The 143,880-nt window shown below is 42.9% G+C and overlaps 3 protein-coding genes, 1 long non-coding RNA gene and 1 other non-coding gene across 9 annotated transcripts; 2 read left to right on the forward strand and 3 right to left on the reverse strand.

The window, feature by feature from the left end:
• GPALPP1 (GPALPP motifs containing 1) lies at positions 10,204-46,271 on the reverse strand. 3 transcript variants are annotated; one of them, XM_021065611.1, is made up of 9 exons: positions 46,068-46,244; positions 38,674-38,806; positions 37,619-37,720; positions 34,268-34,373; positions 29,121-29,255; positions 28,263-28,427; positions 24,272-24,370; positions 15,838-16,056; positions 10,204-10,614 (listed from the first exon to the last, which is right to left on the reverse strand). In XM_021065611.1, exons 1-8 carry the CDS (start codon positions 46,153-46,155, stop codon positions 15,838-15,840), a joined length of 1,047 nt encoding a protein of 348 aa, XP_020921270.1. In that variant the 5' UTR covers positions 46,156-46,244; the 3' UTR covers positions 10,204-10,614. The 3 variants fall into 3 exon arrangements, with proteins under 3 accessions (XP_020921270.1, XP_001924228.2, XP_005668490.1); XM_001924193.5 differs by lacking the exon at positions 10,204-10,614 and adding an exon at positions 11,440-15,212 and having other exon boundaries at positions 46,068-46,271; XM_005668433.3 differs by lacking the exon at positions 10,204-10,614 and adding an exon at positions 11,440-15,212 and having other exon boundaries at positions 29,121-29,252.
• Positions 46,293-81,560, forward strand: NUFIP1 (NUFIP1, FMR1 interacting protein 1). Its single transcript, XM_001927425.5, has 10 exons — positions 46,293-46,768; positions 49,628-49,710; positions 50,783-50,881; positions 51,656-51,718; positions 52,812-52,888; positions 63,449-63,541; positions 66,888-67,081; positions 74,085-74,201; positions 79,703-79,935; positions 81,259-81,560. Exons 1-10 carry the CDS (start codon positions 46,360-46,362, stop codon positions 81,373-81,375), a joined length of 1,485 nt encoding a protein of 494 aa, XP_001927460.2. The 5' UTR covers positions 46,293-46,359; the 3' UTR covers positions 81,376-81,560.
• On the reverse strand, positions 62,065-103,692 carry LOC102159419. Its single transcript, XM_021065393.1, has 3 exons — positions 103,546-103,692; positions 102,384-103,444; positions 62,065-63,280 (listed from the first exon to the last, which is right to left on the reverse strand). The coding sequence occupies exons 1-2, from the start codon at positions 103,690-103,692 to the stop codon at positions 102,731-102,733; spliced, it is 861 nt and encodes a 286-aa protein (XP_020921052.1). The 3' UTR covers positions 62,065-63,280; positions 102,384-102,730.
• TRNAE-UUC lies at positions 103,685-103,756 on the forward strand. The gene has a single exon. It is a non-coding gene; the product is annotated as a tRNA-Glu (tRNA).
• Positions 118,605-135,306, reverse strand: LOC110255766. 3 transcript variants are annotated; one of them, XR_002336575.1, is made up of 3 exons: positions 135,162-135,306; positions 134,759-134,897; positions 118,605-118,775 (listed from the first exon to the last, which is right to left on the reverse strand). It is a non-coding gene; the product is annotated as an uncharacterized LOC110255766 (long non-coding RNA). The 3 variants fall into 3 exon arrangements; XR_002336573.1 differs by lacking the exon at positions 118,605-118,775 and adding an exon at positions 121,667-124,097; XR_002336574.1 differs by lacking the exon at positions 118,605-118,775 and adding an exon at positions 133,665-133,894.

Below are 143,880 nucleotides of genomic sequence, written 5' to 3' on the forward strand. Positions count from 1 at the left end.
CCACAGCCACAGCAACTCAGGATCCGAGCCTCAGCTGTGACCTACACCACAGCTCATGGCAACGCTGGATCATTAACCCGCTGAGCAATGCCAGGGATCAAACCTGCATCCTCATGGATCCTAGTCAGATTCATTTCTGCTGAGCTGTGACGGGAACTCCATATATATGTTTTCTTGATGGTGCTTTCCACACAGAATTTTTCTTTAATATGGTTCAATTTTTCTTTAATATATTTCAGTTTATCAATGTTTTACTTTAGAGCTTCTGGATGTTATCCTTAAGCAGCCCATGCCCATTCCAAGATTATTAAAATAAATTCTCTATTTTCCTCCAGTATTTTATGCTCTCTTTCTTTGGCTGTGCCCATGGCATGTGGAAATGGAAGTTCCCAGGCCAGGGATCAAATCTAAGCTGAAACTGCAGCAACACTGGATCCTTAACCCGCTGCACCATTGCAGGAACTCCTATGCTTTCATTTTTTTATTTTTGTTTTTATTTACTTATTATTATTATTTTGTTTTTTGCCTTTTTAGGGCCACTCCCATGGCATATGGAGGTTCCCAGGCTAGGGGTCGAATCGGAGCTGTAGCTCCGGCCTATGCCAGAGCCACAGCAACCTGGGATCCGAGCCGTGTCTGCAACCTACACCACAGCTCACCGCAATGCCAGATCCTTAATCCACTGAGCAAGGCCAGGGATCAAACCCACAACCTCATGGTTCCTAGTCGGATTCGTTAACCACTGCGCCACGATGGGAACTCCTATGCTTTCATTTTTAGATATAAATACTTAATATTTCTGGAATTTGTTTTGATCTACAGTGTGAGATATAGATCTAACTTATCTTCTCCCGCACATCTAAGAGTCTCAACACCATTTACTGAGTAATTTATTTTCCCCCAGCTGATTTGAGATGGCTTCTTTGAATTTAAGTCTGTTTCAAAACCTCCTAAGACAGACAAGCTTTAATCCCATTCCTGACCTTGGTTGTCCTTGAAGGAAAGTTCCGTTGTTGCTTTGTTTTTACATATGGCAGAGACTTGAGCCGGTCTGCATGTGGAGGGAGAAGGGCAGGTGGTGCGGATGTGCAGGGGAGGCACAAATGGGCCAGGAGGGAAAAAGGCAATTCAGGGCAGCTCCAAAGAAGCTGATGGAGGCTCACCTCCAGCAGGCGTGCCTGCTGGGAATTTTTCCAGCAGGTGTTTTGCACGACACGAGCCCACCCCTCAGTCTGTCAATCTCCTCGTGGCCTCTCTACTTCCCCATCTGGTCTGGAGTTGGTATTCACCGCGTGCGTTCCCTCCTGGGATTCCACTTCTTTTTAACACTGCAACTTAGATCAGTGCCATGACTTGCCTTATCTTGCTGGTCCCTTGTCAGTGTTTATTTCAAACCTTCTAGCCCTGGACTTCTCAGCAAACCACTTGTCTCCTGGGTGGAATGCAGGGTGTCTACCTGAAGTCCATGGGTGGGATTCAAAAGGTTGGAAAACTGAAATTACTTGTAAAACTTTGCCTATTGTGGAGTTCCTGTCATGGCATAGTGGAAATGAATCCCACTAGGAACCATAAGGTTGTGGGTTTGATCCCCGGCCTTGCTCAGTGGGTTAAGGATTGGCATTTCATGAGCTGTGGTGTAGGTCGCAGATACGGCTTGAATCTGATGTTGCTGTGGCTCTGGCGTAGGCTGGTGGCTACAGCTCCGATTGGACCCCTAGCCTGGGAACCTCCATATGCTGCGGGTGCAACCCTAAAAAGGCAAAAAAAAAAAAAAAAAAAAAAAGCCTATTGTGCACAATTTTAAGAGGTAAAACATTCAGAGTGTTCATCACATTCTCAACATGCCTTAAAGTTAAAAAAAAAAGAAGAACAAACCTCAATTTCAGTAAATTGAATGTGCCAGGGAGAATCTCCCTCAACTTTCTCAACTTTACCTAAAACCAATCAATACCTATAACCACTCTTATTTCTTTTTTCCTATTTCTGGAGGACGTGGGATCACTCAAGGCCAACCGCTACTCATCACCCTTTAAATCCAGCCTTTCAGCTAGATTACTTTCTCTTAGCTCCCCAGCTCTCCCTGCACTGTCCCTCCTTTCAAACCAGTCCTTTTCACTCCTAAACACACACAACAGCAGCACCGCCACTGGACCCCCCGGGTTGCTGTCTGCTTTGTTCTCGGCTCACCACTGGCAGGTCCTGCTGCCTCCTGTGTGATCTGTGGGTGTTCTGTGTGTACCTCTGTCCTGTGCTTGGTGGTCTGTGTTATTACAGCTATTTCTGTGTATCTGTCTTTCCCTTTAGGCTGTAAGCTGAGAACCATGTCTAATCATTTTTGCACCCCTGGACCAGGGGCTCAAACTGTGTGGGAGCTGGATGAATATTTGTAGATAAGACTTTAATCCATTTAGTCCCCCTTCTATAGACTTCCTTTCACTCTGTCTTTTCCTGAGGTACAGAAACCAGAACAGGAAGCAGTTTTCTAGGTAGACACACCACAGGTTTGTCCAAATGTAGTACAACTTTAGTTTCCCTTTTATTTCCTTTCTCTCATATTACCCAATATTCTATTATCTTTGGGGGGCTATAATTGCACTGAGTTGGTCTGAATGACTCCTGAACCCTTTTCTACCTTATAATTGAGAACTTGAAGCTCATAGTCTAATGAGTATAATTTGTATTATTATTGCCTAAATTCGTGTCATTACTGCCCACACTGAAGCTTAAATGCTTGTGAGGCAAAACAAACAAGCTCCTTCAGCCTAGTGACCTATGTAAGGAAAAATATCCCACTTTTTTTCTCTTTAGAAGGATACATTTATATACCATCTAATTGTCATGTACAGGAGGCCCGCAGCACTATGGCAATATATCTGATGGCTAATTTTATTTTATTTTATTTTGGCCGCCTGCAGCATGCAGAAGTTCTCAGGCCTGGGAGGAACCTGCACCACAGCAGTGACAGTGCTAAATCCTTAAGCCACTGAGCCACCAGGGAACTCCCTGATTGCTAATTTTAAAAAACTAAGTATTAGTGAACTACCATCACTTGACAACACTTACTTGAAAAAAAAAAAATCCATTTCTAGATACTCCGTATCAGCCTTTTTACTGGTGATGTTTTTTGTTTTTTTCAAAAATTTGCCTGCCCGGAAGATATTTTCTTTGGGTAACAAACCCTCCAGTTTCCCACTGGGAACCATTACCGACAGAGACAAGAGCCTTCAGATTGTCTGATGAATCCAGTGGGCCATCAGTGCCCTCAACCAATGACGATGGCTAATGAGAGTTGCTAACACTAGGCCTCATTCTGGGCTTGAAGTCAAGGTGAATTTGCTTCCTACCTTGTTATATTAGTTTCCATGGGTTGCTGCAAAAAAACCTACCACAAATTTGGTAGCTGAAAACAACACAACTTCTCTCTCACAGTTGTGGAGTTCAGAAGGCCAGAATCAAGGGGTCAGAAGGCTCTAGGGCAAAAGACTCCTTTGCCTCTTGTAGCTTCTAGCATCTTGTAGATGTCCTTGGCTTGTGGCAACATAACTTCGATCTCTGCCTCTGACTTCCAGGGGCCTTCTTCTCCATGTGTCTTTGTGTCTTAAATCTCCCTTTTTTCTCTCTCTCTCTCCTTTTTTTTTTTTTTTTTTTTGGCTGCACGCAAAGCATATGGAAGTTCCTGGCCAGGGATGAATCTGAGTCACATCTGCAGACTCTGCCACAGCTGTGGCAATGCGGGATCCAGGTGCTTAATCCACTGCGCTGGGTCGGGGACTGAACCAGAGACAAGCTGGATCGTTAACACACTGCGCCACAGTGGGAACACCTCCTTTTCCTTTCTCTTGTAAGATTATCAGTCACAGGATGTAAGGCCCGACCCAAATTCAGGTGATCTCAGCTTGAGATCTTTAATTTAATTAATATCTGCAAAGACCCTCCTTCCAAACAAGGTCACATTCTGAGGTCCTGGGTAGACACGCCTTTTGGGGACCACCATCCAGCCATGACACTTGCCTCTGACACTCTTCCAGACCCAGCTCTCCAGGTGATCAGGAGATGAATCTGAGAATCTCCCATTCCCCTTCCTACTTCCACCTAGTCTGTGATTTGGTAGTCTGGGCCCCAGCTTTGGCTAACCTCTCTTGAGGAGGGCTGCCTCAGATACTGGACGCCTTCTATCAAGATACATGATAAACTGGCAGTGTCAGGCAAGCTTCCTCACTATTGATTAGGTTGAAGCTGCCAACTCTTTTTATTTTTTCATTTCCCTCTCTTCTTTCTTCTTGTCTTGTTTGTAAATGGAAAGGCTAAATAAATCATTTTGAATTGTACTGTGATTTATATATCGCAGCAGAATGTGGTGAATAAACTGTGACACTCATTTCTCATCTACTTGGTGCTAAATGTACTTCTTGATGTCAGAGAAAGGTATGGAAGCAAGTAAGTAAGGGACAAGCAGTGGTGTCTTATTGGGCAGAAACTATCCAGGCCAAGTCATCTCTAGAGCAGGTCAGTGTGTGCTCGTTCCCTCCCTACACTCCTCCACCCCCTGCCACGCATGTAAAGATTCATAACCATGACAACTGAAACAGAAGCAACCTGATGGAGAGGGGATTCACACTGGTGGAGCTGGTGTGAATAGATAGGCAGATGGGTGACATCCCATTGGGTAAACAAATACTGGTTCTCTCATTAACAGATTGATGGGAATAAAAAAATGAGATGGGGGCTACTGCAAGCACGGGATATTTGATCCTTTGTAGCACATGGTCCTTTGTTTCCAGTTACAGTGCTTTCACTTTCTTTTCGGGAACTACCCTTCTAAGTTCTCAGCCTATGCACAGGTTTAGAGAGGGTTTAACTCACCCTTGGGCTCCATAGGAGGAGATGTGAACCAGCCTGGGCTACTGAGTGACCATGTGATAGATACCGGGGTGAACAAGGGACCGAAGCCAGTCCCTTGAGGCAATCGTATCAGTCTTTGGCCATTGTTGGCTGGAACTAGTGGGAAGGAGAAGTTTTTTTTCACTGGTTGCTCAGCTGGTAGGGGGTCACTTCAGAGGGGCTGCTATCTCTGTCACCATCTGGGAAGCCCACCTAGAGAGGAAGTCCACGCAAAGGAAGGCAAGGGAGGGACAGAGACAGAATCCTGGCAACGTGAGCTGGATGTCCAGATGCAGTTCTACCCCAAGCCAGGGCTACTTTCTGAACTTTTCGTTACATGAGTGAGTAAATTATCTTTTGTTTTTGCTTAAGCCAGTTTGAGCTAGGTTTTCATCACTTGCTGCCAGGAGTCTTGACAAATAGAGAACTTTTCTCAGGTCAAAAGAAATGAGGGGGGGTTTACAATAATGACAACCACCACTCATCGCTAGATACTGTGCTAATTGCTTAAATGTGTCATTTCCTGTAATCTTCATAATACCCTGTGAGGTATCATTGCCCCCATTTTAAGAAAAATTACAGCTGAGATAATTACAGATAAGTTACAATTAAGAAACTTTCTCAAGTTTACACAGCTAGTGGCAGGGCCAGGATTTGATTCTAGGCTGCTGTCTCCAAAGTTTATGCTCTTGACTAGTATAACTCCTTTATGTTACTCAGGGCTCTTAGCTGCAAACACAGCAATGTATCTGGCCAGTCTAAGCAGGTCCGGAAGCTATATAACCAGGAATGTGTCCAACCTCACCGCAATGCCCCAGTGTCATCACACCACATCACAGCTCTCCAACATGGCGGCGGGTCACATCAGTGATGCTTGGGACTGGGTACCAGAAGCTCCGCTACTGTTGAAAATCTGGCCACTTCCGCCACCATAAGATGATTCTGGGAATGACTATTTCTTCACTGTCCTCGCCTTGGAATCCTGATCCTTCATGGGTGTATCTGACTGGCAGAACCCAGGCCACATACTTGTGCTCTAGCAGCAAAGGAGGCTGGGAAATGAGTTCTGGCTGCTATCCTTTGAATCAAGAGGCTCAGTGGCCATGATAGCAATCTGATTTTCTTGAGTCTAGAAATTTTAATATGCCATGTTTAGACCAACCCAAGTTTGGTTCTTATAGTTTGGAGTATACTAGAGTTTTCTGGGGAGCTCACCAAAAACCGATGCCTGAGCCAAAACAAAAACCTATAGATAGAATCAAAATTTCTGATAATGAGGCTAGGATACCTACATTTTCAATGAGCTCCCAGGGAATTCTAAAGAATGTCAACGTCTCAAAAAAATTGACCTAAAGTTTTTTGTTGTCTAAACTGGTCCACACCAATGTTTGTTTAACTATCATCTCTCATCCCTCTAAACCTAGTTATTACTGAATTCTGGTAAATGCTGAACTAAAGATGAAGTCCTTCTGGGTATAGATGTGCACATATTGGAAAGAATATAAATGTGATTTTTAAAAAGCTCGTTATGATTAGCCGGTAAAAGCAAATATCTGAATCTATCTTTTCATGTTATTTTCTCAGAAGCATCACAGTATAATAGGTCAACTGACATCTTATGAATTGATAGGGTGAGTCCTAATCTGGTCTTTATTGACAACTCAGTTTAACTGGCAAACATTTTTAGTTCTAAGAGTCTCAGTTTCCAAATACGACAATTTTATTAACCAGTGTACAAGGCCACTGGGAAGAAAAAGACTAATTTAAGACTCTAATAAAACACCCAGTTTAAAATGAAGACTGAAGAATGCTCACAATTTCTAGATTAATTTTCTCGCCCATGTCAAATTAATTATGTTGTACCTGCTGTAAAAAGTAGGAACCTTAGATTAATAATTTGTCAGGTGTGGAGTGTGGATGAGGAATTACAGTATTATGTATTCTTAGGTAGGCAAGACATGTTGTTGTCAGCCTTTACCCAAAAAGATAAAAGTCATCAAAAATTACATGCATAGGCAAATCCATTTCTTCTTTCGTGCCCAGTAATAAAAGGAATAAGTTTATTTTCACCTCAGAGAGTGACTGTACAAAGAAAAACTTTTAGGACTAAATACTTTATCCTACAGCCTACTAAGCCAACATTACTGCAACCTAAGGAAACCAAACGAAAGTTCTATAAAGGGCTACACAGTGAAAAGGAGGTGATCATACACTTGAAAATGAGCTTTGAAATGCTTTTCAATATTGTAGCACAGGTCCTTGATATTTTTCAATCTTAATTAAAACAACTGCCTACCTTTGCTGTTTGTATTCTTTTATTTACAGCCATTGTTATTAGCAAATGCAGAAACTGATATCTAAACGTAAACTTGCTAGCTTCTGTGGTTCTTTTTTTTTTTTTTTTTGCCTTTTCTAGGGCCGCACCTGTGGTATATGCAGGTTCCCAGGCTAGGGGTCGAATTGGAGGTGTACCTGCCAGCCTACACCAGAGCCACAGGAATGCGGGATCTGAGCCTCATCTGTGACCTACACCACAGCTCACCGAAATGCCAGATCCTTAACCCACTGAGCAAGGCCAGGGATCGAACCTGCAACCTCACGGTTCCTAGTCGGATTTCGTTAACCACTGCACCACGACGGGAACTCCTTTTGCGGTTCTTTAGTTAAAAAAATACCTTATGGGAGTTCCCATTGTGGCTCAGTGGTTAATGAACCTGACTAGTAACCATGAGGACGCAGGTTCAATTCTGGCCTTGTTTTGTGGTTTAAGGATCTGGCGTTGCCGTGAGCTATGGTGTAGGTTGCAAACGCGGCTCAGATCCCACGTTGCTGTGGCTGTGGTGTACAAAAGCAGCTACAGCTCTGATTCGCTCCCTAGCCTGGGAACCTCCATATGCCACAGGTGCGGCCCTAAAAAGACCAAAAATAAAATAAAATAGAATAAAATAAAATAAAAGCTGCAGAGGATTCACGAGTTAAAAAAAAAAAATACCTTAGCTGCCAACGCACAGTTATCTAAGACCTTATACTACTTCAGTAACATTCACTGATTAGTCCCCCCAAGGAAGATAGTCATAAGGCAGAGCCCAACCCTGGAGTTGCTCTTTAGCGTCCCGTTGAGCCCCCTTAACCTTTCCATGTTCTGTTCTTTCAGGGCATTCAGTGATCTCACGGGGCCCCAGGCAGCCAGAAGCAAGGATCTTATAACCTAACTATTGCTCCTAGGGGTTTTTCCATTTTAAAAGATGCCTACAAGAAGGCCAAGTCTAATGAAACGGAATTACCATTGACAGTATAATCTTGAGCCCTGTAGCAGCTGGCTGCTATAAGTGTTAGAATAAAAACGTCTCAATTCACTCAGCAGAAATGATAACCCACTCCTCTAATGATGCAAGTATTATTACCATTGGTGATTACACCCGTGTAACATAAAATGACTATGCATTTAAGAATGTTTAATATAGGAAAGTGGAAGGTGTAACAGGGGAAGGGGGAATATTTACAGCAATAGATATAATAAGCGCAGTGGTTCTCAAACTTGAGTTGACAAAGAATCACTGGGGGTAACAGTGAAAAATTGGAGATTTTCTAACTCTAATCTCCAAGATTCCCATTCACCAGAAGTGGGTTTGGGAAGTTCCATTTAAACAAGCTCCCCAGGAACTTCTGACGGAGGTGGCTCAAGGATTACAAATTAAGGAACAGATCTACTCTATTCTCCAAGCCCTAAATGAAAAGGTTCTGCCATGTCCTGGAATTTTAACGATTAACTGTTATCAATTAATATCAATTAACTGATTGACATCAATCAACTGATATCTGCTGAATTCATCTGGTGCTATTTAGCTCTATATAATCCTCAATAATTAGGTCTAAGAGGAGGAAATGAAAAATAATTTATAACAAACTCTGACACAAAAACCCCAAAAACCTCCACTTAGATAGCTGCAGTTTTGATGATCAAGTACAGGCAGGAGTTCAGTGTACGAAAATTCTGATAGCTGATGATCCTTGTCAGTGCGGTTACACACAGGTTTTCAGAGCCAGGGTCTAACTGCTCTGAACGCACACGTGCTTAGGAAATCCTAGAGGACCAGGAAGGTAGAACTTAGGTGTTAGGATCCATCAGGCCAACGCCCATGCAATGTTTATGTCTTCACCAGAGCTACTCTCCTCTGGGAGGCTCCGCCGACCTAAAACTGGGTTAAGGGCCAGGACACGGGCTTCCTCCTATCTACTGACAGAGGGACCAACCCTGGGCGTGTGTCTCTGCACACAGCTCACACAGGTTCATTTCTTTAAACACGGCAGAATTAGTGCTTCAGGGTCTTTGCATGTGCAGTTAGTAGGGAGGCAGCAAAGAGCTCTCTGCAGGAGGCCCTCTGTCTTTGACACTAACCCTAAATCAGCCCTGCTGCCCCCACTCCAGTCCAAGCACACCTCTCAGATCTTTTGATCATACAACACCTTGCCTCATCTGCTGGTTCTTTCTGTAGATCAAAGAAGTCGAAATGAAGAGTAAGTAGTTAACAGATGACCAGATCTCTCCCCTAATCTCCCTTCAGTAATCTCGCCAACAAACTGTGTGACCAGGCCACGTGAACAAGAGGCTCTCCAAGCCTGCACACAGTGGGGAATGGTGATGACTGACCCCCTATGTCGATGATTAACTGAGACTGCCTCACTTTTTCCTTTTAAGATCTTTCATGGCCAAGGTGGTTTTGGGGGGACACTGAGTCCACCAGCCCCCCAGGTTGCTGACATTCTAATTAAAAGGCAGTTTTTCATTTCCACCAACATCTGTCTCTCTTGAGTATCAATGTTTGAGCAGCAAGCAGCCAGACCTGATTTGGAACAAGTCATTTTCCAAATGGCTACCTTCTCTGTCCCTTTTTTAGGTTTCAGTTTAATTTTTTTAATTTTTATTTTTTGTTTTTTGTCTTTTTTTGTTGCCATTTCTTGGGCCGCTCCCGTGGCATATGGAGGTTCCCAGGCTAGGGGTCGAATTGGAGCTATAGGCACCGGCCTATGCCTGAGTCACAGCAACGCGGGATCCAAGCCGCGTCTGCAACCTACACCACACAGCTCACGGCAACGCCGGATCCATAACCCACTGAGAAAGGCCAGGGATCGAACTTGCAACCTCATGGTTCTTAGTCGGATTCGTTAACCACTGCACCACAATGGGAACTCCCAGGTTTCAGTTTAAATAATAACCCTTCAGAGAGACTTTTCCTATCACCTTACTTGAGTAGGATTCTCATTCTCAACTACCTGTTGTAGTGTTCCATTACCCGGTTTTCTTTATAAAACCAACCACAATTTGTGACTTTTCCCCCTTTTATTAAGAAGTAATTGACATACACCACTGTATGAGTTTATGGTGTACAGCATGATGGTTTGATTTACATATATTATGAAATGATACAACTGCTTCAGCCAACATTCATTTTCTCATATAGACACGATAAAAAGAAAAAAAAAAAAAAGATCTTGTGATGAAAACCCTTAGGATTTACTCTTGAGCTCCCCGTATGTCACAGGGCAGTGTTAGCGAGAGTCGTCATGCTGCACACTTACTTGATCTTTTTTACCGAGATCTTCCGCTCTCCCACGTGCCACGAGGCAGGGACTCTGTGTGACTTACCTGTGAGCACTCTGTAGTGACTAGCACAGAACCTCCTCTCATGGACGAGGACTACGAAAGCCTGGTTCACCACTGTGTTCTTAGACCTAGGACACACCCGGGCATTTAATAAATGTTTACTGAATGAACAAACACTATTTCCTCAAGAAATACTTATTACAGGGAAGTGATCTGAAACCATAAGGACCCTCTTTCCTTGATCCTCTATGTCCAGAGTCCTATCATTAAATGCGTAGCTTCATCAACTGTGATAGAAAAAAATAAAAACCTAAAAAAAATGCTTAGCTTCTGTACTGCTAAGTATCACTTTTGGGCACTGTCCCAGTTAAGGAAAAGGCAAATCCTGAGGCATCTCCCTAACAGTTCAGTTTTGAACTCTGATCCTATATAACACAACGTTAGGACTTAAAAAAAAAAAAAGAAAAAGTTAATTTCCCTCTGTAATTATAAAAGAACACATGCTTTCTGAAAGAATTTGAGAAGTAGAAAAGGCAACCCCCCCCCCCGCAAAAAGCCCCAAACCCTAAACAATAAACCATAAAACCTCATAATCAAACAATCCGGAAAAAACCCACCAAATGTCACACAACCTTATGATATGCAGAACAATGGCATCTTGGTTACAAACCCAGTGCCAGCCCCTCTTGTGCCAGGGTGCTCTTAAGAGCATTTCCAGTTTGTCCTGTGTTTCTAAATAAATAGCTAATATTTGTAGTTTTATTGGGATAACGAAAATCTGGCAAGAGAGTTGGAGTGAAAGACTCCCCCCTCCAAAAGCCCACAATGATCTGCTTGGTCAGAATACATCTTCATAGGATGTTCGCTTTACGAATACTGCCTGCTTCAGTTAAGCTAATAATATTACACAAATAATATTACACAAATAAAACAAAAATAAAAGACCACAACTTCTCAGATATAGATGCAACTTTATTCATACATAAAAAAATTACACCTCAGGAATTCCTTTTTTCTAAAAAGTCTTTCAATTGTAAAGTTCAAAACGAAAAGACTGAAAGGGGCAGTGTATAGCTTTTAAATTTGGTACATACTGTAGTCACAGTTAATATTTAAGCTGCAAAAAAATATACCTCTCCCCTAATAGGAAATGCATGACCTTTCATAACTGCACACTAAAAATCACATGATGGCATCAAAAGCCAAAGTAAAAAAATTAACATTCTAAAGTAGAAGATTTGGCATTGATATTACACAGGTACTACTATCTCTAGTTACTTCCTTCCAAGTTAATTCTTCTTCTCAGGTGTATAACTCAACAGAGAAATTTTTCCCTAACAATATCTATCATTGCCAGGGAAAAAGTGAAGAGTAGTGATAAGGACGCCTGTAATTAGCCTAAAAACTATCTCCCATGATCATACATTTCTGAGGAATAATGTTAACATTATCCACCCGATACAAGAAACAAAAAGTGCCAAGATGTGTCAGGATCAAATGATTTATATAATCACTGTTAACCTATTCTGGAGCATGTAGATACCATGTAAATACCAACCTTACTTCTAAAAAAGTCATTAATCCAAAGAACTATTAAATTTCAAGTGATAAATGTCAAAAGCTGCTACCTCTGAACAAGTCAGAGAACTCAGTGAAACTGCAGCCTTTCTCTTTCTTTCTTTTTAGAATAGGGATTAATTTATGATATTTTTCCAATCCAAAAAAATTTATCTGATGATACAGCCTTATTATGGGTGTAGCTACTATCGCTCACCTTTTGTTTACCTCCCAATTCTCCCACTTACTAAAGTCATTTATTTACCAGTAATGTGGTTGTTATCTGAAGCATCAACACTTGAGACAATAATTTAGAGAGCTGAACAGGTACAATGAACCTAAACCTCACCTTCACCAAACAGTAAAGAATGTTAGGGAGTTCCGGTCGTGGCTCAGTGGAAACTAATCTGACTAGCATCCATGAGGACACAGGTTCGATCCCTGGCCTTGCTCAGTGGGTTAAGGATCTGGTGTTGCTGTGAGCTGTGGTGTAGGCCGGTGGCTATAGCTCCTACTGGACCCCTAGTCTGGGAACCTCCATATGCCCATGGAGTGGCCCTAAAAAAAAAAAAAAAGAAAAAGAGAGACACCACCCCCCCACCCAAAACTAAAGAATGTTAAAGTGTCTGCTCTATTTGTTAACTTAGTGTTGCTCTTTTTTCTTCATTTTTTTTTTTCCTCTCTTTTGGCCACACCCATGGCATGCAGAAGACTCCAGGCCAGGGATAGAACCTGCACCACAACAGTGACCTGAGCTGCTGCAAAGACAATGCCAGATCCTTAACCCGCTGTACCACAAGTGAATTCCTCCTCCTCATTTTTAACTTTCAAAAGAGGTCACAGGTCTACAAAGTTTGGCCAAGAATTATAGGAAAGCAAAGAGTTATTAGTAGAAAATGTCAACGATACCAATTTTCTACCAGATGGAGAGAAGACTTGATTTAATCAGGCCTTTGGAAGCTTTGGAAGAGGGGAGGGGATGTGCAAATAGCTATGTTGTTCTTTTATTGACCATGTGGTTATATTGAGTTTAGTCTCTGCAAGGGGCAAAAAACTTCTGGCCTCGTGTTTTGCTAAAACTGTCCTCAGGGTAGCATAAAAGAGGGCTAGACCAGAGGTACCGGCAAGGTGGTCACTTAATGTAAAGGATTAGGCAGACGAGAGGGCTTTTCTCCCTTTTGCTAAGGTCACAGACCTGGCAAGGGTGAGGGAAGAAGCAGTCGAGATGTACTATAGAAGTAGCCCTACCTACCCTTAGGGTGAGGAAAGCAATGCAAAAATAAGTATCCCAAGGTGACATTTTTACCTTAAAAAAATACCAACATTTCTCAAAAATATGTGTTAGGAATTTACATAAGGATCAAGAACTAGAAAACATTTTTTCCTTCCACCAGGGGAAAAATTATAACAAAATTAATGAAAGTCATAGATGCTCTTGTACAAAGTTTTATGTTCAGAAAATATCATCTGCTAAAAATGACTTCTTTAGTCAAAGGTAGCTCTGTTCAATTCTGCTTAGATTAGACGCCCTTTCAACTTGCTTAGGAGAATAATTCATCTTTTAAATAGTAACAGTCCTTGAGTAGGTTATTGTTATGGAAAATACCATTGTACTTCTAAGATTAGAAGGAGAAAAATTTGTCCCATAATTTGCCTGAACAGTTTACTCAATTTTCATAAAGCCTAACTGCACTAGGATTCAGAATCTTTTTCCATTAAAACCATATGCTTCATCAAAACCAGAACACACAACTACCAGAATCGGGATTAATCTTAAGAAAATATAGCTTACAAAATTTGAGTTTAGGCTTTAACTATTGAGAATTTTCTTCTCTTTTTTTCCTTTTTACGGCCGCAGCATATGGAAGTTCTGGGACAGGGGTCAAATTGAAGCTGCAGCTGCAGCTGCAGCCTAGGACAGAGCCACAACATGGGACCTGAGCTGCATCTGTGACCTATGCTGCCAGATCCTTAACCCACTGAGTAAGACCAGGGATGGGACATGCATCCTCACAGAGACAACAGCGGGTCCTTAACCCCATGAGCTACGACAGGAACTCCTATCTATCGAGAATTTTTTATTAACATCTTAGAGGCAGTGCTTAAAGCATCAGAAACTTAACTTGATCAGGGTAGTTTTGATGACAGTTTCCACTTTTGTATTCAGGGATTGAATTTGACTTTTTAACAAAGCTATTTATGACTGATGTAAAAGATCCCTCCCCACTAAATTCACTAAAATTTGTCAAATATAAATGGTCAAAGTCAGATCACCCCAAAGCAGTTTAAAAACGTAGACAGCTTTGGTTGAGAGACAGAATCTCAGACTCCACACCAAGGGCATATCTTGTCCCTCAGGCTGCCTCCCCTAGAAATACTTACTAAAGTTGGAAAAATAAAAATAGTTTTTTCTCAGCACATAAAATAATGCAGAGGAAACCCTTTTGGGTTTTTTTTGGCCACAGCTGCGGTACGTGGAAGTTCCAGGGCCAGGGATCGCAGGCGCGCCACAGCAGCGACCCGAGCCCCTGCAATGACAACACTGAATCCTTAACCTGCTGTGCCACAAAGGAACTCTAGGGGTCCCCCTTTTTGACTTAAAAACAAACAAAAAAAATCCAAATCATAAATAAAAAGCCCTGAGTGCCCAAGCAAGACACTGATAACAAAATGGACAAAACCTCCAGACTCTGTATTTTCAAGTAAATGTTGTGTGTTCACTGGCTGCAGTTTAGAGGGAAACCAAACCATTTCAAATTCATGGATTTATTGCGAGGACCAGACACACTCACTCCCGCGAGGTCAGTAATATCTGACGAGGGGGTCCAAGCTGTGGAAGAGACTTGATAGACGGTCTAGACCTTACAAGGTATTTGTGAGACAGCGCAAAAATTAGGCAGTGTGAGGGGGGGAACCTCAAAACAATTATTTGAATAAAAGTCCACACTTCCTCAGAACACAAGACTTAAAACTGTACCCTGCATAAGACACACTGATTTTATGTTTCCACATGACTTTAAAGGATGCGCAGAGTAAGGGAAGTCTGTATGCTTTTTTAAGACTAAAGGAATCCTCTAATCTTAAGAAACTCGAAACAATGGGAAAAAAGTGAACAGACTGGAAAAAAAGAGTACTCTTCAACGCTTCTTCATTGCACAGGGAAATCCCCCTGAAGTAAGAATAAGAAAATTCAGTAAGTTGGAGAATTACTTTTCACTGTAATTGTATTTTCCCTTAAAGCCACATTTTAATATTGATGTAGGTTTCATACAATTAAAAATCACAAAGATTTTAAGAAGTCACCTTAGCTTTTATAGAATCACCATTATGAACCCTTGTCAGTTTGGGCCATGTAAGAGTGATGTAGCGGTTTTGAACCTTAGCTTAAAGCAATGAACCTTCCAGAAGCAATGAACATCTTTTCATTGAGATCCTGTTTAACATAAAACAGACTGCTGGCAAACCTCCTTCTTTATAAAGCATGCACATTTACCCAAGCTGCAAACCACATTTTCCTTTGCCATGTCTCATAAATGAAAAGATTTTATTTTAGCGCTTTGAATAGTAATGTCCTGTTGAGTTATTATGAGGACAAGGCTACTTTTCCAGTATATGACATTTTTTATTACAAAAGGCTGAATTTTCAAATATCACAGTTCACTTAGAAAAAAAAAGCTCTGCAGGTTTAAATCTATTATAAAATAATATCAATTGCCACAATTATTTATAGATAAGAGTATTTAGAAAAGTTCAAATTTATCAGTATGGAAATATATCTAACAAAATATACTTACTTATAAAAACATATTGCCTTTGCCATGTGAAAACCTGGTGTTTAGTTCTCGAGACTTCTTTATCAGGGCTTTTTTCTGAGCTTCATCAAATCGATGAACTTTAAGATCCTTATCACGGTCGAATGGTATTCTTTCTTGGGGCTTATTTTTATCTTCAGCAGCCTTATTCTTTAATTTTTTATGATGAATGTCCATAAGAGATTCTGATCTTTTTGATTCCTGGGGAGAGCAAAAGAGTAGAAATAAAAATCTCAGTTTATAAAGATCTTTGACAAAATATAATCATGGGGGAGTTCCCGTCGTGGCGCAGTGGTTAACGAATCCGACTAGGAACCATGAGGTTGCGGGTCTGGTCCCTGCCCTTGCTCAGTGGGTTAACGATCCGGCGTTGCCGGTGAGCTGTGGTGTAGGTTGCAGACGCGGCTCGGATCCCGTGTTGCTGTGGCTCTGGCGTAGGCCGGTGGCTACAGCTCCGATTAGACCCCTAGCCTGGGAACCTCCATATGCCGCGGGAGCGGCCCAAGAAAGAGCAACAACAACAACAACAACAACAACAACAAAAAGACCAAAAAAAAAAAAATATATATATATAATCATGAAACAAAATAACGACGGCATAATGGTGAACATTCAGGAGCGCTATTTACAAACCCTAAAAGGTTTTTCTACATCCAAGACAGATGCTTTGAAGAAAATACGCATCAGACAGAAATTCAATTCCACTAACTACATGTTACACAATAAAAGAAGGAGCAAGAGGGAGAGGAAACAAATGTTTAAATAACCATCATAAAAAGCATTGCGCGATGAGTCAAAATTAGAGTCTGAACCAAGGACAAGGGTGAGAAAGAAGAGCAATTACTTTCTCACTTGGGAGCCCCATTAAAGCTTCACAGATGCGCTGGTCCATGAAGCCAGAACGGGAGGAATGGAAGAGACGGCACTGTCAGGCTGAGGTAAGAGTAAAGGCAAGGCAGAAAAATAACGGCACGGAGCTGACAAAACCCAAAGCAAATGAAGGAAATGCAGCACTGTCTATATGCCAAGAGAAGTTCTTGTCCTTTCTATTTGCTGTATCTCTCTCATTTTCTTTCTTTTAAGCTACAGTAATTAATCACATTTTATTTTATTATTTTTTAAAAAAAACAAAGTATAGCTGATTCACAATATTTTATTAGTTTCCATCTTCATATCAACTGGTAGGATGAAATCTGAGCAAAGGCAACTGGTTTCATAAATTAGATCTATTACAGATCTTTCATTTTTTTGGGGGGGGGGGCGCTGCACCCATGGCATATGAAAGTTCCTGCACCAGGGATCAAACCCATGCCACAGCAGTGACAACTCCAGATCCTTCACCTGCTGAGCCACGAGGAAACTCCCAGACCTTTCAGTACGGATTAAAGTAAAAGAGAATGGATTGGAGAAGCAGAGAGTGAGATGCAAGGGTCCATGCGGCCTTTGAACTGCGGTATGTGGTATCCCTCGGGGCCACACTGAGCGGATTCCATGGGGTATGAAGGCAAATTCTAAGCTTATTACCCAGAACTCTAAATTTCTTCATGTAGCCTCATTTGAAACAGACTCGCTTGATAATGCACCTCGGGAGGACGTCTCCCCTTTCATTACAGCCTTTTCCCATTTAACAGAGGAGAGGCCTTTCAGAATCTTATTACAGAATATTACTGCCTTGGAGAGCAAGTCTCCACAGTGTCAAATAAAAAATCTGAAATACCAGTATGACTGAAACTTCTAATCAAGGAGCTGCAAACTCAGGAGGCTTTGTATCCTTCCGTGTCATAAACGTATTTCTATTAAGAGTTCCAATGCCTTTTGGAATGGGCATTTTAGTTCTCGTTGCAATGTCCTGAATTTGGATGTACTTCAGAATGGGGCAGTGAAAGAAAGGGCAATTTTTGCTTAACCACTACATTTCTTCCAGGGCCTGCCTCCTGTCAAACAATATACTTGAGAGTAAAGATGTGAAGAGAGCTCAGTGAAAGCAAAATACATGGTAAGAAATGCTGAAGGTGGCAGCATCTCATTTCATACAGAAGAGAAACTTATGGCACCTGCCCATCTATTTTACAATTCAGAAGTGTCATACAAATGAGCATAGTCACATCTATCTGAACGGAAGAATGAAGTCAGACTTTCTTAAAGTCAGTCCGACTTGCCTGATTTAACAATGACATCTGACTTTGTCAGCTAGGTTATGTGATACTTACTTCCTATAAACTGAACTCAATCTGGATGCTGTATTAGTAAATATTTATTTAAATTAGCACTATTTCCATTTTCTCAACCCTCACATTTCATAAATTGGTCATTTCAATTGGTCACTTTACTTTCATTGGTAAAGTCTTTAGGAAACAAATTGGTTTGCAAGTCGAGTGCTTTCCAATTCTTTATTGTTAATGAAATTGGAGGTTATAAAAACCAAATATTGCTAAGAAAAAATAGCCTATCTATACTTATAGCATGGAGGAACAGTTAAGAACTTAAGTTCTAAATTCAGAAAAATCTGGAAAGCAATGATACCTGCTATTTTCAACACTGGTGACCTTGGCAAGTAATTTAAGCCTCAATTTCTCAGCTGCAAAATAATAAATCATAATAGTAATACTGTCCAAATATTTGGATGAGGTAGGGGTTTATAATCTAATGAATACAAAGCATTTAGTATAGTGTTGGGATATATAAGAATCAGTCAATGAATGTTAAGTGTTCAAAGTTATTGAGCATTTACTATATTGCAATCCTCACAACACAACATCTCTAAAATTGTTATTAATCTCATTATACAGATTTGGAAAGTGAGAATGAGAAAATAAGCCCGGCCTGGTGGGCTGGAGAGTAAGGATACTACAGCCCTTCCTCACTCTGTTCACCCTGCCCCCCAGTATTCAGTGGGGAGGCAATGCTGCCAGCTTGAGTCCCCTGGAAAAAGATGGAAAATGGTCTTCAGCTGAGAAGTTACTAAACGTCCATTAAAGCTCTAACCATTCTGAATGCAAAGAAACAAAACAAAACAAAAACCCAAAGAAGAAAAGGGACCAATGTGAAAAAAAAAAAATCAAAGGTGAGAGACAGTTGAGAGATCATTAGCAATTTTCATCAGTAGATCATTGTGAGGTTGAATAACGCAGAAATTCTTAAAAGAACTGAATGACATCACTATAACAAATTGTGTTCCCTTCTCATCCACTTCTTCTTCTTCTTCTTTTTTTTTTTTTTGTCTTTTTGTCTTTTTAGGGCTGCACCCCTGGCATACGGAGGTTCCCAGGCTAGGGGTCTAATCGGAGCTGTAGCTGCTGGCCTACACCACAGCCACAGCAATGCGGGATCTAAGCCATGTCTTTGACCTACACCACAGCTCATGGCAACACCAGATCCTTAACCCACTGAGCGAGGCCAGGGATTGAACCCACAACCTCATGGTTACTAGATGGGTTCGTTAACCACCAAGCCACGACAGGAACTCCCTCATCCACTTCTTATGTGAACATGCTTTCTTAACTCTTAATTATAAAACTCATACCATAAAAGCAAATAAAACAGGAGTTCCTATTGTGGCTCAGCAGTTAATGAACCCGCCTAGCATCCATGAGGATGTGGGTTAGATCCTTGGCCTCCCTCAGGGGGTTAAGCATCCAGCATTGCTATGAGCTGTGGTGGAGGTTGCAGATGCGTCTCCCATGCTGCTGTGGCTTTGGTATAGGTCTCAGCTACAGCTCCGACTGAACCCTTTAGCCTGGGAACTTCCATATGCAGCAGGTGTGGCCCTGAAAAGAAAAAAAAAAAAAAAGGGAAAGGAAGAAAGAAAAAAAATCCAGAAGAACACATTTGATGTTGAAACCTGTCTTATTCTAGCATGAAGTAACTAACATTCATCCAAAGGCCAGGAACTAACTGGAAAGAAAGTCTTTCATTAAAAGAATAAAATAAATTTATATTTTACTTTTAATGTTTAATAATTATTTATCAAGTAAGATATTTGCATTGTTTTGATCAACTGAAATTACAACTTAATACAAAAGGAAAGAAAATGTCACACTTAAAACCTTAGATGCAGGAAATTTAAAAAAATGTTTTTTCGATTTCAATTTATGTGCATAAATTTGTCAAAGTGAAACATGACTTATCAAATATAATCATAAAAGACCTTCAAGCATAAAAGTGAATTCCATTAAGGTAAAATTCTGTGCCAGAGAGAAATGAAATTATGTATTCAAAGAGAAAAATGAATGAAATAAAATTTCCAACAGTTAAGGAAGTACTTGTTCATATATGTATTTTTAATGAATAATAATAGATACTGAATTACTATGGCATTTAGATTCCATTTGAAACATTTAAGAGTAATACAATGTGCTATAAATTACATCTTTCGTAACTACTGAAACTCACAATGAACATTTTTAGATGTCAGGGAAAAAAGTTTCTTTGAGGGAATACTGAGTAAAAATACTTGAAGGCCATGGTCTCCATGCTTTTTTTTTTGGTTTGTTTTAGGGCCGCACCCACGGCACATGGAGGTTCCCAGGCTAGGGGTCTAATCGGAACTGCAGCTGCTGGCCTACACACCATGGCCACAGCAACGCAGGATCTGAGGCATGTCTGCGACCTACAACACAGCTCACAGCAATGCCAGATCCTTAACCCACTGAGTGAGGCCAGGGATCGAACCTACAACCTCATGGTTCCTAGTCAGATTCGTTAACCACTGAGCCATGACGGGAATTCCTGGTCTCCATCTTTGAGTGGTTCAAAATTAAAACAGATTCTTGAGCCCCACAATAGATTTACTGAATCAAAATGGTCAATCCTGGTCTCAGGAACCTGTGTGGTTTTTTTTTTTTTTTTTTTTTGGCCACCCCAAGGCATATGGCGCTCCCAGGCTAGGGATCAGATAGGAGCCACAGCCTCAAACTAAACCAGAGCTTTGGCAACATCAGATCCTCAACCCATTGTGCTGGGCCAGGGATTGGGCCCGCATCCCAACACTCCCAAGACGCTATTGATCCCATTGCACCACATGGGAACTCCAGGAACCTGGGCTTTAAAAAAACCACCCAGGGATGCAAGTAGAGATTCTCATACTAAGCAAAGTATGTCAGAGAAAGAAAGACAAATACCATATGATATTTAAAATATGGTATTATAGAATCTATAATATCACTTAGATGTGGAATCTGAAATACAGCACAAATGACCCTATCTACAAAACAGAAAGAGACTCAAAGACATAGAGAACAGACCTGTGGTTGCCAAGGGGTCGGGGGGAGAGACTGGGATGGACTGGAAGTTTGCGGTCAGTAGATGCAAACTGCTACGTTTAGAACAGATAAGCAATGAGGTCCTACTGTACAGCATAGGGAACTATATCCAGTCTCTTGTGATAGACCATGACGGAAGATACTGTAAGAAAGGGAATGTTAAAACAACAACAACAATACCCCACTGTGTTGGGGTTCCCACTGTGGCTCAGCAGGTTAAGGACCTAATGTCTGTGAGGGTGCGGGTTTGACACCTGGCTTCGCTCAGGGGGTTAAGCATTTGGCATTAGTGCAAGGTCACAGGTGTGACTTGGATCCATTGTTGCTGTGGCTGTGGTGCAGGCCTCAACTGCAGCTCCAATGTGACCCTGGCCTGGGAACTTGCACGTGCCACAAGTGCAGCTGTAAAAAGGAAAAAAAAAAAAAAAAAAGAAAGAAAGAAAACAAACAGACAGATAACAACAAAAACAAAAATCCCCACCCAGGTTGCTGTACAGGTACCACAATATGAAGAGATAAGGAAGAGCTGGAGGAAACAGAGAGCAAAGTTTGGAGGGGCTGTGTGGAGACATGAGAAAGAAGAAAGTTGCAGAGGCCTATTTTGTTTGCCTAGAGCCACTGCTGAGGAAAATGGTCTAGAATAATGGGCAAAACTGTGCAGAAGTAACAAAAAGCAAACACAAATGGAGAAATAAAGATTGTAGGTTTCAACTGATTGATCCTCTATATTAATAAGTAAAACATCAATAAAGACAGGAATACATTAAAACACTGGACTGCTCTGGTCAATTCAAACAATTCAAGCACTCAAATTAGTTATGATAAAAAAAATAAACTGCTATACCAGTTTGTTTTGGGTGTACTGCCTGATTTAACACAATTTGCACACTGTGACAGGACCAAACTAGTGCCAGGCAGATAAATCAGTAATAAAAACACCTAGAAGCAATCACCACACCAAAAGCCAATTCAAGTAGAAACCAACTTGCTGAATGACCAATTTGCTGATTTACCAAGTTTAATCATTCAACAAAAATGCGTGTTAGATCCATTTATAAAAGCCAGAGCAATTTATTTCTAAAGGGATGATTTTTCAGCAGCTTTTGAAAATTCATGCTAAGATTCTAGTTGTTTGGTAATATTCTAAATAATGATCTATCAAAACTAAGGCTTATAGGGTGGTTTAGTCTTAAGACTATATTAATATTTTGAAAAGCATTATCTCATAAGTAACCAAAATTTCAGCATAAGATTATAATTCTAATATTTTGAGTGCACAGTAAATTGCAGACATCATAACACGTACTGTAATACTTCAGTATGCATTTCAACAGAGTTCAATATTTGTTTACAATTTTTTCTTTTAAAGTAAATTTACATACAATGAAATGTACAAATCTTAGTATTACATTCACCCAGTTTTATCATTCAAACTCCCATCAGTTTCTTTCTTTATTATTATTATTATTATTATTTTGCTTTTTAAGGCCACATCTGTGGCATATGGAAGTTCCCAGGCTAGGGGTCAAATTGGAGCTACAGCTACCGGCCTATGCCACGGCACAGCAACTTGGGATCTGAGCCGAGTCTGCAACCTACACCGCAGCTCACAGCAATGCTGGATCCTTAACCCACTGAGCAAGGCCAGGGACTGAACCCTCATCCTCATGGATCCTAGTTGGGTTCGTTAACTGCTGAGCCATGAAGGGAACGCCAGGTTTTGAAATCTTTGAGTCTGATTTTGTTTTGTGAACAAGTTCTCTGTTACCATTCTTTATTAGATTCCACATATTAGTGATCTCATATGATATTTATCTTTCTCAGTCTGACTTACTTCACTTAGTATGGTAATTTCTAGGTCCGCCCATGTTGCTGAAAATGGCATTATTTCATTCTTTTTTTTTTCATGGCTCAGTAATTTTCAATAGTATATATGTACCACATCTTTATCCATTCCTCTGTTGATGAATATTTAAGTTGCGTCCATGTCTTGGCTGTTGTAAATAGTGTTGCAATGAACACTGGGGTGTAAGTGTCTTTTTGAATTATGGTTTTCTCCAGACATATGTCCAGGAGTGAAACTGATGGATCACATGGTAGTTCTAGAATATTTAGGTTTTTTTTTTTTTTTTTTTTTTTTAGGGCCACATTTGAAGCATATGGAAGTTTTTTTGGGCCAAGGGTCAAATTGGAGCTGCAGCTCCAGGACTATGCCACAGCCACAGCCAAGCTAGATGCGAGCTGCATCTTTGACCTATGCTGCAGCTTGCAGCAATGCTGCATCCTTAACCCACTAAGCGAGGCCATGAACTGAACCCACATCCTCATGAATTCTAGTTGAGTTCCTAACCCGCTGACACACAACGGAAACTCCTACATTTAGTTTTTTTAAGGAGTCTCCGTACTGTTCTCCACAGTGGCTGCACCGATTTACATTTCCACCAAATGGGAATGCCAATTTGTTTAATGAATACGAGAATATAACAAAATAATATGCCAAACAAATAGTGACTATTTAGCTTATAAATTTAGATTGAACCCTATTTTAAATTTTTATATTTTAATGTTTTTATATATTTTTATATTTTTCTCCCATGTTTATATCATCACATCTCCCATATTTAAATCATGATACCAAACATTCCAAATCGACTTATAATTTAAAAATGTATGAATTGAGGCTCTCTAGGAGTTAGTGGGGCTCTTACTTTCTGATCATGTGCTACCCATCTCTATGAATTAAATTTCTGATATATGATCTAAGTTAAAAACGAACTGAAAATATTACATGAGATGCACTGAAAAACCCTACACAGGACTACATATATATATATATTCATACACAGACACACACACACAACAGAGTTGAGTATTTTTCAGAACAGATGTATAGAAAAAAGACTGAGAAGGAAGAGGAAGACATATAAAAGAAAGAGAAACAAACCTTTTCTTCATTATCGTTTTTCCTATAGTACAAACTAAAAAATTATGTACCAAATCAATGCATAATGTTTTATATTGCATAGAATAAAAATTTGTGTTTCCTAAAAAAAAAAAAAAGAAAGAGAAACAAGAAAAAGATAAAAAATGGGAAGAGCATTAAAAGACAGAAAAATTGAAAAAGGAAAGGTTGTACATTTAATTCTCTGACTTACATTGTAGGAGGATACCTGCTCCGCCAACCTCTTCTCCCTTCCTGACAATGTGTGTTCTTCATCCTTCTTGCTGAATGACTTTCTTGCTTCTTGTGTCTCCTGAGGAACAAACACAGATAATGCATTACTGAACCGTATAGTTAAGAGAAAATAAAAAAGAAATACTATTATTTTTACTCAGATTGAGTAATGAGACTAAACTAAGCCAGGCCTGTTGAATCGCTTCCCACTAGAAATGTTAAAATACTTGATGAGGGATTTGTTAGTGTCCTAAGATTTTTCCATAAATAAGAAAAACAAAAACACTCTCTCCAGTCAACTAACTGGATGTTATGAAACTCAGAGATGAGTGTGAGTCTGACAAACAATGATGACATGTAGAAGAGAAATTAAGGGTTAATAATAAATCTTATATTATCTTTTTTTAATTCTAGGAAAAGCACTATTGAGGGAAAAAAGAGAAATAAAAGGGGTATGAAAAATAAAAAATAAAAATAAAACTATCTGTGTTCACAGATGACACACTGTCTTTGTAGAAAACTCCAGAGTCTATTAAGAAACTCTTGGCAGTTGTAAGCAATTATAACAAAGCTACAGGATACCAGGTCAATATGCAAAATATACCAGCTGTGAACAACTGGAATTAGAAATTTTTTTTTTTTTTTTGGCTGTGCCTGTGGCATGCAGAAGTTTCTGGGCCAGGGACTGAACCTACTCCATGGTAGTTATAATACTGGATCCTTAACCCACTGAGCCAACAGCGAACTCATGGAATTTGAAATTTAAAAAGAAATAAAAAAAGAAATACCAGGAGCTCCTACTGTGGCTTGGTAGATTAAGAACCTGACATAGTGTCTGAGGATGTGGTTTTGATCCCTGGCCTTGCTCAGTGGGTTAAAGATCTGGTGTTGTCATAAGCTGCAGTGTAGGGTGCAGATGCAGCTTGGATACTGTGTTGCTGCGGCCATGACCACCAGCTGCAGCTCCAATTTGACCCCTAGCCCAAGAACTTCCATATGCTGCAGGTGTGGCCCTAAAAAGAAAAAAGAAAAGAGAGAAAAATGATGTTCTAAATTGACAGAACACTGTAAATCAATTATAATGAAAAAAATAAAAATCATAAAAAAATGATGTTCTGATAAGATGGAGGTGAAAACCTGACCATTTAAGAGTTGGTAAGTAAATCCAATCAAGACTGGAAGGTGAGAAAATAACTGATCTTATTCCATTAATTTACACCTAACAGTTTCATTTCTCTCTAAGGAGCAACCTTGCTTCACTTAGGCCATGTTGGCTAAGTGAATGTGAGAACACTGAGTAGTATGAGATGAATGTGGGAAATCAAATACAAAAAAGTAAGACGAAGAGTTCCCTGGTGGCCCAGCAGGTTATGGACCCAGTTCTGTCACTGCTTTGGCTCGGATTCAAGCCCTGGCCCATGAATTTCTGCCCGCTACAGGAAAGCCACCAGAAAAAAAAAAAAAAAAAGTAAGATAAAGTGGTGGAAAAAGACTACAAAAAGGAAATTCGGAGACAGAAAATAAAACTCGACTAAGATCTGTTCCAAAAATCAAAAATTAGTCATGAACTTTATACAGGATATCATACAACTTGTACTAAAAATCTATGTCTATGGTACATATGCTGTAATAAAATGCAAGGGTTATTAATAATTCCTCTGTGAGTCTGCTCTAAATACAGAACAAAACACTTTAGGCCCTGAAAAGAATGACCAGTCTAAAGAATTTAGTTGTAGGGCCCCAAATCACTTAAGCTCAAATTGTACTGGCTAGTTTCTGTTTATCCTACCTATTTTTCTGTGATATTTTCTTTTGAAAAAGACTCCCTGCATATCTGGCTGTAGGCTAGACGTCTGTCTATTCACCTACAATGAGGAACACAAGGACTGAAAAAAGCACAAGTAAATGTAGGCATAGGTGTTCCCGTCATGGCTCAGCAGAAACGAATCTAAGCAGCATCCAGGAGGATACGATTCAATCCCTGGCCTCGCTCAGTGGGTTAAGGATCTGGCATTGCCGTGAGCTGTGGTGTAGGTCGAAGACGCAGCTTGGATTTGGCATTGCTGTGTCTGTGGTGTAGGGTGGCGGCTACAACTCTGATTTGACCCCTAGTCTGGGAACCTACATATGCTGTGGGATTGGTCCTAAAAAGACAAAAAAAAAAAAAAAAAAAAAAAAAAATGGAGGCACAAACAAAAAGTCCGTGGAAGCAAGGGAAATCGTCTTTTTCTTTTTTCAATTGTCTTTTTGGAGACAATCTTACTGGCTAAATCCTAAAAAAGCCAATGTTATTTTATAAAAGTCGAGTTAAGAAGCAGACAGGCATTCACTAGTCAGTCAAGGCGTGCGGCTCACTTCTCTGCCACATCTTTTGTTGCCTCTTCCACCCTCAAGCATGTTGGTTCACTTCAACTTTCTATCACAACTCCTGGATTTCCTTGAATCCTCAAGACAAAAGAGAACTTATGATTGTGCCACGTAGTCAAGGGAGAGTGCTAAAATGTGGAGTTTCCACAAACCATCATTTTAAGAATAACACCAAGCATTTCACAACCAATTCTTCACAAAAATGGAAGTGCCTTAAGGAGCTTTTACCTGTGAACAAACAGAATGCCTGGCAGAGGAGATATTCAATTTTCAGTTATAGAATGACAATGGAAATCCTCATAATTCTAGGCACCAATGAACAAGATAAACAGAGTTAGGGGAATGAGTTAAGTGTGGAACTGTTTAAGTTAGAACTGGTACAGCTATAATCACAAAGTGCCAACTGGTCAAGCATTTACGATTTGACTGAAAAAAAGGATACAAACGAACTTTTTTGCAGAACAGAAACAGACTCAGGGACTTTGAAAAAACTTATGGTTACCAAAGGGGACATGTTGGGGGAGGGGTGGACTGGGGGTCTGGGATGGAAATGTTCTAAAATTAGATTGTGATGATGGTTGTACAACCTTAAATATAATAAAATTCATTGGGGAAGAAAAGATTTGAATGGGACATATTAAGGAAACTGAAATCTTCAGATGGAGTGAATTTAAGTAGTGCTGAGGACACTGGCTGGGTTCCTAACTTACAGTGGAATATTTCATAATAAATGGAAGGACCCAAGAAAAGAAAACCCAAAAATGATAATGTATTTTATGTATATTTTTGGGTGTATTATTGGGGTAAACTAGTCAATATATTAATGAAAGTGTTTTACCTATCTTGACAGTAACATGAAGCTTAATGCATTTGAGCTACTATTATTTTGAGAGACAGTCTCTATGTACCACTTAGCTTGCTAGGTTCATCTGTGGCTTTGGTTTTTTTTGAAGGTATTTTAAAGGATAAACTTTTACGGAAATGGTACGATATATAAGGAAAGGGCGGGGGAGTCAGAAAGGTCTGGAATGGAATTACTGTTAATCACTTACCAGTATTTAATTCCAGAAAAGTTGACCTCATAGAGGACATGCCAATAAACATGTCTCTAGGTTCTCTTGAAATTTAGATAAGACAATTTATTGGGAAATAGTAAGCAAATACACAGAAGCAACTGTTGTCATGTTCTCATAACTTCCCTTCAGGGGAAACCTGTGACCCTTGAAATCATAATTTAAAAAAACAGTACCCCTGGGGCTTCCCTTTATGGCTCAGCGGTAACAAATCTGACTAGTATCCACAGGGACTTGGGTTCGATCCCTGGCCTCGATCAGTGGGTTAAGGATCCAGTGTTGCCGTGAGCTGTGGTGTAGGTTGCAGACTTGCCAGATCTGGCATTGCTGTGGCTGTGGCTAGCCGCTGTAGCTCCGATTTGACTCCCAGCCTGGGAATTCCATATGCCGAGGGTACAGCCCTGGGGGAAAAAAAAAAAAAAACAACAACCAAAAACAGTACCCTTAAATAATCCTGCCTTATATTTTTTCCCAAATAGAGCCAACTCTATTTGTATGGATAGAAATACAGGGACAAACAAACTCTCTCACCTTAGCTTTCCTTTCTCTGTCGGCTGGAGTGTCTGTCCAGACTGATCGATCTCCAGATTTGTCATCTGCTTTTCTCTTGAAAGTTCTGGGCCCAAGACCAAAGTCTTTCATTTCTGGAGGAAGCTCAGTCATCCAAGACTCTCTTGTAATAGGTTTAGATGAGTCCTTTAAGAGAAATAAAAAGTTAAAAAAAAAAAAAAAGTAGCTTGGAAAGTGTGTATATGTGTATGTGCGCACGTGTGTGTGTGTGTGTGTAGAATACTGTATAAGTGACTCTGCTTCTCAATCGAGGCTTGAACGTTAGTTAACACACTTAAAGAGAAAGAATTTAAGAAACAACTTTTTGTCATATATGTTATAAATACTTTCAATCTACTTTACTGTTCCCTTGACTTTGTTGTCTTTTGCCATACAGAATTTAAGTAGGCAAAATTGCCCATCTTTTTTCCTTTTATTATTTCTGGATTACTTAGATCTTAATTTTTTTTTTTTTTTTTGTCTTTTTAGGGCCGCACTTGCGACATATGGAAGTTCCCAGGCTAGGGGTCGAATGGGAGCTGTAGCCACCAGCCTACGCCAGAGCCACAGCAACATGGGATCAGAGCCGTGTCTGTGACCTACACCACAGCTCATGGCAACGCTGGATCCTTAACCCACTGAGTGAGGCCAGGCATCGAACCTGCATCCTCATGGATGCTAGGCGGGTTTGTTAACCGCTGAGCCATGAAGGGAACTCCAGATCTTAAATTTTTATGTACGTACTTATGTACCCACACATTTTTTATGTCTGCTTGTAAAATTGAGATTTTTAATCTAGTTGGTCAATTTCTCAAAGTGTCTTGTATATTTAAAACCTACGTTGTCTCCTTTCGTCAGTTTCTCTTTCATTCTCTGAGCCCTTTTTTCAAACTCTGTCGATACACTCGAGTTCACTGGTCCTTTGGCAGGCATCGGTCCAACAATGTCCTCTTCTTCACTGCTATCTGTTTCCTTCTGAAACAAGATATTACCTTTAACCCAACCCTGGAGCTACAGGTTATTGAAAATGATTCTAAGTTATTAAAATTTAACTGAAACTGATAACCTAGAAACAGAACAAAACAGCAAACAATGTGTTGCGGCTAATCACTAAGCATGTTTTCTTTTTTTTTTTTCTGTCTTTTGTCTTTTCAGGGCCCCACCCACGGCATATGGAGGTTCCCAGGCTAGGGCTCTAATCAGGGCTGTTGCTGCTGACCTACGCCACAGCCACAACAACACCAGATCTGAGCCTCATCTGAGATCTACAGCTCATGGCCACGCCGGATCCTCAACCCGCTGAGCGAGGCCAGGGATCGAACCCACGGCCTCATGGTTCCTAGTCGGATTTGTTTCTGCTGTGCCACGATGGGAACTCCACTAAGCATGTTTTCTATATGCCTTCCTCAAGTGCAGTGCACAGAGATGGCAGATCCGGGCATGTCAGCCACCCCACCTCTTCTATGTCCACCGCAGAGCTCGTGAACTCCCTAAAGCCCTCTTCCAGATGGACACACATGTGGCCTCACAATTCCTCTCAACATAATATTCCAGGGAATTATTAACGATTGGTGAGAGATGACACAAGTTGAAACTATTTTCAATTCTGGTACAGAAAAAGCCCTTCAGAATAAGATACACACCAATAAGACATTCTTGAATGCCATGGGCACGGTGAAAAAACAGAGACATTCTTGGAAGCTGTATCAGCCTTCACGATTTAGTATGGCCTATTAAATCAGAAATGCTAGGCAGTACCTCACAAAATGCTGGATGAATGAGCTAATTTGGTTCCCAAAGTATTTCTCTTGTTACCCCAAAGATGTAATAGTATGGCACTAGTTGAATTCAAGTAGTTCTCAGTAATTCATTTTAATAAAGGCGTTTCACGTTAACACTGTTAGATGCCATATAAATTAGGGTTTAAAACAGTCCTTGTCCTCAAAGAGGACAGATGAACAACAAGATGAACAACAGTAAGACGTCTGTCCTCCGGCTCTGACAGGCAGCTTCTTCCCCCTAATTTTTTCAAACTACTAAGATGAGGTGCTCATCTATGGTGTTCATATAACATTTTCCCTGTTAACCACTCAGTTACCACTTCCTACCTGTGGTTTCTTCTCTGAACCTTTATGAGCAGTTGCTCTTAGTACAAATAACTAGATAATTACACATTGTCTTGTGGCTTATTCTAAGTCACACACACACTCTCTCAATAACTACAGGCTTTGCCTCATCTGAACCTCATAATAAAACTGTGAAATAGTTAAAATAAAACTGTGAAATAATAGCATTATTATTACTGCTTTTTTCCCTCTTTTTAATTTTTTTTCTTTTCTTTTTTGGCTGCACCTATAGCATGTGGAAGTTCCTGGACCAGGGACTGAATCTGAGCCACATCTGCAACCTCTGCCACAGCTGTGGCAACACGGGATCCTTAACCCACTGCAGCACAGTGGGAACTCCCACATTGCTGTTTTCTTTTTGAGGAAACCTAGGTTTAGAGAAGTATTTTGAAAGGGTAAACAACTTGTCTGAGGTTATAAGACTAAAATCTAAGACTCAAATGTTCTAAGATCAAGGCCAGTATTTTTTCTACTCATGCTACAGCAGCCCCTCTATTATTTTATTTCAACTGCTAATGGGTTAACTTTAACTGTTTATAACTGATCTCTATAACAGTAAGATCTTTGATAGCAAAGACATTACCTTAAACATATTTATAGCCCCCTACAAACAACTATAATACTTAGTGACATAAAATAAACAGAAAAAAAAGATAAAACCAACTTTGAATACTATCAGAGCCATGATATCAATGTAGTGTTGAAGCGGAGGATGATGGGCTAAGCTAATAATATTTTCACTTCCATCTAAGGAGAGATGGTTTTATAAAAGTAGGTACCTGAAATTTTTAGAAGTAAAAATCACTGAGGAGGTTGCGAGACATAAACTAAATGGGTGGATGGAGGAACAAACAAAATCAAGCCTAACAGACTAAACTGAACATGAGAACCCGGAATCATAAACCCAAATCCGATCTTGGCAGTAAATCATTTTGCTGTCCTGGGGGACTTATTTCTTTTTTAAAAAGGTAAGTTATTTTAGGAGTTCCCGTCATGGCTCAGTGGTTAACCAATCTGACTAGGAACCATGAGGTTGCAAGTTCGATCCCTGGCCTCACTCAGTGGGTTAAGGATCCGGAATTGCCGTGAGCTGTGGTATAGGTCGCAGATGCAGCTCGGATCCCGAGTTGCCATGGCCGTGGTGTAGGCCAGTAGCTGCAGCTCCAACTAGACCCTTAGCCTGGGAACCTCCATATGCCGTGGGTGCAGCCCTAGAAAAGACAAAAAAAAAAAAAAAAAAAAGGTTAGTTATTTTCTCCAGAAATACAATAGAAATTATGTATCCTAATGGTTCATAGTTTGGGCTGCAGTGTTAGACCTAGTTTCAAGGCCTCAATTTGCTGTTATAACAGTCCTGTAACCTCAATCATGTTATTTAACCTTTCCAGGCCTCACTCTTGTCTTTCAGATGGGAGTTATAACAGCTCCAAGCAAAAACTATTGTACTGCTAAGAGAACTCTGTGTTATTTCATTCTCTTTGGAACCATGCTTTTCTCAGCAAACTGTGACCTGACCTCCCCTAATTTGGGGGAGGGGGGAATGCTGATAACTCTAAGCCAATCACTTTGTCTTTTTGGGGGGTGGAGGGGGACAAACCCACAGCATATCAAAGTTCCCAGGCTATGGGTCAAACCAGAGCTACAGCTGCCAGCCTACACCACGACCACAGCAATGCCAGATCCGAGCCACATCTGTGATCTACACCACAGCTCATGGCAATGCCAGATCTTTAACCCACTGAGCAAGGCCAGAGATTAAACCCGTGTGCTCATGGATATTAGTCAGGTTTGTTTCCACTGTGCCACAACAGGAACTCCTAAGCCAATCAGAGTGGACTCATTCCTTCTGCTGAACCGATTGGCTTGGGCATAGGCATATGGTTCAATTTTGGCCAACGAGAGGCCCACAGGAAACCCGAAGAAGTGCTTCCCCCTTTAAAAAGGGTACACAGGATAGGGACCATTCCCCTTCTACGTCCGGACACTGCCATCTGAGTGTGAATCTCAGACCTTTGGCAGGCTTCCCGGTGTAATGAAGGGGTAGCCTAAGAGGAATCAACATACCATAAAGGACAGAGAAGTCACTGAAGACTGGGGCCCTGGGTGATCTCATTAGGCGGCTGAAGTAACCAACTCTGGAACAACCCTCTGTATAGGCCTCTTCTTATGCATGAAACACATTTCCCTTATTTGGAGACTACAGATTATAGACCACCCAGAAAATTATATAAGCCCATTTACTAACCAAGAAGGTTAGGACTAAGTTTCATTGTGAGTTGGATTTTTCTATTATTAGCAGCTAGAAGCACTCTCGCTCGTGGCAAGCAAGCCACATAAATATCTAGGGGGAGGCCACTCTGGAGAGACTTGGACAGCAGGTATCAAGGCTCAGGGGTAGGAGCCTGGCTGGCATATTTAAGGAGCAAGGAGCCCAGTGTGGTCAGATCAAAATAAGAGAGAAAATCAGGGAACTAATGGAGGCCAGACTGTAGAGGGCCCTGGAAGGATTCTGGCTTTTATGCAGAGAGAGGCAGAGCAAATCAATAGTTGTGAGTGTGAATGACATGATGTGACTTCGTTTTACCTGGGCCACTCTAGCTGCTGTGCTGAGAAGAGAGTGTAGACAGAGGAACACGGGCTAAAACACGAAGACTGATAAAACAGATGAAATGTGATGTTGACTTGCATCAGGGAGGCAGCAGAAGTGGCTGGATTCTGGATGATTTTGAAGGTGGGAACAAGACAATTTGTTGACAGACTGACTTCTGTGACTAACTGTCTGACACACTGTGTGCTGTATAAACCTCTGTTGAAAGAATGAGTGAATGACTCTGGAATTCATGAGCTTATGAACCATTGCATGTTACTTCCTTCAGTAACCACTTCAGAGGATTTGCTGATTTTTGGTGGAGAGGCACAGAAGTATCTGAATTCATACACAGAAAGGCACTGCTGAAGAGCAGACTGAACACGTGATTTAAAGTCCTAAGAGCTGGGTTTGAGCCTAGACTTTTGATAAGTAGAAATCATGCAATTTGGGGTAATTTACCCAATTTATCAGGCTTTTAGCATCTCTAAGATGCAAGATGCAGACCATAACTGTTTCCCAAAGCCTTGGAGAAGCTGAAAATAATATCCATATAGGGGAAAATGCATTACAAATTACAAAGTATTTGGCAGCGAAATCATTTGATCTTTTTTTTTTTTTTTTTTTTTTTTGCTTGGAGGTTCCCAGGCTAGGGGTCTAATTGGAGCTATAGCTGCCGGCCTACACCACAGCCACAGCAACGCAGGATCTGAGCCACATCTGCAACCTACACCATAGCTTAGAGCAACACCAGATCATTAACCCACTGAGCAAGGCCAGGGATTGAACCTGCAACCTCGTGGTTCCTAGTCGGATTTGTTTCCGCTGTGCCACGACAGGAACTCCTTTTTGATCTTTCTTTTTTAAAAAAACATGTATCCACCAGTGCCCTTGTTATATAAAGGTACCAGAGCTGGGTAAGAGAAAGTCAGTTTCAGTATTTTATAATAATTATTTCACCAACCCAACTTTCTTCTGGGTCAAATCGAAATGATTCCTTAAATTCTGCCATCATGTTCTATTTTCTAGCTCTTTAAAGCTGCCCTTCAACAATAAGAAGCATGAATAGGTAACACCCTGTCAACACATAACTACCCTGTTATTTTTCTAACAGTATCTCAGGCCTATGACATCTATTTATGCTATGATCCTAAATTAACCCAAATGTGATGTGTCTTTTACTATGTTTGAGTCAAATGACTGTAGTCCTTACTGTATTTTTTGGCAGTTTTGAGTTTGTTGCATGTCATTCTTAAATAGGAAAATTTTCAAACCTCGGAGTTGAAATACGATGATATTTGTCCTGGATCATCTCTGCTTCTGTCACTTTTCTGTGTTGATTTAATAAAACCAGGTGGTAATGCGGGACCTATTATAGGCCTGAAAAATAAAATTTACTTTTATCATTCTCCCTTACTTTAAAAACTCAGCTTTCAGAAGAAAAGTTTACACAAATAATAAAAAGCTGGATAATAACAAATGCTGAAAATGCGAGGAGTTCCCTAGTGACTTAGCAGGTTAAGGATCTGATGTTGTCACTGCAGTGGCTCTGGTTACTGCTATGGTGTGGGGTTCAATCCCTGCCTAGGAGCTTTTGTATGCTGTGGGCGTGGCCAAAAAAAATGAGCATTTTATTATACATAATATTTTTACTCTATAACCTAGTAATTTTTCACTGAGTAGCATAAGAAAATTTAATTTTTGCATTTTAACTTTCTATTTGTCAATCAATGATTAGTTTCTAAACCAGCAATTCTCAGTTTTTGTGGAAGTGGTGTATACCCACTTCCTAAAAGAACTATCTTAAATAAAAATATATATTTTTTAAAGTAAAGTCTTCATTATGGACTAAAGCCTGTGAAGATCTTTTTTTGTTTTGTGACTTGGCTTTCAGTTTTTCTTTTTTTTTTTCTTTTTAGGGCCACACCTGCAGCATATGGAAGTTCCTGGGCTAGGGGTTGAATCAGGGCTGCAGCTGCCAGCCTACACCACAGCCACAGTAACATGGATCCAAGCCCTACTCCACAGCTTGTGGCAACTCCGGATCCTTAACCCACTGATCAAGGCCAGGGATCATGAATACTAGTTAGGTTCTTCACCGGCTCAACCACAATGGGAACTTCTTGGCTTTTAGTTTCGACATTCACTGTCCACTGAAAAATACCTTAGGGGTATTACAATTATCATCAGAACTACCTGAGTACAAATTGAGTTGAGGGACATACACGGCACATCTACACAATAGATGTTAGTAATCTATGGTTACATTTGCCAAGGCAGCATAAAAATCTAAACACGGTCCTCACTAACAATCCAATAATGACGTGGAAGTGTGCAAGAATGAAAACTATTAATTTGAGATCCATAGAAAAAGGAAAAGGTGGTCTGCCAACCACATTTCAACCAGTGCACTTTGCTGTTTCCTTAAAAACAACCCCCCCCCAACTCTGGTTAGTATAAGTCACTCCATTTTCTACCTGAGCAAAACACCAACCAAGGGCAATCAGCCAACCAGTAAGTGGCAGTGCTGGAGGTTGAACCCTGGTCATTTTCTTTCAAGTTGCCTTCTGTGCTACATTCCTAGGGAACTGACATCCACTGAAAAGGGAGAATTGCCTAAATTCTGGGTCTTCAAAAGAGAGTCTTACTTTACATACAGAAAAAACAAAAGAGAAATGATACTTTCCACTCTCTTTTATATGCTTAAGTTTCTCCACTCTTTCTTCCTTTTTTTTCCAGCAATGTCCCTGTGCCAGTATTACCAACCAAGATGGCACTGAGATCCTAAGCTGAATTTCCAGATGGCACTATGTTCAATTATAGTCTTACAACAGGCTTCCTGGCAGGGCAAAGATAGTATTAAGACTCACAAGGTCTGATCCTGGCCATTTAATTTCCTCTCATCTTTGTTCATAAAACTGCTTTGAAACCAAACAGTTTTGCATATGAAAAATACAGAAGTGTAGCACTGTTGAAAAGATCAAACTAGCTATTATTTATAAGTAAGTGCTATATGGGTCTTTTCTGAGTATAATTTTTAGCAAATCTACAAATGAAATTACAGACCAACTCTTTGGCCTTAGGGAATTTGTGAGGATAAAATAACTAACACATAAAATCTTAAAATACAGTAGAGGAACCATGGCATGCTATGGGTGTATGTACGTTTTGCCTCCAAAATATGCTACCACCTGTTTATTTCACAATACATTTTTCTTTTTTCTTTCTTTCTTTCTTTTCTTTTTCTTTTTTTTTTTTTTTTTTTTTTGTCTTTTTGCCTTTTCTAGGGCTGCTCCTGCGACATATGGAGGTTCCCAGGCTAGGGGTCAAATCAGAGATGTAGACGCCAGCCTACACCAGAGCCACAGCAAAGCAGGATCTGAGCTGTGTCTGCGACCTACACCACAGCTCAGGGCAACACCAGATCCTTAACCCACTGAGCAAAGCCAGGGATCGGACCCACAACCTCTGCTTCCTAGTCAGATTCGTTAACAACTGCACCACGATGGGAACTCCTATTTCACAATACATTTTTCTTATTGACAAAATATAATTCTCAAAAAAGAAAATGCTATGCGCCTAATGATGTATTTTCTTGAGAGGCATGTTATATCCCAGTGGTCGGCAAATTTCCTATCAAAAGCCAGATAGGAAATTTCAGGCTCTGAGGTCTGAAGGCTTCATTTGGGTCTCTGTTGCAGTCATCTTTGATTGTTTTTGGCCACATCCACAGCATGTGGCGGTCCCAGGGACTAAACTCATGCCACAGCTATAACCAGAGCCTCAGCTGTGACAATGCTGGACCCTTAACCCACTGAGCCACAAGGGAACTCGTCTTTGTTTACTTATTTTTCTCTTTTCTTATTATTAAAGTATAGTTGATTTATAACGTTTCAACAAGTTCTGCTGCACACAAAGTGACCCAATCAGACACATTTCCCTGTGCTGTAGCGTAGGATCCCACTGCCCATCCATTCCAAATATAACCGTTTGCATCCAAAAAACCCCCAAAGTGCCCTCCCCTTTCTCCCTTGGGAACACAAAGTCTGCTCTTCTTGTCTATGATCTGTTTCCGTTTTTTGTTTGTTATTTTCAGATAGGATCATCTATTCCTTATCTTAGATTCCACAGATAAATGATATCATATGGTATTTGTCTTTTTCTTTCTAGCTTACTTCACTTAATATGAGTCTCTAGAGACATCCATGTTGCTGCAAATGGCATTAGTTTGTCTTTTTTTATGGCTGAGTAATATTCCATTGTATGTATGTTTCCTTATTTCTATTATTTTTATTTTTTATTTTTCCTTTTTATGGCTGTACCTGCAGCATATGCAGGTTCCCAGGTCTAGGGGCTGAGTCGGAGCTGCAGGTACCGGCCTACACCACAGCCACGGCCACGTCAGATCTGAGCCCCATCTGAGGAATGGCAACACCAGATCCTTAACCCACTGAGGGAGGTCAGGGATTGAACCCTATGAACGCTACATCAGTTTCTCAACTTGCTGAGCCACAATGTGAACTCCTCAAATGTTATAAAATATGTATGTAAAAACAATTTCAGGTAACTCTTTAATGAATTAACAACACCAGAGAAGACTGGCCTGAAATTTTACACATTATCACCTTGGAGGAGAATCATCCTGCTTTTTAAATCCAGGAGGAAGGGCTGGTCCAAAAAACCCTTCATCATCGTCATCATCATCTTCTTCATGTCTTCTCTGTTTTCTAAAAGCAACAGTAGTGTAATTTTACGCATGTATGCCAACATTTTTCTCATAAATAAACTTTCTTTCTTTTCTTTTTTTTTTTTTTTTTTTGTCTTTTTGCTTTTTCTATAGCCCCTCTCATGGCATATGAAAGTTCCTGCCAGCCTGCACCAGAGCCACAAGAATGAGGGATCCGAGCCGCATCTGCAACCTACACCACAGCTCACAGCAGCACCAGATCCTTAAACCACTGAGCAAGGCCAGGGACCGAACCCACCATCTCATGGTTTCTATTCGGATTCATTAACCATTGTTCCATGACAGGAACTCCTAAACTTTCATTTTTAAAAGAACACTAACTTCAACTACTTGTATAAGCACTGAAACAATACCTTAATCTTGCCAAGCAAGAACAAAATCTACCATAGATCTTAAACTCATCTTTTCCTGGGATTTATTTGTGGTCTAAGCGAGATATTGGTTACTTCTTTACAGTAGTAATTCAATTTCCTATAATTACTGTGTTGTTAAAGACTCCACTCCATGAAGTTTCAAATACTCTACTTGCTAGATATTTTGAGCAAAAAGTTTATGACACTGGCTTTTAAATGCACTTAAGGAAGGATTGTAAGTTGTTATTTCTGTTTCATAATCATTAAGATGCATCAAAAAACCATAATACCCAATCATAAATTACATGGTTTAGTTAGAATATTTAATCACTTCAACAATATCTTAGGAAAAAATCCTTCATGTAACACTTTTACTGAAGTTCTCAATATCTCTGGAGTTATATATTAGTAGAATACATTTCTTTGTGAAAGGTATAGTTCATGAAGAAAAGCCACACGAAGCAATGTCTTTCTGTGCTGTGTAAATGCAGATGTGATACCCCCTTGGTAGCTATCTGTTTCAAGTAACAAATATCAGGTTTGAAGCTTAGTTTACTACTTAACGTAGTAAGAGACTGACCTTGCAGTGGCACCAGTGTCATCTTCTTCAGATTCTTGATTTCCTTCTTCGTACAAAGAACTACTGTCCTCATCACTGTCTGATGACTCTGAACTACAGCTTTTATAATTAGGGGGTAGAGCTGGTCCTGCAACTAAAAGAGATGTCTCATAAGGTCTTAACTAGCCACAAGTGTTTCAATGAACCGTCTGACATTTCACATTTTCTTTTCTGGAATTCATAGCATTAGCAGGCTATCATTTAGGGACTTTAATTTCATTTGCTTCTGTTTTGTGTACGGTGGTTTTGTCTCTCCAACTTCAGGAAGGCAGAAATCATATCTTGCACAGTCTTTTATTTTCTTGTCTTTTTAGGGCCACGCCCATGACATATGGAGGCTCCCAGGCTAGGGGTCTAATGGGAACTACACCTGCCGGCCTATGCCACAGCCGTGCCAGATCCGAGCCATGTCTGTGACCTACATCACAGCTCACGGGAACGCCAGATCCTTAACCCACTGAGCGAGGCCAGAGCTCAAACCTGCATTCTCATAGATACTATTCAGACTCATTTTCGCTAAGCCAGACGGAAACACCCCTTACACAGTCTTAACTAGGAGATTCACAAAAACTTAAATACCCAAACTTTTAAATAGAGCAATAGCATATAAGTTCCCTGACATCTTGCAATTTTTGCATTGGTTACAATTTTGGTTGATGCAACCACCAAGTGTTTTCATAATTTTTTTCTTCTCTTTACAGAGAGCATGCAGTGGACAATATTTACACCAAGGAGCTAACCAAACAAACAATGCGCCATTCCAGAAGTTCCCCTTGTGGCTCAGCAGTAATTAACCCAACTAGCATCCATGAGATTATTTATTAACCCAACTAGCATCCATGAGGTTGCAGGTTCGATCCCTGGCCTTGCTCCATGTTGGTGTTGCTGTGAGCTGTGGTGCAAGTTGCAGACGCTGCTCGGATCTGGCATTGCTGTGGCTGTGGTGTAGGCTGGCAGCAGTAGCTCTGATTCAACCTCTAGCCTGGGAACTTCCATATGCTGCAGGTGTGGCCCTGAGAAGAAAAAACAAAAACAAAAAACTGCCACTCCATAGTCTAATACACTAAAAATCAAAATCATCGATTCTGGTTTCTAAGAATCACCACTTTAAAAAATATCTTTACTGACATCATACTTGCCAGGTTTCTGTTTGAGATGGTTTTCCAAGTAGAAACAAAAGTAAAGGCTAAGTTTTGCTGTTTACTAGGACCTAGAGAGCAAGAAGGGAAGGAAACAGTTTCCATAAACATCCCTTTCTTCAAAATTCTAGGGGGTCATAGATTAACATGAAAGAGACTTGGGGATTACATTTCACTTTCATGACTGGCTGGCTCTTCCTATCTTTCTCTTGCTTCTAAATACTAAAGAGAGAAGGGTTCCCCTCCCCCTTTTGCTCCTTTCTTTATGTGGGTGTTAGTGTAATTTGCCAACTTGACACTATCAGCTAATTTTGGGTTGGTTCAGATCAAGAAGAGATTTTATTATTCCTTCGTATAGTCCAAATGATTAAAAGGCTAAGTGGGCTAAATATGTGCTGTCCTTGGTATTGACAGATAAAATTTGTCTTGAATTTTTAAAGAAACAAGTGAGATATAAGTTTAATGATGGGAATAAACAGATGAAGTTAAAACTCATCTGAGAAGAACATATGGTTTTATTTTTTTGAAAATGATCACAGAGGAGTTCCCATTGTGGCACAGCAGAAATGAATCTGCCTAGTAACCATCAGGTTGCAGGTTCCATCCCTGGCCTCACTCAGTGGGTTAAGGATCCAGCGTTGCCATGAGCTGTGGTGTAGGTTGCAGATGTGGCCCAGATCTGGCATTGCTGTGGCTGCGGCTGGTGGCTGTATCTCTGATTGGACCCTTAGCCTAGGAACCTCCATATGCCATGGGTGCAGCCCTAAAAAGAAAAAAAAAAAAAAAAATCATGGTAAAAATAATGTAAACAGTAACATTTAGAATATAGAATTATTTATTTTTCATTTGGGTTGTGTCAAAAGAAATGAGCCTAAGTAAATATAAGCAACACTGCAGACTTTTTTTTTTAACTTATTATTTTTTCTTTTGAGGGCCGCACCCGCGGCATATGGAAGTTCCCAGACTAGGGGTCTAATCGGAGCTGCAGCCGCCAGCCTACACCACAGCCACAGCAACGCCAGATCCGAGCCACATCTGTGACCTACACCATAGCTCATAGCAATGCCAGATCCTTTAACCCACTGAGTGAGGCCAGGGACCTAATCCGCAACCTCATGGTTCCTAGTCGGATTCATTTCCACTGCGCCGCAAGGGGGATTCCCCCAGACTTTCTAATAAAGTTGAGGATATGCCTGGCTTCACTTTTTCATAGGTATCATTCTTCAGAACCATGTAAAATGTCTCAAAAAATTATTTTGGGCATTCTCCCACTGTAACAGTAATTTTACAAATAGGTTATAACTTCCATGAGAATAGAGATTATGCCTGATATATTCCATCATATTTCCTGTATAACATCTGTCACACAGAATCATGCATACAAAGAGATGTCCTCAGTATAGAGAACATCAAATCTCATTAAAGACCAGCAATTGATTATAAGAGAAAATGCTAACTCTGAGCCCAGTTCAACAAAATGTTACTTCCCTAAAAGTAATTCCAGTATCCTCCTCAGCAGATTTATAGTATAAAAAAGTTGTACTCTATTACATTATGTTTTGAAATTCAACAATAAAAATTTGTAGAAATTTTTCTCTCTTGCATATGTACTTTCATAATGAACTTGGTTGGGCCTGTTGACTGACAGTCTAAAATATTTACTCTCTGGTCCAGGAAAAGCTTGCTGATCTTGTTAAATGGAAATATAAATAGAAAGGAGCATCCCACTGTCTTCTGACGGGAGTAGGCAGAAAGTTTCCTAGAAAAAGTGAAGGTTGGGCTGGGGCTGAAAGATGAGACTGAGTCAGCTGGGCACAGGCGGTGTGTGGAGGAGGAAGAGTGGTTCAGGCGGAGGGAAAAACATCTCCAAAGAACTGAAAGCCCAAGGGCGCAGCACATCTAGAAATGTGTTCAGAAGTGGCTGGAACCAAGAGAGGACAGAAGGCGGGATCTCCGGGGGAAATGTTACTGCGAGGTCGAGCAGGATCAGGACTGAAAAGGGTGCCTTGTATTTAGCCAAAAGGTGCTGGGGGACAACTGGTCTTTGTTTATTTCTACAGTGAAATTGGTGAGAGCAGGCTCAGAGGCTTGGCAAGAACAGAAGCCAGAATACAGTTTAAGGAAAAAATGGGGAGGATCCAGGGCTGATCTGAGAGAAAGAAGAGAGCTGCGGGGGACGGCAGCAGTCTTCCTGAAGATGAGAACAATTTGGATGTTCTGGTTAAATGCTAAGGACAAGGAGCCCCAGGGGCAAGTAAGGGAAGGGCTTCTGAGTGAAAATGGAAGGAGGTTCTTCCCTTATAGTCAAAGAGCTGGGCAGAGATTCAGGAAGGTTTTTTGGCACAGGGCTAGAGAAGTGAGCAAGTTCTCTTAAGGTGGCACCGATGTTTTCCTGGGAAGTAGACAGAGAGTCTAAGGAAGAAAGAAAAGGTTTTTAATAAGCCATGGTTGATCATGGGGGTGGAGAGCTGTGTGGGGAAGTGTCCAAGGATGGCTGGGCAGAGCTGGGAGGAGACTGTAGTTTTAGCAGCATTAGCCTGTGGAGGTGTGAGCTTGCTTCTGGCAGCAGCTAGAAGCTTGGATGTGGGCTCAGCAGGGGTGGATGTCCGGGTTGATCCAGGGCTGGACTTTTGCTGGATGGGTTCAACCAAAAACCCAATGTGAGGAGACAGCTGGAAACACTGGCAAGAGAAACAATGAATGGATGGACCATGGAGCCTATGTTGAGCAGGGACAGAAGTAATGAAAGAAAGGAGGCCAAAACAGACAGAGGTAGAGACCTCATGGCTTGAGGAAGCTCAAAACAAAAAGAAAAAATTTTAAAAAATGAGAGTAACTGAGGAAGAAAGATGGATGAATAAGGGATTCTGGCTGAGGAGGAGGAGATGAATTTAAGTTTTTAGAGACAGAAGGGGGTCCAGTGTGAGACAGCAAATGTGGCCGAGATGAATGGCGTGAAGGTCGCTGCACATAAGAAGGGAGTCAGAGTCAAAAGAGTCACTGCTCCACTCAGCTTCCACAGAGCAACATCTGAGGGTCTCGAGAAAACATCTGCAGCCCAGTGTTTTTAATATGATCTCAGGGGACATTTCCCAGGAGTCTACTTTCCAGAGTATTTGAATAAAGTCATTGGCCCATCTTGGACTTGTGTGCTGATAGATCTCAGACTTGTCACCGCAGACTCTCCTCTGAACTCGGGTCATGTGTGTTAGTGATCTCTTTCCTGGGTAGTGGAGTCTCAGGATCACAGGGCAGTTATCAGATGAGATTCAAGAAACCCAAGCTGAGGAAATTCGGACACAGGTCACAATGCAGACGAACCTGAGGACATTATGCTAAGTGAAATAAGCCAGTCACAAAAAAGACAAATACTTTATGATCCCACAAAAGTGAAGAGATCTATAACACACATATCTGAAAAATGACTTCTATATAGACTATATAAAGAATTTTACCAACCAGAAAGAAAAGACAGGCAACTCAATGGAAAAAGGAGCAAAAGACTTGGATATGACACACATCCAAATGGCCAAAAACATATGAAAAGATAGTCAACTGCCTTCATCACCAGGGAAATGCACATTAAAACTACTACTGGATACAGCTACAAACCACCGAATCAAAAAGACAGAAAAAAACCCTTACGTATTTCTGAGTGAGAGCATGGAAAAACAGGAATTCTCATACATGCTGGTGGAAGTGTGAACTGGTGGTACTACGGGAAATGTTTGGCATGTGTCTACGAAAGCTGATTATGTGCGTATCCAATGACCCAACGATTCCAAAAGAAATGCAACATGTGCTCACCAAAAGTCATGTCCTGGAATACACAGCAACACTTTAACTGCCAAAAAAGGGTAAAGTATTCAGACGTTCCTCAGCAGCAAAATGGACAAATCAACTGTAGGACTTTCATACAACAGACTACCAGATGGTAACAGTAAACAGTCTATAATAACACCAACAATAATTCATCAACATGATGACTCTCCAAGTGCTGAATATGAAGCCAGTTACAAAAGAGTTCATACTTTATTTTTCCATCTACATAAAGCACAAAAGTCTGCAAAACTCATCTATGATGGTTTAAGTTAGGACAGTGGTTATCCTTTGGTTGAAAGAGGAATGGGGAGACAGGTAGAATGGAAGATGCACCAGGGGAACTTCTATGACGTAACATAGTGAATTTCAAGGATAATGGTACTAATAAACTTCTCAAAAGTCCAGATAGAAGAATAATGAGATTGAAAAATGGTATTTCAAGATTTTTTGGCAACTCTTTTAGGATCAGCCATCTTGGAAGTTCTGAAGGGAACGGTTTCTGGTTTGGGGAATTACATGCTAACAATGACATGGTGGAGTTCCCTAGTGGCCTAGCAGTTAAGGAGTCAGCATTGTCACTGCTGTAGTGTGGGTTTGATCTCATGCTCAGGAACTTCCACATTCCATTAGTGCAGCCAAAAAAAAAAAAGGGCATGCTATGTGCTTGATGAAGAACCGAGGTCACTTGGCAAATATCTACCAAGGTCCATTTGTGTGCCAAGCAGGTTGGAGAGACAAGGTAGCGGGGAATAGAGACACAATGTTAACTGCTGACAGTAAGGGTAAGAATGACCACACAAAAGAAACAAATGGGAAGGAGTAGACAGAAAGAGTACCTGAAGTAAAGGCTGGTAGAATGATAGAAGGAAATCATAACAGAAGTAGCTATCTGGCACATGGTGGCTGCTTACCTGCAAATCCTGCCTTAGTTTAAAATCAGGGAATACGGAGTTCCCGTCGTGGCGCAGTGGTTAATGAGTCTGACTAGGAAGCAAGAGGTTGCGGGTTTGATTCCTGGCCTCACTCAGTGGGTTAAGGATCCAGCGTTGCCAGGAGCTGTGGTGTAGGTTACAGACGCGGCTCAGAACTGGCATTGCTGTGGCTCTGGCCTAGGCTGGTGGCAACAGCTCCGATTAGACCCCTAGCCTGGGAACCTTCATATGCCTTGGGAGCTGCCCTAGAAAAGGCAAAAAGACCAAAAAAATAAATAAAAAATAAAATAAAATCAGGGAATACAGTGAACCAAAACCAACATAAGTGTAGGAACCTGACTAAAACATTGGGTTAACCTCACTTTCCTTCAACCTTAGTTGAATGGAACCTTCCTTGCTAAAATAAAGGCTTGACTTTTTAATGGCTATAGCAGAAATGAGACCTGGAAAGAAACCTCTAAGTGGAAACATGGTTTCTAGATAGTCAAAGAATGCAAATAGATTCAGGAATGGGAAGGTTATTCTTTCAGCTTTACTTTTTTCCAACTTTAGCTAGTCCCAGCCTACCAATTAGAACATGAAAGGACAGATACTCATCATGGAGGAGTCAGAAGCATTTATTTGACAAATATGGGGGTGCCTATTAGTCCTTAAGGCTAGAAAACCGAGTACAATGGTGGAAACAGATATGTCGGCAAGTTATGAAAAAACAGTATGTTAAAATGTGATGTAATTAAGCAGGAGTAAACCCCCTGGGTAAAGAGGGGGTGACAATGCGAGAAGAGTTTGGAAACATTTCACTGAGGTGATACTGAAGTTAGACCTTGAAGGATGGGGTAGGAGTTTGTCAGGTATGTCAAGAAGTGCAGGGCAAGGCTCCAGGGAGCCAAGAGAATTGAAGAACTGCGCAGAAACTCGCGTTGGTTTGAGCTTTGGGCTCTGTGTGTTAGATGCAATGACAGGATGAAAGGCTAGGAAAGCAGGTCCGGGGTTAGAGAGCAAAGCATCTTCTGCAAGAGCCAAAGGCATTAGTTGTACGTCAGGAGGCAAGATGAGAGGCCAGAAGCATGGGCTTCATTCTAATCCGGGCACCACTACTTGCTAGTTGCGAGGTCTGGGCAACAGCCTGGGCCTCAGTGTCCTCAATTGCATCGTGTAATAATAATCTTTACCTTATACAGTAACCAAGAGGACTATATGACTTAATATGTATCGGCCCTTCAGTACAGTGTCCAGCCCTTTAAGCGCTAAATTGGGATACACCATCACCATGATGATAACCGGACCAAAGCTCGTTTCTGCGGCCCCACGGCCGCCTCGCCACCGCCACAGCCTGGGAAGGAAAGTTAGCTCGGGTCGGGCCTCGCCCACTCGCCACTCCTCCCTCAGGCTCCCAGGCCTCGGACTTGTACTCCCAGAGCCGGGGTCGGGCCTGGCGGGCAGGGGACACGCCGCCGCTTACCCGGGCTGAGGTCCCGCTCCTCGTCCTCCGCTGAACCGCTGGCCTTGAAGCCGGGCGGTAGCGCCGGCCCAATCAGATCTCTCGCCATCCGCGGTGGCGGCCCTGGTCCCTCACACTAAGCGTGTCTATGTCAAGTCAATCTCAAACCCGGAGCCTGCGATTCGCCGTAAAGGAGAGAAGCTTTTTCCGGCGCCGACCAATGACGCTTCAGCCTGTGATTGGCTGAGCCTTATCTAACGGAAGTGGTGCCTAAGGCTTTACTCCACGCTGGGTTCCCTACCTGGCGGGTGGCATGGCTGAACCGGCAAGTGGTTTTGTGACTCCCACCGGGTGGTTTCCAGCTCCAGAGCTGACTCCCACGTTGGGGCCTCTGAGCGACCAAGCCTCGGCCTCGGAAAACTGGATGTACTGGGCGATGCTGCCGCCTCCCCCACCCCCTTCCTCGCTTCCCGCAGCAGAATCCAAGCCTTCCTCGGAGGCGCAGCCCCCGGCGGAGGCCCAGGCTCTTCCTGAGGCGCCTCCCCCTTTCGACGCTCAGATTCTTCCTGGGGCGCAGCCCCCCTTCCACGCCCAGTCCGCCCTTGAGTCTCAGCCTCAATTCGATGGCCAGCCCTACTGGAATTACCAGGCTTCGACTTCATGGTACTGGACGCAGTCTCCTGGTATTTTTCCTCAGTATCAGAACTCCCACAACACTCCAGGTACGTTTCTCCTCTCCGTACCCCTTACCTTTATCCTCCCTGTCTTCTCTCTCCTATCTGACCCTCGTTCCTCTGTCACCTTTTGGTACTGCCTTGCACTCTTGGAGTCTGGTCATTAATGTCTCACGATTTGTTCCACAGTTATCTTTTCCCCGCCTGTTCCTTCAGTTTAGCAACTATTTATCGAGTTCCAACTATGAACCAGGAAGCGCTACTATAGCAGTGAACAAAACATACCAAAATCCTTTAAGGAGTTTAACATCTGTTGTAGGAAGACAGACAATAAACAAAACAAACAGTGTGTGTTAGAAAGTGGTGAGTGCTGGAGTTCCCGTCGTGGCGCAGTGGTTAACGAATCCGACTAGGAACCATGAGGTTGCGGGTTCGGTCCCTGCCCTTGCTCAGTGGGTTAACGATCCGGCGTTGCCGTGAGCTGTGGTGTAGGTTGCAGACGCGGCTCGGATCCTGCGTTGCTGTGGTTCTGGCGTAGGCCGGTGGCTACAGCTCCGATTCGACCCCTAGCCTGGGAATCTCCATATGCCGCGGGAGCGGCCCAAGAAATAGCAACAACAACAACAACAAAAAGACAAAAAGACAAAAGACAAAAAAAAAAAAAAAAAAAAAAGTGGTGAGTGCTATGGAGAAAGCAAAAAAGAGCGACAGGCAGTGCAGTTTTAAATGTCAGTGTCAGTCGGTGTCAGGGAGGTGAGGGATTGGAGGAATGCATATGTCTGGCGGATAGGGGTGCAGGCAGAGGGACCCGCAAGTGCAAAGGCCTTCAGGCAGGAGCTTATCAGTCAGAATGGTAGCCATTGTGGCTAGAGAGGACTGAGCCTGGGGTAGAGCTGTGTGGGGGAAGAGAGCCTTGTAGATCATGGTACTTTGACTTTTACTGTTGTGATATACTGAGTGCAGGGGAATGGCGTGATTTGAGTTATGTTTTAAAAGGATTTATATGGCTACCTGTTGGAATCGACTGAAAAGAAGTTGAGTTAGAGTTACTGCAGTTAACCAAGTGAGAGACATTGGCGACTTGGACCACGGCAGAGCTCCAGAGATGATGAGAAGTAGTGTGTGTGTGTGTGTGTGTGTGTGTATTTTTTTTTTTTTTCTTTGACTATGCTGGTGGCATATGGAAGTTCTAGGCCAGGGATTATACCCCTGCTACAGTAGTGACAATGCCTGATCCTTAACCTGCTGAGCCACCGGGGAATCCCTAGCTGCATTTTGAAGGTAGCAAGGGCCAACTTGATTTGCCGAAGCAATGGATGTGGGATGTGACTGATTTAAAGAGGAGACAAGAATAACTTAAAGGTTTTTGCCAAACAAGTGGAAGGATGTGGATGGAGTAGATTTGAAAAGGAAACAGGGCTTGACTTTGGAATATGATTTGTGTCAAGAAGAGATACTGAACTGACTGTTAGCTATTAGTTTGTACTTTCAGGGGAGGGTCAAGTCTAGAGCTGTAAATTGGGGTGACATCAACATGTAGATCATACTTAAAGCCATGAGATTGTTCACATAGATCCATTCACTTCACATTAAATTGAATCCAAATCAGTGTTTACTGTGTGCCAAATGCTGGAGATATGAATGTGCCTAAGACTCCCAAGTGAAGTGAGATGGGTTAATAAATGTAAATCACAACTCAGTGTGGCTGGTGATAGAAGCAAATAAAAGGAGATTTCAGAGTATGGAGGAAGTTGGGGAAAACTTTTGGAAGATGTGTAATGGGAGATGTTTAATATTCAGGAGGGAAGAGTAGGGTAAGCAAGTAAAGTGGAGTCTCATCGAGGGACTCTGAAGCCGTTTGCTCCCAGGATTTTTTTTTGTTTGTTTTTTCAGGGCTGCACCTGCGGCACATGGAGGTTCCCAGGCTAAGAATCGAATGTAGCTGCAGCTGCCAGTCTACACCACAGCCACAACAATGCAGGATCCGAGCTGCATCTGCACCCTATCCCACAGCTCACAGCAACGCCAGCTCCTTAACACACTGAGCAAGGCCAGGGATGGAACCTGCATCCTCATGGATGCTAGTTAGATTTGTTAACCACAGAGCCGCGACAGGAACGCCTTGCTTCCGGAATTTTGAGCAAGGTTGTGATGATTTGAGGATTATTTTTGTGGTGTCAGTGTGTAGAGCCCGTTGGAAGGGAAAGTTAAGACCAGAAGGACAGTGTGGGAAGCTGTCACAGTGATCTGAGTGAAAGGTCAAGGTTTCAAAGTTGGGTCATGGCTATAAGAAAGGAACAAAAACTTCGAGGAAATGTATTTCACAAGATTCCATTTTCCTGGTGTAAAATTGATGCTGAAAGATCTATATTAGGGATTTTATGGTTTAAATTTATAATGTTTGAAATAGCTAAAAGGGATTTTACCAGGTTAGCTTGTCTATTCCTTTACTTAGACTCCTAAAGCATCTGTGGATGTGTAATCCTACCAATATGTTTTAATTTGAAAAATATTGGGAGTTCCTGTCATGGCGCAGTGGTTAACGAACCCAGCTAACCATGAGGTTTTGGGTTCGATCTCTGGCCTTGCTCAGTGGGTTAAGGATCTGGCGTTGTCATGAGTTTTGGCGTAGGCTGGCGGCTACAACTCCAATGCGACCCCTAGCCTGGGACCTCCATGTGCCGCTGGTGCGGCCCTCAAAAAGAAGAAAAGATGAAAAGACAAACAAACAAAAAATAAATGAAAATATTTATTTGATAAACTACTCTTAATCTTTGTTGATTTATTTAAAGTTCTTTGTGAAGGGGTAGTTTACCACTTTTTACTCAAGTATCTACAACATCCTATAGCAGACTTTTAAATAATTGTGTAGTTGCAAACATTTATGAATCTCTCTTTGTTTTTCAGTTAAACCTTCTTATTTTCCACGAAAACACGATGCAAAAGTCAATGACTCCAACTTCTCTCCCAGGAGAAAACAGAAAAAAAGGGTATTTTTAAGATGTTTTTGAATGTGACACTTTAGTCCCTATTTGGTTTTCATATCTTGAGTTTCTTACATAACTCTCTCAGTGTTTTGCATCTGCTATTGACAGCGGAACCTTGCTGTAAAAGCATCTTTAAGGATCTTATCGATAAGTAAAGCAAAACCTTTTCTGAGAAATAAATGGAGAAATCGTAGAAAAAGAAAACATTGAATTCATTTCAATGTAGTATCAGGAGTAAATATAATTGGGAATTGTGATTGTAGATAAATGTAAAAGTTATTAAAGTTTATGTTAAAAATATATAAATCATACATAGTATTTTGTATATATACTACTATTGGATTAAGTTTTGTTTTAAATGAGAAATAACTCTTGGTTATGTTCGGCAACCAAGTCTTAAAATAGGCTTCCTTTATTCTGATGTATCTTACAATCTGGTCAACTTTAAAAGTGTATAAATAATGTCATTAGTTTATAATAAGTTGAGTAAGGTCTACAATGTGAAATTAGTGCCCTTCACTTTGGCATGAAAACTACGTAGCTCATATCGTGAAAGTGTAATATATTTATTAACATAATCTCAACATTAAACAATTGGAGACCATTTCCTATATGGTTTCTTGTGATATATTTTTGTAATATATATTTAATATATTTCAATATAAAAAGAGCAAATTGGGAATAAAAAATAACTAATATTTACCTAAATGATTCTTTTCCCCTTCTGTACTTATTTTAAAAATATGTGATATACTTGTTCTTTCTCAAAGAAGAAATGCTGTTTTCTGAATATTCTTTTTTAAATCATTTTGACATATGTCTACTAAGTCTTAATTAGATTACCAATTTGAAATCTACTCACTGTTGATATTATTTGCTCCACTCAGATTTTAAAATTTTTATCATGCCTGGATTTTCCTAATGTATTTGTTAAAAATAAAAGAAACAATCATCCCACTTGTAAGGGATATGTAAGGGTTATGTGAAAAATCACTATGTACTACTAGTAAGATAGTTAATTGTTGATTAAAGATTTCTCACCAAAAGACTAATGCCTCTTTGTTTTTGTTTGCAGAAAAGGAAGGAACCAGTTTTTCACTATTTTTGTGATACCTGTGATCGTGGTTTTAAAAATCAAGAAAAGTATGATAAACATATGTCTGAACATACAAAAGTAGGTTTTCCTGGTTGTCCAGAAATTTATTTAGCAAAATGGGTATACTTGGTAGACATTCTAGGCTTTTTTTCCTTTAAAGTTTATAGTTTTCATAGAATTGTTTACTGACCTGACAAATTGGTATGGTGACCTTGGGATTTGGGATTTTAGGGTTGGGAGGCCCACTGCTTCAGGAAGAGGTAAGATGGCACCAAAGGAGAAAGGAGGTCTGGCAGCTCTTTGTATGTTGTGCCTCCTCTGCTTTGTAAGAGGGCTGGGCTTCCTCTGCAGTTGCTTTATACACCTTATTGGTTCTTTCACTTTTAAGGCTGCCCTTGACCATTTAACCACACTGTGTAATTTTGCCATGGCTTTGTACTCCCTAAGGATGGGTCTTAACAAGTACTTATACTTTTTTTTCTTAAACCAGAATATTTGAGAAGTAAAAAAGTTAAAAAGCGAATTTTTAGTTTGGAAGGGTCCTCTTTCAGTTTATGAGTGTCCCTCAACTTTAGGAATTAAGAACTTTTTTATGATATTGCTGATGCCATGTGTTCATTAAGTGGAGAAGCAAATGATATGTATTACTGTACTGTAGACTTTGAGAATATCATTCCTTTTTAAATGCAACTCTGTTTTGAAGTGAGTTTTGTTTTGCTGTTGACATAAGTATGCAATGATAACACCACATAGACAGTTTACTATGTAATATGACAAGAATATGTTTGTACCTGTAGTAGTATGGTAAATTTAATGTGGAGATATTGAATAGTCTTTTTAAAATTCTTACAGTGCCCTGAAGTAGATTGCTCTTTTAGTGCACATGAGAAGATTGTTCAGTTCCACTGGAGAAATGTAAGTTCTTATGTGGTTTTGATTTTTGGTTTTTGATACATGCTGTTCTTATTGCATGGATCTGTTACCTCCATGGTCGAAAATAAGTGATATTCACAGAGTACTTTGTATTTTGTAAGGCATTTCTAGATATGTTATTCACTTTTAACCTCAGAAACCACTGTGTAAAGTAGATAAATCTTGGCCCTGTTTAACAGATTTATAAAATGATTTGCCTATGGCTTCACAACTGATTCTTGCACTTGGGCTTCTTGACTCCAAATTCGGCGCTTGTTTTACTACACCATGCTGCTTCAAATTGTTTTGTGTATTCCCTGTTTCTGTAGCTAACTCCCTCAACTTTGGTTGGTAGGTCATTCATTTGGGTATTTAATATCAATTGAGAAATGAGTGACTTATTTTCTTTGTGACCAGAATTATGTTACTTCTTTTTTTTTTTTTTTTTTTTTTTTTTTTTGTCTTTTTGTCCTTTGTTGTTGTTGTTGTTGCTATTTCTTGGGCCGCTCCCGCGGCATATGGAGGTTCCCAGGCTAGGGGTCGAATCGGAGCTGTAGCCACCGGCCTACGCCAGAGCCACAGCAACGCGGGATCCGAGCCGCGTCTGCAACCTACACCACAGCTCACGGCAACGCCGGATCGTTAACCCACTGAGCAAGGGCAGGGACTGAACCCGCAACCTCATGGTTCCTAGTCGGATTCGTTAACCACTGCGCCACGACGGGAACTCCACTTCTTTTTTTTCTTATCAATAGACTGACCTAAATACATGTGAAATTATTCTTTTTCCTTTTAAAGGAAAAGTCATAGTAAGGGTAGATAAAACCTGCTTACTTTGTTTTAAAATTGTCTCCAGGAGTTCCCTGGTGGCACAGCGGGTTAAGGATTTGGCATTGTTACTGCTGTAGCTTGGGTTACTGCTGTGGCTCGGGTTTGATCCCTGGCCTGGGAACTTCCACATACTGTGGGCATAGCCAAAACAATTGTCTCTGCTAGTAAATTTAATGCCGAGTGTCTGTTATCCCCCATAATACTTGAGATTTAGTCAAAATTGTACAATATGCTTCTTGATATTCAGCAGGCATTTTCCCCTTAGATGCATGCTCCTGGTGTGAAGAAAATCAAATTAGACACTCCAGAGGAGATTGCACGATGGAGGGAAGAAAGAAGGAAGTGAGTAAGGAGTTCAGAACTAGCACAACAACTTTCTTTTTCTCTGGCAAGGCTGAGTACTTCAAAATAATGACTGTTCTCACCCTAATGAATAATTTGAAAAAAGAAATTTGGTCTTTTATAACATTGCAAATATTCACTTGAAAACGAGCAGTCTCATCAATTTTGTTGTTCTTCAGAATTGGTATATAATGACTTTTTTTGTATTTTTTTTTAGGGCTGCACTTGTGGAATATGGAAGTTCCCAGGCTAGGGGTAGAATCAGAGCTGTAGCCATCAGCCTACACCACAGCCACAGCAATATCGGATCTGAGCCGCAGCTGCAACCTATACCACAGCTCACGGCAATGCCGGATCCTTAACCAACTAAGCAGGGCCAGGTATTGAACCTGTGTCTTCATGGATACTAGTTGGGTTCATTTCCACTGAACCACAACGGGAACTCCCTGGTATATATAGTGACTTTGGGAATACTGTTGACTTGATGTATGATAAACACACAATTTTTACTATTTCAATTTTGACTCCATTGCCTTATAATGTTGGTACTAGGGAATAGGACTGTAAACTGTAGACCTAATAGAAACTCTCTATAAATAACTGCTGTAATGGAGCTACTACATGCCACCTCTGTGAGATGTTGAATGCTGAGCTGGGTGCTGTCTTAAAGAACATATATATATATACGTGTGTGTGTATATATATATTTTTTTTACATATATATTTATAAGTGTTATGATTATGTAATACTTTGCTATGCTTACTGTTTTGATTACTTTAAAAAAGTTGAATGATTGCAATATGCTATGTTGAGGGAGTACATTAGTGACAAGATACACGCGTGGCTGTCCTTAACCGTAAAAAGACCAGAAATGTTTTCTTGTAATTAAAGGTGAAGAAATAATGAGCCTAACCATGTGACCTGTAGCCTTATACTTATTATGGGAGAAAGCTTAGTAGGTAACTAGCTAAAATCTACCAATGAAAAATCCCACAAGAACACTAATTTATTGCCTTCTCAGAAGGGACTGGGATACTCACCTGGAAGCAGAAGACCAAGTCACACTATTAGGATGGTCAGCTGCACTTTTAAGTCGGTAGCTCTTTTTCTGGAATTAAAAATGAGGCAAGCCTGAGATAAAAAGAGTTATTCTCAAAGGTCAAGAAAGTTGCTTAATACTTTTGACCAGCAGATTAAACTTGTACTTCATTCAGCGTAGTTACAGTTATCCATTTAAATCCACTCCTTGTTTGTATATGCAGTGCTCTGCCAAATAGTATAGTGTTACGTGAAATAGTTTTTGCCCTTTAAAGCATTAGAGGTAATTCTGAGGAAAACCAGCATAAACATAAAGATTTAAAACCAACTGAGAACAAATAGAATTCTGTACATGTGTATATAAATATCAGTTATTAGTACTCTCTGCAGAGTTAGATGAGGGTGAAGGACAATCAGAGGAATTTAATTCTTAAGCACGTAAACCTGGGTCCAGCCAGTCAGCATGGACTCGGGATTTAACAGAATTTCAAGAGCTTCTCTGACTAACTGTAAGAATCTAAGCCACCAGGAGTAGGGTATACTGGAATGCCTTTTCCTCTTTATCTCCTGGCAGAATCTTACTATCTTGTAAGACCTGTCTTAAATGTCACCTTAGTCTTCATTTCCTCTGTCTCAGTGCCAGAGTGCCAGTCTGTGACAAGATAAGGAACTTGTACCATAATGCAAATCTGTGCCTTACTTCCTTCATTGAGAAAGTCTTGATAAGAAGATGTCAGCTGAACGAAATATTTTGGGAACATGGTTGACTTATACCCGGGCATAAGTATATGTGGTGGCTGCTAACCTGTGGACCAGCCTACCTTAAAATGTTGTTGGCTACTTCCTTTGAGAATGTATAGCTTATTAATGCAAACACAATAACATTTGTTGCCTTGTATTATAGGGGGCCCAAGTCTTAGACCTCTTTGATTCTGGTGCACTTTGCACAATGCCTGGGATTTAGTATGTGGAGAATAAATATATGTTGACTGAATTACCATTAAATGGTGCAGTATGGGAAAAACCAGTCTTGGCATTAAGGATAGATAAGGTGGATAAGGAGCCTTAGCCAATTGCATGGTCAGACTTAGAAGTCAAAAGAGTTGGGATGATGACATGATTTGACGTAGGTGAAGAATTCAAACCACTGCATATAAAGCTCCTTGCCTCCTCTATGTGGCTGCTTTACGGGTATAGTTTTTTTTCCTTATGACTTCCCCTCACTCTGGCTTTTTTGTTTTCTCTTTGTTTTGCTTGTTTGTTTTTTTATCTGTTGGTTGTGTCTTTTATTATTTTGCACAGAGGAATAATCAAATAAGAAGAGTTAGCTTGACTTCTTGCTGCTTATGTTTTTGAAGAGCTGATCATGATGGTATTAAAGATTATATCCTGCTAGATGGGACAGAAGTGGCCTGACTGACTGCGAAGACTTCCCTGACTTTGGGTCAGTTGGAAGTTGTTGCGGCTCAGTGGTGCTGGTCCCTGTTGTATATGTTTAATTCTTTTGAGAATGACAGTGGTTACTAGTCAGCAATGATTATAAAGCAGGAAGTTAACTAAATAAGCTGTTGACTCTCCCAAGTTTTGAGTTCACTTAAGGCAGTAGCAAAGGTCTGAAATGAATTCCTGATTTGACTGTTGGGTTCTTTTATCTCTAGGGGTTGGTCTAAATTAAATCGTTATATAAAGCTCTGGGAAAATTGGAGCCACTCTTAAATTAATGGTAGCCAACTTCCATGATTCTTTTCTGTGTCTGTAGCTGTTTTATTTTCCTGCAGTCTTCCACTCTAGCCTCCTTCCTCTGCATATAAGAGGAAGGGTCTCATCTAATCTGGAGGAGTGGGGTGTTCTTGGCAAAGGATGATTGAGCTGAACTTAGACCTAATTAGGAAGAAATAAGGGGAGACAGCCATTGTGCTCAGACAGATTGGCGTGAGTGTAGGAACTTGAGTAGAGGTAAGGGGTGATAGAAGCCTTTGAAAGATGTCAGCTGTGAGGCAGAGAGAGCTAGGTGGATATAGAACTTTTTGGGAGATAAAATTAGGCACTGTTGGGTGATTGGGTAATCGTTAGGCTGAGGAGAAAAGAGGTTTTGAGGCTACGTCTAAGCTCCTGGTATGAGCTCCCCTGTGAAAGGCAGCCCTGGAAGGGACTGGGTTTGGAGGTGTTGATTTGGGCCATCATTGGGTCCGAGAGATTCTGAGACATCTAATCGAAGATGTCATGTAGCAGTGAGACTCAGACCAGACTGGCTGGAGATAGATACTGAAATCATGAAGCCATGAATATAGTAGACATTCCCCATGGAGAGAGGGTAGAGTGGGAAGAGAAGAAAGCCTAACAAGGAGCAAACCAACAGGCCCACTGAGCAAGAGCCAGAGAAGTAGAAAGTCGCTAAGAATATGACCTGTCGTGGGAGCCAGCAGAGGGAAGGGCTTCAAGAAGGAAGATGTGGTTATCAGTGCAAGTTGCGTTGAGAGGTCAGATAAAACAAGAACAAAAAGTGACTGATTTTACCTGTACAACCCCTTGATGCGGATCCCAGATGACTGCTCCTTTGCCCTTCTCCTTTGAGTGTCCTGCCATCTGTCTCCACAGCTCTCTGCAGCTCTGACACCCTCCTCCATGGTTCTTAACAAGATGGACTGTGGTTGTCTTTGCTACCCCAGCCTTGGCATATCAGATGGTCCAACAAAAGTGTGTATGCTTTGAATTCTGCAGAATTTCTGAGACTCGACAGCTTATAAGAAAGAGTTTATACAGGAGTTCCCACTGTAGCTCAGTGGGTTAAGTACCTGACTAGGATCCATGAGAATGTGGGTTCAGTCCCTTGCCTTGCTCAGTGGGTTCAGGATCTGACATTGCAGTGAGCTACATGTTGCTGTGGCTGTGCCTTAGGCTGGCACCTGCAGCTCTGATTCAACTCCTAGCCTAGGAACTTCCATATGCCACAAGTGTGGCCTTAAAAAAAAAAGTTCATCCAGCACCTTTTTATTTTCCAATTTCTAGTGTCCTTTTCCTCCACGCGGTTTTATCCATTTATTTTCACAGCTGGACTAGTGGCAGCCTCTCACCCCTTGGCCCCTTTATCTTCTTTTTCTCTCATCCCGCTTCTGTCTTTGCTTCCCTTACAAGTTTAAACCAGTCCCACCACTCTCAGCATCTTGGCTCGCTCATTTCTTCACCCTTCATTGCACCTACCTGGTAAGACCTCAGCTCTGGCTCAGTTGCTGGGTGGTGATCCAGAAAATCACGCAGTTGAAGTGTGTGCCCTGCACGTGAATACTCAGCAGTGTTCACACACTTAAGGAATTGACTTGACCAGTGAGGTTAGGCAGTTCTTTCTCTTTGTGTTTGTTCTTTGTGTGTGTGTGTGCACGTGCAAAATTAGACGTCACAGTGCATTCATTTCTTGTTACATAGGTGACTGTGTAAAATAAGCTTTAAAAATAAATTTGGAAGTTCCCCGCAGCAATGCTGGAAGGTTAAGGATCCAGCATTGCCGCAGCCGTGGTGCAGGTTGAAACTGCGTTGCAGGTTCAGTCCATGGCCCAGGAACTTCACAGCCAAAAAGAAAAAAAAAAAAATTGTTTTAAATATAGAAAAATAAATTTGTTAAACTTATTTTATTTTAGCCAGCTAAAATGCCAGTGAAAAGAGAGTGCCTTAGAACTGGCAGTCAGGGTACTGTCATGTGAGCTTAACATATCTTTTCTGATTATTCCCACATTACTTACTCATAGGAGCTCTTTGTCCTAGCCAGAATTTTTTTTTTTTTTTTAATATTCCAGCAGGTTTTCTGAACTTTGAGCCTCAGTTTTGATCTTGTTACTGCTTCTAGGAAATCTTACCTTCTCTATCCTTGAAGTTCTGCTCACTGCTTTAGTCCAGGTGACATCTTGCCAGACTAAAGTTTTGGGAACATTTTTCCTTATCTGCCTAGAGGAATATCTTGTCCTTCTTTGAGTATGGTATCCCCTCTGCCTCTTTAGCATAGATGCCCCTTAATATGGTCCTATTGATGAACATTTTTTTTTTTTTTTTATCTTTTTGCCATTTCTTGGGCTGCTCCCGTGGCATATGGTGTTCCCAGGCTAGGGGTCAAATCGGAGCTACAGCCACCGGCCTATGCCAGAGCCACAGCAACACGGGATCCGAGCCGCGTCTGCAACCCACACCACAGCTCACGGCAACGCCGGATCGTTAACCCACTGAGCAAGGGCAGGGATGGAACCCGCAACCTCATGGTTCCTAGTCGGATTCGTCAACCACTGAGCCACGACGGGAACTCCATGATGAGCATTTTTGCTCATGTGTCTTTTTTAAAAAATAATTTACAAGCTTTAGAAATGCACGAACCAGAGTTCCCATTGTGGTGCAGCAGAAACGAATCCGACAAGGAACCGTGAAGTTGCAGGTTCGATCCCCGGCCTCGCTCAGTGGGTTAAGGATCCGGAGTTGCCGTGAGCTGTGGTATAGGTCGCAGATGCAGCTTGGATCTGGCGTTGCTATGGCTCTGGCGTAGGCTGGCATCTGTGGCTCCAATTAGACCCCCCCAGCCTGGGAACCTCCATATGCCATGAGTGCAGCCCTCAAAAAGTCAAAAGACAAAAAAAAAAAAAAAAAAAAGAAAAAAAGAAATACGTGAACCATGGGTTATGTGACTGTTTATGTCCCATGATGCCATAAAAATAGGGGATGCTTACAAATGTTGATATGTAAATAGAGCTAGAAATATTTTTATTATAAATGTACTTCTGTTTTGTTACACACAAGTGGGTAAAGAAATCTTGCTGAGGTTCATATTTGTATTTGTTTTAAATTATACCTTTGTCATTTTTCAAGAAATTGGACAGAAATGTGCTAATCTGATGAGTGACCATAATTGGAATTTGGTTAATATAACTAATGGTACTCAAACTGATGTGGTTTTGAACAATAAATTCTCACCACATAGGACACATCATCACCAAAACAAACCAAATTGATCTGTATTTGAATGCATTACTTTCTACAATAGGTATCTTCATATGAAGGTGAACTATGCCACCTTGTGGTTTTGTGCAACAAATGCTTTTAAAGGAAAAAAAATTCAACTGGCAAGAGAAACTTGAGGAATATTAACATTTGAAGATACAAAGTAGCTTAGTAGCATGTATTTTTATAAAGTCCGGGGTAGAAGACTAGTTTGGTTTTCTGATGTTATGGAGAAATCTCAGCCACCTTTAAATTTATGTTGATATATCTTTGAATAACTTCCTTACAAGTTTAGCTTGAAATTCCAGGTAAGCATTCAGTATTTGAAAAGGCAAAGATTGTATTATTTGTGGCCAGAGTCACTGAAAACAGACAGGAGTAGACTCTTGCCTTTGAGACCCTCACTGTAGTGGGAGATGTAGAGAAAATAGCTGTGAGGTGGCCATGAGACCACAGGCAGCTGAAGTGTTAATTTTCGCAGTATCTGGTCAGGGGATACGGGGTATCTTTGGAAGCAGAGCAGTCAGTTCATTTTGTAAGACTTCTTGTAAGAGGGCTAGTACCAGCCTTACCCACCCCACCCACAATTTATTTTAAGGGTTAAATTATACATACAGTAAAATGTATTTTTTTAATGAGTAGTTCTGATGAATATACATAATTGTGTTTAATTTAAAAATTTAAGACTTTCCACTGATAACCTGCAAAAACAAAAACCAAAGCCAGAAAAGCCACTCCCCCTCAAAAAATCAAAAACCCAGCCGAAAAACTCAAAAGTGATTTTTTTTTAATGGCTGCGCCCGTGGCGTGTGGAAGTTCCCTGGCCAGGGACTGAATCCAAGCTGCAACTGCAGGCCTATACCACAGCCACATCAATACCAGGTCCAAGCCACATCTGCGACCTAACCCACTGAGCAAGGCCAGGGATCAAACCTGCATCTTCATGGACACTATGTCCAACTCTTAACCCACTGAGCCACATCGGGAACTCCCAAAAGTGACTCCCTCCCCCCAAAGTGATTCTTAATTCCTGTCTTATTAGGTATAAATGCTGTATGATTTGGCCTGAGGGAAAGTGGGTGGGAGAGGTTTGTTTCTAAAACCTCAGTTTTAGAGATAGTGAAACATACTTCATAGCAGATAGGGAGTCCACTAGGTGGAGTAGTTTTGTGAACTTAACTTCAGTAGTTACTGTGGCTCTGAGGAAACCCTGTATAATTGTGTCCCTGTTTCTTTCAGAATTCCACCAGAGGGGTATATTCCTAAAGAATGCCACATCTTTTTGAGGTTCAAAAAGACTTTGAAATAAAAATGCAGTGCTATAGCCTGTGTTGAAACAGTTGTGGTTCGGTGAGAGTAAAGAGGGATTGGGTTTTTCTAGAGAACAGACTTAGGGGAAAAGCCAATGAATGGGTGGTGATTTGAGGATAAGGAAAGAGGAAGACGTAGCCAGGAAGGAAATGTGCTAAGATAGTGGTTGGTTCCGTGTGGCCCAGTTATTGACTCTGGGACTTAAGGCTTGTCCCTCGAGGCTTAAAGTTTAGGCAAGGGGACGGCAAAGAGGAGATGAGAAATGAAAGAGAAGAGAGAAAGAAAAATAGCATATGGTTTCAGGGCCAATCTCTTTTGGGGTGCTGGAGAAAGATGGAGGTAGAGAGAAAAGCAATTTTAGGAGGTAAAAATAGAGAAACCAACTGTGAAAGTACCACTTTATAGCTTCCTAACCTCTGTTCTCTATCAGGAGATAGTGAGCTAAGTTTTACTGGTGTGTAGTTGTGCAGTATAAGACAATTGGTGATTTTTTTTCAACAGTTTGCTTTGGATTTATCTACTTTAGAAACCTGACCTGGGCCCTTTATCAAAGATCCAGACTTTTCCTTATTCTTGAAGGGGCTTCCTGGTTATTGTTGTATGAGTGACTAAGTTGTGTTTCCCTTTGGGGGGGAGTAATTTGCTTTCTAGCAGCCTTGTGTACTCTGGTTTTTGTCTCTAGGTTCTGTATAAATAAGAATGGTATGCCTTTTGGAAGATTTTATTAATTTAAGCACTGAAAAATAGAATCTTTTTTTTTTTTCTTTTTATGGCCGCATTCACAGCATATGGAAGTTTCTGGGCTAGGAGTCAAATCAGAGCTGCAGCCTCCTGCCTACACCACAGCCACAGCAATGTGGGATCCTAGCCGCATCTGCAACCAGTGCTGCAGCTTAGAGCAATGCCGGATCCTTAACCCATTGAGTGAGGCCAGGGATTGAACCTGCCTCCTTATGGATAGATACAATGTCAGGTTCTTAATCCATTGAGTCACAATGGGAACTCTGTAAAATAGAATCTTATAACTTTGGCAGGGATATAAAGATCCCTTAGCTTTAGGAAAGTGATACCTATAATCAGCCAGAAGGAAAAAGTGAGCTGCTTTGGAGACTTCCATCAAAGGAGTTCTCACAATATCCTGATATCTCGTTTAAGGAATTCTTTCTCACATCTCACCTAAAATCCACTTGCTATGACAGACGTTTCTATTCCTTACCATTGAGAAGCAGTTACAGAATGTGTGCTTGTTTATAGATGAGACAGTGAAGGACCAAGTATTTCATGTTTAGCATATGGCCCAACATATTAAGGGCTGGCCTGCAATACTCAGAAGAAAAAATGTTAAAGAAACACAAGTAGTAAGAATAAGTGAATTTCAGAGAAGTGAAGGGTGTTGAGTAGCTGTGAGTTACACGTCTAGACACTGTGGGGCCTGTGAAAGTCATCACCTTTTTTCTCATCATTTCCACTTCTGTGTAGTCTGTCTTCAGATTGCCAACAGCTGGCTGCCATCTTCTCCATCAGATCGTTTATTGTCACTTCTCTTCCTCTTTTAAAGGTTGCAAATAGTTCCAGATCCTTTCATCTTTCCTCAGAGGTTTTATTTTTCATCCTGTTAATCATCTTTGAGTCTCTTCTGAACCCCTTCCAAGTTTTATTTTCCCTCAGCATTCCTTTTCAGTTTAGCAGTACAAAACTGGACGTGGTGCCCTGAGAGTTTCTGATCACTTTTGAGTATCATGAGGGGATGATTTCACACTCATACCTGTGCCAGACTCCATCTCATATAACCTAGATTATGTTTCCTTTCCAAAAGCGTAGTCATGTGGTGCTGACTGGCTGTCAGATTTTTATCTCCCGTGACCTTGATCGTTTCGTCTTATGTTTATTTATAGCTTGTACATTAATCATCTTTTATTTATGGAGTTTATTTTTCTTGGCTGGATAATGGCTTTGCACTGTTCTCATTGAAATTCATTGCCTTTTTTTCTGATTACTTCACCTCTTACTCAATGTCATTTCCATTCTCATCTTCCAGTGTGTCCATGGGCTTCATGTTGTCTGTGCTATCCAAATCAGTGATGCAGATGTTAAAAAAAAGACGAGGGTGGAAACAGTGTCCTCGAAACAATGGCAGAACATGCTTTGTTGATGTTTCTCAAACTTTCCTCTGGTGAGCAGCCAGGCTGAGTGGTAGAGAGCTGTGTCCCCCCGCCCCCATGCCTTTTATGCTTGTAGGATCTGATGCTCTCACCACCGAAGTTTGGTGTCTCCATCTCCACACACCTGTGCGAAGGAACAAAGAAAGCTTTGTCAGAGCAATTCATCTTGCACATTGCTGTCAGATTTAATCTTACCCACTGCCTCCTTCATATCTCTCCCTGTTGATAACTTTCAGTGGCTCCCCATTGCCGCCAAATTGTATATAAGCTTTCTGGTTTGGCATTCAAGGCCATTTTGGCCCCAGCCTCCCTTGCTGATCTGATTGCCTATAACTATATGTCTCTTAGAAAACAAACCATTTGCCATTCCTTGGATATCTCACGCTTTCCGAGGCCTTGGTTTGTCTACACGCTGTTTGCTTTGCCTGGAACACCCTGAAACTTTTCCATCTTATTTCTGTCTGTTAAGACCATTTAAGGCCAGCGCTTTTCATGTTCCTTTGTGGCTATATCCATCTAGATAGGATCTTTCCTTCCCATCCTCCCATCTTTCTACTCCTTGGGTTGCTTATTATATTTTGCCCTTTATTACAGCTGTTCTTCAGAAATAACTGTCCTTCTTTTTATGCTTCTTGCTAGACTGTACCATTTTTGAGGACTGTTTCTTCCTTAGTAACTCTGGATGTACCTACTAGTATGTATTTGCATAAGTACAAGTAAAAAAATACATTTTCTTATAATGTTTATGGGTATGTGCCAAATAAATGAACTACACCACTTGATATGACATTTGATTTGAATTCTGCTGTAAGCTCCTTACCTGGTAACAGACTGGTAGCAAAGTTAGTGGACTGGCAGCTGTTCTATGCTTTGAGTAGCATCATTGTAGCCTGCTTTTTCACCCTTAAAAAGGGATGAATTAAAAGTTCATAGAAAGAATTAAAAGTTTTTATCAATTTATTGTATTAGTCATCAGGTAAACAAAAATGGTTAAAGCAGTAACTGCTTGATTGCATAATTACAGCTGGCCTCTAAAAGCCCTTTTAAAATGCACTTCTTTTTGTTGTCTAGAAACTACCCAACTCTGGCTAATATCGAAAGGAAGAAAAAGTTAAAACTTGAAAAGGAAAAGAGTGGAGCAGTGTTGACAACAACGCAATATGGGTAAGTTCCTTAAAATTGCTTGCGGCCTTCATGCTTACTTTATTTTATGTATTTATTTATTTATTTTCATCTTTTGAGGGCTGTGCCTGCGGCATATGGAGGTTCCCAGGCTAGGGGTGTATGTAATCGGAGCTGCAGCAGTCAGCCTACACCACAGCCACAGCAACACTGGATCCTTAACCCACTGAGCAAGGCCAGGGATTGAACCTGCAACCTCATGGTTCCTAGTCAGATTCATTTCCACTACGCCACGACAGGAACTCTCTTCATGCTTATTTTATGAATATATGTACTCAAAAATAGTAATAAAAAAGAGCATATACCAAAATCCTAAAACCTCTATACTTCCAATTCTAGAATATTTGCTTTTCTAAGTTTTTTACTTAAATTTTTTGAAAATTGTATTTTAAATTTTAAAATAAGCAATTCTCTGTATTCATGGGTTTTCAAAAAGATTTAGAGTAACAAATCTTTTCTGTCTTTGTCTCCTAGCTAAATAGTTCTTCTCCCCAGAGGCAACCCATTTTACTCTTCTAGAGATATTTCATTTGTATACAGCATATAAATAATAGTGTATTTTTTCACCAATCTTTTATTAATAAAAAGTTATCATTGTTGCTCTATATATCCTTTTTTTTTTTTTTTTAAGGCAAGAAGATTTATTAAGATAGGACGCTTGTGAGAGGTGCAAGTGGGCAGGCATGGATGCTCTGCCTGTATATACATTTTACACATGTGCAGTTATTTCTGAGGATGGAGTCCTAGGATTGGATTTGCTGAGTCAAAGACACATGTGTATTTGTAATACCAATAGCTAATTGCTAAATACCTATCATAGGAGCTATCCTAGTTTACTCTCCCACCAGAATATATGAGACACCCCATTTTCCCTCATCCCTCACCTTCAAAGAAATTTTTCCATTGTATTTTTTTTGTTTTTTTGTTTTTGTTTTGTTTTGCCATTTCTTGGGCCGCTCCTGCGGCATATGGAGGTTCCCGGGCTAGGGGTCAAATCGGAGCTGTAGCTGCCAGCCTACACCAGAGCCACAGCAATGCAGGATCCGAGCCGTGTCTGCAACCTACACCACAGCTCACGGCAACGCCAGAACCTTGACCCACTGAGCAAGGGCAGGGATCGAACCCGCAACCTCATGGTTCCTAGTCAGATTTGTTAACCACTGCGCCACGACGGGAACTCCTCCATTGTATTTTGTATTGAAGTGTACAACTCGATGAATTTATACACACTCACATAACTATATACCCAGGTAATCTAGCTAATCTCACTTCCACATAGATTAATCACATCTTCACATCTCAACACTTTCTCTCTTAGGCCTCCCTAGTTCAGTTCCTCCCCATAAAGATAAACTCTTTTCTTAGTTCCATCATCATAGACTTATTTTAACGTTCTTAGAACCTTGTATAAGTGGGATCATGTATGTCTTCTTTGGTTTATAATTTCTGTGGCTCAAAATTATGAGATTCATCCATATTGTTGCTATATAGAACTCAGTTGTGAAAATATATTCATGTTACTATTGGACATTTGGGTTGTTCCCAGTTTGGGCTATTACGAATAAAACTGCTGTGAACATTCTTTTAAGTGCCTTTTGTGGACATAGGTACTTGTTTACACACACACCAGGTCATACTATATGTTTAGGTACAATAGATACAGCCAAACGGTTTTCTAAAATGGTTGTACTAATTTATACTCCTTTTGACTCCATCTCATTGCTTTGTGTCCTGGTCAGTGCATGCTATTTTACACCTTTCCTCATGTTATATACCATTTTGGTCATGACTAATGATGTTGAACATCTTTTTTTTTTTTTTTTGGCCATGCCCATAGCATGAGAAAGTTCCCAGGCCAGGGACTGAACCTGAGCCATATCAGTGACAACTCCTTAACCACTAGGACACCAGGGAACTCCAGTGTTGGACATCTTTTATATGCTTGTCATTTTGATATTCACTTATGAAGTGCCAGTTCAAGTCTTTGACCAGTTTTTAATTGGGTTTCTTTTCTTGATTTGTAGCACTTATTTACATAGATACAAATCCTTTTTTGCATAAAGTATAGGTAGTACAGATATAGTCTTGCAGTTTGTGACTTACATTTTTACTTTTTTTCCCATACAATAGTGTTAATTGCTCAGATATCTGGGGTCATTTGGGGGTTATATGCTGATCTTGACAAGGCTTAGTCACATTTGAGGGTTGGTTAGCTGGTGGTTGGTGTGCCTCTATAGTTACCCTTTCTGGTATTCTTCATCCATCTTTCCATCTGGTACCATTTTCCTTTTGCCTAAAAGACTTCCTTTAACATTTCTTGTAGTGAGGGTCTGTCTGAGATGACTTCTTTCAGCTTTGTGTCTGAAAAGGTCTAGATATTTTACCTTCCTTTTGAAAGACATTTCTGCTAGATACTCAATTCTAGGTTCACAGTTCTAAAAAAATTTATAGTACTTTAAAGATACTGCCCCATTGTCTTATCATTTGCACTGTTTCCACTGAGAAATCTGCTGTCATTGTTACCTCATTCCTCTATACAAAATGCCTTTTATGTCTGGTTGCTTTTAAGATTTTATCATTGGCTTAGAGCAATTTGATTATTATGTGCTTTAGTATTTTTTACCTTTTATTATTGTCCATTGAGAACCTTTTTTAAATTGTCTTTTTTTTTTTCCCTGACACTTAGTTTACATCAGTATATGTTTACATAACTATTTGTTTTCCTCCTAAGAGTATTTACTGCAGTGGTTGTGAAGGCACTTAATTTGAGCTAGCTGTGAGATTGTGCTTGGTCTGTATATAATCTTGACATTTATCCTCCTATAACTTGAAGAGAATAGTACCTATCTACTTTATTTCAAGGATTTGTCATGAAGATCTAACAAGAAGCAAGATAACATATTTGTAAACACTTCAGTAACTTTAAATCTCCTTAAAACTAAGTAAACAAGAGTTAACACTCTTTGTAAAGTCTAAGGAACACTTTAATAAATAATAGGAATGAAGGAATGCTGCCAACTAAATTCACCTGTTATTCATTGTACAATATCACCCGATTTCAGAGGGATTAAAACATAGGAGGAAATATGGGTCTTGGAATTGATAAAGTATGATATCTTGTGGTGTGATATCCTTTTAAAATTCTTCCATAAAGTTTTTTGTCTTTGGAAGCCATTGAATTTCTTTTATTCTGGTCTCTTTAATGTACTAGGCTGTAAATGATTGATTTGATAGCCAAGTTTCTTTTGCATTGAGTAGTCTTTTTCAGATTTTTCTTAAAACGTCAGTACTTTCTACATTAAGAATTGCATTTTTCTTATTACTCTAGCAAGATGAAGGGTATGGCCAGACATTCACAGATGGCAAAGATCAGAAGTCCTGGCAAACATCACAGATGGAAAAATGGCCATCCTGACCAGAGAGCAGCCACTGGGTCAGGCAATCACTTGTGTGATTCAAAGCCCGAAGGTCCACCTGAGGCAAATTCAGACCCTCTCGGTGTTTTGGTAAACAGTGATTCTGGTAAGCTAAACAGGTTTTCCTGTATGTTTTAAGTGTATAGACAGTGATGCTGAAGTTTGTTCTTCACATCCTTGTTTGTGGAAGGTTTAATGGCAAATATGTAAAAAGATAGAATGATGCTTTTGTTTTTTAATCAGAATGTCTTCTCAAAAACCTTATTTTAAGAATTTTGTTTTCAGAGTTCCAGTTGTGGCTCAGCAGGTTAAGAACCCAATTAGTATCCATGAAGATGCAGGTTCGATCCCTGGCCTTGCTCAGTGGGTTAAGAATCCAGCATTGCTGTGAGCTGTGGTGTAGATCACAGATGCAGCGTGGATCCTGCATTGCTTTGGCTGTGTGTAGGCTGGCCGCTGCGGCTCCAGTTCAGCCTCTAGCCTGGGAACTTCCCTATGCCCCAGGTGGAGGCCTAAAAAGTAAACATTTTTTTAAGAAAAGAATTTTTTTTTTTTTCTGGAGTTCCCACTGTGGTGCCATGGGTTAATGATCCAGTGTTGTCGCTGCAGTGACTCGGGTTGCTGCTGAGGCCTGGGTTTAGTTTCTGGCCTGGTAAAATGGGTTAAGGATCTGGCATTGCTGCAGCTGTGGCTCGGATTCTATCCCTAGTCCAGGAACTTCCATATGCTGCAGGTGTGGCAAAAAAAAAAAAAATTTCTGAATCTTGAATGAATGCATTGAGGCAGGCAGAATGTGGGAGAATGATTATATTTATTGGATAATTTCCATAATATCATATAATCCTGGAAATTTTCTTAAGGTTGCTTTAAGTATATTGATGCTGTGGATTCAAATTTACACAATTATGTGAATTTTCCCCACATGTGGAAAGCAGAAACGTGAAAAGTGAAAATGTTTATGTAAATATTTTACCACCTTTCCCTCTCTTAACAATGTGAGGCTTTATCCAATTGCTTGTGCTTCCTCTTCTGCAGAGTGGTGTTATTAGTGAGTGGACTTAGGTTTAGTTATAGGTTTGCTTGTAGGCTCTGCTCAGCTTGGGAGATAGTGGCTTCTGTGCTAATCACATGGCAAGTTACTGAACTTATGGGCGGAAAGAGATGGGGGATAACTACTTCACTGACTGTATCTGGATGGGGAAAGATCTTGGCAAAAGGGAATGTTGGGTTAAGAATGATAAGATACAGGAGTTCCCGTCGTGGCGCAGTGGTTAACGAATCCGACTAGGAACCATGAGGTTGCGGGTTCGATCCCTGCCCTTGCTCAGTGGGTTAACGATCCGGCGTTGCCGTGAGCTGTGGTGTAGGTTGCAGACGCGGCTCGGATCCCGTGTTGCTGTGGCTCTGGCGTAGGCCGGTGGCTACAGCTCCGATTCAACCCCTAGCCTGGGAACCTCCATATGCCGCGAGAGCGGCCCAAGAAATAGCAACAATAACAACAACAACAACAAAGACAAAAGACAAAAAAAAAAAAAAAAGAATGATAAGATACAATGTTGTAGGAATGTTGGAGAAAGTCCACATTCTTGAGACTAACCATCTGTGACCTTGATGATGAAATACAGCCTGTACCTACATATAAACTTTCATGTCATTAAAATACTTGAAATACAAATATGAAGACTACTGTTATATCATTAAGTTACTGTTTTGAAAATTATGTAATTCTTCACTTTATTCAGTTTTCTAAATGAACATTTGAAGGACTTTGTAATTTTTTTTCTTTTGTGGCTGCATCCATGTCTTGTGGAAGTTCCCAGGCTAGGGGTCAAATCCAAGCTATGGCTGAGGCCTGTGCCACAGCCACAGCCACAGCAATGTGGAATCTGAGCCGTATCTGCAACCTACACCACAGCTCTTGGCAACACCAGATCCCTAACCCACTGAGCAAGGCCAGGGATCAGACCTGTGTCCTCATAGATATTAGTCCAATTCGTTTCTGCTGCACCACAGTGGGACCTTCAGGACTTTGTAATGTTGAATAGTCTGTTTTTATATCATCAGCTTTGGCTGGGTAATTCTGTGTTCTCGTTTTTAAAGAAGTGTTTTGGTATGTGTCAGTATAGTAAAATGCCAGCAAAAAGATGATTATATCTTACTTCTATTTAAGCCTGTATCTAGGTCTCCAAGAGACATTTCAGACCTGAGAAACAGTAGTTAAATGTATTTCATACTCATGGTAGAAAACATTCAGTCTTTTCTAGGAGCAGTCAAAAGGAGAGATATCAAGTAATTTTGTTTTGCTTAATATTGAAACCCTTACCTGTTCTGAAGGTAAAGATGAAAATATAAGTCTTGAACATAAAAATCTTAAAAGTGGGATTCCTGGTGGCACACCAGGTTAAGGATCCAGTGTTGTCACGGCTGTGGCTCGGGTCATTTCTGTGGCCTAGGTTCAATCTCTGGCCTAGAAACTTATGCATGCAGCCAAAAAAATTGAAGAGCTCCCCATTTAAAAAATTTTGACCTTAAAATTTAGTACCTTATCCAGATATCAGCATTCACATTTAGACAAGGCAGTAGTTCTTAAGGATCTCTGTAGACCTTGTATCAGGCTTAGAAAAATCGTTTTCAAAGTGTCATTACGTGTGATGGCTCTGCAAAACATAACTGAGGGGGAATGAAATAGGAAAAGAGGTGTGCACTTTGTGTGATCTCCTAGCTCTCACCCCTGGAAAGGCAGTAAGTTTCATCAGCTTTGTGACACCCCTAGTAATGAGTACACCAATCACCCAGATTGTGGTTTTAACATATGTCTAAAAATCTTTGATATTCCTTACTCGAAGAGGTGGAGCTTAATTCACCTCCCCTTAAATGTGGGCTGGATTTAGTGACTTGTTTCTAGAAATAGAATAATGAAAGAGAAAAATAGTATCTTTATGGTGGAAAAACCAGGCAGGCTCAAAGTTAATGTGACTAGTAATAAGTCAGGTTGATATGGACCCCTGATATGATATGATAAGAAGGGCACTTTCTAAAATCCACAGCCTCAGTGTGATCATCAGAAAACATCAGACAAACTCAAGATGAGGGATAGTCTAAAATAACTGACTGATAGTCTTTAAAAGAGTCAGGTTTGTGAAAGGCAAGGAAATACTGAGAAATTGTCACAGATTTGGAGAAGACACATTAAGGAATCATGGTGCCTGAACATGATGTGGTATAGTGGATTGGATCCTGGAACAGAAAAAGAACATTAGTGGAGAAACTGGTGAGATTACAGTACAGCCTGTAGTTTAGGTAGCAGTATTATACCTGCGCTAGTTTGTTAGATGTGGTAAATGTGTCATGGTTATGTAAGATGTTAATACTATGGGGAGCTGGGTGAAGGGTATATTGGAAATTCTTGGTACTGTCTTTGCAACACTTGCGTAAATCTAAAGTTATTTCAAAACACAAAGACTGGGGGGAAAAGGGAGGCAGGAAAAGGATATGTAAGGCCAATTAAAGCCTTGTCCTCCATTTCTTGAATTGTGAGGAAACACTTTCCTCTAGATTTTATTTTCCTATGTTTTCTTCTATTTTCTGATTACAAAAGTAATACAGAAAAATGCCAGGAAGAAATCAAAAAGCATAAAATACAACCTACTTTCTTAACTTTTAGAGATAGTCACCATTCACATTTTGTTGTATATACTTCCAATATTTTCTTACACACAGTGTAAATGATTGTTAAAAATAAAAATGGGACCATGTTATTAAAAGATGAACGAATGTGCTTTGAACCCAGACAAAACCATCTTTCTGTTGTGGTGCCACATAATCTTTCTCTCTATCATTTTGCACCAGTTAACCTTTTTGAACTTGGCCTTAATTCATTCCTGCTGCAGTTTATTCTTCAAATATTTGTTGAGCACTTATGTACTGTTCTAGGCTCTGAGGATACAGTACAGAACAAAGCCAAACCCTTTCTCCCCTGTACGTTATGTTCTGTTTGAGAGAGCTACAGTAAATAAATATGAGTTGATATCCATCACGAAGATGAGTAGAGCTAAGGAAGAGAATAGAGAATGGCCACTGCAGAAAGGGGTGTGCTATTTTATGTAACCAGTAGAGGCATCTCTGATAAGGTGACATTAAGAAATTGGAGTGAAATTAGGAGCTGACACCTGAGGGGAGAGCTTTTGAAGCAGAGAAAGCAGCAAATCAAATGTGAACACCCCATGGTGGGAGCATGCTCTGTGTATTCAGGGAACAGCAAGACTGGAGTGGAGTAAGCTGGGAAGAAGGTAGTGAAGGACCAGCTCAAGTAGGGCCTTGCAGGAAGGAGAGGACTTGGGACTTCACTCTGAGGTTGAGCAGAGAGATGATGTGTTAAGGTAGAGAATGGGTTATCTTTGAGGAGGCCACTAGAGCTGTCCAGGTAAGAAATGTTGACTTGGACTAGAGTTGTAGTGAAGTCATGAGAAGGAGTACGATTCTGGATTTACTTTCAAAATGGGAGTTGACAGTATTTGTTGGTAGATTGGATATGGTTTTATCAAAGAGCCAAGAATAAAGGGTGATTGCTGGGTGTTGGCCTAACTGTTGAGAAGAGTTGACATTTATTGAGATGGAGACTCCTGGAGGGCATATTTGGAGTAGAAATCAAGTGCCTGTTTTTTGGACATGTTAACCTTGAAATGCCTGTTTGATATCTAAGTGGAAATGCTGAACAGGCAGTTAGATTTTTCTGGAAGTGTAGGGGAAAATTGAAGGCTGGAGGTATACATTTGTGATTCACCAGAATCTAGGTAGACCATTAAGATTTGAGATAAGATGAGATCCTAAGAGGTGGAGGAGGCATAAAGAGAAAAGGTTGCTGAGGATTGGACCTGGGGATGCTTAAGAATTTTGAAAGTTGGTCAGTGAGAATTTAGTAGGGAGACTAGGGAAGGAGAGCCAAGTGAAAGGGTTCTGGAAGCCAAGTGAAGGAAGTATTTTTTAAAGTAAAACATGACTACAGTTGGCCCTTGAAGAATTTGGGGGCAGTTAGAGGCACCAACCTTCCACGTGGTCGACAATTTAAATATAACCTATAGTCTGTCTTCCATGCAACGCGATTCCTCTGTATCCACAGTTCCACCCGCGATTCAACCAACCACAGATTGTGTAGTAGCATAGCTATTATTGAAAAATATATACAAGTAAGTGGACCCACGCACTTCAAACCTGTTCAAGGGTCAGCTATACCGTCAAATGTCATTAAGTTAAAAAAGATGAGCACCGGAGTTCTCATCGTGGCGCAGCGGAAACAAATCTGATTAGGAACCAAGAGGTTTCGGGTTCGATCCCTGGCCTCGCTCAATGGGTTAAGGATCTGGCGTTGCTGAGCTGGCATTGCTGTGGCTGTGGCGTAGTTTGCAGATGCAGCTCAGAGCTGGCATTGCTGTGGCTGTGGAGTAGGCCAGAAGCTACAGCTCCAATTAGGCCCTTAGCCTGGGAACCTCCATCTTCCTTCCATGGGTGCAGCCCGAAAAAGACAAAAGACAAAAAAAAAAAAAAAAAGATGAGCACTGAGAAATGATCTCTAGGTTTGGCAACGGAGGAATCAGGCGAACTTGGAAGAAAAAGTTGATGTGATGGGCCTGAAGGACAGATTGGAGTAGATTCTGGAAGTCTGTCAGATAGCCATAGGACCTTTCAGGGCAGATGGTTTTCCTGGTGAATCGTATAACGTAGTTGTTTGGGGTTTTGCTGTGAAAGGGAACAGAGAAGTGGGTATAGCTGGAACACATGTATTAGCATTATTCTTGATCATAGAGACATTTTGGTAGGATGGCTTCATTTTAAGAGAACTTTGTATATCTGTAGGAGATGTTCAAAGTTAAGAATTGGGATTTGGAGTCAGATAGCCAGGATTTAAATTTGACCCAACTCTTGTATAGTTTTGTTATCTGAAGGATAGTCCAGTTCAGAATCTTTGAATTTTGGTTTCATCACCTGAAAGTGATTCCTCATAAGAATTAGATAAGTTCATGCTTTTAAAGAGCATTATATAGTCAACTCTACTATACTTTTTGGTACCTCTCTTTGGGTCTTTACAAGGAAATACTACGGTTTGGCATGTCGTCATTCAAACAGTGAGATGAACAGTCTCCATTCTAATTTTATTATAGATTCTGTTTCATCCATTAGTAATTTGTATATATAAAACAGCATATTTTCTGTTCTCTTTATTAATTCAAGAGAAACATTAATAAGTTAGCTTAAAATTGACAAGGCACAGTTTTTGGAGGGGGGTGGTGCTAGGTAGTGTGGATTGGTGGGAGAAGATTTAAATTCATCCCCTAGAAGGTAGTAGTTCCATATTCACATGAAAGAATACTCCATTTCCTACTGCCATGTTTTGGTTTCCCTTCCACTGACTTGGTGAACCATTACATACTGTCTTGAAACATTTCGCATCCGTTGTGGGTTGAGTGTTTCGTTACACAGACAGCTTACTTAGGTCTTCATTCTTTAGTCAGGCATTACTTTTATTGGTTGTTTAGAATAGATGTAACACATTGTTAGAGCTGCCAAAAATAGATGTAATAGATGGTGTCCTGGGGCTACAACTAGGTTTGCTGGACTCTGATCAAATACTTTACCTTTGGCAGGCTCTTAGTATTCGCTGAATTCTCATGCTTGGCTTAGAAGTTCTAAGTAATAAAAATTGGGGGCAGATTCATTTTAGCATAACTCTTTGTACCTTTATAGAATGGTTGAAATATTATTTGTGCCTTCTAAACCAGTCTTAAAAACAACAAAAAGGGTGGATATTTTATATTTTATTTATTCTAAATCTAATTTTCAGAGTCTGTGATCCTAATCTATTAAAGTTAAATAAATTTCTGGCCTTCCTACTACCTTAATAACTTCTGTTTGTCCCCCTGTAGATAGCTTCTCTGACTATCAAGATTTAAACTAAGGGGAAATTTTTCACATCTCCTGGATATCATTTTTGGGAAGATTGAGGAAATGATCAGAAATTACTTTCTTCTCACTAACATATGAGGGAAAGGGGGGCTGTCAGCTTTCTTTAGGTACTTTTGGTACAGTTTTACTCTTCGTTCTTTCTATTTCAGAGTCTGATAAAGAGGAGAAACCACAAAGTACTGTCATACCCAAGGAAGTGACACCAGCCCTGTGCTCCCTCATGAGCAGCTATGGCAGCCTCTCGGGGTCAGAGAGTGAGCCAGAAGGTAAGTCATGGCGTGGCTGTTACAGTTAGGTTTGTTCTGTTTCCTTGCTTTCTGCCTTTGATGTATACTATGTATTAATACTATCCTTTCATGTGTAGGTAGGTATCTGAGGATAAGATGTGCCCTGCACAGTCTTTGACTGTCAAATTCCTTTTTCATTTGATTCTGAAGTAAACATGGGATGTGGGATGAAGGGAAGTGGGAGAAATAGGGAAATGTGTTACTACTTTAGGAGAAAAGGGGAAAAAATAAAATGAAAGAATAAGAAGGGAAAGAGATAATATCCACTAATGAAATTAAAGAAAATTCTAAAAAATACAGCAAAGAAGGTTAATTCATTCTCACTACTCTCAAGAACCCTTGTCTTAACTTGTTTCGCACCTTTGATAGATGGAAAGAGGTCCTTTATGATAAAGAAGATGATAAAATTCCTTACATGTATATGCAACATTGCTCTTTATGAAGCACATTTACATAAATTACCTCTTTTGGAGAACACAGTAATCCTATACTTGTGTTGCATTAGCTTGTATTTTAAAGGTTGAAGCCATGGAATCCTTTTGAGAGTCTTTCTGAGAAGTTAACATTCTTGAGGTTACTGTCTTATCTTTAAAGATGATGATGAATCACCTCAGTTTCTGGCATCTCTTTTAGGGCCACCTCAAACAGCTGCAAGTAGGCTTGGCATTGTGGCAATTCTTTTTTTTTTTTTTTTTTTTAGTGGCCACACCTACAGCATATGGAAGTTCACAGGCCCGAGATTAAATCCGAGTTGCAGCTGCAACCTACACCACAGCAACACCAGATCTTTTAACCCACTGGGCCAGGCTGGGCTCGAAGCCACACCTCTGCCGTGACCCAAGCCACTGCAGTTGGATTCTTAACCCACTGCACCATGGCAGGAACCCCACTGTGGCAATTCTTAACCCAAGGTTTTATCAGTAATCCAGCATTTGTTTAGTGCATAAGCCTGTGTCCTGCTGTGCCTGTGTACCTGTCTGGGCATGATCATTTTATCCAGGCTTTGCCAACTGTGACAGACAGAGTTCATGAATATGTATCTCAGCTAGGTAATCACAGTCCTGAAGCTAAGAACACGGGGTCTTAAAAGTGAATATGTAGGATGAAGGGAAGTCTGGACTGTAATTGGATGAAGGTGGCAGCACTTTTAATGTTGATTACATTGCAGGTAATCGGTGTTTGTGTAGTTTGAATATGTTGAAGAAGGAAGAGTTGGGCTTTAATGTGAAAGTTAGGTTTAGATCTCTCCGTAACAGGAATTTTTTTTCTTTTTTTATTGGGCTGAGGTTAACTGTGGTAGCTGGTTAAAAGCTACTTGAATTTTGAAATATAAACTACTTTGGCTTTATTAGAGTATTTCTTAACAGATGGTCACCTCTTCTTTTTTTTTTTTAAGTTTAAGAAAAACAGTATCTATTTCTTTAGTTTCCAATACACTGATATGAAGATGAAATTATTCTTTAAACACATATTATATTTCCTGCTTATCAGCTGTGTTTATGACAAATGATAGCAAAGAAAGCTCTTACTGGATTACTGAACCCCATAAAAACAAGTTGTACTAACGCTTTCTTCTCTTTCTCCTAAGATAAAACATTCATTGCTTTTATACTCATGTCTTTGTTTTGAGGCTGCCACTATTTTTAAATTAGAAGGAAGAAAGGAAACTGGAAGGGATCTTTGAGGTCCCAGTGCTCCATTTAAGGAAGACCCTTAAGCTCTGAGAGGCTAAGTTTGCAAAGCTAGTATGTGGCAGTGCTGATGTAAAGCTTAGGCTTAGAGACGTAGAGACGTAAACGTCTAAAGAAGCCAGCTATATCGCCTTCCATTCCAGTCTTTCTCCGTGTGGCATGTGCAGGCTTTTCATTTTTAATAGATAACAAAAGATGTTATCTCCTGAAAGACATTCTTGATTTTGAATGAACTCATTTTGACTGATTGTCTAAACTGCCCTGCCTTAAGGACTTTTGTCCTTGCTTTACATTCCTAAGCCTTAAGAATTATTTTATGTAGTTTGAATTCAGTTTTATTAAGCTATCCAGGTCTCTAGCAGATTTCTAGCTTTCTCTGTTAATTCTGGACTGAAGGATAGGATATTGACACAGAGGGACTTTGGAATCAATAAACCAAGGACATAAAGTGAGCATTTTCTGAACAGTGAGATACCATCTAAAAGGTTTATCTATCCTGGGTCTTACATGTTTTTGCCGTATGAGAACCACAGTTTTGCACTCCCCCAAATTGTTTCTTCAAACGGGTGTGGCCATGAGTGGGAGACCTCCCATTGAAAACTGATTCAAAAGGCCACCAAGCAAAAAGTGATTTAGGTTTAAAAAAGGTCAGTGGCTATATTTTAAATTTGTTAGGATTGATAAATATTACATTAAAATATGATACTATGCCGGAAAATGTTGTGAGCCTCAAGAAAAATATAAATGGTCCCAGTTCCTCATTCCTTAGGAAGCCATCTGTACCTGGCATTTTCTTTTGGGCAAGATTTTAAATTATGAATTACTTCATTAATAGGTATAGGACTATTCAGATTTTCTGTTTTTCCTTGAACCAAATTTGGTAATTTGTGTTTTTCAAAAGAATTTGTTTCATCTAAATTGTCAAATTTATTGGCATAATGTTATTCATGGTTTTCTTGTGATTTCTGCAGGAACTATAGTGATGTTCCCTCTTTGATTCCTTATAATAATTGAGAGTGTTCCCCCCCCCTTTTTCTTGATCAGATTATCTTGCTGGATGTTTATTGATTTTATTAATCTTTTCAAGGAACCACCTTCAGGCGTTGTTGATTTTTTTTTTTTTTTTTTTGGTATTGGGTATTGTCTCTTTCTAATTAATAGATTTTCACTCTTTCAATCTTTTTTTCCTCCTTACACTCTACCTCATTACAGTGTAAACAAATAATTGATTTTCTTTCTTTTTTTGGCTGCACCTGTTGCATGTGGAAGTTCCCAGGCCAGGTATTGAACCCAGGCCACTGCAGAGACAGCGCCAGATCCTTAACCCTCTGCACCACAAGAGGATTCCTCAGGCTCTGTTTCTAATTGCTATTTCCACCACATCTGCAGTTACTTAATCCATTGAAGTCTTAAATACATGAGGGTTGGAATCAGCTTCTTCCAAATTCCTGTTAATGTTCCTCTTTTGACCTCTTCCCATGAATGTTTTTGCTGGTACCTCAGTGGTGAATCTTTTCCAGGAAGTTTTCAATTGACTGTTCCCAGATCCATGAGAGGAATCACTATGTGTGGAAGCTATAGTCTTTGAGAATGTACGTCTTAAATAATAAGACTTGAAATTCGAAATTACTCCTTGATCCATGGGCTGCAGAATGATTGTTGTGTTAGCAGGCATGAAAATAATGTGACTCTCACTGTGCATCTCCACCAGAGGTCTTGGGTGACCAGGTGTGCTGTCAGTGAGCAGTCATATTTTGAAAGCAACCTTTTTTTTTTTTTTTTTTTTTGAGCAGTAGATCTCAGCAGGAGGCTTAAAATATTCAGTAAACTATGTTATAAACAGATGAGCTGTCATCCAGGTTTTGTTGTTCCATTTATGGAGCACAAGCAGAGTAGTTTAGCATAACCCTTGAGGGCCATAGCGTTTGAGGGGTGGTAAATGAGCGCTGACTTCATCTTCAAGGCACCAACCCAGTCACATTAGCCCCCAAGAGTCAGCCTGTCCTTTTAAAGCTTAAAGCCAGACATTGGCTGCTTTCTGCCTGTGAAAGTTCTAGGTTGCATCTTCTTCCAGTAGAGACTGTTTTATCTACATAGTAACTCTGCTGTTGAGTGTAGCCACCTTCATTAATTATCTTAGCCAGATCTTCTGGATAACTTGCTGTAACATCTACATTAGCACTTGCTACTTCACTTTGTACTTTTATGTTAAAGAGATGTCTTCTTTCCTTAAACCTTACAAACCAACCAGCCTCTGCTAGTTTCAGACCTTCCTTCTGCAGCTTCCTCACTTCTCTCAGCCTTCCTAGAACTGAAAAGAGTTAGGGCTTTGCTCTGGATTAGACTTTGACTTAAGAGAATGTTGTAGCTGGTTTGATTTTCTATCCAGATCACTGAAATTTTCTCTGTATTGGCAGTAAGGCTGTTTTGCTTTCTTTTCACTTGTGTTCACTGGAGTAGCACTTTTAATTCCTTCCAAAATTTTTCCTTTGCATTCACCTCTTGGCTAACTGGTGCAAGAGGCCCAGCCTCCAGACTTTCCCAGCTTTTGACTAACCTTCCTAAGCTTAATCATTTCTAGTTTTCAATTTAAAGTGAAAGACTTCTTTTTTTTTTTTTTTTTTTTTGTCTTTTTGCCTTTTCTAGGACCGCTCCCATGGCATATGCAGGTTCCCAGGCTAGAGGTCGAATCGGAGCTGTAGCCGCCAGCCGATGCCAGAGACACAGCAACGCAGGACCTGAGCCGTGTCTGTGACCTACACCACAGCTCACGGAACAACAGATCCTTAACCCACTGAGCGAGGCCAGGGATCGAACCCGAAACCTCATGGTTCCTAGTTGGATTCGTTAACCACTGTGCCACGATGGGAACTCCTAAAGTGAAAGACATATGACCCTTCCTTTCACTTGAACACTCAAGGGCCCCTGTGGTATGGTTATTAATTGGCCTAATTTCAATATTGTGTCTCAGAGAGTGGAGAGGCCAGAGGAGGAGAGGGGTGGGCAAGGCAGGTAGGTGGAGCAGGCAGAACATATGCAGCATTTATCAGTCAAGTTTGTTGTCTTAGATGGCGTGGTTTGTGGCAACCCCAAACAATTACAGTAGTAACATCAGAGATGACTGATCACAGATCACCATAACAAATATAATAATAATGAAAGTTTGAAATATTGAAAGAATCATCAAAATGTGGCACAGAGACACAAAGTGAGCCTTGCTCAGTGTTGCCACAAACCTTCAATTTGTAAAAAATTCTGAATCTGTGAAGCACATTAAATCAAAGCACAGTAAAATGAGGTACTCCTGTAATTTAAGAATTTTACAGCTACGTACTTGTATTTTCCTCTTCCTTTCCTCTGTGCTTTCGTTATCTTAGATTTTAGTTCTAAACCCCACATGCATTGTTACTGTTATTTTTGCTTTAAATGGTCAATTATCTTTAAACTTTTTTTAAATGAGAAAAAAGGTCTTTTGTAATTATCCACATATTGACTTTTCTGGCACTCTTCCTTCCTTTGTGTGGATCCAAGTTTCCATCTGGTATTATTTCTTTCATAGGCATCACTCTTTGTAGCTCTTTGCGGTAGTTTCCTCAATTCTTGGCAGTTATAACTCCCAATTTGAAAAATTTTGTAATACATTGTACATGTTCCTTTTAATTAATACATAGCCAGTATTAGGGCTGGGGGAGGGGACTCTTATGGTTTGGGGGGTTATTTGGGGAAGTGTTGCCTGGTTTTTTTATTTGTTTTTTTATTTTTGTGTTTATTTTTTTTCATTACATGTAGAAGCTCCCATCAAGACTGAAGCAGACGTTCTGGCAGAAGACCAGGTTCTTCATAGCAATACTCCCGAGAAACCAAGTCAAGATGTTAAAGCAACTGTTAGAAATTTCTCAGAAGCCAAATATGAGCGCCAAAAGAAAAATTTTAAAAAGACAGATCCTAAGAAGAAAAAAAATCATCACAACTATCAAACATTATTTGAACCAAGAACACACCATCCATATCTCCTGGAGATGGTGAGTGACTTTTCTTATGTTCTGATCTTGTGGTCTTCTCATGTCATGAAGATGGAGCCTCTGGGCTCGTGTGTGCACCTGTGTGTGTGTTTTAACGTTATCAGAGACATACGCTCCTTGGAGAGTCATCTATGTGTCTTATTTCTAAAGTGGCATTTAGAATACAGCTGATATTCAGTTAATCTGAAATAATTACAGTTTTCAAAACCGCTTAAAATAAAAGACTCTAGGTTTAAGTGGTTGGTAAAGAAATAATGTATTGAAGTGTACTGACCTTTTTAAAGTTTTCATTGAAAGCACAGCCTAATACAGTGCAGGCTGAAGGGACAAAAGGAGCTTTGTGTGTTTATTTTGTGCATTATTGGCTTTATTCTTTCCCAGTATAATGTGCTCAAAAATTTATGATTTTTCTTCAGATTGTAAGGAAGAAGCAATGCCTCTTTTGATTCTAAGTAAGGGATATGAAGGTGTTCAAAGATCCAAGACTTTTCTGTCTAAGAGTGATAGAAATTTTTAGTGGAATTGTAAAACTATCTGTTGACATTCTGTGCAGAGTCTCTTTTGCCTGGTCAGATAAGTGTTTCTACGGTAGCTGAAGTGTTTTGTGACTTCTAAGACTACATTCTTTGTTGCATGTAGATAGAGCGGCTTCTTAATAAAATTGATCCAAAATGTTCTATTTTGTAAATTTCAGTGCTATATAAAGCAGATTGCATTTTAAAAATGTTTACCGTATAAGTGGTAGGTTAAGTCACCTTTGCACTGAAAGTTCCTGTGTGGATGTTTCTGAACTACATTAATGACATCAGAAAATAAAATGAGTAGTTTCGTTATGAATCATGTGTGATGCCTTGGTTATGTAGTCTGGATACCAGGGATTTTCAGCTTTCTTTCAATTACATAAGCACAAAAATAGAAAGTTTGGAAAGCCCAGGAATGTGGCTTTTCTTACTGCTATTTTCATTATTACTATATTTACTATATCTCCCTACCAATTTATATACTCTTTATGGAGTTGGGTTTGGGAGGCTCCTGTCGGATGTGATTTTTAGATTAAAGAATTAGAGACTTTTAAACCTATTTTCCCTGTCCCTTGCTTGATACTCCTAGAGAGGACCTCAGAGGGAACTTTTGAGCTTAAAGCTAGATAGTTTTGGTTAAAAGGAAACGTTCTTGCATTGTTTTTTAGTAAAATAATTAGTAAATATATAAACATCTTTATTATTGTGTTCTTTATATAAAGAAGGTGGCACACATAGTATTTTAGATGTTTCTTAGATGTATTTTATTTACCAGCTAATCTTTTTATTTGTTGTTTTTTAGCTTTTAGCTCCGGACATTCGACATGAAAGAAATGTAATTTTGCAGTGTGTTCGGTATATCATCAAAAAAGACTTTTTTGGACTTAATACTACTTCTGCGAAAACTAAAGATGAATAGGTGTCTGACGTTTTAGCACAGATAACTGAAGCATGTAAAATAGTAACCTCCTCAACTCTGTGGAGGAGAACTTTTTTTTTTAAACTGGATTAGTAATGAAATTGTAAGCCTCATGGTAATTATGTCAGATTTTCAAGTCTTTGCTTTGACTCTATACAAATAAATATATAACTGATTTTTAAGACTGTCTGTGTTGTTGGGATCATATATAATATTTGCTGGCAGAATTCCACTTTTTATTTGTATTTATTGCTCCCATGTAAGGAAGTTTGCTCTTGGGCCTTTAAGAATTGAAAATAGTGGAGTTCCCGTTGTGGCACAGTGGAAATGAATCCGACTAGGAATCACTAGGTTGTGGGTTCGATCCCTGGCCTCGCTCAGTGGGTTGAGGATACAGCTTTGCCATGAGCTGTTGGTGTAGGTGGCAGACACAGCTCCTATCTGGCATTCCTGTGGCTCTGGCATAGGCCGGTGCCTACAGCTCTGATTTGACCCCTAGCCTGGGAACCTCCATATACTGTGGGTGCGGCCCCAAAAAGACACACACACAAAAAAAGAATTGAAGATAGTGATTTAGTAATAAAGGAAAAAAAAAACTGAGCAAAAGTATAGGTAGGAGAGAGAAATATAGCCATTTTGTTTTTTTAATATGAGAGGGGAAGAGTCACTCTTTAACTGTAGCAAAGGGGATATTTAAAAAATAAATCAGATCAAATTAATACAATGAAAAGTTCTTGAAATTTAAATTTTCACGGTTTATTTCAAAGGACATGTTGAAATTCACCTATTGACACTTAAGTTGCTCAAATATTGATTGCTTGAAATATTATAGATATGGCCTCTATGTATGTTTCAGTTCAGTTGAAGTGCTTCTTTGGGGTATGGTTCAGAATGGGACCTTTTAAAATTTTTTTCCTGTGAAAAAGTATGTATAGTACTTGATGAAGTTCAATTAATTTCTTACAGCATAAACAGTAGTTTGTGAAATAATGTTAATGTCAGTTTAAGTAATTAAAATTCATCTCATAAAGATAGTAATTGCACTTTAAAAAATGTTTTAAATAAATAACAGCTATGGAGCTCTTTTAATCTCCGATAATACCAGCAATTCTGGTTTTAGATTCTAGCCATTTTTGCTGGCTAGCACTAGAGCTCTGCTCTTTTGACATACCGCCAAGGGGTGAGGTTTTTTTTAAATTAGTGTCTTGTTGTAGTCGGAAAATTAATTTTATCTGACATCGTGATGACTGAAATCCATGAATCTCGCCTTTAAGAAGAAAAGCAAGAAAGGTGATGGCAGCTCTCTGCCCTCTTGCTCCTCCACATCTCTAAGATCCCATCCAGAATCCTAGAATACCTGGCATATAACACCGTGTGACATCACAGATTAAAATTCAGATTGAGGTCAGTGTTCCCCAGCCGTATAACCACCATACAGACCTTTTTATTCTGTTTTACTCTATTTCTCCAATAAGCCCCATTATTTTAGAAAGTTATCTGCCTAGTTCATTAATTAATTCAATTCATATAATACTTTAATGGATTAAAGATAGAAAAATGAATAAGGCTTTGCATTATTCAAAGATGTGACTTCTAACCAAATTCATCTCAAGATGGATGAAGTAACCAATATTATAAACTGAGTCAATATTCACGATTTTACTACTCTGCAGCTTTATCACAGGTTACATGCAAATTCCATAGGCTTTAAATACATAAATGAATTCACAGGCTGCTGGACCACTTTCAGAGAATCACCATGTTTCCAGGGATGTTGACAGTCACTGCTCAAAGGTATATGTGCAAGGATTTATTTTCAGTCTTTCTTGTTTTCTAATAAATGTATCAAAGACTGAAAATGCTCCTCTGAGCACTGCCTTGGCTGTGTCTGACAGTCTTAAGCTGTGATGACTATCTTTTATTTCTAATGGGTAATTTCAGATGCTTTTATATTTAACCCAGGGATTATTTAAGTGTGTTTACAATGTCAAAGCACATAGAGCATAACCTGTATGGTTTCTGCTTTATGGAATGCATGGTGAATGTTCGTAAATATTCTGAGTCTGGCAGGGGAGAGGGGTGCTTTGTTCTTTTTTGGTTTTACCTTGTTAATTGTTCAGATGTTCTACATTCTTATCTTACTGTCCATGTAATGAATTGATGTCTGAGATGTGAGAGCGTTATGTGACTCTTGGTGAGTTGTGCCTTTTTTTTTTTTTTTTTTTTTTTTTTTGTCTTTTTAGGGCCACACCCACAGCATATGGAGGTTCCCAGGCTAGGAGTCAAATCAGAGCTGCAGCCACTGGCATACACCACAGCCACAGCAATGCCAGATCCGAGCTGCATCTGTGAACTACACTACAGCTCACTACACCACAGCTCACGGCAACACTGGATCCTTAACCCACTGTGCAAGGCCAGGGGTCGAACCTGCATCCTCATAGATGCTAGTTAGATTTGTTTCCACTAAGCCATGATGGGAAGTCCAAGTTGTGCCATTTATAACCGAAGTATTCTTTTTTGTCCTCAATACTTTCTGCATTGACTTCTGTTTTTCCCAGTCAATGAAGTCAAAACAGCTTTGGGGGAGTGCAACCCAAGAGTCTCTGGGGAATTTAATCCATTCATATAATTGAAATTGTTGAAATGTATGAACTATTTCCTGCCATCTTATTTTGTATTTTCTGTATATTGTGCTTTCTTGTTTTTATTTCATCATTTTATTGGCTTGATTGATAATTAATTTTTTTCTACTTGTTTTTTCTTCTAGTACTTGGGAAATAAATAAACCTATTGCTGTTCCTTTAGGGGCTAGCCTTTTCTTCTATATTTAATCAGTAGCCATATCTTCCATCTCCCAATTAAGTCAGTTACCTTAGCATTCTTACATCCCCACCCCCATCTCTGCTGGTGTAATCATGTGAGTTTGAGATTCGTTTTAGATTAATCTCTATTATCTTGGTTTGCGTGTGTTTTGACATCATGCAACATTATTTAAACATCTGTGTTTTACTGTTTTCCTTCTCACTGCTTTTTCTTTCATCCTAGGGTTAGTTTTTTTGTTTTGTTTTGTTTACTGCAACATAGCATCAAGTAATTAAATGCTGAATCCTTATTTCAATTTCAAAAAATTAGTTTAAGCTGTTAGGTCCAAAATCAAATTCCAGAGTTCCCATTGTGATGCAGCGGAAAAGAATCCAACTAGGAACCATGAGGTTGTGGGTTCGATCCCTAGCCTCGCTCAGTGGGTTAAGGATCTGGTATTGCCATGAGCTCTGGTGTAGGCCACAGACGTGGCTCGGATCTGGCGTGGCTGTGGCTGTGGTGCAGGCCAGCAGCTGTAGCTCTAATTAGACCCCTAGTGTGGGAACCTCCATATGCCACAGGCGCGGCCCTAAAAAAGACAAAAGATGAAACAAAACAAAATCAAATCCCTTCAGAATTTTCAAGTTACAACATGGTTGCTAGCATCCATTATTCCTGACACCAGTCTGATTCTGTTTATTGGTAAAAATTTATTCTTCCCCCTCATGAAAAACGTTTAAAGTTTCCTTTTTATGCTTGGAGTCCTAAAATTTCACTAGTAATGCGCCTCAGTATGTGGGATAAAATATGTGTCATTCATTCTGCTTACCACATGATCCTCTCACTCTGAAGAATTGTACCGATGAAACAGGCCAGGGCAGTTTTTCTTCTGATGGTTTTCTCACCTCCACTGCTCACACTTTGAATTAGCATTTGAAAGTTGCCTTATTTACATCTTTTGCCTAGTGATTCTTCTCCTGATACACAAGACTGAAAAGGACTGAGTGGTCCTCGAAGAGGAGAAGCAGACTTGCTCCAGAGCAGTCTCCTATTAGCACACCTGGAGGCAGCTTAGGAGTGGCTTAGGGAACAAATTATTTATTTCTTCCTCAAAATTCAAAGAGGAGAAAATCAGTAAATGTGAATAAATGGAGTAATGAAGACAGACACTCAGACTACCGAGAAAAGATGCCAAATTGAAGTTCTGTTCTTTATGGCCCTTGCCATGGACTGTGCCCTGCAATGCAGGGTGTCCTGTGAGACACCACTTTGTGGCTCACATTTGGAACACTTTCTGGGGCTTCTCATAAGGAGAGCAACAAGTGTCTTCTATTGATCTTCTGAACCCAGCCAACATAAATAAGTCTGAGTACACCCTGGATAAATAGGATGTCTTCATTTTAGGACCTTTCATCCATTGTGGGAAGGTTTCCACATTAGTTTCCAGCAGCGTCATCTGGTCATTGTAGCAAGGAATGTCACCATTTCCTGGGTCAAATATTTGCAGTTGTGTCATTTGTTTTTCTGATTATTTTTGCATTTCACTTAATTTATAAAACTATAGGCTTTATTTGGCTTCTACTTGTTTTCCAAGAATGTCCTTTTTGATTATTCAACCCAGGATACTATGTTGTATTTAGTTGCTATGTCTCTTAGTTATCTTATTTTTAGTTGTTTTTTAAATTAATTAGTTAACTGATTAATTTATTTTGGCCACTCTGTGGCATATGGAAGTTCCTGGGCCAGGGATCCAACCTGAGCTGCAGGATGACAATGCTGGATCCTTAACCCCCTGCACCACCAGGGAAGTCTGATTGGGGCCTTTTTTATGTTACAGTGACCATTCATTTTTTTTTTGTCCTTTCAAACTGGACTGTGGCCTTCTTGTATCTCGAGGAACGTAAATCATGTTATCCTTTTGCATGAGAGCTTCTAACACATGTAAAATTATCTGCGGTCAACCAGTCCAGATTATTTGCAGATAAACTTCATAAATTCCAGGAAATGGAAGAATTCTAAGGTGGGAAAATTCTTGAAAATTCTGTTGCTTGAAAATGAATCTAGGATGACATTGACGCTTTCAGCTCTGGAAATTTTTTTTCTTTTTTTTTTTTGTCTTTTTGCCATTTCTAGGGCTGCTTCTGCAGCATATGGAGTTTCCCCGGCTAGGGGTCTAATTGGAGCTGTAGCCGCCGGCCCAAGACAGAGCCACAGCAACGCGGGATCCAAGCCACGACTGTGACCTACACCACAGCTCCCGGCAACGCTGGATCCTTAACCCACTGAGCAAGGCCAGGGATCGAACCCAAAACCTCATGGTTCCTAGTCGGATTCGTTAACCACTGAGCCATGACAGGAAATCCTGGAAATATTTTCTGGTTTTTGTTTTTAGACATAATATTGTCTCAGTTCTTCCCATATTTACTTCCCATGTTTATTTAAAACAATGCAGAATCACTATGATAGAACATCTGTTTCCTTGCAGAAGCAGGAAAAAGAAAAAGCTCTGGATTAGGTACATATTTGTGTTACAAGGCTGCATGCTTTTCTTTTGAATATTTTGAAACTTGGAGGCATTTTCAAGAACAGATTTTTAGATCACAACTACAATAACAAGGTTTGAATTTGGTAAGCACTTATTAGATTATGGTTCTTGGTGGATATGATGATGTGAGACTGAGACAAGAAGATATTCCTTAAAAAAATAATAATAATAATAACAAAAAATAATAATAACAGCAAAATAAATCTTTGAAGGGCACTGTTTTAAAATCAAAGAGCCAAGAAGATAGAAGATATCAGTCAAATTATGCATGGAATTTAGCTCATGGAGCTCGTGGTACCTAATTGCCTTTAATTACCAAGCAAGGAAAAATGGCATTTGAAAACTAATTGCTTCGTATGTCAGATACTGTATTACTTTCTTTTTTTCTTCCTTTTTAGGGCCGCACCTGTGCCATATGGAAGTTCCCAAGCTAGGGGACAAATCGGAGCTGCAGCTGCCAGCCTATATGCCACGGCCACAGTGATGAGGGATCCTTAACCCAATGAGCAAGGCCAGAGATTGAACCCACATTCTCATGGATACTAGTCAGGTTCTTAACCCGCTGAGCCACAATGGAACTGCAACAGTGTATTACTGTGATATAGACCAGTGGCTCCCACACTAGGCTGATCATTGGAGTACTGGTTCCTACCTTGAGATTCTGACTTTTGTAGATTTGGGGATGTAGCCCAGAAATGTTAACATGTTCCTCAGGTGATCGGGATGGTCTGACAGGTTTGGGAACATGGAGACAGACCACTGTGTATTTTTACAAACCCCTATGGGATGTCTTACTTATTCAAATACAGATTGCTGGGTCTCCCTCCCAAGTTTCTGACTCATAGGTCTTTGGTGGGGCCTGAGGATTTGCAATTCTTTTAAGTTCCCAGGAGCTGCTGCTGCTGCTGCTGGCCCAGGACCCACACTTTGTGTACTAACGACTGAGACCATCCCCAAGACTCCCTAGTCCCTGACTGGTCACACTCAACAGGGAACAACAAACTGAATTGCGTGGCACGATTTGCAATTTCTGGGGCTTAAGCTTTGTGTGTGTGTGTGTGTGTGTGTGTGTGTGTTCTACTTGGTTATTTTTATCCTTTGCATTACCTGATGAACCTCTATCCCTATGGAAAGTTTTGAGTGGAAAGATGATTGCTGGCAAGGGTGCCTTGGTAGTGAAATGGAAATAGCCAAGGCGTGTGGATCTGGGCTAAAGTTCCCATTCTTTGACCCTTGTTTTACTGGGGTCTTTGGCAGGGCTCCTAATCTCTGCTCTCCAGCCATGGAGCATCAGCCACGATCCCCCTGCCAGGAGGCCTTGACTCCTCTCCAGGCCCGGGATGCTCCTCCCTTTCCCCTCACATCTCATTGCTTGCTTCACCTTGGACCTCTGCTCTGTCTACACTTCCTCAGAAAAGCCTTCCCTGACCTCCCCAAGTAGGTCAGGTCCTCCTTTTTTACACGCTCACACTATGTACCTGTCTTTCTCAGCATTGCCGAAGTTGCAGTTTTATATTTACTTGTGTGATAATTTGATCTTTCTCTCTTTACTAGACTATAAACTCTGGGACTTAACACTGTAAAAAAAAAAAAAAAAGAAAGAAAGAAAAAGAAAAAATGTATCAGTTTGTGTTTCCTATTATGTTCCAGCTGCAAACACGGGGTACCTGGCACATAGGAGTTGAATGAATGGCCATGAATGGGGTCATGTTATATGAACGGAGAGGCTGCTTTCCTGCCTGTGAGTTTCTAGAAGACACCCTGTTATTTGTATAATAAATTCCCTATTTTGCACAAATGTACCCGGTTTCTGTTATTTGTCAGAGTCCTAACAGTACAGCTATTATTTATTGACTGGTTCCTATATATGTGAGGCATCAGCTGTGATCTCACATTTGACATTGATCTAGGAGGTCAAGAATCTTAGTCTACTGATATCTAGGGCATTCCTTTCTCCTAAGAATCCAAAAACCAAAGTGCTACTGCAAAGGTAGCTATAGATAGAAGACAGATTTCCTTAGTTCCATATTAAGGAAAAACAGCAGAAAGCAATTTTATGCTCAAACTAGATCTCTAAGGTGGTCTTTGGGATTGGGGAAGGGTGGTACCCAGGGAGAGTAAGGTAACTTCCAGCTACAGCAGTTCCCTCTTTTCCACTGTTTTACCTCCCATGGTTTCAGTTACCTGTGGTCAACTGCATTCCAAAAATATTAAATGGAAAATTCCAAAAATAAATAATTCATAAGTTTTAAATCGTGCCCTGCTCTGGGTAGTGTGAAGAAATCTCACACTGTCCCACTTTGTCCTGCCTGGGACCAGAATCTCACATCATCACAAGAGTAAGGGTTTGTACAGTGCAATAAGATACTTTGAGAAAGACCAAGTTCACATAAATTTTATTACCATATATAATTACTATATATATATTTATTAATATCTACCTATATATAGATAGATAGATTTTTTATTTTTATTTTTTTTGTCTTTTCTACAGCTGCACCCGCGGCATATGGAGGTTCCCAGGCTAGGAGTCTAATTGGAGTTGTTGCTGCCAGCCTACACCTGAGCCACAGCGACGTGGGATCCAAGCTGTATCTGTGCCCTACAATACTGCTCACTGCCAAGGCAAGATCCTTAACCCACTGAGCGAGGCCAGGGATCGAACCCACAACATTGTGGTTCCTAGTCGGATTCATTAACCACTGAGCCATGACGGGAACTCCTATTACAGTATACTGATATAACTGTTGTTTTATTATTGTTTAGTTCTTACTGGCCTAATTTACAGATTAAACTTCATCATATGTATATGTTTATAGGAAAAAACATGGCATTTATAGGGTTTCATATTATCCATGGTTTCAGGCGTCCACTGGGAATCTTGAAACATATACCCTGGGGATAAGGGGAGGACTATTTTACTTGCAAACTGGACTGTCCTCTCTATATAGTTAAATCATAATGGGTAACATCTGGACAGTGCATTCACTTTATAGGGACTGGATGATTTAGTTACTGGCCAGAACAAGGCTTGACTAACAATATCTATCTACCCACATTACTTCTATGTTAATGAGAAAAGGGAGTGATACCCCGTAATTTAGAAAAATCTAGATTTAGAGAGACATAATGGCACTAAATAAGAAAGGGGGACCCTGGCCCCAATTACTCACCCATTCTTGGTCCTGCTCATGGATCACTGGTGTGGAAATGTAAGGAATTTAATTATCCAACTAATTGTCCTTGCTCTAAGTCTCTGTTTATATGCAAACTTCAGATAAAGGTTGGGAGACAGTTCTCTTAGGGTCTCTTCTGTTTCTTTTTTTTTCTGGACTGTCTTTTCAAGGATCTTCATACAGCAGCCAGCCTTGACAAGAGATGTTGTCTCTCAGCATAGGCAGACATGCTTACTGCACATTATAAAAGATTCAGGTTCCCTAAACTTAGGGTTCTTTCCTATAACTCAAAGCACTGCATGTACAGGTGTCACCTGGCCCTATTTTCAGTGTCATATGGGAATTGGGGCTTGGGGAACTAATGGAAATACTGACCCTTGGCTGTACTATTTCCATGTGTCCCATCCAGGAATTTTGGGTCTTCCAGCATCTGTGAAACTGGGGCAGGCACAAGTTATGTGGTCATGCTGGCTCAGATGTCTCTTTCCTCATGGGGCACTATGTGTGAGGGACCGATGTGTTTTTATTTGCTAACAGTCAATTCTGATTCTTTCAAACTGAGGACCAGTCCCTGTGCTTGGAGCATGAATTAATAAAGATAAATACAGACCTCCTGGGGGATAGCAGCCAGCACCCATGTTCTTAAAGAATTGTGACATGAAACCAGACTGAATGATTCCCTTTATTGGACTTGTATCGGTCGAGTCCAATCAGAAGACAGAAATCTCAGCAGGCATTTTAACAAGGAACTTAATATAAAGGATGGCTAGCCAGGCATTAGGGAGGAAAAAAGACAAACAGGAAACACCGAGGTGTCACAGAGGCAAGATTTATAGAAAACAGTGATCACCCCTACCGCTGGGTTAACACAAGTAAGAGGCTGTGAATTTTGGAAGCTTGGAAGCTTGGAGCAAGGCCCTGACTCAGCTCTCTGGGCTGGAGGAAAGCCTGCTCTGTTGGTCCTGGTTCCTCAGAAGCTTGAAAGGGAGACTGAGGAGCTGGCATTCAGACCTCTAGTGAGGGGATGCTGGCCAGTTAATGCTGGTGTTGCTGAGCAGGCTGGCTCTGGAAGTGTTAGAAGCAACTGCTGCTACTGGAACCAACAGTCGCAGCTAGGATGAAGAAGTGGGGTGTGATCCTGTCACACTTGGGGAACTGTAAGCAGCTCCCCAGTCTCCCTCTAGTGCCCCCTATTGGCAGAGCCAAGCAGGGAGTCAGCTGGTGAAGGGAGCATGGCTCAGAGTGATGCCCCAGCCACGAAGAGCAGAGAACTAACCAGCACAGGATGTTAAAAAGCCTGTTGGACTAGAGGTTAGAAGGTGGGAGAAGGGAACGATTCATTTCCTGAGGGCAGTCAGGCTATTGCCTGAGTTGTCTCCAGCATTAACTTCAAGTTAATATCTTTCTTTAGGTCAGGGAAGGGAGTAAGCCAAGCATAGGTGACTTGGAAGTCCTGTATTATTACTTAGTAATGTGGGGCAATAACCTGGCCTATTCTATGGGGGACGTTGGGTGGAGGTAGGAAGAAACACAGTCATATGATCCAGGGAGACAAGCCCATTGGCATTTTATTAGACTGCATACAATTTTATGGGCTGGTCATAGAGCTTGTGTAAATTCCCACGACGGTCCCACACCCTGATAATGACTGATATCCTCTAAGAGCTAGAACACCACAGATGTTTGATTACATCTCACCCATAATTTGTGGTCCACATGACTTCACTGTATATGAGCTGATTTATAAACCATGAAGCATGATGCAGATGAGAAGTGGTATTTATCATCTGTATCCTTTCTGGTCCCTGAGTTCCAGGGAAGTGATGGATTTCTGTACCCAGGGGAGCATTTCAGAGGAGATAATCTCAGAGCAAAGGCTCAAAACTTATAGAATGAACAGAGTGATTTTATACTTTTAAGATTTTCTGTTTACAAATAAAAGCCCTCCTGATCATTCTTTTTGATGTCAGAATTTGGACCCAGGTAAACTGGACAAATATCTCTACTGAGCACTCTAGTCCATGAATCACTGCTATTTTAAAATAGCAGTGACTGACTTTGACCATGTAAGTATTTGAAAGTTTTATGACAGACTTCTTCAGATTTCACTTATTTGAATTGAATGGAACTTATTTATAGTCTAGTAGCAGGAACTGGACAAAAACTCATGCCATATGAGGTTTTTATGGTGGATAATTGTAAGTTCTGAGGTGTTCTAGGCATCGATCTGGGTCTTGGTAAGGAGCATTGTCATATGAAATGCTGTTGCATCAGCTTTTATCGTGCTTAACCAGTGTATTCTGTTGTTCGGATTATGAATGTGGAAAGCCTATTTCATTCTAATTATTGCCATGTGGCTTTTAGTTTAATAGCTATCAAAAGTGAGAATTTAATTAATTAGTATCTGGATAAATATGTATATATAAGAAATTTACTACTCCTCAAGCAGCAGGGAAACTTTTTTTTCCAAACACGGAGGATGCACACATTTCTGAAATGCCTTTACTACATTTCTAAATTTAAGAAAAAAGAAGACTTGGTAGAAAAAGATCCCCCCTGAGGTTAAGCAGGTTACATGAAACTCTTCTGACTTGTTGACTGAAATTGCTCTCTGCCTTCCTAAGGCACAGCACGGGTCACCAATCATCAGGACATTTTACTAAGCAGCTCTCTGTTGTGGCATTATCCAGGGCCCTGGACAGTCTTGGGAGACAGAGTCACTGCAATTTATGTTAATATCATACAATAAGTACATGTGCCCATAAATAAGCAAATGACGTGCAAACACTGCAGAGAGAGAATGGGAACTGGTGCGTTCCAGGGGCTTGTCAGCAGAGTCTGCACTGGGGTAGGGGGTGACTGCAAAGTGGACAGGAGTGCAGAGGAGAGTCTTGGTCAAACAAGGTAAGAGGGGAGGGCCATTTCAGAAAGAAAAGAGCCTGCATTGCTGGGCCAGGTGTGAGGGGCCCAGTCTGGCCAGAGGAAGAAGGAGTGAGGAGAAGCTGCATTGTGTGCCTGAGTCTGAAGAGGAGCTTTGCAACTGTGGGAGATGGCCAACCGTCTTGGGAATGAGAGACTGAGTATGTAAAGGGACAGTAGCCAGGCCACCGATAGACAGGGCATTCTGACCCACAGCCTGCAGCAGCTGCCTAGGAAACCAACCCATGGTCGACACTAAACCACCAGGGAAGCCAACCAGGCTTCTCGGGAGTCAGGTTGCTATCTCTAGCAACAATCCAGCAGACTAAAATAGTTTCTAAAGCAATCAGCCCCAAATGGCCAGGACTTGATTAATAACTGTCAGCTGACCTATTTTGTCTCCACTTCCAACAAAGACCCAATCAAAGAAAGCCAAATATTCACCCCCCACCAATCACATCGGACGCCCTGCCTCTAGCCAGCCTGATTCCAGCTTCCAGGGCCAAAAGCCTCCAATCAGGGCAGACCTCCTGCAGCCTTCCCTTCATTTCACTGTCAGACTTTCCTACTTCCCTGAGTCTCTGAAAAACACTCATGACGGTGGCTGCCTCGCTTGCTACAGCAGGCTCTGAACAAACAGCTTTTGCTTTTCTCACTTGCTTGGTCTTCATGTATTTCCACAGGAGAACTGGTGCTGCACGTACTGTTTCATCTGCCGCACAGCTTTCCCGTTTGGATTTCTGTTTCTACTTTAACAAGCACTTTGGCCTTCGCTCAGCATTTTGCACCGAGAAATATCAGGAAAAGATAGATTTACAGCCATGCCGTTGGGTGTCTGCTTTTTGAGGGTCACCAGGAAATGTTGAGTGTTTCCTTTTAGGCCGAGTGGAAAGAACATGGGCTTCAATGGAACAGGCAGTGGGGGAGAGTGCTGTCCTGATGTCGTCTGAATAGCTTTTTAATTTCAGGGAGACATTGTTAAGGGGCTAGTCAGTTCCTCTTGGATCAGTAATGAGTGGCTGACTTACCTGTACTCAGTACTATACCCTAGTTCTCTTTATAAAGTCTTATTAACCTAAGAGTGGCTTCAAAGAAAGATATTGTTCAACAGTGTCTAATAGTTGAGAACTGTCTATCAGCTGTTTGGAAGTAAATGTTCAAACGGATGTCCCTTCCAAAATCACGTTTTCCTAAAGGTTTGGGACAATACTTAGTTCAGGGGCTTTCTAAGTTACTGAGGCTCAGACATATACACCTAATGGTAATAAAAGGAAATCAAAATATACTATCAGGGGAATTCCAACTTTTTTTTTTTTTTTTGGCCATGCCCATGGGCATGCAGAAGTTCTGGGGCCAGGGATGGAACCTGAACCACAGTAGTGACCCAAGCCACAGTGGTGACAACACTGGATCCTTAATCTGCTAGGCTGCCAAGGAACCCCCCAATTTGTCATTTTTCTTTTTAAAAAAACCTTTTTTATTAGAGTTGATTTACAGTGTTTTGCCAATTTCTGCTGTACAGTAAACCCAATTTGTTTGTTTGTTTGTTTGTGGTTTTTCTTTTCTTTCTTTCTTTCTTTTTTTTTTTTTTTTTTTTGCTTTTTAGGGCAGCACCCATGGCATATGGAGGTTGCCAGGTTAGGGGTTGAATTGGAGCTACAGCTGCTGGCCTATGCTATAGCCACAGCAACGTCAGATCCAAGCCACGTCTGCATCCTACACCACAGGTCACGGCAACGCCAGACCCTTCGTTTCCACTGTTCCACGACGGGAACTCCAAACCCAATTTGTTTTTATTTATTTTTATTTATTTTTTTTGTTTGTTTTTTTGCCTTTTCTAGGGCCACTCCCGTGGCATATGGAGATTCCCAGGCTAGGGGTCGAATCGGAGCTGTAGCTGCCAGCCTACTCCAGGGCCACAGAGCTGTGTCTGCGACCTACACCACAGCTCACGGCAACACCGGATCCTTAACCCACTGAGTGAGACCAGGGATCGAACCCACAACCTCATGGTTCCTAGTCAGGTTCATTAACCACTGAGCCACAACGGGAACTCCCCCAATTTGTTTTTAAATTGCTTTTTTACAACTCTAATATGTGCATTGCTAAAAGTCATGGTCCCAGCCTCCAGATATCTGTCTTGAGTCAAAGCTGCCTTTCTCAACAGTGAGTTAAATGGCAACACGTGTTCTGTGAATAAGTAGTCAGTACGTATTACTCTCTGACTGATGAGAAATCCATTGTACCTTGCTTATGCCCTCTCACCACAGAGGTATTAGATACGCTGTGGTTGTGGAGCCAGCTATGATTAGGGCCTGGACAAATGAAGTGGGAAGTGAAGATTTGACGGGGAATCCTGAACTACCACGTCCGAGTTCCTTGAGTTGCATGAGGAGCCTTCTAACTGAGAATGCCCTAGCCTAACTCTTCGGCATTCTCTTCCTCTAGGAATCTCCCTTCCAGGCGCTGGTCTGTGCAGTACCTCCAGGCGCTGGTCTTACATGTGCCTGCTTCCAGAGTTCTGCTCCTGTTATACACTCCCAGCTGGACTCTCCCACCCCCTACATTTCCCTTTTATTTTTTTATTTTTTGCTTTTCAGGGACACACTTGTGGCATGTGGAGCTTCCCAGACTAGGGGTCAAATCGGAGCTACAGCTGCCAGCCCACACCACAGCCACAGCAACTCGGGATCTGAGCCTCATCTGCGACCTACACCACAGCTCATGGCAACACCAAGTCCTTAACCCACTGAGCGAGACCAGGGATTGAACCCACAACCTCATGGTTACTAGTTGGGTTTGTTAACCACTGAGCCATGAAGGGAACTCCAAGGTTCCCCATTTTAAAGAGCCCAGCTCAGACCCTACCTCCTTCTTGACATTTCTGTGATTACCCTCATCAGACATGATCCCCTTTCTCTTAATGCCTGCAGTGGCTGTTGTTCACATCTTGAGGGCGCCCATCAGCGCCGTCATCAGATATTTACTGAATGCCCAGCAAATTCCAAGTTTTGTTCAAGGCAAAGGGATACAGCAGCGAACACAACAGTGAACAAAGCAGCAGAAATGTTTGCCCTCTGGTGGGAAGGGCAGACAATGAGCAAGGTAAACACGTAAAGTACAGAGTGTATCAAGTGCCAGGGAGTGCTAAAGAGGAAACGTAAAGCGGGAAAAAGCACATTCCTGAAACTTCAGCTGGGTGGACAGGGAAGCTCCCGCTAAGATAATTTCTAAGAGACTTGAAGAAGGTGAGGGCGCAAGCTCATGATCCTTCCACCTGCAAAGCTCTTCTTCCCTCTCTGTACAGTGCAAAGGCCCTAAAATGGGAGTCCAGCACATTGGGGGTGGGGTGGGGACATAATTAATGGGAGGGGGTGGTTACCATGTAGGGTCTTATAGATCATAGCCGGGATTTGGGCTCCAATCAGTGTGAGACAGAAGCCATTGAATGTTTTGAGGAGTTAAATGACACATCTGTTGTTTTTTTTTTTGCTTTTTAGGGTTGTACCTGTGGCATATGGAGGTTCCCAGGCTAGGGGTTGAACTGGAGCTGTAGCTGAGGCCTACACCACAGCCACAGCAACATGGGATCTGAGCCGAGTCTTCGACCTACACCACAGCTCACAGCAACAATGGATCCTTAACCCACTGAGTGGAGCCAAGAATCGAACCTGCAACCTCACGGTTCCTAGTCATATTCGTTAACTACTACACCACAACTACCCTGATTTGTTTTAAAAGAATCTCTCTAGCTTCAGTGTTGAGAAATGGCTGGTTGGGGGCGGGGGGCTTGCTGGCAGAAGCAGGAATAGAGACTCTTTTAGTCATTTTAGTCATCCTGGTGAGAGATGATGGTGACTAGGGCCAGAGGACTGGGGAGAAGGGAGCACAGTCTTTGTACAGTTTCATAATAGAGTCATTTGGGCTTCCACGGGGATTGGGTGTAGAATGAGAGAGAATGGAATCAAGGGTGATTCCAGGATTTTTGGTAGGAACAACTGGAGAAGGTTTTGGCCATTAATGGAAATGAGGAAGACTGCAGAAGCTGCTGTTTTTGGGGGGTTGGGAGTAGTGGTCTCTTGAGGGTTAGTTTTTGTTTGTTTGGTTGTTTTTAATGGCCACACCCATGGAATATGTAGGTTCCCAGGCTATGGGTTAAATCGGAGTTGTAGCTGCCGGCCTACATCAACAGCAATGCCAGATCTGAGCCACGTCTGTGACCTACACCACAGCTCAGGGCAACGCTGGAACAGCTCAGGATCCTTAACCCACCGAGCGAGGTCAGGAATTGAACCCACATCCTCATGGATCCTAGTCAGGTTCCTTAACCGCTGAGCCACAAAGGGTACTCCCTTGAGAGTTAGTTTTAAACATGTTGGGTTTGAGATGCTCAATAGTCATCTATGTGCAGATGTAAGGTAGGCTGTAGCTTCAGAAGGGCAGAATGTCTTATGTCTCATGAATCTTTGTACCTGGTTTGTTGAGTGAATCAGTGAACAACAGTTTGAAGAGAGGTTAGAGGAGGAAGTTATGAGCTTTCTAAGCCTAGCCCGTGAGAGAGGGAAAACATTATTTTTGGATAATAATGAAGAAATTGGTATATCTGAAAATGGCAAGCTAGTGAGGAAGGAGGGACTGGGGTGTCATCCCTATCAGCATCTGTAAAGTCTCAGACTGTGAAATGTGTATTTTCATTGGTTGAAGAAGATCTCATAACATCTTCACTCTCCTCTGAAGATGCCACCAGGCCTCCAAATGTTTGTTGTCATTGTTGCTGAAGGCATTATCATTATCAATGACAGCCCCCTATTTTATGTTATATGTATAACATAGAGGCAGTTTGATATTGAGTTCAGATACTGGGGACAAAATGCCTAGATTTGAATCCTACTTCTACTGTTTATAAATTGTAAGACTTTTAGCAAGTTGCCAAAACTTCCTGTGTTTCAATTTTCTTTTTCTTTTTTATTTTTTGCCATTTATTGGGCCACTCTCACGGCATATGGAGGTTCCCAGGCTAGGGGTCTACTGTGTTAGACCCTCAAGGGAATTTTTTTTCTTTTTAGGGCCACACCTGTGGCACATGGAGATTCCCAGGATAGGGGTGGAATCAGAGCTACAGATGCCAGCCTATGCCAGAGCCACAGCAACGCAGGATCCGAGCCACGTCTGCAACCTACACCACAGCTCACGGCAACACCGGATCGTTAACCCACTGAGCAAGGGCAGGGACCGAACCCGCAACCTCATGGTTCCTAGTCGGATTCATTAACCACAGTGCCACGACAGGAACTCCCTGTGTTTCAATTTTCTAATCTTCAAAATGGGAATAATATTAGTACCTATCTCACTGGGTCATTGTGAGAATTAAATTGTGAATCTATTTGAGCATTCAGAATTGTATGGCACATAGTGACTCCTACACACGCGATGACTTATTTTTATATGCACTGTCTTATATACTGGGTTCCATGACAAACACTGAACTTGATATAATCCCTGCCCATGGATCCACTGATGACAACTGATACAGATTATCTCACAGGGAAAGAAGAAAGTAAGTTTAGAAAACTCATTCAACTCAAAACTGCTGGTGGGAAGTCCAGAAATGAATCAGAAATAGTTTTAGCTAGAGTTCCCGTTGTGGCTCAGTGGTAAGAAAACCAGCTAGTATTCACGAGGATGTGGGTTTGATCCCTTGCCTCGCTCAGTGGGTTAAGGATACCCCATCGCTGTGAGCTGTAGTGTAGGTCACAGACACGGCTCAGATCCTGCCACTGCTGCTGCGTTTGCAGCAGCTCTGATTTAACCCCTAGCCTGGGAACTTTCCTATGCCACACGTGTGGCCCTAAAAGACAAAACAAAAAACAAAAACAAAAAAAAAAGAAAGAAAAAAAATAGTTTTAACCTTCCATACAAGGTCCAACTTGATTTGCACCTAGCACTTAAGTGGCAAAGCAAACTAACTGAGGGTCTTAGAGGGCTAGAATTTCAAGATTTGGGCAACTGCCATGTGGAATAGGAAACCACAAAGCTGGGTAAGTTTTCTAGATACCAGGCCATTGAAGTACCTGCACTCATAAAACTCCAGAGTGTGGTCCTCCAGAAAAATGAGAAAAGTTTGTCCCTGCCCCAGAGCTGAGCAGACAGACAGTACGAATGTGGTCTGCCAAAGCTCTCCTGACTTGTGCCATCAGAACAGATGAAAGGGGGGGGGCAGAGCGTGAGGTGGGAAAGGATGCTAAAATTGTGGCCCACTGAGACTCTTAGTTTCTTTGCCACTTAGGTGCTGGATGGAAACCAAAACTATTCCCCCCTGGAGTGACTGACTGATTGATTACTAAATGAATGAGTGAATGAATGAACGAATTGAGGAAGGAACCACTCAAACATTTACTGAATGTGGCTGATTTTTCAGGAAAGATGCCACACTGTGGAGATATGGCTGAGGAAGATGCTGGCTGAGGATGAGTTTCTTCTTGCCAAGCAATGTGCTAGAAGCTGGGGAGCCAACAGAATGAGACCCAGACTCTGCTCTCAGGAGCTTACAGTGTACTGTGGAGAGGGGAGCAGAGCAGTTCACCCAGCCCAATAAACCAATGGGGTGGCCCACAGAATAAGCACCTAACCCAGTTTCGGGAGTTCAAGGGTACTTGTCCTGAGTCATAGGACAAGTAAGAGTTGCTAGATTTGGGGTAGAGGTGAAGGGCAGAGTTATATAACCTAAAAAAGCCCCAAGGGAGCTCTGTTATCCCAGTGGCCTCCTGAGCTCGGATCCAATTTTAGAAATTGAACCTAATGTTAGGCCATGAAGATTAACTCACCCCAACTGGTGAGCAGGGACAGATGCTGTTACCCAAAAGAGCTCTGAGGTTAACTTAATGCCATAGGCTGGGTCTGTGCTGGCCAGAGCTCTCCTTGGGAGAGTGGAATTTAATTGGCACTTATTTTCGATGCCCTTATAAAGGGTGACTCCTGGGCCTACTGAAATGGAAACCATCCATGCTCCTAAATGACTGACAGGCAGGGGACCTGAATTGCACCCACGGCTTTGGCTAATGTAGATGCCCGGCAAGTATAATGTATTGGGGGCTTTTTTCCAGAATCAAATGTATCAAAGGGTGGATGAAATGGGAGAGCTGCCCAGTGAGAGTCAGCCTTAGATGCATGGGAACAGGAATAGCGGTTCCTTGTGTCAACAAGGAGGCTTTTTTGGTGTGTGCAGAACTAAAGAAATGCAGCTCACTTACTGGTCTGGCTAAACTTCAAAAATGTGTGTTTTTTCCCCTCCTCCCAGGAACATTTTGTTCACGCTGCTGGTTAAAAGGGGGCAGCTTTCACACAGAAGTACAGCAGGAAGTATTTAAGTGAGATAAAAGGAAGGACTACTTGGCAGAATGAGTGAGTGCAGGACTGGGTTCCCAGGGGGATTATGGAATCTGATTTTTATTCATGGACTCTCCTGTTAAATAACTTAAATAATAAGGGCAGCAAGGCATAAGCCTATGTGGATCATTGTTAGAGGCCTGTGCTTTAGGATTTGGCAGAAATGAATCCAATAGACTTGAAGCTTTATGGGACTGAACAGGCCTCAGAGTTAGTGTCAGATGTGGAAAGAAGAATGAGGAGGTACAGATAGAGGTGGAACAAAGGGATCGGGGCAGGAAAGCATGAAGGGCAAGTGGGACAGAGAAAGAAGGGTGACGGGAATGTGGTCCCTAAAGAGGGGACATGGGAGGATAATGTTAGCAGGGTATGAGAGGGCTGGATTATGGAAAGCCAGGAAGCTTGGCCAGGGAGTTTTGATTTTACTTAACAGGCAACTACAAGTTTTTCTGAAGGTTTTTGAGTAGAAATGTGTTTCAGGGATCATGGTCTTTTAGAGGTTGAAGGGAACCTAAAGTCATGTAGTTTGGTGTTTCTCAAACTTAGTGGCATCAGAATCAGTGGGGGTAGGGGTGGTGGCTCGTGTTTGATAAAATTCAGACTCCCAGGCCCTGTTCCTAGAAGTGCTCATTCAGAAGCTCTGGGTGGGGCTGGGAATCTGCAGTTTAACAAAGGCACTGGTGGTGCTGGTGTTAAGACCCTCACTGGAGGGAGTTCCCATCATGGCTCAGCAGTAACGAATCTGACTAGTATCTGTGAGGACCCCGGTTCAATCCCTGGTCTCGCTCAGCAGATTAAGGATCAGGCGTTGCTGTGAGCTGTGGTGTAGGTCACAGATGCAGCTTGGATCCAGCGTTGCTATGGATCCAGCTGCCTGCCTGCCTACACCACAGCCACAGCTCTGATTCCACCCCTAGCCTTGGGGAGCAGGGAACAGGGGGTGGACCCCACATTAGAGGCCACTGATGGCCTCCTGGGAGACCCTGTCCAAGGGGTCCAAGCAGGGAAGCCCCTGATGAACGCATAGAGAACCACTGAGAAAAAAGAGCCCTAAAACATGTTCAGGCCCAGAAAGCCAGAAACTGACTTCTGACAGTACCAGTCCAGTCCAGTCCAGTCAGAAGTTCCCATCCCCCTTTCTCTTGCCCTCCCTTACTCCAACCTTGGACGGCCTTGGAACTCTGAAGGGAGGAAGACCAAGATCAAAATGAGAAATGGATCACACCCCTCTATTGGGACAGCAGGGTAAATATTTAACCTGTGTTGCTAAATAGCATACTATTTTTTTTTTTTAGGGTCACACCCATGCCATATGGAAATACCCAGACTAGAGGTCAAATCAGAGCCACAGCTACCAGCCTAGGCCACAGCCACATCAATGCCAGATCTGAGCCAGAGTCTGCAACCTACACCACCGCTCACCGCAATGTGGGATCCTTAACCCACGGAGTGAGGCCAGGGATCAAACCTGCATCCTCTGAGTCACAATGAGAACTCCCAGAACACTTTTTTTTTTTTTTTTAACTGCAAAAAAGCCGTGCCTTGGAGTATCTGCCTATTTCTGGGGTGTAAATACTCTCCCAGCAAGGCCATCTCAGGCTACCAATGTGATGTCACCCAATATAGGGTTAGAAAGAGAAGCCTGCAGTTAGACAATGTGATCTGGTGGGAGCCCGATTCAGCTCACCGCTGTTCATAGCCTGAAGTGATACCCAAGATGGAGCAGTGGGGGAGAACCATCTGGAATGAAGATGGAATTGCTGAAAAGTGCATTGTCCTGGACTGTGCTTTATTATTTAAGGTGACCATAGGGTTTTCTGTTCCTGCTCAAATTCTCATCCATGCCAAGGAAAAAGAGGAACACATTTCGGTTTGGGAGACGAAAGAAAAGTTGCATTTTGGTTATATCCCAAGGATGGTGCCTGTCCAATGTATGGGTTACACCGGGAACTTTTGTCTTTAAAACTGGTAAGATACATTTTAAAAAGAATTACCAAGTGGAAATACAGAACTGAAAGGTATAGGTGAAATCTCGGCCCCCAGACCGAGAACCGCAGTCGTAGGATGTCCTCCAGAGAAAGGCAGCTGGCTCACTGATTAAAAAACAAACAAGTGAAACTGTTCAAAAATGCAAAGATAGTACAGGAAGTACCCGCCCAAACTCGAGTAAGACCTACCTCATACTATGAAGATTAAATGAGCAAACGAATGTGAACGTGTCTCATACACACAGTAGGTTTGCAGCCAGCAAGTTGTGGTCTTCCTCCAGAGCTTCGCGAAGTTTCAATGGTGTTGGCCTCTCCCTTAGGGGAGCTTGATTTGTGTGAATACATGTCGAAGTCGTTTCTATTTCAGGGCTTTTTCCACCCCTGCTCTCCTGTTGCCGAATGTCACACGGAGGCCTTAAGAGAACCTCAGTCAGGGGCAGATCGAGAACTTTCGAAGACCCTTGGGCAGGTGGGGCCAGAGGGGGGAGTAAAGGAGAACCAGAACCAGCTTTTAACCAGGCTCCAAAGGGTCCAGCTCAAGTGAAAACAACTTCTGTGTGGTTTAAGCCACCACGAGGACACCGGGACCAGAGCTCTCCCACGCGGGCTGGCCCAACAACTGGTTCTTTGCGCTTCCTAATCCCCGCAGCCGCCTCTAAGGCAGAAGCTGCGCCGGAGGGATGCTGCTTCCGGCCGCGGCCGGGCTGGGGAACCGCGGGGAACCTTCCATCAGTCATGCCTGCTGGCAGGGAGGGACATGCTCCAGTTCTTAAATCTACCTTCACAAACCACCTTCGTCTACTTTCAGGGACACAAAGCCCGCCTTTTGCCGTTGAGTCAACAGAACCTGGAAAGTTCCAGGCTTCCAGGCAGCCCTCGCTCCGGTTTCTTGAGGGCAAAGAGACACTCTCTGGGGACGGGATGGGGCCGGCATAGCGCGGCGAAGAGAGACAGACGCCCGGGCGCTGAGGACACCCAGGCTTTGAGGCCCAGTGGTCGGGGGCGCACAGCCGGCGCGTGGCCGGGCGCGCGGGTCTGCCCGAGGGCACAGAGGCGAGCCTGCTGCCCTCGGAGCCGCGGCCGGGAGGCTGGTCAGCGGCCGCCAGAGACCGGGCGCCCAGCCCACTGCGGTCTCTTTTCACGGCTCCACACGGCACTTGTTTCTTATTAATGAGTCTACATTCCAAACCCCCGTCCTTCGGTGCTCTGCCGGATTTCTTGTGAGGAATTGTGAATAATGACTCATCAGCCTACAGTCTACACCGGTGTATACGCGGTGTCTAGAATGAGGAGCCTGGAAGAGACCTGAAAAGACGCCAACGTGAGGAGAAAAAGAGATTCGACTCTTCACCTCAAGGCTCCACAGGATAACGCGGACCCGAGGCGTTCCCGCATGCGCAGAAGCGGGTCTGACACAGAGGGCTGGGCGGGGCAAGAGGCAATCAGGCGGAAGACTCAATCTGTCTAGATTGGCAGGCGTGTTCGTCGTCTCCCACATGGTCTAGCGGTTAGGATTCCTGGTTTTCACCCAGGCGGCCCGGGTTCGACTCCCGGTGTGGGAACGCCAGTACTTCCTTTTTGAAAAGTAACCAACAGCAACCCAACTCAAGTTCCTCTTAACTAGGGAAAGATTAGTCTTTTCGGTAAACGGTATAACCTCATTTTAGGGCAGCCAGGAGAGACTGAGGCTGAAGACTCAGGCTGTTCCCTGGATCCGGCATGGGCACACAGCCCACACAAACCCAGTCCGGTCCTGGAGCCGGAGAGGAGGAAGTTAACTTGGACTTGGACCGTGCCAGATTAGCTTTTGAAATGTTGCTTACATCTCAGGAGCCTTGAGCCAGCCATCCTGTGCTAAGATAAATGTTTCAGCTGATTTTTCTGCGTAATTTCTCTTTGTACTATGAATAGGAGCCAAACGACCAAAAAGTGCTCTTCTTTGAAAGAAAAAAGAAAAGACACATTGTAGGACATTGCAGGGCTTTTAAACTGCCGAAAGCCATCCGTTCCTTCGAGAACGACAGCAAGGTTTTTCTGAAAAGAAGTATTATTGAGGGCAAAGGAGGTCAGTGTACAATCTATTGGGTTTCACTAAACCAGTTATTGGGGGGGGCAGGGGGCAGGGAGGAAGAAAAGAAAATTAGGTTATTACAAATATTGAAGAGCGAGGCAATGGCAAAAAAACCACTTTCTTCTCACGCCCTAACATATTTATTTGACACATTCTGTTTTAAAAACGTCAAGAATTCATGATATGCTCAATAAGATCTCTAGAATTAGAAATCTTAGTACTGATGTGTGACCAGTTTCCAACTGTTTCCCAAATAAGTGCATCTTTTGCTGGCATAGTTTATCTCTCTTACCTCTCCAAACATTTGCCATTAGGGAAAACCTCCAGGCATTTAGAAGCCGCACTCTTTCCCATTGGTGTTGAACTGTTTGAAACTCCCCCAGTTTGTTCCCAGACTGCCATTAACACTGAGGAATGACTGTGAAAAAGACTTGGCATCCAAAGGACTTTGAAATTTCCTCTCTTTTTAAAGTCCTTCGGGATTTTAAGGGACAGAAAAATGTCATCCTTCATGAGAAAAATGCTAAGCTAAATAGATGCTTATTCAGAATTCCTAATACAGAGCTTGGAGCAGAAACTGATCATCAGCAGGTACTCTGCATTTATTGAATTGAGTGGGACAGGATTGATAGGAAAATTAAAAGCCTAATCACAATAATACTACTTATTGAGCACATGCTATGAACTAGGCTAAATGTTTTACATACCTTTTTAAATTCGATCTTTATTTTGTTATTAGATAATATTATTATGCCTCTATCAGCCAGGAGCCCAGTAGGAAACTGATGACATTCTTAGCAGAGTTTAATAACAGGACTATTTATGATTTAACCACAAAAAATTATGCAGTCCTCAGGGCTCCCGGGACTAAAATGAGGAAAGAGGAGTTCCCTGGTGGCCTACCTGTTAAAAATCTGATGTTGTCATTGCTCTGGCACTGGTTCTATCCCTGGCCCAGGAACTTCTGCACGTGGATGGGCAAGGCCAAAACAACAACAACAAAAATCCCCAAACTAAAATAAAATGAGCAAGGAGAGGAAGGGTAGTTGATGGACAAGGCTGCCACTTAGGAGCTATGTTTTTTGTTTGTTGTTTTAAAACTTTCTTTCATATGGCAAGTGAGTTCCATTCACGTGAAGGTTGTTAAATAAACTCATCCTATGTACTGTTCATTTCCATAAAATAGATTTGTGGCCTCACAAAATTTGACAAAAGTTTCTTTTGGATGCAAATGATACTTAAGAGCCCCAGAGCATGGTAGATACTTCTACAGACACGTACTTAATAAAAGGAAGAGCTTAACTTTGTGGGGAGGTGGTTGCTTGCATTATATTTGTCATTTTTACTGCCTCGTATTTTACAAAACGTTTTTCCATAATTTTTATTAATCATCTTTATAATCAGTCTAGAGTCATACACTGAACTGCAAATGCCCTTTGCAGCCATTTAATGGAACCCCTCATTTTACTCATGAAGCATTGGTTCTGGATTTTATGCCTCTGATTCCCTAGTATTGGCCTTTAGATTGTATCCCCTCCCTACCCTTTTTATTTTTATTTTATTTTTTTGTCTTTTTTTAGAGCCTATGGGGCGTATGGAAATTCCCAGGCTAGGGGTCGAAGCAGAGCTGCAGCTGCCTGCCTACACCATAGGTGCAGGAGCGATAGATCTGTTCCAAGAACACATCTGTAATCAACGCCACCCTGGATCCTTAATCTCCTGAGCAGGACCAGGAATTGAACCCACATCCTCATGGATACTAGTCTGGTTCTTCACCCACTGAGCCACAATGGGAACTCCCCCACATTGAATCTTTCATGGTATCCTGGCCTGATACCACTCCCTCTTAAACTACTGGGTGCAGAGAAGATGAATTTTAAAAATTCTATGGTATCTCGCTTTTGGTCAGTGGTTAAGGCATAGCTGCATTAACATAGTTGTAACAATTTTTGTTTGAAATTTTGAGTTATTAAAATTTTTTTATTCACCATATTATCATTTCTAGAAAGTGATGATTGTTATTTGGAGTATTTGAACTAGGCATATGTTCTCAATATGCTTCCATTTTTGCATACGGTCATGAACTCTGAGAGGGTCTGCATAGAGATTGTTTTAAGCGCGCCCATGTGGGTATATAGAGTCACATAGATTTGTATGTATGTTCCCTCAGAGATATGCTGCATACAAAAAAATTCCTAAATATGGAGTTCCCATTGTGGCTCAGTGGAAACGAATCTGACTAGTATCCATGAGGACGCATGTTCGATCCCTGGCCCCACTCAATGGGTTAAGGATCCAGCGTTGCCATGAGCTGTGGTGCAGGGTGCAGAAGTAGCCTGGATCTGACGTTGCTGTGGCTGTGGTGTAGGCCACCAGCTACAGCTCTGATTTGACCCCCAGCCTGGGAACCTCCATGTGCCTCTGGTGCAGCCCTAGAGAGACTAATAATAATAATAATAGGGAGTTTCTGCTGTGGCACAGTGGTTAACGAATCCGACTAGGAACCATGAGGTTTTGGGTTCGATCCCTGGCCTTGCTCAGTGGGTTAAGGCTCTGGAGTTGCTGTGAGCTGTGGTGTAGGTCGCAGATTCGGCTCGGATCCCTAGTTGCTATGGCTCTGGCGTAGGTGGGTGGCTCCAATTCGACCCCTAGCCTGGGAACCTCCATATGCCGTGGGAAGCAGCCCTAGAAAAGGCAAAAAGTGGCCAAAAAAAAATAATAATAATAATTTCCTAAATAATCAGAACATTAACACTTCATATTAATACAGGAGAGGGAAAGCAAATATGAACTTTAACTCCCCCACATTGTAAAGCTGAACAACTTGGAAAAACACTGACTATGTGGAAAATCACTGGAACAAATAATCAAAAAATCAATTTGCAAACACCTAGAAGACCACAGGGTACTGGGTAGTCACCCCACATAGCTTTGTGGGAAACAAGCCTATCCAATGAATCTAATTTCCTTTTGTCACAGAGTGACAGGCATGGTGGATGCGGGGGAACATTCAAGATAATCTATCCTGATTTAAGAAACCTTGGGATTTTGTACTTTGCTGAGTACTCATGAAGAAAATATAAGTGAGACTATTGCTGTCTGGCAAAACACATCCAAACCGAAGTTCAAGGCTCAGCTTCACCCGAATAGGCAACTTACTCTCATTCTACACAGAAATGACCTTGTTCTGCTTCCCAAGTCTCTTCTGCCTGGATTCCATTTTTTTTTTTTTTTAAGTATTATTCGGATGCTCTCTATGAAGTGCTTCATCTCTCAGACCCTCAGTTTCCTTGACTCTAATTAAAAGGAGGGTAATAATTGGCTCTACCTCATAAGGTTGTGAAGATTAGATAAGGAAATACGAATAAAGTACATTTTCCTTGCTCCTGTGCTGGAGTAGATGGTTTTGTTCCCTGGACTCTTTTTTTTTTTTTTTTTTTTTGTCTTTTGGCCATTTCTAGGGCCGCTCCCGAGGCATATGGAGGTTCCCAGACTAAGGGTCGAATCCAAGCTGAAGCCACCGGCCTACGCCAGAGCCCTTAACCCAACCCACTTAGCAAGGCCAGGGTTCAAACCCAAAACCTCACGGTTCCTAGTCGGATTCCTTAACCTCTGAGCCACAACGGGAACTCCTCCCTGGACTCTACTGCATTCACCAAACCAGTGTGGTGTGTGGTTTCAACCAGTGTGGTGTATGGTTTCTCTGACCCCCACCTCAACTGTCTTTTCTAACTCCCATCCTGCTGCCTGTCACAGCACTTGCTGCTCCTCTGCACCTTTAACTTTGGCCTGCCACGTGCTCCCAACCCACCTATTTTTTTTTTTTTTTTTTTTTTGTCTTTTTGCCTTTTCTAGGGCCGCTTCTGCAGCATATGGAGGTTCCCAGACAGGTCGAATTGGAGCTGTAGCCACCGGCCTACACCATGAGCCACAGCAGCATGGAAGCCGAGTTGCGTCTGCAGCCTACACCACAGCTCACGGCAACGCCGGATCCTTAAGTAAGGCCAGGGATCAGAACCCTCAACCTTATGGTTCGTAGTCGGATTCGTTAACCACTGAGCCACGACGGGAACTCCCCCACCCCACCTTTGCAACCTAATTTCTGCTGGTTCCCTCCAGGTACCCCCAGATTCCAGTTAATTCCTCACTGAGTCCTGTGTGGCCTTTGCTCAGTTTTTCCTCTACTGAAATGCTCTTGTGCCCTTTTTCTAAATATCTGCCTGTTAGCCATCCTTGAAGGCTTAAGTCAAATCTCCTGGCCTTCACAGAGCACCCCTTACCTCTCTCTCTCTCTCTTTCTCTCTCTCTCTTTTTTTGCTTTTTAGAGCCACACCTGCAGCGTATAGAAGTTCCAGGGCTAGGGGGTCGAATCAGAGCTGCAGCTGCTGTCCTACACCACAGTCACAGCAGCTCGGGATCCGAGCCATGTCTGCAACCTACATTACAGCTCATGGCAATGCCTGGATCCTTAACCTATGGATCGAGGCCAGGGATTGAACCTGCATCCTTGTGGATACTAGTCGGATTCGTTCCCACTGCGCCACCATGGGAACTTCCCCCTTACCTCTCTTGCAGGGAGAGACTCCGCATGGGAATCTCTTTTGATTTTCCTTAGCCTCTTGGGCACCTCTCTTCTGATACAGTTTCCTCTCTAACTTCAGGTCTTAGCTGAGATGTCATTTCCTCCAGAAGTCTCTCCTGCCTCAATGACAGTGGGGGGAATGCTTGACTCTGCACGTCTCCCTCTCGTCGCATTTTCCACACTTGCCCAGGCCCCTCCAGGGCACGTGCTCCAAGGCCAGCACCCTGCACACAGTAAAGACTTAATAACATGTGCTGAGGGAATGTGCGAGCTGGACAAGGACTGTTTTGTCTCCAGGAACTTCTTAGGTTCCAGGTTACAGAAAGCCACTGGAACTAGTTCAGGCCCAGGAGAGAATGACTGGCTTATATAACCAAACTGTGGATAGTGAAGTGGTGTGGCTGGCCTCGGGGACAGCCAGAACCCGTGTTCCCTCTCTCTGTCTCTTTATGTGTCAAATTTATTCTCACCTATTATGGATCGACAATGGACCGCCAGCTCCATCCTCACTCCCAACCAAGAAGGAAGGTCTTTCTTTTCTTGGGTTTCTGTTGGAAAGTGCTGGGGAGGAATGTGCCCATCTCCGGGCCCTGGGCCCTCCCCATGGTAGATGCATGTGGGGTATTATGCTTGGCAACTCTTCTTGGAACCACATGGTGGAGAGGAAGGCAGACCAGGGATTAAAATTAAACCAGAGGAATTAAATAGCGGTGATGGTTGCACAACTTTGTGGACATACAAAAGCCTCCGAATGTAAAAGTCTGGAGGATTTTATGGTATTTGAGTTATAGCTCAATTTTCTTTAAAAAAAGAATAAAATTAAGCCAGATACAATCTTGCTGGCAAAATAAGCATTTTTGTATTCATTTTATTTGAGCTACTTATTTATTCAGCAAACATTTATAGGCACCTATTATTCCTAGAACCCATCTAGATTTTCATTTTAGTTGGGGAAACTTACACACACACAAAAGCATATGAATAAGGTCAGAACTATAGGTTTCTTCTTTTTTTTTTTTTTTGGTCTTTTTAGGGCCTCACCCACAGCAAATGGAGGTTCCCAGGCTAGGGGTCAAATCTGAGCTACTGCTGCCGGCCTATACCATAGCCACAGAAACGTGGGATCTGAGCCACATCTGTGACCTACACCACAGCTCACGGCAATGCCAGATCCGTAACCCACTGAGCGAGGCCAGGGATCAAACCTGTGTGCTCATGGATACTGGTTGGGTTGGTTAATCACTGAGCCACGACAGGAACTCTTGCATCTCATTTTAAATGTGATGGGAAATCTCTGGAAGTTTAAGCACAGAGCGGGTTTCACCCCTAGGATGAAACTCCCTGGATTTGAGGGGCTTTGGGTTTTTTGTTTGTTTCTTTTTCTTTTTGGATATGCCCACAGCATGCAGATGTCCCTGGGCCAGGGATCGAACCCAGGCTACAGCAGTGACAACCCAGATCCTTAAACCACTGAGCCACAAGGAAATTCCTGAGGGGCTTGAGAGTCTTCCGGCCAGGTTGTCGGTTTGAGTCAGCACCACCCACACTTTTACAGGAAGAGGAGAATGTTTTAACGAGTCTTTGAGATGGCTTCCACAACCTCATTTTCGGAATTGGACAACTTTGTCATAAAATACAGTTTCCTTGTAAACTAACTTACATCACATCATACTTTGCATTCAGCCTCTTTGCCTGGCATAAGCCAAACTGCAAAGCTTGGAGGCATGGTCCCTAAGACTTCCCTCACTTTGGACACTGTCTGCAAGTTCAGGGGTGGTGGCAGGGGGCTGGGGTGGGGGGCTTGTCAAAACCACTCTCAGGCTTGATGCTGTGCTGGAAGTAGCCACAGAACTCACTGAAAGCTGGAGCTCTCCCAGGTAGGGTTTGTTATAGGAAAAGGATACAGACCGAAATCAGCCAAAGGAAGAGACACACGGTAGAGTCAGGGACGGTTCCAAGTGCCAGCTTTCTGTTGTCCTCTCTCCCCATGGAGTCAGGATTCATGAACCCCCCACCTCGCCCCGCCATATGGATTGTGTGACAGTATGCATGGAATATTGCCAACCAGGGACGCTCAACTGAGTTTTTATCAGGGCGTCATTATGTAGGCATGATTGATTGACTGGGGGGATCACCCTTGTGGTTGAACCCATTCTCTAGGCTGCCTGATAATATGTGACCCAGCGGCCCTGTCTGAAGTCACATGGTTGGTCTTTGTGGCTTGGCCAGCTCCCACCTAAAGTTATCAGCTATGGCCAGCCCTTGCCCTAAACAAAGATACTCCTATCAGGTATGACATAGATTACTTCCCAGAAGCCAAGGGTAAAGGCCAGACCTCTCTTTGGGTGAGGCCAAATGCTTTTCTTTCTTTTTTTTTAATTTTTTTTTTTTAATTCAAGGAATGTTATTGTATTTACAGTTGGGCAACCATCATCACAACCTAATTTTAGAACATTTTCATCTCCAACCCCTAGTCCACCCCCACCCCAACCTGTCTCATTTAGTAACCACACGTTTTTGCAAGTCTGCGAGTCTGTTTTTGTTCTGCAAAAAAGTTCATTGTATCCTTTTTTTAGGCTCCAGATATACTTGATAGCATTTGATGTTTGTGTCTCCCTGATTAACTTCACCTCGAATGATAATTTCTGGGTCCATCCATGTTGCTTCAAAGGCCATTATTTCATTCCTTTTTATGGCTGAGTAATATTCCATTGCGTATGTGTGCCACATTTTCTTTATCCACCTCTCTGTCAATGGATATTTAGGTTGCTTCCATGTCAAGTCCAATTTTTCTTTTTCTTTTTTTTGTCTTTTTAGGGCTGCACCCACAGCATATGGAGGTTCCCAGGCTAAGGGTCAAATTGGAGCTATAGCAACCTCAGATCTAAGCCGTATCTTCAATCTACACCACAGCTCACGGCAATGCCGGATCCTTAACCCACTGAGTGAAGTCAGGGATCAAACCTGTGTCCTTGTGGATGCTAGTCAGATTCGTTTCCCCTGAGCCATAACGGGAACTCCTCAAGGCCAAATTCTTCACTATGAATTTTTATTTTTCTGGTTTTCTTCTCAGGGGAAATGGAGGAGACAGGATCTGTTATGGCCACAGACTATTTGCCAAAACATAGGTCAGTGCCCAGGCCAGCAGCTCATGATGGCTCTGACTTCTCTCCCATCATTTTTGCCCCAGACTTCCTAAGGGAGCTTCCAAAAATTGGGGTGAGGTGGGGTTGCAGATTTGCTCTGAAGCGCACACTCTGGCTGGCCCCTCGCATCGCACTCCGATCTTAAAATGAAAACTGTGGCCCTTTGGGGGAGTGTCTGATGCTGGGCACTTTTATTTCATCAGAACCGCTGTGAGTTTGAGGGTCTCACCTGCATGAGGAGTTCCACTGTCGGCTCAAGAGCAAAATTGCTAAGTCGCGTGCAGAAAACAGAGGCCTGTCAGGAGTTTGGCTGCATCTTGCAGCGTCTGACAATGGCCTTGGGGAGTTCACCCTATTATTATCAGGGAACCCCATCCCCCACCTTCAGTGGGTTTTGGCCATGTTGGCCCCACACCTGCAACTGTCTGATTGCCTTGCCTTCGACCCTGACTCTCTCATTGTGTATAAATTTAGCAAGTCTACTTGCCAAAGGCAGGGAGCCCCCCCCTACTTATTTCCTGCCCCCACCCCGGGTGCCTCAGTTCAGGGCTGTTTTTCCATCCTAAACTCTGTTGTACGAGGCGGATTGGGTGGAGGGGAGGGGAAGTGGAAGGCAGGCGATTTTGCAGCATCAAATGTGTTCGTGGAGTCTGAGGTGGGAACAGCAAACCTGCCAGTTATCAGAAGCTGGAGTAATTTTCCATCACCCGCGCTCGTTAATGTCCTGATTGGGGTTAATGGATTCAAGGGGAGGCGGGGAGAGCGGGTGCACTGAGGGGAGTGAGGGAGGAATAATCAGAATTTGGCAACAGCTCAGCGGTGGGGTGTGGAGGGAAGGGATGATGTGCTGACAAGCCCAAGATGATAAGCATCCCCAGAGAGACAGAGAAGTGGGGCAGAGAGAATGAGTTTCGTCTCCTTTGACAAATCGGAGGCACTGCCGGGACGCCTAAATGGAGCAGCCTAAGAGCGCAGGCAGTCCAGGCTGGAGCACCTGTGAAAGCAGACACTTCCGGGGGCAGTTGTCATTTTCAGGCAGATAGGTGGCTTTGTGGCCAAAATTTCTGCCTCTGTACACCGATGCCAAAGAGAAACTTGGAGATAGAGTTGGACGAAATAGAAACAGTAGCTTTCTTTGTTGGGCAAAGAGGGGAACACAGCAGGCTAGTAAGGATCTAGAGCTGTGCCCCCCGCCCCTCAGAGGGGTCGTGAGGTGTCTTGCAGTGTTTGAGGAGCAGGGCGTGATCGGCTCATAGACCTTTTCCTGATTGGTGGGTGGTGAGATCATGGGAAGTCAGCATCATCAACCTTCTGGTTCCAACTGGTCTGGGGTCTACGTGCTTGTAAGCAGCATACAGTTCATTTTGCTACCCAGTGGGGGCTTCAGAACCTGCAAAAGAGGTCCAAGGATATGACTCACAATATTATCTAGTCTTTGAGGAAGAACTAACTAAAGGTCCTTGACTTTGTTGAATGGTGAAACGATTCTGTCTTGCTTGACTGTTGTCCTTTCTCTCTGCATTTTCTCCCTTCTCTGATTAAATTGGTCCTTTGACTAAAGTTTTTCTATAGATAATGGAATTCCCGTCGTGGCTCAGTGGTTAGCGAATCCAACTAGGAACCATGAGGTTGCAGGTTCGGTCCCTACCTTTGCTCAGTGGCTTAAGGATCCGGCATTGCCGTGAGCTGTGGTGTAGGTTGCAGATGCGGCTCGGATCCCGCATTTGCTGTGGCTGTGGTGTAGGCCGGCCGGCGGCTACAGCTCTGTTTCGACCCCTAGCCTGGGAACCTCCATATGCTGCGGGAGCGGCCCTAGAAAAGGCAAAAAGAGAAAACAAACAAACAAAATAAATAAATAAAGTTTTCCTATAGATAAAAAGGCAGGTGGAGAACATGAGTGGGGTCCACTCTGGGAAGGCCTCACAGGGTCCTCCTGCTTGGTTACAGCTTCAGAGTTTTCTAATTGAACAGGGCCTGGCTGTTGCAAGCAGTAGGGTGGTGGAGGGAGAGTCTGGGCTTGGAAGATGGGAGAGATTCTGTGACATATCTGGCCTGCAGTGACAGACACAAACTTTAGTATGTAAATCTCAGGAGCACCAAATGAGCGTTGCACAGCTCCGAGGGCTTCCTATCCCACGGCAGTCATCAGAGATTTGCTATTTATTCTGATCATTTTCTGGCAGATGGCACTAAAGTGCCTTGAGGAAGGCGTGACTTTGAGCAAAGGTACTATATAAGCTTGCAGAGGCTCTGGGGTGCTTGTTAGGCTATTTTTAAAAAAATAAGTCTTGGTTAATAAAGCCTGCGCAATTTCTAGTCCCTTCTGATCTTGTTACATTATGTGAAGCGTCAGTCTGAAGACCCTGAGCTACTAATTATTTTATAAACAGGGCACTTTAATGGTGGCACCTTGTTTCTTGCATATGCTTCGTGTGTGATTTTGAAACATGCTGAAAAGCTGAGTTGGTACAAATTTCACGGAAGACGGTTTCGCATGTAACATGTATCAAGAGCCATGAACATGTTTCTTCCTTTAATCTGGTGATTATACTTTTAGAAATCTACACAAGGGAAAAATCAGAGAAGAGCAAAGACATAGCCAGATGAACAAGGATGATTTTTCCTTACAGCATCATCTATCATTAAAAAAAAAAAAAAACTTAAAAAAATACTTGAAGTGATGAAGAAGATCCTATGATAGGAGAATGAATGAACAAATGGTACATCCATATGGTGGAATACTGTACAGCTGATTATTTACATCCGAGATTATCTAATGACAGAGAAAAAAGCAGAATCCCAAACTCGGAGGACAGTTTGAGTCCAACTTTGTATAGAGGGAAATACATGTATACCTAAAAACTGAAAGAAAATATACCCAAAAGCCAGTAAGTTAACAGTGGCTTATTTCTGGGTGGTAGCATCACATTTATTTATTTTTCCTTGTCCTTATTTTTTCTTTTTCTTTTCTTTTTTTCTTTTTAGGCCTGCAGGTGTGGCATATGGAAGTTCCCAGGCTAGGGTTCAAATTGGAGCTATAGACACCGGCCTACACGACAGCCACAGCAACGCAGGATCTGAGTTGCATCACGACCTACATCACAGCTCACAGCAACGCTGGATCCTTAACACATTGAGCAAGGCCAGGGATTGAACCCATGGCCTCCTGTATAGTAGTTGGGTTCATTACTGCTGAGCCACGATGGGAACTCCCTGTACTTATTTCAATTTTCCAAATTATTTTTGAAATGAGCGTATAATTGCTCTCACAGTCAAGAACTTTTCCCCCATAGTAAATCCACATAGCTTGGAACTCCGTGTTGAGTGCCACGAGATGGCACGTAGCATGCTCTCATCTACCCCCAGCACAAGATCAGAGCCATCCAACCTTTTGTGGGCCACTATTTTGCATTCTCGTCCTCTGGATGTGGGTTCTAAGTTGACCCCTGAAGTGGGCAGGGCTGGCACTGAAGGGACAAGTCTCCAGAACCACTAGTTTTCCCTTCATGCCCTTATCCAGGGTGATGTGGCTGGTCCACCTTCTCTCTCTCTTTTTTTTTTTGTCTTTTTGCTATTTCTTGGGCCGCTCCCTCGGCATATGGAGGTTCCCAGGCTAGGGGTCCAATCGGAGCTGTAGCTGCCAGCCTACGCCAGAGCCACAGCAACGCAGGATCCGAGCTGCGTCTGTGACCTACACCACAGCTCATGGCAACGCCGGATCGTTAACCCACTGAGCAAGCGCAGGGACCGAACCCGCAACCTCATGGTTCCTAGTCGGATTCGTTAAGCACTGTGCCACGACGGGAACTCCTGGTCCACCTTCTCAACAGAAAATAAAACCCGATGCCCTGGGTCTTGCACAGGAAATGCCATTTTAGCTGTAAGTGACTTTTCTTCTCTTTCTTTCCTTCTTTCTTTCTTTTTTCTTTCTCCCTTCCTTCCTCTCGTCCTCTCTCCCTCCCTTTCTTTTTTTCTTTCTGTCTTTTTTAGGGCCTCACCCATGGCATATGGAGGTTCCCAGGCTAGGGGTCCAATAGGAGCTGCAGCTGCCAGCCTACACCAGAGCTACAGCAATGCCAGATTCAAGCTGTGTCTGTGACGCACACCACAGCTCACGGCAATGCCAGATCCTTAACCCACCGAGTAAGGCCAAGGATTGAGACCACATCCTCATGGACACTAATCAGATTCGTTTCCGATGCACAATGAGGGGAATTCCCTTCCTTTCTTGCTTGCTTGGCTGCACCCACCATATGCAGAAGCTCCTGGGCCAGGGATTTGAACATTCACCACAGCAGTGACAATGCTGGATCCTTTAACCACAAGGCCACCAAGGAACTCCAGTGACATTCTTTTAGCAAACCAAGTTTGTCTGTGAACCATTCACTGAAAGCTCTTTTAAGCTCACAGTCTTAAATCCCATCAGTCTCCTCCTTTTGGTAACTTCCCTCTTGTCAGAGGGCTGCCTTTCCTTATTGCTCTTTTGGGAGTGAAAATCAAAGTAGTTTTTTCAAAAAATTATTTTCAGGTAGAGTTTTGATCTGTTGGGTGTGGAAATCCCTGGGAGGCTTATCAAAATGAAGCTCTATATCAAGAATCACAATTCTGGAGTTCCTGTCTTGGCACAGAGGAAACAAATCCGACTAGGAACCATGAGGTTGTGGGTTTGATCCCTGGCCTCACTCCATGGGTTAAGGATCTGGCATTGCTGTGAGCTGTGGCATAGGTTGCAGATGCGGCTTGGATCTGGCGTTGCTGTGGCTGTGGTGGAAGCTGGCAGCCGCAACTCTGTTTCGACCCCTAGCCTGGGAACGTCCATGTGCTGCAGAGACGGTCATAAACAATTAAAAAAAAAAAAATAGAAAGTGAAAAGAAATTGAGAACAAGAAGCGTTAGGAGCCTAAGGACTAGGTACGTTCATACCGTGATGCTGACTGCCATCCCCAAGTCTGGATAGTAAAGGTCAAGTTAGATGCTGGTGAGTGGAGGGTAACTGGCTGGAAGTAAGGGGCAGTGGGGATGTGGAGAGACTAGAAGAAACAACCCAGGAGAGGAAGCTACAGGTGTATTTTTGTGAATATTTTGTGGTGGGCGGGGGCAGGGGGGTGAGAGATGGAAAGAGGCGGTAACCCTAGAGTAGGTTGTGCTGGGTTTTCTATGTTGTTTTGTTTTGGTTGCGTGGTATGGTTTTAGATGACTAGGTGTAGATGCGTGTCCTGGCACTGCTGTTGAATTCCAGTGTAGACACCCAAAGTTTCCTCCCCACCAACAGCTTGCTTGTTCCACCGGGGCTGAGTTAGGTCAAACAAGTTCAACAATTCCTGGAGATGTTCTGATGGATCAAGTGTGCCGCCGATGTAAGATTCTTTTTTTAAGCTGCTGTCATGGATTCATTCTCCAGCTTCTGCTTGGGCCACAAGCCCTTGGGCAATAAAATGATCTCAGGGACCAGGGGCAGGGTCCATGGGGCAAGGTGACGTTACTGGTTTGGTTCGCCCTGGATGCTGGGGCCAGACCCAACTTTTTCTGGTGAGATTCCCAACTGGCCAAAAAAAATTTTTTAAAGCCAGCCGTTCTGGTCAAAGAACCTTGGCTGCGTCCATGAGCTTCTCTGAGCACAAAAGCTGGTTCCATGCGGTAAGCGGTTGCCCAGCACACGGCCCTTTCAAAATCCTTTCCACATTGCCTCGTAACCAGGGCTCAGGCTCCTTTCCTGGCAAGGACGCTGTGGACAATGATCTGTGCATAGAGAGCTGGCTCCATTCCCTGGCAATTCCATGCTGCTCTCGCTGGCTCGGTGGCGGTAAAAATGGAGCCGCCTAAACATCTCCTGAGTATGGGATCTAAAACAAAGAGCACCTGGGGCTCTGGTGACAAGAAGCAGAGTCCCACTTTCTAGCAGAGAGCTTTTACATTTAGGAGAAATCTGGCACCAAAGGTTCGCTCACAGTGATTTTGCTTCAATTTGGGGCCTGTGGAGACATTAGCGGGTCCCTGAATATTTCAAATTTTTGCTCAAAGCTTGGCCGACCATGGAAGCTTTTATCATCTGTAGTCATATGCAAACAGCTATGAGTTTTATAGAGACATAAAGCTGGGGTTGCGTGTGAATCAAATAGCTCTGGGGGCAGAGCTTCGACTTGACCTAGACCTGGAATCGATTTTCCTGCCAACGCGTGACCTTGGGGGAAAATTATATATTTTCTTCAAATCCCAGTTCTTCATCTCAAAACCAATAGAACATCCAATACCCACGTGATAAGGTCAATGGAAGCACAACTGAATAAACTAATACAAAGGTATCCCGTCAGCACTCTGAGGCCCTTCTCTCAGCCTCTCTCCTCCTCTCCATCCCCCTGCCCCTCTTTTTTCATTTTTGGCCACAAGGCTGTATATGGATCTCTCAGGCCAGGGATCAGATCCGAGCTGCCGACCTAAGGTGGCGCTTCGGCAATGTTGGAGCCTTAGCCCACTGTGCCAGGCAGGGATCGAACTTGCAACCCAGCACTCCCAAGAGGCCACGGATCCCCAGATCGTCGTTGTGCCACAGTGGGAACTCCCTTTCTGTCTCTAGAGCTGTGACTTTAAAACCGTTTTAAGGGCTGGAAGTTTTAAAAACATTCAAATAAATATGTACGCAGAACCAGAAAACAGATGCTCGCCCCCAAAACCGCAAGCTGCTACAAAGGAAGGACCTGGTTTCTCCCGTCTTTCTCTCCTTGGAAGAAGTCTCCTGTAATGTAGGTGCTGTGAGGTTGGCCTTTCTCCTTTACCGGGAGACCCTAGGGAAAGGACAGGCTCAGGATGGGATTGCTGGCCTCTGGGACCCTCGCCACCTTCCACCGCCCCTCCCCCTCCCAGCTCTAGTCCCCTGATTTCCAGGGAGGGCTCTGCTATATTTTGGGTTGACATTAATGCATTTGGGGCTGGAGTTCTTTTCATTTGGGTGTTTTCTCTGATGAATTAACTTTCTGGAAGGAAGGCAGCGCTAGCCGCTTGGGGGCTTTTACTGAAGCTAGAGTGACTTGATTGGTTCGGCCACGTCTTGAGAGGGAGGTGAGCCCCTGTTTTGGGCCCGATTATCAGAAAGCCAGGAGGTGCTTGGTGTGCTCAACTTTTGACTTGGATTTGTGTGGTCAGCAGGTTTGTATTGGCACCTGGAAAAGAGGATGGAATTGGGCCCCTACCTCGCCACCCCACAGCCGCGGGCTTCCACCTGATGTGCCCCCACCCACCCCGCGTGACTCGCCCAGTCCCGGCCTCCTTCTCCCATTGGCTCCCAATTTCCTTTCCTGCAGGACCATCCTGAGCCTTGAGAGAAGCATCCCGTTCCTCCCTCCCAGGATGGAGGAACATGCAAAGGTTGGGAGAAGGGCTTCTCTGCCTCTCTGTGGCTCTGACTATAGGTTGCTGGGTCTGGAGGGTGAGGACAGCCTGAAGTCTGACCCTGAGCCGGGAGTGGGAAGGTACAGTGGTGCTTTCAAGATCCTAGTCAGCAGTAAACTGAGCTATTATGCTCTGGGTCTGATGTGTTCTCTGTTCTGCTGGGCGGACTGTGGTTGCCATGGATATGGCTTTGTCTTTGGAGGCCTATAACCAAGGAGGATTTAAGTAAATCCTCATGGGTCAATATTTCCACAAAAAAAGAAAGAAAGGAAGAAAGAAAAGATAAAAGAAAAAGAAAAGAAAAGAAGGAAAAAAGAAAAATAAGGGAAAACTTTCTTAAACAACTCCAAAATACAGTACAGAAATTGTCACCAAAACAACAAAACCCCTCAGGCTTGTCAGAATTGATAGAGGTGCACATTTTTAAATAAAGTACCCAGAATTAAAAAGATGAGGTTCATTTAATGGCTCTGATGGGGTGAAAATGATGGTATTTCCCAGTTGAGTGTTTTAGGCAATATAAAATTACTTTTTTTTTTCTTGCTACTGCTTATTTTTCAGAATGCTTCTTGATTTGCCATTTCTAAGATGTGTCCTATTCCAGCCTATAAATGAACCCGTGTTTCAAGCAAACAGTAGTTATTTCCATCTAACACGGGGGATTCGGTGACATTTGGTAATGACTACAGAAGATGGGTAGATTGAATTAAGAGGGCTTGGGGGGGCGGGAGAAAGAAAAGGAAAGAAAGACTGGGTCCTGTGCAGATATTCAGCATCTTTGTTTGAAAACACATGCACTCTCTCCCAGGATTCCTCGTAAGTCACTGGGGAGAAAGCTACTGTCGCCTGTTGAAGCAGAGGTCAGGGAGCTGGGGAGCAGCCCCAGCCCTGCCATGCTTTGGTTCTTTGCTCAAGAGCCCCATCCTTTTTAATGGGCTCCCTTTGTGCATGTGTCTTTGGGTTTCCAAGCACCACACTGCTTCAGCCAGGGAAGCAAGCTTTGGACCCTGGGCTGAGGACCCCCGGCCACGGCGCCCTCAGCTGGGAAAGGGCTGCTTCCATGGCAGCGTCCTTGTCGGCATCACCCAGTGGCCCCTCCCTTCACCGTAACAACCCAGGGTGTTGTCACCTCCCACTTGCTTCCCTGTTTATTGTCATTGGCACTAAGACACTTCCAATAAAGAAGTTGTGTCTGAGCTGCAATTACCCAGCAACCTCTTTCGCTGAAGTGGGGCAAAAAGGGATATTAATTTCCTCTCCGTGTGCTTGAGTTTTCATGCATTTGTACTTAAGCCCTGGATTAACTCAGTCACCTTGCTTGCCTGCAACTGCTAGTTTTCCCAGTCCTCGCCTGTGATGTCACCTGGCAACTGCTAGAACATCCTGAGTGGAGGACTAAGACACTCATGCTCTGATTCCGGGTGCATAGATGCAAAGCCCTTTCTGATGCTTAGGGGCAGAGAGGGCAGTGACGCTGCTGGATGGTTGCCACCAAGGTCAGTGGCGGCTTTCCTGGATGAGGAAGGAAAGCTCCTGCTCGAGCTGCTTCTGGAGGGTCCTGGGAGAAATGGCCTGCTTCCAGGCCAGCTTGCCCCCATCCTGCCACCAACTCCCTGGGAGTGTGCTGAGATGGTGTGCTGTGGTGGTGGGTTAGCGAACAGAAACCCAGCTTCTCAGTTTGATGAGACCAGTGTGGGGTGGGTCTGGAAGTGCTAAGCAAACTCGGGTGTGAGGAGGCGTTTCTAGATAAACAGATGCAAGGTTCTCAGGTCTACTGTGTTAGACCCTCAAGGGAATTTTTTTTCTTTTTAGGGCCACACCTGCGGCACATGGAGGTTCCCAGGATAGGGGTGGAATCGGAGCTACAGATGCCAGCCTATACCACAGCCACAGCAATGCAGGGTCTGAGCCGCATCTGCAACCTACACCACAGCTCACAGCAACACCAGATCCTTAACCCACTGAGCAAGGCCAGGGATCGAACCCACAACCTCCTGGTTCCTAGTTGGGTTCGTTAATGGCTGAGCCATGAAGGGAACTCTACCCTCATGGGAGTCTTCACTTTATGGAGTCTTCAGGCTTCCATAAAGTTCTGTTGCAGGAAGGCGGACCCCTTCCAGGATCCGAGAATGGGCTCTTGTCTAACATTCAGAAATGAATTGTCTGAGGAGATACACGTGTTGACAAAGCAAGAGACTTTATTGGGAAGGGGCCCCTGGGGCCAGGGAGAGCAGCTGGGTGAGGGAACCCAGGAGAACTGCTCTGCCACGTGGCTTGCAGTCTCTGGTTTTATGGGAATGGGGTGAGTTTCTGGGTTGTCTCTGGCTAATCACCTTGCTCGGCCCGTACTAGGTCTGGCCTAGGGTCTTTCTTGGTGGCTTGTGCCTCTCTCAGCCAAGACAGATTCTAGTGCCAAGGATCCTGGGACGTTGGTTGTTTCTTCCCTCCCACGGGCCCCTCCCAAATCTTCCCAGTTAATCTTCAGGGCAGCACTGAGGATCCTTATCAGGGCATCCAGTTGTGAGACAGCTTAATGCAAGTGGCTTTTATCTGCCTGACCAAGGTGGGCAGTTTTTGTCAATGGTGCGCTAACAGTTCCTCTAGGGCCACCACCCCATGGGAGAGATTTTATGTTAAAGCTGGGGTACCCCAATCCTGACTTGCGACCAGGCTGAGAATAGACCATTCTGATCTGGATGAAAAGGCGTTTTCTGATTTCCCAAGTTATTCAACGGGATACAGGGATGTCTGTGATCTGGACTGGAGGATGACTCTGAAAGGACCCAGGAAGGTTAGGACGCTTGAAATGCCCTGCTATCTGCACCGGGAAGAAACATCACAAGGAAGAAAAGGAAGAGGCAGCTAAAAGAGCCGACGACGGGGCAGTGAGGGACGGCTGTTAGAAACTCTGATTTTCAATGAACACAAACAAAAGATGGAAGGAGGGGCCCGTAATGAAGGGTGTCACAAAAGAATAGCGGGAATCTGTATATTAGTGTCAGGAGAAGCTGAAGTCCAGAATATGCTAAGACTTGTGACAGAGCAGCTGACAGGAGAATAATGCGCCAGGGTTTGCAAAGCATTTTCATGTAAATGATCACGTGGATCCTCACAATGATTCTCGGGGGTGGGGCGGGAGGCGTCATTATCCTCAGAGTGTACGAGGACCTCTCGGAGGCAAAGCTGGGATCTGAGCCCAGATCATTTCAGGCCAAATGCTGGGTCTTTCCACCAGCCCACATCACGTTCTGTTACACTGTTCAAGAGCGTATTTAGAGAAAGATGGGGCAGGGCCACGCTTCGGGAGAGTGGGTGCCGCAAGCAGGTGACAAAAAGCAGAACCAGTTGGTCCTAGGTGTCTTCAGTGCATCACAAAGCGAAACAATCTTAAAAGGTTACAAAGATGGATGAGACGCTCAAGGAGAGTGGAGTTTCTCCAAGCCTTAGGACTGGACATTGTCGGTGGCTGTTTCCCAAAGGAAGCTGAATTTCTCCTGCGTGGCACCTGCTCCAGAAATTACTTGCTCAGTATCTGTTCTCCACTAGACTTAGCTTCTTGAAGGAAGGGACCATGGCCATCCTGTCCATCATGGCATGACCACTGACCACCCAGGCAATAAATGAGTAACCGACCACAGACCCATGAGCAGTAATTTCTGGGAGGTTATGGGAGCTATGCTGCAGAGAAAGAAGAGTCTAGAGTCTACTTTCCAATTAGCTGACATTAGTCTCAAGGAATTTATATTCGTTTCCAAGATAAAGTTTTGGCCCCAAAGCAATAAAGTGAGTCACATGAGCCCATCTCCTTCATCCTGGAGACCTGATCAGAACCTTTGTTTTGGGTCAGTTAAGGCTGAGGTGGGGCCTTCACATCTGGGGAAGGGGCTGGGGGCAAAAAGGTGGGGGTTTCAAGGCAAGAATCTTCTTTTTTAGGTTCTAGGTCCTCTTTTAGGATGAGTGGTTCCATTAAATAGGTAGTCTTAGAAGAGGAAGCTTTGCTTTCTGGCTGGGCTAGAAGGTACCTATTTTGGAGAAGCTGAATGAGAATACATTTCATACCGAAGTTTAGCAAAGCTTTCAATTGTCAGTACCCATGGTCACTGTCACTGTAATTAACACACATCCGAGTGTAAACACAGGTAACACCCTGTCTAAAGGCCGTTGAGATCTTGAGGGACTGGGTGCAATTGAAATAGATTTTCAGAGATTTCTTAAGCTCTTCTCTTCTTGGGAAGGACCTTGGTTGAAGGCGAGCCTCCCATTTCCTCTTTTTCTGACTTCCAGGTCCACCTTTCTAACTCTGCGTGTGGACTGCTGAGAGCTAGAAGGAAGGGGCCTGAGCTGACCCTGGCTCATGTCCTTCTCCTCGTTCACATGACTGTAGACAACAAGGGTCTTCCGTGTGCCCTCTCAACACATCCCTCCAGGCATTGGCATCTGCTAGTCCCTCTCCCAGAATCCTTCCCCCGGTCATTATCCCCACCTCGGTTTGGCAAGATGGAACTGGTACTGCTGACTCTCTTGGTGGGGAAGGTAGGAAAGGGTGGAGCTATCAGGTCATCTTTTGGAGCAAGGCCCCAGTCAAACGAGATAGAAAGTGTTCTCTTTCATGGAAACTTCTGAACCTAAGCAATTGAGGCCGGCGGGGCAGTGATGGAGTCATTGACCCAGTTGCCTTCTACTTTGATGTTCTGTCATCTTTCGAACAGTGCCCTCATCTGCACGGTAGAAACTATGTCAGCCATAGTGAAGCCAGAAAAGAGAAAAGAAGCAGAAGGCACTCACCTTTCAAGTTCACCAATAGGAAGCTGCACACACACCCTCTACATATCCCATTGGCCAGGACTTTGCCTCATGGTCATACTTCAGTGCAAAGGAGCCTGGGAAATGTGGTCTTTAACAGGGTGGCCATGTCCCAACTAAATATTGGACAGACATGAGGAAAAGGAGTATTGGGAGACAGTTAACAGCTCTACCTTAGGTGCCTGGAGAAAATATGGCAAAATGCCTTGTCAGAGCAATGTCGGCTCTCCTTTGCAATGGCCCCAGGGGAGGAAAATCAAACGGGAACCGAGCCGCTCTCTGCCAGGTCTTTGCCGAGCAAGGAATTGCATGGATTCGGATAAACAAATCAGTGGAAATTTATTCCTAGAAAGAGTATTAAGCCCAGTGATAATAAACAAGCCATGTTAGTGCTGTATAGCAGAATCAGAGCAATTTTGAAAGCTTCATGAGAAGGTAGCGGCTACCGGGTGATTTATCTCATCAGTCAGAATACTTCTTCCTTCTTTCAACATCGACCACTTAGAATTCACTATGAAGCCGGTCCACTGTGGAGTCCAGATCTAGAATTACTTGAATGTAAGCTCTGGACATGTTAAATTGGTGGCAGGCACTTATTCATCCAGTGCACAATTACTAGACACTTACCAAAAGCATTATGCTGAGTTGCCGACGTGGCGCAGTGGTAACGACCCCAACCAGTATCCATGAGGATGCAGGTTTGAAACCTGGCCTTGCTCAGTGGGTTAAGGACCTGGCATTGCCGTGAGCTCTGGTGTAGGTCACAGATGCGGCTCGAATCTGGCGTTGCTGTGGCTGTGGTGAAGGCCCGCAGCTGTAGCTCCGATTCGACCCCTAGCTTGGGAACTTCCATATGCCTCGGGTGCAGCCTCCCCCCGCCCAAAAAAAAGCATTATGCTGTACTCTGGGAGTAGGCCAACCCTGCTGTTGAGGAGGAGCGAGATCAATAATAAACTCAATATTATATATATTAATAATAATGAAATAATAAATGACATTCTTTTAATATATAGTTTATTATATATTTAATATATATTTATGTTTATAAATATATATTTAATATATTATTAGTAGTAACAATAAAGTAATAAACTCAAGAGTTCAATAATAAAACATCTACTTATGCACTCATTCATTCAACAAATATTCATCGAGCATCGATTATGAGTCAGACTCATTGTGAATGGGCTGGGTCAGATCGATGAAAAGCTAGTCAAGGTTTCTGCCCTCAAAGTGCACGTCCTAGTTCGAGAAAAAAAAGACAGGACGGACAGAAGCAAGCCTGTGAACAGACCGGATAGTACGCAGAGATAAATACCATGAAGGAACCACTTGAGTGATGACGGAGAACCTGAGCAGTGAAGGAGCCTCAGCGAGAGCCTTTCCGAGATGAGACATTTGAGCTAAAACTTAAAGAATAAGAAGCCAGTCATACAAGGAGCCAGGCGAAGAGCAGGGGAACAAGAGGTTGGGGTATTATTAGTGGGACAGCCAGGAGATCATTTGTGGCTGGGGTGTACTGAGTGGTTTCAGAGCATTTCTGGAAGGCCGAGAGCTTGAGCTGCTCCTTGAAGGACAGGTGAGGTTTGAGTCTGAGAGAGGGGGAAATATTTGCAAAGTCGGGTGAGCTGTGCAGGACTTGAGCCGTCTAAGGGCAGGCCCAGGGTGGTAGATGAGAAGGGCTCATGTTGGCAGGAGGGAGAGAAAGCTGGAAAGAGAACCTGGGGAAAGTTCTAGAAGGTCTTAAGGGCCAAGGAGCTTGAATTCTCAAAGATAACGTGCAGCCATTTGAGCAGGTGCAAAACACCCTCAGAATATGGTTTTAGAAAGATTGTCGCCCCATTCCTATAAAACCTGACGCTGCAAGTCATGTGGCAGAGCTGCTCTTCTGGTTTCCCCTTACCCTGCTGCTCTCTCTGCCAGGCGCCCCTTCCCAACAAAGTGTTTAGCTTTGTCAATTCCTGTGTCTCCTCAGACAATTCATTTCTGAGTGTTAGACCAGAGCCCATTCTCAGACCCCAGAAAGCATTCCCCTTCCTGTGACACATCTCTAAGACAAGGAACAGTAAGGATGGCCGGACCCACCAGAAGCCAGGAGGCAAGGATGGAGCCTTCCCAAAGCTTTGGAGGCAGTACGGTGATTTTGGACTTTTAGACAGAACTGCAAAAGAATACATTTCTGTGGTTTAAGATCAGCTGGTTGGTGGCAAATTGTGGTAATCAGAGCCCTAGGAAACTAATACAAATGGTAATTTTATAATTGCATTTAGTGTTTTATGAACACTTGGGCTTGCTAGTTCCTGCCTGAAACTCCCTGATCTTCAGAACTGGCATCAACTTGCCGCCGAAGGTTGGCCTTTCGCTGTGTTTTGCCACCACTGGATTGGCCTCAAACATGACTACTTAAAGTTCGGTTCCCACCGCACCAAAAAGAAACAAAAAACACAGTCAAGAATTCTGTGCCAGGATTCCGTGTGCCAGTGGTTAAATCGATAGAACATGAGTTGCGGTTCGTCCTGCCTTCTCAGTGGTACGATCGGCGTTGCGTGAGCTGTGTGTAGGTTGCGCGGCTCGATCTGCGTTGCGTGGCTCTGGGTAGGCGGTGGCTACAGCTCCGATTCGACCACCTGGAACTCCATATGCGGAGGCCAGAATGCAAAACAAAAAAAAAAAAAAAAAAAAAAAAGATTCTGTGCGCCAAACAGGTTTCCTATGGGAAGCCCGCACATGGCGGTGTTTCCTTCAGAACAGATTCCGACACAGGCCTCCTGGGTGGTGGGTTGTGGCTCCCAGTCTCCTAAATAAAGATTAGCGACCTCACCAGAGAACCTGCCACAACCCTAAATTAAAAGGGGGAAGGGGGAAGTTCCTGTTGTGGCGTAGTGGAAATGAATCCGACTAGGAACCATGAGGTTGCGGGTTTGATCCCTGGCTTCACTTAGGGGGTTAAGGATCTGGTGTTGCCGTGAGCTGTGTGTAGGTCGCAGATTCGGCTCGGATCCCGAGTTGCTGTGGCTGCGGTGTAGGCCGGCGGCTACAGATCCGATTAAACCCCTAGCCTGGGAAGCTCCATATGCTGCGGGTGTGGCCCTAAAAAAAAGAGACAAAAGACAAAAACAAAAAAAAAAGGGGTGGGGGGTCAGATCCCAGAGGAAATCAGAGGGAGGTGAGTCAATGGATAATGGGTGTGGAAACAGGAGGGAGAATGAAAGAGTGAGGGTGGGGGAGCCGTGGGGTCGGGGTGTGGGGGGGAAGGCAGGACAGCTGAATCCTTTCAAGAGGAGGGGGAAATGATCTTAATTCACCAAAGGCCCAAACAAAAAAGGAAGATTACACAACATTGTTAATGACAGTGTTTCTGTCACTCACCCTGATGGTAGCAATTATGTCTATTATGCAGATTTGGTGGTTCAGGTGCTGTCCTGCCAGCCCACTCCCCGGGGGGGATTCATGGGGGAGGCTGAGCATCACTAAAAGAGAGCCCGTGGGTCTGGAAGCTCTCATGGCGAATCGGACAAATACACAAAGTTTCTCATAAAATCAGCTCTTCAAATGAACTAAACCAGGGAGACATTTTCTCCTCCTCTAAGCCATGTCCTGTGTCCTGTGTCCTGGGTTAATTTTTCTGCTATTAGAGGAGGCTAGACATTTGCCAGGCTTGATCTTTAGCCAAAAGAAGAAAGAGAGAGGAGGGAGGGAGGAAGGAAGGAAGGAAGCAAGAGAGGAAAGAAAAGGAAAGGAAAAGAAAAACGTTTGCAGGAAGAAGTGAATGTATTGCTTGTCCAGGTAACAGCTCAGAAATTCATCTAAATTCTAGGTGAGGCCTGAAGGGCTGGTGCGTGGAAGTGCTGGCTGTTAACAAATGATTTCCAGGGCAGCCAAGGAGCAAATCGTTGTTGCTGGCATCGGAAACTTCTGCCCATTGAAAAGTGTTGATTCAGCACCTACTGTGTGTCAAGCAGAGGTAGAAGGGCTTTGGCTGTAAAAATGATTTTTTAAAAAATTTTTATTTGTAAAACTTTAGGGCTGCAGGTGCTGCACATGGACGTTCCCAGGCTAGGGGTTAAACTGGAGCTGCAGCTGCTGGCCTCCGCCACAGCCACAGTAATGAGGGATCTGAGCCGAGTCTGCGACCTATGCCACAGCTCATGGCAAAACTGGATCCTTAACCCCTGAGCGGGGCTGGGGATGGAACTTGCATCCTCATAGATACTAGTGGGGTTCATTTCCCGCCACAACGGAACCTCTAGAAATGTTTTTTTTTTTTTTTTTTTTTTTAAGGGGGGGTCTACTCTTTAGTAGAAAGACTGACAATGAAGTTCATTCATTCATTCAGCAAATAGTTACTGAGTCTCTTCCATGTGCCACAGATTGTTCCAGCATTTAGGGGCCAAGAGTAAACCGAGCTGATGAAGGTCCTGCCTTCTTGGTGAAATAGAGGAGGCATATGTCCAGTGGATGGAGGAGGGGTTCAGCCTAGGGGGGCTGAGGAAGTGTTCTCAGCACAGCTATCGGTAAAAGCTTAGAAGGTGCTGAAGACAGATGGCTGACAGTTCTTTTCATTGTGACTTTACAGGTTTGCAAAGTTTATGTATGGCCATCACCATTGCACTTCCTAATAACTCAAAAGTGACCTGGCCCAGGAAACCCAGCCTCCCAAAAGGACATTCCATTTATTTGTTTATTTATTTTAAAAATTGTACTAAAGTATAGGGAGTTCCCATTGTGGCTCAGTGGTTAATGAATCCTACTAGGAACCATGAGGTTGCAGGTTTGATCCCTGGCCTCGCTCAGTGGGTTAAGGATCCGGCGTTGCCGTGAGCTGTGGTGTAGGCGCGGATCCTGTGTTGCTGTGGCTGTGGCATAGGTTTGGCAGCTACAGTTCTGATTAGACCCCTAGCCTGGGAACATCCATATGCTGTGGGAATGGCCCTAGAAAAGGCAAAAAGACAAAATAAATAAATATAAAAATAAAAATTGTACTCAAGTATAGTTGATATACAATGTTACATTAGTTTCCGTGGTGCAGAAAGGTGACTCAGTTTTATGTATATAATATACATAATATTCTTTTTCATATTCTTTTCCATTGTGGTTTATCACAGAATATTGACTATAGTTCCCTGTGCTAGACAGTAGGACTTTGTTGTTTATCCATTCTCTCTACAGTTGTTTGCATCTCCTAACCCCAAACTCCAAATCCGTCCATCCCCAACCCCCCACCCCCTTGGCAGCCACAAGTCTATTCTCTACATGAATCTGTTATTGTTTCATAGATACATTGATTTGCATTGTATTTTAGATTCCACATATAAGCGATATCATATAATATTTATCTTTTTTTGTCTGACTGACTTCACTTAGTATGATAATCTCTCGGTTCATCCATGTTGCTGCAAATGGCATTATTTCATTCTTTTTTATGGCTGAATAATATTCCACCGTATGTATGTACCACATGTTCTTTATCCATTTATCTGTTGATGGACATTTAGGTTGTTCCCATGTCTTGGCTGTTGCAGATAGTGCTGCTATGAACATAGGGGTGCATGTATCTTTTTGGTTTTTTTTTTTTTTTTTTTTTTTGTCTTTTGTCTTTTTGTTATTGTTGTTGTTGTTGTTGCTATTTCTTGGGCCACTCCCGCGGCATATGGAGGTTCCCAGGCTAGGGGTTGAATCGGAGCTGTAGCCACCGGCCTATGCCAGAGCCACAGCAACGCAGGATCCGAGCCGCGTCTGCAACCTACACCACAGGTCACGGCAACGCCGGATTGTTAACCCACTGAGCAAGGGCAGGGACCGAACCCGCAACCTCATGGTTCCTAGTCGGATTTGTTAACCACTGCGCCACGACAGGAACTCCTTTTTTTTTTTTTTTTTTTTTTTTTGTCTTTCGTCTTTTTGTTATTGTTGTTGTTTCTTTTTGAATTATAGTTTTATCTGGGTATATACCCAGGAATGGGATTGCTGGATCACACAGCAACTCTATTTTTAGTTTAACAAAAGATTTTTTTTTTTTGGCTGCACCCATGGCATGTGGAAGTTCCTGGGCCTGGGATCAAACTTGGGTCACAGCAGCAACCTGAGCCACAGCAGTGACAGGTCCAGATCCTCGGGAGCCACGAGGGAACTCCAAGAACATTTTAGAATGATTTTTGTTGTTGTTATCTGTTTTCTCAGCCTACATACTTCTGCTGTGAAAACTTGTCCACCCTCCAAGTGTCAACTTCTTCCTTCTCTCTGAGAACCCTGAGGCAGGACCCCGAGCCCCAAGCCCTCTGTCTGCCTCTGGCTGGATGTGTCCACTTCCCAACCTCAGTGACCCATGTCTCCCAGACCCTTTCCCAGCCTGGAGCCCTCTGACATCCCTGGCCCCCCTCCCCGCATGCTAAACCCTTCTCTGAACTGTGTCCTCATATCCAGTGCTGTCCACAGGACCAGGGCAGAAGCCTGCCCTGACCCACTTGGCCTCTGGATCTTCCCAGGACTTGAGGAGCCAGAGGAGGCCCTGGGTGGCTCCCCACCAAGCTCAGGGTCATCTTCCCACAGATATGACCACCAGTATGACACCTGGCATCTGCCACACAGCACATGGTGTGGGCAGAGAGAGGAGTGGGCTCCTTTCTGCCAGCCTACACCACAGCCACAGTAACATCAGATCCGAGCTGCAGCTGTGACCTATGATGCAGCCTGCAGCAAAGCCAGATCTTTAACCCACTGAGTGAGGCCAGGGATCAAACCCGCATCCTCATGTACACTATGTTGGGTTCTTAACCCACTGGGCCACAACAGGAGCTCCCCTGGGTGTTTTCTTCTCAAGTTCTCAGACCACCTTCACTATGAAGCTCAGGTGGGTGCCCCCAGCTCAGTGGGTTTCCAATCCTCAGCTTTGAGGATCCATTGGAGGCTGCCTCCCAGGACCCAACAAAATATCCAGTTTGACAGCAGCTGAGTTAGGGATGAGAGAGCTAGGGGGAGGGAGGAAGTGGCCGCCCACTCTACAGACTCCCTCCTGGCCTCAAAGGCCCCTGGCTCCTGGCAGGCATTCAGGCCACCCTGTCATCTCTGCTGGGTCCCCCTTCCTGCTGTGGGGCTCCCCATTTAGACCATGGTGTCGCTGTTTCCTGGACACCCAGCAGCCTGGGAGATGGAAGGCGGGAGGCTTGGGCTGTGGGTGCTCCGGTGGTGAGAGGCCCTGTGTTTGCCCACTTCTCCTGCTAAATGAATCATGTTCACTAATCCTTGGAGGCAGCTCCTTCTGCGCTGTGGCTGCACGCAGACCCAGGCTGGGGTGGGGAAGGGCCTCTAAGCAGAATGCTCAGTTTACACCTGTCCTCGGCTGGGCCTCACTCAGTGCCCCGCCTCCTCCCTTGCCATCACCAGCAACGCAGACACCCACGGGCCATCGATAATTCACTAGGTGTCCTCCTTCAGCCTGGCCATGCATTTTTAATGACCTTTTCTATCAAGACTCAGGTGACACAGGCCTGCCACTGTCTCTGTCCTCATGGAGCACAGCGGAAGTCAGCTGCCAGCTGTTATTCCACAGGGTGGGGCTCTCTCTGGCCGCCTCCCTGAGCAGCAGCACTTGCTACTTATTTGAAACCTTTTCTTTTTCTTTTTTTTTTTTGTCTTTTTTGTCTTTTTGTTGTTGTTGTTGTTGTTGTTGCTGCTATTTCTTGGGCCGCTCCCGCGGCATATGGAGGTTCCCAGGCTAGGGGTTGAATCGGAGCTGTAGCCACCGGCCTACACCAGAGCCACAGCAACGCGGGATCCGAGCCACGTCTGCAACCTACACCACAGCTCACGGCAACGCCGGATCGTTAACCCACTGAGCAAGGGCAAGGACCAAACCCGCAACCTCATGGTTCCTAGTCGGATTCGGTAACCACTGCGCCATGACGGGAACTCCTGAAACCTTTTCTAAATATGTCAGACTTTTTTTTTTTCTTCTTTTTTTGTCTTTTTAGGGCCGCTCCCACAGCATATGGAGGTTCCCAGGCTAGGGGTCGAATTGGAGCTGCAGCCACTGGCCTACACCACAGCCACAGCAATGCCAGATCCTTAACCCACTGAGCGAGGCCAGGGATCGAACCCTCAACCTCATGGTTCTTAGTCGGATTTGTTTCCGCTGCACCACGAGGGGAACTCCGAAATATGTCAGACTTTTTAAATGGCTGTGGAATTAATTTTAGATTTAGTGCCTTTATCAAATTGCTAGAAGAGTCTCTCGTAGATGAATAACTCTAGCCCTCCAACTGGAGATTCAGAGATGTTGAATCATTTCCCCAAGTTCACACAGCAAGTTTATAGCAGGGCCAAAGTGAACACCCAGGTCTTCCAAGTCCCAAGCACATGCCCCTTTGTCATACTATGAAGTCAAGGATAAATTTAAACTCAGAATTAAGTCATGAAACCAGTCTCTAAAGTGACCAAATATCCAGGGTTCCCTGGTGGCAGCTTAGCAGGTTAAGGATCTGGTGTTGTCACTGCTGTGGTGCAGTTTTTTTTTTGTTTTTTTTTTCCTTTTTAGGGTTGCACCTGCATCATATGGAGTTTCCCAGATTAGGGGTTAAATCGGACCTACAGCTTCTGGCCTATACCACAGCCTCAGCAAGGCCAGAGCTGAGCTGAGTCTGCAACCTACACCATAGCTCACAGCAACACCGCATCCTTAACCCACTGAGCGAGGCCAGGGATCAGACCTGCATCCTCATGGATACTAGTCGGATTCACTTCCGCTGAGCCACAATGGGAACCCCCGTGGTGCGGTTTGATCCCTGGCCCAGGGAACTTCCACATGCTGTGAGCGGGCTCCCCACGCCCCACCAAAGAAAGAGAGAGAGAGACCAACTATCCAAAAGAATAGTGACTTATGAGGGTAAGTAACAGTTACTGTTATTTGGTTCCTTTTTTATGATACCCTTGCAGAAATGCAGCAATTACGCTCTCAAGTCGGAAACGAAGAATGCAGGGAGAAGAGCAAGGACATGTATAAAATAAGATCGCAAAGAAAAGAGAAACTGGACCTGAAAGGGTAAGTCCTGGGAACTTGAACACAGAAAGCCATCAGAGGGGACATGCAGGGAGGCTGCAGGGTGTATGGGAAATGATGGAGACCATGCCAAGGTTATAGCGGTCTAAGTAATACTCATGCAGTGGTTGAAATGAAGGGTGTGTCTCGGAGCTCCCGTCGTGGCTAACGAATTTGACTACGGACCATGAGGTTGTGGATTATTCCCCTGGCCTTGCTCAGTGGGTAAGGATCCGACGTTGCTGTGAGCTGTACGGCTCAGATCTGGTGTTGCTGTGGCTCTGGCGTAGGCTGGTGGCTACAGCTCCAATTCGACCCCTAGCCTGGGAACTTCCATATGCTGTGGGTGCAGCCCTCAAAAGACAAAAAAAAAAAAAATATATATATATATATATAATAATAATAAAAGGGTGTGTCTCTATCTCCCTAAATAACCCCAAATTACCAAAAGAGTGGACAGCTCTTTGCTTTTTTTAATTTCATAAATTTTCATTGATAAGCAATATGCATGGAGAAAATTGCACAAATCTCAAGCCCTCAGGAAGGAAAGCAGATTGGGACCATTCAGTGTAGGGTAGACAGAGTACATCAGCTTATGGAAACGTAAGCATGTGGGACCATTTCCACAAGCCTAAGGAGTCACTCGAAAGCATCCTCCTTGGGGCTGAAATACTGAGTCTGCAAGAGAAGGGTTAGTAGGGAAGAATAACATGTTCTCTTTTAGGAAGGATTCATGTCTCTTGTGCCAGAACTGACTCATTCTGGTGGGGTTGGGGAGCACTTGTGCCCCTGGAGTGAAGATGGGAAAACGGGATGCTAATTTTACTGCTTGATTTTATTTCTGTTTTAGGCCATTTTGCTGTTGCCAAGTTTTCTATTTGCTCACAGGGGTGTTAAAATAGCAGCAATTGATGATATATTTAAGGCTTTAGAACCCTTTCAGCGTGTTGTACCAACCTAATTTCCCCCAGAGAAACATGACACTTCTGGAGGCACACAGAGTTTGGTGGCACCGTAACCACAGCAGCTTCTATTTATGGGGAATTTAGGGTGTGCCAGGCCATGGGCGAAACATGACCTTGAATAATCTCATTTGCTATCACAATTTCCCCTTTGATGGATGAAGAAACTGAGGCTGGGGGTAGTTTAGGAATCTTGTAGAAGGTCACAAAGCCAGTAGGTGGCAGACCTGGGACTGGCACACTGGGCTGCAAACTTCTAAGGCTTCCTCTTTACTGCCTTCCCCAGAAGGAGAGGGGCTAGTGACTTTTGCTGGGTTCTAAAACCAGATGTGGATCATGAATCCAGAGCATAGAACATTTCCAGAAGAGCACGGAGGCCTGTGGAATCTCACTCACTTCCCAGACGGTATGCGCTTGCTTCACTTTTGACTCTCTAGGACAGTCTGGCTCTTTGACGTGGTGCTGGCCGCCACAGAGCCACAGAGCTCTAGAGGTCCCCATGTGGGGTGGCAGACAGTGGCTGCAATCTCATCCTTCTAACTCTCCCGGTGGCGGGCGTTTCAGAGGCTTTTGGTCTTACCTGTGTCTTGCGCCAGTGCCGTGGAACCTGGGCTCCAGTTGACTTCAGAAGCATCCAACAGTGTTTTGCCTAAGTGCATGCTGGTCACCTCTCACTTCCCCGCTCAGGGCGCCGCTGCTGATGCCTCCATGCGACCTACCTAGTGCCCAAACAGGTGTGAGCTGGAAGCGGGGTGTCAGCCCCAGTGGGGCTCACCTTCAACCAATGGGAGGCAAGAGCTGAGGAAAGAACACCACCCCCTACCCGCCCACACCATCCTGAGCAGACTTTACGTGCTGTCTGCGTGATTTCTCTCTGAGGACAGGGACCAACCCTACAGCTTTTTTTCGTAATACCTGGGGTTTAATGAGTATTGAAGAAATCCATTTGAATGGATGCCACGTATAAGCCACTAGGTACTTACAGCTCAGTGGCGGGTATCCTTGAGTTGATTCCCGTTCGTTCTCTGCCTCCCTTCTTGCTTCTCCCTCGCTCCTGCTCCCTACAATTGTCAGGGAATTACATTTCCTGACAGAGTTTTGAAGCATCTGAGCCCTCCGCCTCTACTTTCTGGGGACGCCTAGCTAAGTCACGTGACGAGGTCTGCGTAATCTCATAGTCATGCGCCGTCTCCGGCCGTGCACATGCGCTTTGTGAGTCTGAATGAAGGACGAGGCACACTGAGATGGGCTGGAAAGCTGCGGGTCTGTGACCTGGGGCTGGGAGGTAAGTTGTGGGTGTTACCTACATATTATTTCAAACAGCTTTCCATTTCCTTCTCCCCACATTAACCTCCCCCAGAAGTGGCCTCCGGGCTTGACTAAATCGAAGGCCACCAAAGATGAGCCCCGCCCCCTTGGCCCGTCTCAGGGCGCCGTGTGCCACTCTAGGGAAGAAAGGTATGTGACATTTGTCTTCATGCTTGTCTGATGGAAACCTGATTCTTTTTTATTTTTATTTATTTTTATTTATTTTTTCCGCTGTACAGTATGGGGACCAAGTTACACTTACATGTATACATTTTTTCCCTCCCATCTTTCTGCTGCGATCTAAGTATTTAGACATAGTTTTCAATGCTACACAGCAGGATCTCATTGTAAATCCATTCCAAGAGCCGTAGTTTGTATCTGATAACCCCACACTCCTACCCCACCCCCGCCCAGGGCAGCCACAAGTCATTCTCCAAGCCCATGGAAACCTGATTCTTGTTCCCCAGGTGAATCGGGAGGGGCTTCCCTCTCTTTGCCCTGGGAGCAGAGACATACGGCATACAAATAAGACAGAGAAACCTACAGCGGCTTCTGCAGTTCTCCTGAGACCCAGCGGAAAGAGGGGTGAGAACTTGCAGCCCAAGAGCAGATTTAGGGTCACAGGTTCTTACCATCTAAGGCCATGGGGGTGATGATTCTCCTGAAGAGAAGGGGTCTGATAGTATTCTAAAAGCCAGTGGGTTCCAGGGACACTGGGTCCTTTGCCATCCTGCCAAGAGAGGAACTACTTTTCCAGCAGTGTGTGTCCTGTCGCTGCTGCCACCCCAGCGAGACTGCCCTGAGACCCGCCCTAAAAATGGGGACGTTCGAGGGTAGCCCTAATTTTGATCGAGAGGTGAGAAATTCAGTACAAGTAACCTCTAAATCAGGACAGCTGAAAGCCACTCCCGTGCTTGCACACATAGCAATTGTGAAAGAGATGGAAGTGAATGGAACTGGTATGAGCTGATGCACAAGCCTGGGGTACAGGGTCCATGAACCCAGGGCCTTATTTATTTATTTATAATGGTTTGTAACTTTATATAACTTTTGCGTGTACAATATTATGTTTCAACTTCTGCATACGCTACAGCATGCTCACCCTGAAAGTTTTATTTTTTAGTTTCCACCCGTTATCATACAATTGTATCATGGGTACAATTTCCTTTACCCATTCCCCCCCGACCCCTTCCTCTATGTGTTTGTTTTTGTTTGATTTGTTCATTTATGTCAGTTTTTGCTTGTTTGTTTTGTTTTGGATTCCACCTATCACTGAAACTATACAGTATTTGTCTTTCTCTGTCTGACTTATCATAGTATCATACCCTTGAGGTCCATCCACGTTGTTGCAAATGGCAAGACTGAATCTTTTTTAGGGCTGTGTAGTATTCCATTATGTATGTATATACCTCATCTTCTTTCCATGAGTCTTTCAGTAGATCTATAGGTTGTTTCCATGTCTTGGCTATTGTAAATAATGCTGTGATGAACATAGGGTGTGTGTATCTTTTTATTTATTTATTGTTTTTTGTCTTTTTGTCTTTTGTTGTTGTTGTTGTTGTTGCTATTTCTTGGGCCACTCCCACGGCATATGGAGGTTCCCAGGCTACGGGTTGAATCGGAGCTGTAGCCACTGGCCTACACCAGAGCCACAGCAACTCGGGATCCGAGCCGAGTCTGCAACCTACACCACAGCTCACGGCAACGCCGGATCGTTAACCCACTGAGCAAGGGCAGGGACCGAACCCGCAACCTCATGGTTCCTAGTCGGATTCGTTAACCACTGCGCCACGACGGGAACTCCTATCTTTTTAAATTAGCATTTTGTCTTTGGATAAATAACCAGAAGTGGAATAGCTGGATTATGTGACAGTTCTACTTTTAATTGTGGAATCTCCAGACTGTTTTCCATAGCAGCTGTACCAAATTTACAATAGCGCTAACATTGTATGAGGGTTCCCTTTTCTCCACATCCTCTCCAACACTTATTTCTTTTTTTATTTTTTTTTGGTAATAGCTGTTCTAATTGACATGAGGGAATATCTCATTATGGTTTTGATTTGCGTTTCCCTAATGATTAGTAATGTGGAAGCTCTTTTTGTGTGTTTGTTGGCCATCTCTACATCTTCTTTGGAGAAAAGTCTATTCAGCATCTCTGCCCATTTAAGAAATTGTGTTGTTTGGTTTTTGTTGTTGTTGTTGGGTTGTATGAGTCAATATATTTTGGATATAAATCCCTTATCAGGAACATGATTTGCAAATATTTTCTCCCAGTTGGTAAGTTGTCTTTTTGGTTTGTTGATGATCTCCTTTGCTCTGCCAAAGCTTTTCAGTTTGATGTAGTTTATTTTTTGTGTCTGGTGTGAGATGCACTTTCTTTGGCATGGGTACAATTTTCTCAACACCATTTATTGAAGAGACTATCCTTTTCCATTGTGTTTTCTTTGCTCCTTTGTCATAAATCAACTGTCCATATATGTGTGGGTTTACTTCTAGACTCTCAATTCTGTTACATTGATATCTATTTTTCTGTCAATACCATGCTGTTTTGATTACAATAGTTTTGTAACATAATTTGGACCAGAGAATGTAATACCTCCAGCTTTGTTCTTTTCCCTCAGGATTGTTTTGGCTATTTGGGTTCTTTTGTGGTTCCATATAAATTTTAGGATTTTTTTGTTCTGTTTCTGTGAAAAATGTCATTGGGGTTTTGATAAGGATTGTATTGAATCTCTAGATTGCTTTTGGTGATATGGACATTTAACAGTGTTAAGTCTTCCAATACATGAGCACAGAATATCTTTCCATTTCTTTGTGTCTTCAATTTATTTCAACAATGTTTTACAGTTTTCAGTGTATAGGTCTTTCACCTCCTTGGTTAAATTCATTCCTAGGTATTTATTTTTGTTGCATCTGTAATTGGGATTGTGTTCTTATTTTCTCACTCTTCTAGCTCATTGTTAGTATATGGACCTGCAACAGATTTTTGTATATCGATTTTGTACCCTACAACTTTTCCGTATTTGTTAATTATTTCTAATAGTTTTTTTGGTGGAGTCTTTAGGGTTTTCTGTGTATAAAATCATGTCATCAGCAAATAGTGACAGTTTTATTTCTTCCTTTCCAATTTGGTGCTCCCCCCTTTTATATTTCTTGCCTAATTGCTCTGGTTAGGAAATCTCAGGGCCTTATGTAAAAAGGCCAAAGGGGAGTTCCCTGATAGCCTATCGGTTAAGGATTTGGCATTGTCACTGCTGTGGCTTAGGTTTGTTTTTTGGCCTGCTGTGGCTTAGGTTTGTTTTTTGGCCTGGGAAAGCCCACATGCCACTAGGTGAGGCCAAAAATAGATAATAAAAAATACGGAATTTCTGTCATAGCTCAGCGGGTAAAAGCCCAATACAGTGTCTTTGAGGATGCAGGTTTTATCCTCGGCCTTGCTCAGTGGGTTAAGGATTTGGCGTTGCTGCAAGTGGCAGCGTAGGTTGCAGATGTGGCGCAGATGTGGTGTGGCTGTGGTGTGGACCGGTAGCTGCAGCTCCGATTCGACCCCTAACTGGGGAACTTCCATGTGCTGCAGGTGCCCCCATTAAAAAAAAAAAAAAAAAGACACCATTTGATATAGTAAAATAGGGTGTCTTGGCTTCCGTAAAAAGAAGAAAAAAAAAAAAGGCCAAAGGGGTTCAGTCCTGCTTTGGCGGTCTGAGCAGGAAAGGAGCCTAATCAGACCACTCCCACCATTGCCCATCGCTGCCACGCAGAGTCACTGTTGGAGACAATGCTTGCATCGTTCCTCCCTTGGCTCAGATGGTTCCCCAGCTGGTCCTGATCCTGCCCAGGCATCAGTGGTTATTTGAAAGATGACAGCCCCACTCCTCGTACAGTGCTGTACTCCGCTGAGGTGTGCCATGTGGGCTGCCTGCCTTTTTCTGTGCTTACCCATGGTTCCCAAGCACGGCGGCTGTGCCAGAGCGGTTGGGTCCTGGGTGCTTTAGCTCCAGACACCTGCTGCACCAATACCAGCCTGACTGCCGCCTTTCCGCCCTCGGGCTGAGCCCATGTCCTCACCCAGACCTCCTCGGTTTTCCTGCTAAGCGTCATTTCGAGGCGTGCAGTCATACTTGCCATTTCACATGCTGTTTGGAAAGATGAAATGTGGCCTGTTGTGTCCCTCGAGAAGTGCTGACCATACCCTCTGGTGTTCGCTGTTCAGAACTGCGTGTCCGGCTGGCCACAGACTCTTCCATGATCCCCTTCTCTTTGGGCAGTAGGTGCTTTCTGGCTCCATCATTTATGTGTAACTTTTTTATTGTTTTTTGGGGCCACACCTACAGCATATGGTGGTCCCAGGCTAGGGGTTGAATGGGAGCTCCAGCTGCCAGCCTACGCCCCAGCTCACAGCAATGCCAGATCCAAGCCATGACTGTGACCTACAACCCAGCTCATGGCAATGCCAGATCCTTAACCCACTGAGCAAGGCCAGGGATCAAACCCTCATCCCCTTGGATGCTAGTCGGATTTGTTACTGCTGAGCCACAACAGGAACTCCGATGTATAACATATAACTAAGAAGTCTTCCCAAATCTGATTCTTGCGGGGGGGTGATAATCCTCTTTGGGGTGACCTGGAGCCCTACTCTCCAGGCATAGGAGGGCTGCCATAATTTATAAATATCCCATCAGCAGGCAATTTCTGCCTTAAAAGGTACCATATTGCATTAAGAAGAACCATATTCAGTAGAAAAGTAGATAGAAAACTCCTACCGAAATTATACCAAGTTGGAAAACAAAGTTCCTGTTTCTATCACCTGTATCAAATATTTAAAACCACTGCGATGAAAGTCAGTGGAGTGACTGTTCACAACATTTCTTGGTTGCTTGTGTTTGCAAAGAGCCCCTCGCTAGCCTAGTTATGAGGACAAGGAGCAAGGTCATAGTCCTGGGATTCTTGAGCATGTGCAAAGAAGAAGAAATTGCTGTTTCCGAGTCGCAGGGAAAGTCTGAGGTCTCATTTCTTCTTCTCTAGTTTGTCTTACTGAGCTTTTTGACCTTGAGGCATTTCTTCCTTAGCACTAGCAAGGTGGCAGGGTAAGTTTAGTTTGAAGTTGGGGACATTCTTGCGGACTGAGGCTTTTTAGGCGTTATTTTCAGGGCTGTGCTGAAGACCCACAAAACTGAAGATATTTGAGGATGGCAGTTCTGATCCTCCTTAGGGATATGTTAGAGACTCCTGGTTAGCATATATTTATTCTTGAGGCCACAAACTATCCAGCTGTAAATGGAAAAGCAACTCTCTTGTCTTATTTTCAAGGCTGGTTGTGATAAGACTGTCCTGACCTCGCAGTAGAAAGGGCATTGACCCTTCTCATAGCCCCCCTCAGCTCCCCTGCATCCAAGAAAACCCCCTAAGGAAGTGGGAGGAAAAGCGAGGACCAGTCTTGAATTGATTATGTGTCACAGGGATATTTCAAGGCTGGCTTGTCTAGCAAAATACCTCCACCCAGCTGGGCTCCACATGTAGAAAAGAAGGGCCCTTTTATAAAATACCCAATACAAGATGTTGACCTCTTGAAATCCTTTGGCCAGACTCTTTCAAAGACTGGATATTGTCAAAGGTCACCTAAAAATAAGAAATGGTAAATAGAAGTTAATCAGCAAGGCCTGGAAGTATGTCCTCTGGCCAAGCCAAGGTGACAGACCAGGGCAGGATTGTGGGAGGTGAAAGGTCCCACCCCCACCTCTGACTCACCCCGCTGTTCATGTCTGTGGGGTCTGTGGTTCAAGGGCGCCTTCCACTCACCCATTCTGTTCAAGCTCTGACATTCTGAGCCTTAGCCCAGGCTCTTGTCAGTGGCTCTCCCCTTAATCATGAACCACATACCATTGGTTTGGGGTTTTTTGGCTGAAGTCAAGTTTGCCCACAGGCTGCCCTCAGGGCTTATTTCTAGGGCTGTTTTACCAGCCTCTCCTCCTGCACCCTGTGCAACCTCAAAGCAGGCATCCGGCTCTGAGTTAACAGTGTGCTTTGCAACTTCCTTGAAATTCAAGGCAACAATCATTTGCCAAACATCTATTAAGTGTCAGAGATTGGAGTCCAGGAATATAGGTATTGCTGAGATTGAGAAGCCAAGATACAGTTCAGCCTCAGCACCGGGTTGGAAACAGGCAAAACGAAACAAGCCACAATGACAAAAGCCACAGGCCAGCCACCAAAAATGTAGTTTCAAGCAAAATATGGGCATGTGATTCATGAACTTTCCCAAGTGGGATCCTGGCTCTTATCTGAAGCCACCCGTCTTCCCACTTCTCTGCTTTCTTCTCATGCCACAGTTGTCCCGTGCTTTTCTCAAACTCCCTGAAAACCTCTTCCCCGAGCACCCTGTCCCTGCTCTCAGCTCTGTCACAAAAACCCAAAGGGCCAGCTGGGCAGAGGTGAAGCGCAGGCTCGAGTCAAGGACTCAGGTCTCTCTTCAGCGGAGATGGGACAGGCTTGAGCTGAAACACGATGGTTTTTTTTTTTTGGTCTTTTTCCGGCCATACCTGAGGCATATGGAAGTTCCCAGGCTAGGGGTAGAATGAGAGCCACAGCCGACACCACAGCCACAGGAACTTTGGCCCCGAGCCGCGTCTGCGACCTACACTGTTGCTCATGGCAACAGCAGATCCTTAACCCAGGGAATGAGGCCAGGGATGGAACCCGCATCGTCGTGGTTACAAGGCTTGTAAACAGCTGAGCCACAACGGGAACTCCAGAAACTCGATGATCTGAGCTCTGGTCCTGCCCCACAAAACACAAAAGCCATCTAGTTCTTGTCCCAAAGGGCAAGACGTGAATTGCTAAGGGATTCTGGAGCAATCAAAGAGGGCCTGGCGGGGGGGGGGGGGGGGGGGGGACTCTAGCGAAGGCAGAAAGGATGAACTCAAGCTCTGTGAATTTGGGGCAAGTTACTTAATTTTTCCGATACCTCCCACGTTGAAGGGTTACGTGAATAAATTGTTAGGTGTTGAAGGGTTACGTGAATAATTACTGGAAGGCTAACATGAATAAAAGCGAAGTGCCAGGGAGAGGGCTTGCCAGGGCGCTCAGCGGGGCTCTGCAGACATCCAATCAGCACATTGATGTGCTGAATAAGCACTTTCTTGGGGGGGGTCATCACAAGGCAGCTGTGTTTTCTCCCACTGGCCCCGGGCATCTGGATGAACCGTCTCAAGACTTCTGTGGTCATTCCGAGGAATAGCAAAGTTGTGGAGTCATTTTGCACTCAGACATCAGAGGGGGCACTCTCAGATGCTGGCTAACACTTCCCCCTCCCATCTCTGTTTGGGGGTGGGGGTGGGGGTTGGCAGGGCAGGGGTGAGGTCGTCTTTCTCTCCCTTTCCAGCTCATCTCCCGCACCCACCAGCTTGGTCCTGACCTCGCTGGGATGGGGGTGCGGGGGGAGGGGGAGGAGAGTGGGACAGTGTGGATGCATCTGGCAGTTATTGCCCAGAATGGGTTCTGTGCCCTCTGGGGCTGGCAGCTGACTTGTTCTTTGCTTCTGTGGCTTCTTTAGAAAGCCTCCTCCCACATCATTCATCACTTGGGAGTTTTGCTTGCAGTTGCTGGGATTTGGGCAGAAGAAGCTCCAGGCTGCCCTTCCCAGACCACCCCTAGCAGCTCCCAACCCCTGCAGCTATCTCTTGCCCAAGTTGGAGCCAATCCCCAGGAAGCTTTCAGACACCTGTGCTGCAGCCAGTTCTGGGAGGGCAGCCCATTCCCCACACAGGCACCTCTCTCCCGATGTCTGTCCCTCTCCAGCTTCCTTCATCCTGAGAGATGATGTGTGGCTCATCCCGGTCAAACCCCAGCCTCCTCCATCCCTATTCTCAAACTGTAAGGGGTTCACATCCTGGAACCCAGGTAAAGGTGGACCCGATCTCTGTTCATCCTCTAAGGAGTGTGGGACTCACAGACAAGCGGGTTCTTCCAAGTCCCTTCAGAAGCCCTCCCTCATACAGCGCTCTCGTGCTGTGTGTGTGTAGTCTGAATCTCCTGGCAGTCCTTGGCCACTCACCTTTGGCCCAGGATGGTTCATTGGTTCATCTCACAATTCACTTTGGCATCTTTATCTGTTGCCTCTGTGTTTCAGCTGAGTTCATTTTAACATCCTCTGCAGAGATTAGTGATTAGCAGCCATCACAGTCATTGGAGTGGGGGTTATGAGTGGGTGTCTGCTAGTTGGTGGTTGGGGAGGGTGGCAGGTGAGACTGCAAAGATAGGCAGGGACTTCTGTGTCCAGGTGGCTTATGACTGTGACTCTTGTCTGCTCAGGTCCTGCCTTGATGGGAAAAATGGTGTAGAGGCTGAGGCCCCCATCTCCTTAGGACAATAGGAAACCTGTGTTTACTGCTACACAAT

The sequence above is a fragment of the Sus scrofa genome, chromosome 11, assembly GCF_000003025.6.
Source record: "Sus scrofa isolate TJ Tabasco breed Duroc chromosome 11, Sscrofa11.1, whole genome shotgun sequence".
NCBI classification, from domain to species: Eukaryota; Metazoa; Chordata; class Mammalia; order Artiodactyla; family Suidae; genus Sus; species Sus scrofa.

What these genes read in the sequence shown, in the direction of transcription:
- NUFIP1 (XM_001927425.5), top strand. Translation starts at nt 46,360, where the DNA reads ATGGCTGAACCGGCAAGTGGTTTTGTGACTCCCACCGGGTGGTTTCCA. An exon ending in TGGAGGGAAGAAAGAAGGAA is followed by an intron (nt 52,889 to 63,448) that starts GTGAGTAAGGAG and finishes TTTGTTGTCTAG; the next exon opens with AAACTACCCAACTCTGGCTA. An exon ending in ATCCATATCTCCTGGAGATG is followed by an intron (nt 79,936 to 81,258) that starts GTGAGTGACTTT and finishes GTTGTTTTTTAG; the next exon opens with CTTTTAGCTCCGGACATTCG.
- GPALPP1 (XM_021065611.1), bottom strand. Translation starts at nt 46,155, where the DNA reads ATGGCGAGAGATCTGATTGGGCCGGCGCTACCGCCCGGCTTCAAGGCC. An exon ending in CAGGATGATTCTCCTCCAAG is followed by an intron (nt 34,374 to 37,618) that starts GTGATAATGTGT and finishes TTTATTTTTCAG; the next exon opens with GCCTATAATAGGTCCCGCAT. An exon ending in ACAGAGAAAGGAAAGCTAAG is followed by an intron (nt 24,371 to 28,262) that starts GTGAGAGAGTTT and finishes TTTGTTCCTCAG; the next exon opens with GAGACACAAGAAGCAAGAAA.
- LOC102159419 (XM_021065393.1), bottom strand. Translation starts at nt 103,692, where the DNA reads ATGTGGGAGACGACGAACACGCCTGCCAATCTAGACAGATTGAGTCTT. An exon ending in TTATCCTGTGGAGCCTTGAG is followed by an intron (nt 103,445 to 103,545) that starts GTGAAGAGTCGA and finishes TGTAGACTGTAG; the next exon opens with GCTGATGAGTCATTATTCAC.